The following is a 144,179-nucleotide window of genomic DNA, read 5'->3' on the forward strand; positions in this document are numbered from 1 at the left end:
TCGCTGACACCGAACAACCACAATAATTTAGCGTGTTTTGTGATGGTGAACACAAAAAGCTCCCCAGTCACAAAAGTACGAGGTTGTTATGCCAGGATATAAATATCAATGTGTGACAGGGTCAGGCCAGATGGCTACAGGAGAGTGTTTCCCCCCCACACACACACACCTACCATCACCTTTAATGGGGAATGGGAGACACAGACAGGCTCCTTAGCAGCAGTTCAGAGGTGTGAGGAGGGGGCAGAGGGACCCTGAGCTCCCGACTGGGCCCTGCCTGCAGGCACCTTGTTCCAGGTGCAGGGAGGGCCAGGCTGAAGTCTTTCCCCCGGGCCCATGGCTGTCTGGGTGCTAGTCCAGGAATCCCATCTCCACCGCATCAGCCACCTCTGGCTGCAGCAGCCGCGTGGCCAGCCGCTCAATGTCATCCAGGCTCAGCAGGTGAAGGCTCCGCCCATAATCCTTCTGCAGCTGCTCCAGCACCTTTTCCGCGTCAGCTGTGCTGAAGTGCCGAGCCAGGACCTGGCCCAGCGGGTGCCAGATGGTCGGGAATGGTGGCGGGGGTCCCCTATGCCCTGGGTCCTCGGGGGAAGCCTTCTCCGGTGGCTTGATCACCAGGTTCAGCTTGGACTCAGGGCCGATGGAATAGTCTGAGAGCCGGTGCTCATCTGCCAGGGCTTTGCCCTTGAAAAGCAGCCGCTGCTGAGAGACTGGGACGTTCAACTTCTCCAAGACCAGATGCTTCAGGGTGCTGACGCGCTCGTCCGGGGAGACCTGCAGGCTGCAGCCCCGGCCCTGCAGCGGCTTCACTGGTGAGGTGTTAGAAGGCAGATATATTAGTCCCAGATTAAGCAGGTCCATTTTCCCTGGGTAAGGTAACAGGGGCAGTTCCAGAACAAGAAGGAACTTGCTGGAACAAATTCAGGCAGGCAGGTTAATTAGGACACCTGGAGCCAATTAAGAAGCTGCTGGAATCAGTTAGGGCAGGCTGGCTAATCAGGGTGCCTGAGTTTAAAAAGGACCTCACTTCAGTTTGTGGCATGTGTGCAAGGAGCTGGGAGCAAGAGGCACTAGGAGCTGTGAGTGAGAAGGGAAAGCATGCTGCTGGAGGACTGAGGAGTACAAGCTTATCAGACACCAGGAGGAAGATCCTGTGGTGAGGATAAAGAAGGTGTTGGGAGGAGGCCATGGGGAAGTAGCCCAGAGAGCTGTAGCTGTCATGCAGCTGTTCCAGGAGGCACTCTAGACAGCTACAGTCCACAGGCCCTGGGCTGGAACCCGAGTAGAGGACGGGCCTGGGTTCCCCCCAAACCTCCCAACTCCTGATCAGACACAGGAGGAGTTGACTTGGACTGTGGGTTCCACCAGAGGGGAAGGTCTCTGGGCTGTTCCCCGACCCACATAGTGGATCAGCAGAGACTGCGGGGATTGTTCTCCTTCCTTTTCCCCGTGCTGGCTAGTGATGAGGTTAGCTGAGTGAACGGCAGGTTTGAGCCACTAGTAAAAGTGGCCAAACTGAGGGCTGCCGTGAATCTCTGAGGCGAGCAAATCTACCAATAAGCGCAGGACCCACTAAGGCAGAGGAGGAACTTTGTCACAAATGGAACAGCAAAACTCTACAGCAGTATTTTTCAAGCCACAGTCTGTGGCCAACTGGTGGTCTGCAAAGACCTGACAGGTCACATGGTTCTCTTTCTGTCTCCTTTCCACCTGCTAAATACTTGCACTATTTTCTTAATACTGCTTCTCCATGCAAACAACTGGTGTAGTTGGGGCAGGGATGTTGCTTGATCACAAAAGGCCAGTTTCTCTATTAAGATGTGGGCTGCCTTACAGAAAAAGCTTGCAAAGCCCTGCTCTCTAGCTTTCTCTTGTCCTCTCCCATCCGATCCCAAGGAGGAATGCTTTCTCCCCTGATAAGAGGCTAGAAGAGTAGTTCTTTTATGTTCTTCATGGCCTGGGCATCATGTGTCTTCCATCTACTCTCCCAAAGTTTCTCAGTTCAGACTTCATAATAGGAAGATACTTCATAAATTTTTTGCACAATCTGATAACAAACTTGACAAGTACATTTTTTGCACTCCGTTGGAGTAATGGTGGTTGTTGTCAGCGTTAAATGGTTTTCTTAGTTGTGACATGTCAGAAGATGTCCACTGAATTAAATGCTCTGCATGTTCGATTCCCTATTCAGCAAACACATCATCTTGCATTCTTCCAGTATCTGCCAGACTAGGGGAGTTTTTCTCCTGTGGAGTTAGAGCATTCTTGGAGGCCAGTGCAACTTGTTTGCTTTAAAGGCTTCATTTTAATGTAGCTGTGGAATGTGCTTGAAAATGTTCTGAAAATCATCAGTAAGAGAGAAGAAAATAGTACCGTTTCCTCAGAGCGTGTATTTTATTGAGAGGTACACAAATCTGCTCTGCTGTAAGCTAGACACCACTGACTTGTGCATAGTTAACTCAGAAATTGTCTTTTGCTGGACTGGGAAGACGATACAGAACACAGATGAAGTGAAGATAAGAATTGTGGGAACAACAGAACACAATGGACAACAACTCTTTCTATGTCTATTCAGCTCATTCTGGTTGTCTTTCTACCCAGAGCAATGCTGGGAGGAGAGTGTATTGTCTTGTGTAGTGTAGACGAGAGAGCCTGCACAGTGATGGGGGAAAAAAAACAACAACCCTATCTGTTGTAAGTAATGCCTATGCTGATGTGTGATGCCATGAATTTCCAGCTCATGAAAAGGTTCTTGAGAGTGCCAAAAGAGTGTTGCTAGAATGCAACACACTTTGTTCATCAAAGCCGTAAGTAGGGAACTCTGTGTTTTGGACTTAGAAGTAACTTTTTGTACATTTATAGTTTTTTCCACATTAAACATCATCTATGGTTTGGAAATTGTTCAGGCAAGATACATGTGGTTAACAGTCCTGAATATCAGCAACAGTTTTGCTAGGTTGAGTCTCTGTTTAATGTTAACACTTTTTTGGCTTTTCATTTACCTTTTGGGTGGACCTCTTTGGAGCAGCTGCCTGAAGGAAAAGCTAAGAGAGATCCCATGGATTTTTTTTAAAAAACCAAAGACTAAGTGATGTGCTTAAGAAGAACAAGAAGGCATTAGAATATGGACTGTGAGCCTGGAAACCAGGTTTATGTTGGATACCCACTAAGGAGTACCTCTTCTGGGATGGTCTCTCAGTGGATGGATTCCTGGAACAAATTGAGGAGGAGGAAATTCACACCAGATCTTGGACTCTGAGACATGAGGTTTTTCCATAGGAGCTGTGAAAAGTTAGATTATGGGCTAGCAGTTGAAACAGTTCAACTTGAACTCCTGGTCAGTTCCACTCCTATTGAGTAGGTGGGGAAGGACTGATGGGAGCTTTTGGCTTGTTCTGTTGGGGCTCCATTTTGTAAGTCGTCTTTGAGTTTTGGGGTTTCCTTCCCCTATCCCCACTTCCTTAAGTGTATTTGAAAGTACTAAGTAGAGTAGTTCTGTGTGTGATTAAATCAATATAGTGATAGTATGTGTGGAAGGTTCATGCTACTCCTGTTGGTCTAACTCTATAGTACTGCATGTCTTTCACACTCTGGTTTAATTATCTCTGTAGGTTAGCAGGTAGGGCAATGGGGAGAGAAAGCAATGCTAAATGCTTTTGCATTTTACTCTAGAAGCAGTACCATATTTCTTTCTGCAGGCTGAATGCACCTGACTGTCCCAGTTCTGCAACGCTTTGTGTCTCCACAACTCATCTGAATTATCACAATACAAATGAACACTACCATGGTGACAGCATTCGGCGCATTTGAATGGTGCGACAGGACTAGTAGTATGCAAAGGCATTACACATCTTTGGTGGGAGTCCAGGGCCCGCAGCACCTCACAGGATTCTGTAAGCATGGTTCTGGAGAACACTCCATTGGTCTTGCACAATCAGGCTGCCTTGGTTACAGGAACTCAGTGTTGTTCAATGGATGTCACCCTGCAGGGCTGGGAATCCCAGTGCAGTGCAGATGGGATTAAATTCCTAAGAAGCTGGATTGTTTGGATCATTTTAGGTGGGCTGCATTGTGCAACAGAAAAAGCACTGAATCTGGCTTTAAATTTGCCTCTTACCCCTCCTGCCTGAATGGGGAATGAATGAAGAGATGCTCTGGGATGTCACCAGGGAATTTCCCCCTCACCTTTTGTTTTGTCCTTCTACACTTCATTTTGGATGCCAAGTACCTTTGTCTGCCTCTTTCTGGTGCCAGTGATTTTTTCCCAGATGCTAGAGTTTGGAAACGTTGCAGCAATATTAACCCATGTAAAGTTTCCTGGAGTGCAGCAGGGAGGCTAGACAATTGATATCTACTGTATTTAGCCCTTTGAATAGAAAACCGCCCTGTTTTTAAGTTTTGTTTTCATATTTGTTTCCTCTTACATATTTGATCATTGCGTTCCATTGCCCAATAGTGTTTATCTTTTGTCTTCCTGTTGTGCTGAGTCAGGCTATAGTAAAGAGCTCATTTTGGATTTTAGGGGAAGAGAAAAGGAAATAGGATTTTTTTTTCTTGGCTAAATATCCTCCTGCTCTCACCTTCAATCCCAGCTGCTTCTGAATTTCTAACAGGCTCCCATTTGTTGCAACAGAGCTCCCTTTATTGGTGCCCTGGCTTCAGTACTTTAGCTCTCCTACCTGGATCTGCTGATCAGGTCTGTGGACTGGTTTCAGCTGCCTGTCTCCTCACTGGGTTACAACCTCAAACCCATGTGTGGTGGAGTGAGTTCTCCAGGCGAACCTCATGGCTCTTTTCCGATAGTTTCCCCATCAGGGAAACAGATGATGAAAGTGAAGACGTGCAGATGGGGAGAGAGATCTCAGTGCTGCCAGGGCAGCTGATTGAGATCTCTGAATCAGACACCTTCATCACCTCTGCCACCCTGAGCTTCCCCACCTCCAAATAAACAGGGTCCCATGTGAAAAACAAAACCACTCAACACCCCCCTTCCCCCGCCATTATAAATAATGGTCTGGTTAATGAATGGTGAATTCCACTGGTAATCCTGTCAAAGTCCTTATGATATCCACATTGATAACATTAACCACAAAGAGCTTGTCTAGTATTCTGATGAATACCAAAGGAATTCTGCTTGATTAGATCATTATTCAAGGGGTAATTTAAAATGCAGGGATATTACCTAGAAAAATAAAGCCTATTGGAATTATAAAGTTCATTGGAGCCCCATAGCTGGTAGAGCCTTCCACCTCCTATTGATAAACAAGGTCTGCAGCCTTCTCTGGCCCTCTACTGCTCAGCAGCTTGCTACAAACACCCACCAGCGCCCTACCTCTCTCGCCCCTTTCTTATTTGCTTGTAACCCTCACTTATGAGTAGTTCCAAACCAAGCATGTGCATAAATCTTTGCATGGTTTGAACCCCAGATTGTAAATTCTTCAGGGCAAGGACTGCGTGTTTATTTGCTTGCATGACATGCCTTGGAGGGCTGAATCAATGAGCTCTCGGCACACTACAAAATACTTCCCCCGTGGAGTGGCAGTGAAAGTGGGGGGCCTTCCTGCCCATAGAGGCAAGGAGGAGCAGAGGCTCTTCTCCTCTCAGCTGCAGCAGCGTCCCTTCTCCCACCTGGGAGAGGCGCAGGGGTGGCAGCATCGGGGACCCCACAGTACATACGAAGTGTTGGGGGGAAGTGCTGGGCCTGCTGCACACTCATCCTTTCCTGCGGCCCCCCAGAGCAGGGGATCTTGGAGTTAACTATCACATGGAGATAAACGGGGCTATTCACACCACTCAGGATCTCTGCAGAGGCAGCAGATGTCACTGCCTCAGTGACACTTGTGTCACATTTTCAAGCTTATCTGTACAGCCAGGAGGGAGGCAACCTTTTCTTCAGTGAAAAGCTGAGATTGTAGGAGTGGGAGGTTATTGATCCTTTTCACATGAGTCTAGTTGAGATGTCGGTAATGACCACGTCATGTCTGCTCATGACTCTGACATCCACTGACCGTTGGCATCGTGGATTTTGTCTTGTAAGTAAAATCAGAACACAAATTATCACTTGTTCTCCCGTTTTATCAGTCACGGACATCCTCTCTGAGGCTCTGTCCTGGGATCTCACTGCTGCCCTTAGCTGCTGGAGCTTAAAGGTATCTCTGCACTATAGCTGGGAGTGAGTCTAAAAGTAACAGCAGTGTGGATGTTGCGGCACTGGCAGAGGCTCGGGATAGCGTGAGTCTGAGCTAGGGTGGCTAGCCCACACCTCCATCAGTATCCACGCTGCTATTTTTAGCACACCAGCGTGAGCCCAGCTAACACAAGTCTGCCTAGCTGAGAGACTCACTCCCTGCTGCAGTGTAGACATGCCCTGGCTGATCAAAGCTCTTGTTAAGAAAAAACAACCGCGGCTTTGGAAGTTTGCAGTGACTGAGGCTTGGAACCACCTTGAAAAGTCCCTGCCAGTGGAGGCCTCCGTGCTCACGTAAATCTCAGCAACACAGTCATCCTGACATTTGCCCACATCCTAGTTCCAGTGTGTGTGAGACCATGGTCTCTATTGTATAGATGTTAATGAATCTGCAGCTGGGGCCTCACCTCTCATAATAGCACCTTTCCACACCTAGGAAGAGCTGGGCTCCAAGTCAAGCACTGGAAACAACAGAGGCTCTTTTTCCCTGCCCTCTCACCACAAAACTCCTTTGAGCCAGAGTTGGGCAGTGTTCTAGCCTTTTAGATTAGACACTAGCCATGTCTGGCAGAGTGTCACCAAATAGTCTGGTGGGGAATTGCCCTCTTTAGCTGGGACTTTCCATAAAGATACTCAGCGCCTGGAAAGATGAGGCCCTATTTTCCTTCTCAACTAATCCCTTGGGGCTAACTCTTGTCATGCTGGCACTGGTGTAAATTGGGAGTAACTCTACTGAGGTAAATGGAGTTTTGATGATCGTGCAAAACTGTACTTGCTAGGATTATAATTTAGAAGAGTCATTAATGGTATCAAGCAGTAGGTGCTCTGCAAAGAGAAGGAACGTTAGCTTATGCCTCTTGGACACTTATGCTTTGAGATGCTGAAACATCTCAGTTCGGAGGGACCACTTTCTGAACCCTGTAAAGGATCTGTTTTTAAGCCACATCCCTTCTAGCTGGCTTTTGAGAAGCTAACAAGGTTATTTGTTCTGGTATTGGTGGTGGGGAGGAGGGAAGAGTGAGGCGGCGAGTGATCCATTTTCTTGGCTAAATTGTCAGGCTGTTCTATTTGATGGTTAAACACTATGTGCTTGCCAGACACAATGTGACTGAGCATTAAGGAACAAATTTTAAAGTGCTCATCACCCATCACTGAGACCAGATTTTCCAAAGTGCTGAGCACCCAACCAGCTCTTGTGGAAAACCAGAGCCTAAACAAATACAATTACAATGTCATCTGGCCCCTCCTTTGAGCTGGGGGTAGCCCATCCCATCGCCACTATCTAAGATACTAGTGGATGTACTGTCTTCCTTTCCCCACTGCATCGACAGGATATGGTTTTCTCTGATATGTGCCTGCAGTAATAATTCAGTAGGCAGTCGTGTTTGCTTCATTGAACCTTTTCTACTGTCAAATGCTGCACAATCCTGGCATTTTGTTTTTTCTCATTTGAAAGAAAAGAAAGGAGGACCTTCTGTCTCTGACTTGATGGACCCATTTCTGGCACCCCTCTGTCACTGGCACTATTCTCTCCTCTCTTCATCCCCTGTTGTGGAGTGTTCAAGGGTGAACAGTGAAATAATGACTGACCTAAGAGTTCAGAGTAACAGCCGTGTTAGTCTGTATTCGCAAAAAGAAAAGGAGTACTTGTGGCACCTTAGAGACTAACCAATTTATTTGACCTAAGAGTGTTAACCACAGTGTGTATGGTGTGGCCAAGTGATGTCTCAGGCCAGATCTACACTAAAGTTTTTTGTTGGTATTGCTGCATCAGTGAAGAGTGTGATAAACCACTTTGCTGTGCCGGCGAACCCCTCTGCGTAGACGCAGAATGCTTCTGTTGGCATAGCTAATGTTGTTCTGTGCAGTGGCATTCCCATACCAGCAGCAGAACTCCCTTTGCCAGCATAGACATCTACACTAGGAGGCTCTGGCTGTATAACTATACCGGCAAAGCATTTGTAGTGTAGATACGGCCTCAGTTGCAGATGAGAGGCTCATAAGTGTGCCGCTATACCCCTCCCACCTAGATGAGTCTACTACTCATGTGTAAACTGTCTAATTTAGGTTTCGATCCTGCAGGGCCTTACCTCCAGGAGCAGTCCTTGCTCACTGTTTCCAATGGGATTACTCTTGCAGGATCAGGTTCATAGAATGTAAGCTCATGCGGGTAGGGTCTGGCCTTCATATATGTTTGTAAAGGTTTGCCACCCTAGGCATGCAAAAATCCTGAATCAGGCCCCCCCACAAAAGTCAAGAGACTGGATTAAAAATGTCTCTATTTTAAATGTGCTCTCTGGTTTTGAGCTGTTAGATTACACTTGAGAGTTGTGTTTTCAGGCTTTTGTCTGCAACCATGAGGGCTAGAAACTTACTTACCCAAACAAACAAAAGACCCTGAGAGGCTCATGTAATCAAGTGATATCTGGAGCTGGGGCTTTAAATAAGACATCAAACATTGAGACACAAGATGATATTCTGAGAGCTGATAATGTGAAAGGTGGCTTCTAAGTGAGGTGCATATTCATCATTGCAGCATAGCATCATGCCATAGAGGGTCATGAGGATCCTATGATATGTGGCATGCTAGCTGGCTACCTATCCAGCCCCTGCATTTTCCTTTCTGAAAACATGACCACTTATTCATTCTCCTCCCTCACAGCTCCCAGGACAGGTGTCCTGCCACTAGCTATCCCAGAAAACAGAAGCCCTAGCAGAGGATTTGGAGCCAAGGTGCAAAGGAAGTGAATTAATGAGGGGAGCACTCACACCTGAGACAGTGAGCTTTGGGAAGTGGATACCATATAGTTAAAAACCATGTCATATTCCCTGGCTCATTACAAGGTGAGTAATGGGCGTGAGAGTGGAATATCCAGAAAAACTTCTCTTTTTCAAAGGGGTTATAATTTGACTGTAAAAATTTGCTCTAGGCTGAAAACTTGGCAAACAAGGGCTCAGCTCAGGAGTGATGGAAAAATATCAATCAATCAATCAGCACAGTCATTTTTGGTAGAGAGGGGGCCAAGGCACAAAGTTCAGACACCATCTTTAGAGGGAAGGGCAAGGGAAGGTTGAGACAGGATTTTGGTTTGGGCCCCATCTCTATTGTTGGGCTAAACTTTCAAAGCTTGGGGAGTAAATTACACCTGCTGAGTGCATGGTCCCAGATCCTCTGAACTATCCATGTGTGCAGGCAAAGCAAGGAAGCACTTGTAAGCACTCTGCATGCGCAGGGAATAGAGTTTGACCATGGTGCGGGTGCTCATGTACCTTACATACCAGCACTGGTGAATTTATCACTCCAACTAAAAGTGTCAAATGAAATTTAGTTGCCAGTGTTTAATTTTCCCCTTTGTTTAATTTTCCTGAGGTAGGTGAGAAGTAGCTGTTGCTTCCACCCATCTCAGGGCTCTGAGGATGCTCTCTCACTCACCATACCCTCACCAGCTCTCCAGGGTCCATATCCTCCCTGGTGACCAAATGGACCCTGGACACATGACCTTAGCTTATCTCTGATTCCTTTCTAAAGCACCCCGCACCCTAGACCCGGGTGCTCTGCAGAACACACTGTATGTATTAGGGGCTGAACACCTCAGGACGAGTTAAAAGTAAAAGCCTTAAAGTCCACCGCTATTGGGGACATTTTCTAAAAATTCCCAACCATTGCTAGCACCCGTTCAGATCCATGGGTGTTAGCGACATGGGCGGCTCTAGTCTTGATGAGCTTCAGGCTGCTGCTACCTTTTTACCTGAAGAAGAACTCTGTGTAGCTCTCTCTCACCAACAGAAGTTCGTCCAATAAAAAAAAAGATTACCTCACCCCCGAATGCCCCCTAGCTACTTTTTGAGGGCAAAGTGGCATCTAGCTGCTCTGCTAAGGGCAGCTCAGCGACAGGTTTCCTAGCTTTTGTGACTCATTTGATGCTGCACACACTTGTGTGTTCATAAAGGCACTCTTCAGTCCTGCGCTGAGTGCAGGGACCTGGAGTAGCTGACCTCTCGAGGTCACTTCCAGTCCAACACTTCTATGGTTCAGGTGCACTGAGGGGAGGAGGATTCTGTATTCTCCAACAGCTCTTTTTTTTTTTTTTTTCAAGTTAAAAACAAACAAAACATTAAACGCCCCCACCCAATAACATGCAGCTTGGACAGGTAGAACAAGCAGGGGGAGATCTCAGGGAAGTTCTGATACAGCGCAGGAGATTTGAGGGCTAGCCTGCTTTGCTGTGATGGGTTGAAGGCGGCTTGCTGTAAGCTGCTCATAGGGTATGACCCTAAACTGGCAAATAATACACTTTAAAATCAGTTCGTCAAGGCCTGCTCTGCACGAGTCTCCGCACTTTTATTTGACTGGGGAAGTCAAGGAAGCATTTAAATGGCATCCTGCTTTGAAAAGAAACCTGACATTTCAGTCTGCTTTTCTATTTATAAAGGACCCCTCTAATTCTGTTTTTAGGGACAGAGAGGGGCTCCAACCATGGTACTCAGCCGATTTCCCAGCTCCCCAGGCGCAGCGAGAGCATTTAGGCACTAATCTTTTTACAGCTACTCTTGAGCAGTGGAATTTCCAGGTGCGTGTGTTTTCAGGGCAAAAGCAGCCCTGGTAAAGCAGCTTTTCAAAAGACACTTTGTTTCTTTCCATAAAACTTAAAAAAAAAAATAAAAAAAAAAAATGAAAAATCGACCTTTGGCACCCAAACAAAACAACCCTGCTCCCCCCTTAAACGCCACATGCAAAGAAAATGGAAACGTAAAAGTTATTCTGAAAAACAAGGGATGTGGATTTAAATCAAAGGTGCTTAGATTTGGGGCAAAGGTAAATTAGAGCCCCTCAGACATGGTGATCATTGGGGAAGAGATTTAACAAGTTTATTTTATGTACCACTATGTCACGCATCTCTTTGTTGCTCAAGAATGTTGCCTCACAAGTTCCCTAGGGTGTGAAAGGGCCATGCTGACGGGAAGGCTTGCCACTTAGAGCATGCATGAGGCCACAGGTGGGATACGTGACACCTATGGAAGGGTAGATTATGCCTGCTTTACACTGTAAAAAGGTAAAGGGTGTGAGGTTTTTCTTTTTCTTTGGCCAATGTAGTTCTTATGCTGGCAGAGTGTAATTGTAAAACTTTTAAGTGCAGACAAGTCCTTAGCCTTCACTTAGAGAGCAACACAGCAGTGGCCAACAGTAAGTTAGAAGTCAGTTGGTGTCTACGCTCCAAAATTATTATTGTTTAGTATTTGTATTGTGGTAGCACCGAGGACCCTTAGTTTTGGTCCATGACCCCAGTGTGCTAGGTGCTGTACTAACAAAAAACAAAGTCCCTGCTCTGAGGCATTTACAATCCATGGAACTGGTCTGTTCTGGGCACAGTCTCTCTAGGCTGGAGGCAGTATGCACAAGTAGGGCAGAACTGGAGTTTGAGTGGATGGATTGTCAAAAAATTCAAGAGACCTTCACATACCACAGAGGAAGGTATGCAGGGTGATCAGTGTTCATGGGGGCTGGGTTGAGGTTTGGAAAGTAAATGTAATTCAGTAAAGGAGCTCAGCAGGCACATTAAAATCGCCCGCAAAGACTCTATTGGCACAAAGACCCCAACAGCTGTGAATGAAATGTGTAGCTGGAGAGTAAGCACAGTTCAAGTCTATGCAGTGTTTGTGTGTACACAGCTCTGCCATCCACAGGGCCCCAGACCACTCTACCCTTAAATAGACTACAAGAAAGGTCTGGTATGAGGACAGAGTACGGAATAGCCTCTCAGCCCTTTGCTATATGGGTTTTTAGCACTGGTGTACGTACGCTAGGATAAACCACTAGTCTGTGCACCTTGCACCAGTATCTGCTGCGACTTGAACTAATTTGAAACCAAGGTAAGTCACAAGTTAAAATGAGAATTTGCATTCCTCCATTCTCCTGCCACTCAGATGCATCACACGACTGATTTTGCACAAGTGGCATGCTCTGCTCACAAGGGCTGGAAGAGCTGGATGTATTTGAAGGGCTGGGCTGAGGTGCATTGCCAGGTGATCGCACCTTCCTGCCTCATCCCCCACCCTGAAGGAAAGACTCCCCCTAAACGCCAACAAGTTGCTAGTGCAACTGATTTTCATACTGCTGCTTATGAGGCTTGTGCTTCTTGGGACTGCTCTCCCCGTGGCAATGGCACTGATTCAGTTAAACTGCGTGGATGCTTTTAAACGGATTTTGAGTGGCCCTTATTGCTTTAGCTTAATTTGGTAGCCAGAATAGGGAGGGGGTTGGGCTCAGCTTCCCTGTCTTCTCCCCACCCCAGATCGCTGTTGGTTGGCAATTGCAGGAGGCAGATAGTGCATTGCAGTGCCTAGCTGTTTTGCTTTGCAAGCAGCTGCCTCTGGCCCTGTGATGAGGGGCTATAAACGAGATGAGCCTTCTGGAGGCTGCTGCCCAGGTGTTTGCATGGTCTCTTCCTTAGGTTGAAGGGTGATTTCCACTCCAACCCCCATAAAGGTCTGCTCCAGAGCAAATCCTTGCTGTGATCTAAGGCCATTCATCGGAGCTCCCACTACCTGTCTTCAAATACAAGCAGAAAGAGACAGACATTTTACACACACAGAGGAGTCAGGAAATTCATGGTACGGCTCCCTTAGCAGCTGTAATTCTGTGCCCTCGTGAACATGTATTCTTTTTAGTTATTATACATGGTATTAACATTACTGCCTTATCCCTTAAGGAAACTAGGCTCATTTCCAGGTCGATGCAAGCAGAGAGCTGGCTAATTACCAGGGCTTTGGGGGAAAGCAGGGAACATGGAGCCAGGGTGTTTCTGGTCACAGTGAGCACAGTGGGATTCTCTGGTGGAACAAGTCCTATTCCACCTGGTCTTCTCTGGTGCCTTGACCCCTATCCCACTGTCCCAGCATGCTCTGCTTTGATTTGAACTTGCTTGTGGTGATGGGACCAAAATGTTGTTTAACTCTATGGAGTGGCACCAGGCTGCAGCGGTCTCTAATAACACAGTAAATTAAATAGTGTAGATGAGGGTAACATTTTAGCTTCTCCACCCACAATAGCCACCTTGAGGATAGGCAACTAATGGCCAACTGACCTCCCTATTTTTACCAAAAAATAGGGTCAGACAACACATGTACCTTCTTAAACCTCCCAGCCTTAGTGATATGTTCTATAAATCTGGTAACAAAGAAAGGAGCTGTATCAATATGGGAAAGAGAACAGTGGCGAAAGGGGGTGTCTGGATATAACACCCAAGAGAAAAAATTGTGTCTATGGCTACCTCATCTGAGTGTCTGTGCACTGACCCCACCTCACTTGGGCCTGTGCAAGAATCATCTTTCCATTGTGTTTGCTTTAAGAATCCAGAGTTACCCCATGGCCACTTTGTGGCACATTCCACCCAGACAGCCTGGCCATGACTGCTTTGTAACGCCAGCCCCAGGAATAAAAAAAACAGTGCACATTTCCTGAGCAGAGATGGAAAACATCTGTGCTGGAAAAAGGAGGGGCTTTGCCAGCTAAGCTGTGGAAAATACCGATCAAGCTCTGATTGTGCAACCCTCCCTGGATGGCCTTTAGCTAGGGTGGCAAGGGGAACAGCTGGAATTGACTGCTGGTCATTGCCAGTCAGGGAAACACCAAGAGCCAACGAGGAGCCTTCAGTGGCCACAATCCTAGAAACCAGTACTTTATTTCTGCATGTTAGGCAGCTGCTCAGCCACTGGGCAGCTCAGGATTGTTATACATGACATCATTTGTTCTCTCCTCTGGCGTTCAGTCCTCTTCACTGCCGCACAGCTACATCTATCCAGCCAGTAGCTCAGTGGTGTTTGAATACAATCAGTCATGCTACAGTAGCACACACAAGACACGTCAATCACTGGGGCAGTGCAGAGGAAGAGAGTCCGCACAGTTGTTGGGCAGGATAACTGACTTGTACTAAGTATTGAGCATAGGGTTGGGCAGGATGATCAGGTTGCTGGGCCTACATCCATAGCCTACATACCGTAAGGTGTGTGGCATATGCCAGAATGGAGAGCAGCACAGTGATCATTTTGTGAACATCAGAAAGCTGCACCCCATCATGCACACTTTGCCTGCATCTGCCTGGAGCCCTCCTGCTTTACCGAGGCAGGGATGATTAGGTCAGACATCCTGCCAGGCTCCTTTCCTCTCTTCCACCAGAAGGGGCAGGAGCTGGGTTCTAGTTTTTACTAGATTACTAAAAATGCCTTGTTTCAGAGTAACAGCCGTGTTAGTCTGTATTCGCAAAAAGAAAAGGAGTACTTGGGGCACCTTAGAGACTAACCAATTTATTCGAGCATGAGCTTTCGTGAGCTACAGCTCACTTCATCAGATACATGTATAGATAGATGTATCTGATGAAGTGAGCTGTAGCTCACGAAAGCTCATGCTTGAATAAATTGGTTAGTCTCTAAGGTGCCACAAGTACTCCCTTTTTTTAAAAATGCCTTGATTCCTACTTTCTTGGAGTTGGGCTCCTAAGGGATTTCTTTATTTGCACCAAGTCAGTGGTTTATTTTATAAGAGCTGTGGGTTTTAACATGAGGTTGAAGCAGATGGGGACGGTTTTAATTACTCTTTATAAGAAGGAGCTGGTGAACAAGCAGAGAGTCAGGATTTCCATGGTATAGTATCCTTTTGTCAGAAACCCACCATGGCATTCTGAAAGAGCCAAGATGCTGCTTGTGCCATCACCAGCCTGGCACTCTTTTCTTCAGCCCAGCAGGAAATGAAGAGTAGGGGTAAGAGAGCAAAGGAATGACATAGACCACCCACCACCTCCTTCTCTAGCTGTTCAGATTTTTACTTACAAGGCTGGCCTCTCTTCCTAGCACCTGGAGATGCTATCAGGGCCAACAGAAGGCAGCAAGATGAATGGGTTTTGCTTCACTGCACTGCGTGTAGGTGCAATGCTACTACTGACATAATGTGCTCCTGTAACTAGTTACCCTGGGTTCTGACCAAATGGAATCTGAACGTAAGAATTTAAGCCTCTCTCAATGTTTGTAACCACTTCACGTCATGGTTACAGGCAACCACAGAACACATCCAGGCCACGCCTGAAAAGGAAGAATTACAAGGGCAAAGATGTAGCGTGATAATCCAAAGGAGTAAGGATCACTAAAGAGGTAGAATCCAGGAAAGAGACGATCTAAGAAGTGTTCTAGGAGGAGGTGATAGGGAAACAAGGGACATATTGGTTAAAACGGTAAATTCCAGTATCTTCCTGGTGCTACATGCCCAACTCTGGAAGCGCACTGAGTCAGACTTAAGGAGACTGGTGTTATAAGGGAAACACCATCTTAAAGCAGTTAACAGCGTGAAGTGATAGCATGACCAGGTGCAAACTGAGGCATCAGGCAGATATCAGTAAATGGATGAGAAAGGGAGAGTGAACTAAAGAGGGATGTGGAAGCTGTGTCACTTTTACAGAACAGATGATGGAGCAATGGCATTAGAACTCAGCCGGATCCAGAGAAAATAGCTTAATGGACAAGTAAAAGTAGTGGGTCTGGGCTAGAGCCTTGAGATACAGAAGAGCTAGCAGAGCTGCTGCAGCACAGGGGAAAAAGAGATTATTCATACAAACAGAAAACCCACTACACCACCAGGTATGTAAAGAGAAAGAATGCCAACTTGGGGTGGGGAGAAATAGGAGAGTCTGAGTAACACTGGACATGTGGAAATTAACAGAAATGGGGTGGAAACAAATGTCTGTGTTCAAGTACTTATGGAGAGTTTTATACAGTGCAAGGCGAAGGATAATGGTAATAACTGATATAAGCACAGAGTGAAAGAGTGCTGATCTCCCTACAAGATCACTCGTACAGCATCCCAGATGTGCTATGCTTTATACCCAAGACACAAACCATGTCCCAAAGAACAGACTGCACAAAGGACAAACAGGAGGGGAGAGGATTGTGGAAGGAAGAACGAAGGTTTTTACCAAGAGAGCACTTGATTTCTTTGGTTAGGTTTCCAAACTTCTTAAGTCCCATCAATGCCAAAACTATTGCAATGGTTGGTTGATTATAAAATTCAGTTTAGTTAAAATCAATATAAACCTATTGTATATGCATTTACACAATTTAGTATTTGCTTAAATTGCAAGCTGTACTGATTTAAGCAAGGGTTACACCAGTTTAAGTGTGTTAACTTTAGGGGCGTGCACCATTTAAATTAAAATAATTTTAGTTTAAACCAGCGCAGCTTGTCTAGTACTGACAAAGCCTTACAAGAAACAGGTGATTCTAAAAATAAAAAAAAGTTTTATTAAAGTTGGTTTAAAAACTTGGAATTTCCATTCTGCAGGAAATTCTAATAAGAAGTGTATCTTGGGTCCAAGATTGGAATGAGAGCAAAAAAACAAACACACCAACCCCCGCCCCCCCAAAAAAAAAAAACAAAAAAAAAACCAACAACCCAAAAAACCCAACACACAAAACACCTGAAATTTTCCCCAAAACAAAAATTTTTGAAAAAATTTTATTCAGGTCACCCAGTTTCATTCTGATAAAATTGAAATGTTTTGTTCCAATTTTGACTTTTTACATTTTCTATTAGAATTTGTAACAGAATATAAAAAATGATGAAGCAATGACTTCAAAATGAAAAGTGTTCCATTCTGATCGACAATGCAGCGGTTTTGATTTTAACATTAATTCCCCCAAAACAAAATGGTCAAAATTGACCAAAAGTTCCCACAGAAAGTTTTGATTTTGAGGAAGCACCATTTTCCAATGGAGAAATGTTCAGTCATAAGATTTGACCAACTCTAGTGATTTATTTTTTCAAGAAGGGGAGGGTAAATTATGGGAGGCTCGGATGAAGGTGGGAATGAAGAAATAAAAATGGAGAGCTGTGGTGTTGAGGGAAGGAGGGTGCACATTCCCATGCAGTTCAAACACCTAGGGTATTGTTTATGTCCTGAACTGGTGTGTAAAATGCCTATAGGCAGCTGCCTTTTGGTGGTATGTTACACATGCAGTTTTGTATTGCATTTAGAGGATTTTATGGTATTAAAAAGGAACCGACCAGTGCAAAGTAAAACAGAGCACGAAACCATGAGCTCTGCTGGAAACTACTCCTGCTACTGAGGAGTGGACTTTCAGATAGGAGGATGCGCCAACGAGTAGAAGCTCCTGGGGGAGGGGAAAAAGTACTTGGTAGAAGAGTAGGGGCTCATTCCTGCATCTGAACTGTAGAATAACAGCTGCTTTTTCTGTAGCTCTTCATCTGTTTTTCTGTTCATTTTTGTCCTTCTCTTTAACCTTGCTTGGGAAAACATCTCCAAGGACAAATAAAAATGATTTTCTTACCAGCATTGCTGACTTTGCAGCCTGTCAGAAAACTGACTAAACTTGAAGCTCTTTCAGTCAGTCACTTTAAAATATAGTCAGCATTGTGTTAAAAGATGAAATATACTAATTCCAAGCCAGGGTTACTCTGCTGTATCTCAAGGAACTCCAGCAGGAATATAAGTAAAACTATGTTGTGCTAGGCAATGTGACAGAAGAAGCAGTCACAAAATATTGAGCTTGGATCTTGTGTGGTGGTGAAGGTAACCAGATCTGTCCAGCTAATAAAGAAAAGCAATTACAAACAAAACCATCTACCTGAAAAGGTACCCATGGAAAACAGGAGATGCCCATTAAGATTTCAGATCCAAGAGAGCTCATCATTTCCTGCTAAGGCCATAATCAAATGGTATAAAAAGATTGGTCAGAAAAATAACTTTGGTCCTTCAACTCCTTGCAGCTGAAATCTAAAATAAATATAGGCCAAGTTTTATCACTAGTTACATCAGTGTGAATCTGAAGTAAATCCCAGTTTACACTTGTGTAACTGATGGTAGAATTTGAACCTAGAATTCCCTTTCGGAAAAGTGCCCTGTGTTAGCCAGCATGCAATCTTCTGCTTCCTTGTTCCCCAGTATGCATCTGGGACACAAGATTTAAGAGGAAACATTCTGCAAGGGTCTCACCGCAGCAGTAGGCCCATGCACAAATCTCTTTGCAGATCCAGTTTTAAAATTCTTGTTAGGACACAAGTGAAAACGGGTTTGTGCATCTCACCTTTATTCCTAGTAGGCCGTTCTCGCCTGCTTTGCTCAGGGCCCCTGCAGCAAGGGTCAGGATAGAGGTGCTTTTGTAGTGGGTGAGGGAATGTGATAAACATGCACAGGCCTGGATCTAGCCCTAGCCAGTGCAATTCAATCCTTTCCTGTACTTTAATGACCATCGTGCGTACGCACTGTGTAGGTGCAGTGGTGAGTTGCATAGTTGAGTTGAGCATTTTACTTCTTGCAGCAGGGCAAAAATTCCTGTTTTAAACACAAATGATTTTATGTTGGTGCATGCATGCACAGATATATGCTATATTGGAGAAAAAGTCAAATCCAAACAGAAGGTATAATTTTCAATCAAGCTTTTAATGAAAAGATCATAAAATAACAGTTTCTTATCACTGTACATTAAGACTGTAAATTGCTGAATGCTGAGATCATATTATAGTTTCTGTATATTTTTATATGACACTTCTGTTGGAGCCACAGCAGCATGTGGCTCTGACCTGAATTCAAGCTCTTGAAGGAAATGAACAGAACATTACAGGAGTGTCGGTCCCTCCTCTGGAAACATCCAGGGCTCTTGGGCTGACATAGTTAAGGCTTAAAAAGGAGATAATGCAAACTCCCTTTTCCAGTTTTATTTAAAATAAGAAAAGAAAACCCACCCAGAACGAGACCCTCCTCCCTCCCCTCAGGAAAAGCCAATCCAAGCTGTTTGGGAAGTTATAGTAACAGTGATCCTGGGTGCTTTGATTGGCTATTTGTGAATAATGTTTAAAAACATCCAACAGTTTGATGAAAGCAAAACCTAAAAAGTTTCCCCAATGCCATCAGCACATTGTAGCAGGATGTGGTGCCCTATTCTAAACCTTCCCCACTCCATCCTGTAGGGAGTGCTCAGTAATATAAGCATCAGTCCCACCAATGCCCACATGGTTAATACTGGCCTACAAAATGTGTGGCAAATACCCAATGGGGGAAAAAAGGGACGAGGGAGTCGGTGCCTGATGAAACGGCAGCAGTGGGGTGGAATTAATCTAACAAAGCCACTACCCCCTCTCATTAAGTTCATGGTCCAGCATCTCAGAGCAGTAAATTACAGTAAGGAAAAGTGTGACCGCAGCAGGTCTGCATAGGACCGAGAGGAATCAGGGTCGCTCCTCTCTATGAGGTCCAGCTCAGAGCTCTACGCGAGTTGGAAGTGCCCAGTGGGAGATCTCAGTGAAGTTCTGGGCACCATCTCCTTTCAAAAGAAAAGAAGCAATTACAGAAACCAGTGAGAGAAAAATGCAGTTTCTCTCCCTGACCTACAACAAGGGAACACTTGGAAAGGAAGGGGCCTGGAAATCCGACACGGCCTACCTATGCTGCTCCTAGAGAGTCTGGAGAACTGTGTGTTCTGTAACGAGCTCGTTAACTAATTAAATTAATAGGATTTTGAAGTTTTGCATCTAGAGAATATAGCTAGGTACAGACTGCGAGAGTGAGTCTGTAAAGAGGAAGTGGTTTGCATGCATGGTCTTTGCTGTGGACCTGCTTACAGGTTTGAGGTCTACCAACCTCCCTCCAAAATATTCCTTTTGTCTTAAGCCTAGCACTGCTGATTGGAAGGGCTTCTTTGTTTTAGACCCCAGCTATGACTGTCTAGCTTCAGCAAGCTTCAGTTTACGTCTGAAGTGTCACAGCCAGCTATGTTTTATACAGATCTTGGAGTCCACATAGCTACAACAGTGAATGCAGTGCTTCAACTTAAAATTGCAAATCCCATCACAATGCCAGGATGCTCTTTGGCTGCAGCTGGGATTAGACTTCTTCCAGTTATCTTGGGCACCAACTCTTCACCTTGGAGATCCTTACTGCTTTCACAGTAAGTATCGAGAAGATGGTAGAAGAACAGGCTAGAGAGGCAAGGGAATGCAATCATCAGTCACCAGTTCTAATCAGCAGTGCCAGACCAGCCTTCCTCCCCTACATTTACCCCCTCTCCACGTTTTTCCAACAGTCACTCAGAAACCATAGGTTTTGCTTTGCAACATGCCCTGGATGTTTCCCTGGCCAAGCCCCACACTCCTGCATTTCAGAACTGAAGCAACACGGTAAAATACTGTTAACCCAGACTTTGAACCTGCACTGCTCAAAAACAATGCTTTCCACGCACAAGAGAGAGGAAAAAAATAAAAATAAAGACAGGAATCTTAAGAGTGACATAACTGGAAACATTTAAATACAGCAAAACATAAATTCCTCTTCTATGCAAAGCTACAAAAGTCCAGTCTTTGTATTGTCTTCACAGGTTATGGTTTATGGCTATGCTGAGTCTCTGAGATTTTTTTTTTTTTAATATATTTTTTCTTTTTTTTTTTTCTCTTTTTCTTTTTCTTTTTTTTGAAATCCTGTAGAGAAGACCCTGCGGACACATCTTTGTGTTTGCAACTGTTCTGAATTTCATTGCAAAACTGTGCATACAGAATCTGAGAAATAAATACATTCATTACTGCACATACATATTGATACAAAAAACAACACTGTCAAATAGTGTTTGCACCATCTTTGTTAGATATTAAGACCAGGCAAAATTAATGTTTCATTTTCCATCAGCCTCCCTCAGGTGTTTGAAGTGGCTTTGGTGTCAAATTTTATAAACTAAAAAGAAATCATCAAGACTATGGGTGGGGAGCTTTTAGAGGGGTTTTTTTTTTTTTTTTTTTGGCTTCAGCGGTATTTTAACAAACCATCGTCATTGGCAATCTTTAGACTATTCTAACATGCAAATCAAGCGTATGTTTCCACATGGGTTTTAACTGGGCTCTTCTACACAAGATATTAAGGTTTGGAGTGAATTAGTAGAGCTATCTTAATTAACAGAAGGATAAAACAGTCCAAACAGTTTGGCTCATGCTTCTGCACTATCCTGAATGTAGGAAGGGCACTATATGTACAATATACTACTTCCCTCAATCTAGACCATTAAAGCTACTCAGCTTGGCCTCTTCATTCCAGCAGGGAGTTCTGTGGTCTCTGCAAGAGTTTTTATTCAGTGCAGAGGGCCAGTTGAAAGTTGCACTTTCCCTTCTCTTCCACAGCGACGAAGACTCACAGAAGCTGCGTGGCAAGAGCTCTTTGGTGTCTCCTGTGATCTTTGTGGCTTCTCTCAGCTACCCTAGAGCACAGGGCTGGGCTCCTGGGTTTCTTTTGGCAGCTCCCACTAAAGGGATAGACTGTGAGATTAGCCCAGCTCTTGTGGCTAATGTTAGGGAAATGTATGGGGTACGGTGGCTGGAGTCATTTGCAGGCAACATCAGTCTCTCCTTTCTAGGAGTCTTGTATATTCCTCCCCACACTGCTGGTCACACAGCCAGACCTTCAGAGGAAGAACCGGGCTGCTTAGGACTAATAGCCACTCTCTTCTTTCTGCACCCGTTTCCCATTGGCACAGACCCACGGCCTACTCTACCTTAGTTGTCAATGCTAGACTGTGGAATTTTCTTTTTGTAACTTAGCAATGAAACACATCAGATGAGGCTACCCACCCCCTCAAAGACTCCACACCCAACACAACCCTGCAGATGTCGTGTCTTTTTTCTCCTAAGACCTCTCTTATGGGTTATGAGGACAAAAATAAAATAAACCCATTTCCCTAATTACATCTCCCAGACCGTAAGTCGTGTTGGAATGCAGTTTGGTTCATAGATGACTTTTTGTTTTTGCGTGGTTCTAGTTTAAGAAATGTTGTTATAGTCTTCAAAGACAAATCAATGGAAAAAGCAAAGATTAATTTTGACTGGCCCCTAGATCTGTTGAGGTCTGAAACTGTAAAAGTTTATGTAAACAATGAGATAAATATATTAGTATTTTTCTGAGCCAAGTGAGGTTCCATACTCATTCAAATGTGCTTTGGTTTAAAAAATAGTTTTGTGAATTTGGGTATGAGCTTTTTTATTTTTTTATACAACTTTTGCCATTTTATCCTGTTACTCCGAAAACATTCTGGAACTAAGTGACTAAAGCATATATTTAAGCTGCCTGGCCTCTATTTTTGTTTTTAAATTGTTTTATTCCTCTTGAGGCTCTTTGTGTATCTTAAAAAAAAAAAAAAGAAAACCAAAATAAAAAAAAAACAAAATTAAAAAATGTAACTCCCTCCCCCCAACCCTAAAACTCTTAAAATCTTAAATATGAAACTAGTGTTTTGCTTTCTCATTAAAATACAGAAAAATGTTTGATACAATACTATGTCGTACAAATGCGGTTGAGTGTTCAGGCCCCCAAGCAGGCCTCAAACAGTCCCTGAAGTTTTGAGTATTACTAGTTATTCATCATTATTACTGTCACAATTTGGAAAATGTTGTTTAGAGTCAGTCTATGGAACACACCTCTAACACAGCTACTTGAAAAAGAAAAACAAATTTCCTTTTGTACAATACTCTTGCTGTACACAGACTTTATGTCGTATTGTTTAAGTGCTGAGGGGGGAAAAATAAAATAAAGGAGGCTCCTTTACAAAATATATAGCATTGGGTCCTGAGCTTCAAAATGATTCTCAAGGCTTAAAAAACAAACCAAGGAGGGAGAAAAAACAAACAAACACCCACACACACCTGTTAGTCTAATCAAACACGGGGGAGTGGGGTATCTGCTCAATGACAGGGCCTAGCTCTGGTTTTAGCGCTCTCTGCAGCTCCGGGCTATTTCACGTCTTGGCTCAGTCAGTCACAGCTTGAGCTAGTTTCCGAAAGCTGGATTCTGCGCACACACACTCCCCACCCCCCCTTGCCATTACCAGCTTTGCTCTAGCAATTCCTAGCCTGGCTAGTCCCGTCACTGAGGCATTAGAGAGGGTGGGAGCGTGTGGCAGAGGGCACCTCAGGAAACTGCAGCATGGAATGGAGATATACACTGTAGCACCACAATCAGGAATGGAAAAAAAAAAAAAAGGCCCCACAAAGGACGCAGCAAAGCCCCCATTGACAGCTGTGTTCCTGAACAAAAGAGCTGAAAAATCATTTTGAAACTCTGGACTCGGTGGTTTCTTAGCCAGCCAGTGGCAATGGGAACTCTGCACTGGCTGCACTCTAAACCAATATGGGATTCAATTCAGCTTTAGGAATTTTAGAGGGAGGGGAAAAGGCGGAAAGGGGGATAAATAAAAGCCTAGATGCTAATCTTGCACTGGTGTTCCTTGGCCCAGCTAAAGACTTCTCTGAGGAGAAGGTGGATAGAAGAGGCCTTCACTATTCAAATGTTTCAAGGGACTTTCTCAGGAGGGTTTGGCAAGGGCTCAGAGGAAGAATTTTTTTTTTTCTTTTAAACATGGAAATGCTAAAGACACTAAAAAACAGCGCATCTCAGCACTTGGATCAAGAGATCCATTCTCCCCACGGGTGCCCCATGACTCACACTGACAGAGTCTAGGAGCAACAAGACAAGGGCACTAGAACCACCATGGTGGTGTGGGGAGGGCAAAGGAGTGGGGACAAGTGTGTTCTGTGGAACATGACACCAGGCCAAGGCTCAGCAAGGTTTGGTTTGTCTATTGCATGGAGCCTGGATTCCAGTTTCCTCAGTTCATTCAAATGACCCAAAAAACTTCTTATGGACTAGTCTACCTTAACAGAAAAACACTAGTGAAAATGAAGCTTATATTTCTTTGTTTTAATTGAACATGCTCACTTGTCTTTTTTTGGTCTAAAACTTAAAAAAAAAAAAGTTTTTTGTTTTGAAAACAAGACATGCAGGGTTCAGTGAACCCTACGGATACAGAGGATAACGGTTTTGAGCCGGGAGGGAAGGGGGCGGGGGGGGGAGTGTGTAAACCTTACTCAGTTCAGAAGGGATGATTCTACTGGCTGTGAATTTTTACCACCACACTCCACCAGTCATGGGAGGCTTGAAATAAGCCATAGCTTTCCACAAGGTCACGCCAACAAAGTCGAGGGGCCAAGAATCGGCAGGCTAAACTCTCTGTCTTCTCTCCTAAACCAATAGCAGCTGTTGGCTGTGATGTCTTAGGCAGATGTTGCAAAAACGTTTTGTTGCTTTTTTCATTTTGAGGTGTATGTGTGTGCGCGCGTGAGCAATTTTCTAAAAGGGAGGATATGAAACACTTTGGTTTTTTTTTTTTCCCCCTCCTCCCCATCTTATTGCACTCTGGATTCTAGTAAGTTATAGGCTGCTACTCCCCTCACCCTCTGTCCTGCCAGGTGTTTACACACTGACCCAGATGTGCTGGAAGAATGGAGGATGAGGGGACCTTTTTTCCATAGCATCCAGGTTCAATAAACAAAGCTGGAAAGGGCCCAAAAGCTCTAAGAAGTTTCCTTCCTTTTATCTAAAAGTGACTACAAAAAGCCAAGAGTTTGCTGAGTGAACCATTCTAAGCATCTATGCACTGGGGTCTCTGGCTTAATACATTTTTGTCTTTGGCCGAGCTTTGCTTTAATATTTTTCTAGCTGACTTTTGATGGAAGGACGGGGTGGTAAAAAAATCCCTTAATTTTAATTTAGCTTCTACTTTATACATTTACTTACAATAAAAAAAAAATACCTGCCTAATCTTTCACTAACCATCTTATTGTTCTCATGAATTCAAGAGGTAGCAAAGGTAACGGGTCTGTTCACACAGACTCGCTCTTTAGTGAGGGAGGAAAGCTAAAAACATACACACACACAAAAATAAAATAAAAAAAATTAAAAAAAAAAGTACCTAAGGAACTTGTAGCAAGTCCAGCCTACATCAAACCCCTTCCCTACCCCACCCACCCCAAGAATTAACCTCAGACCTTCCAGTTCAAACATTCACATAAACATTACAATGGTTTTTCCTTTAATAAAACAAGTACCTCTAAGCAAAGAATATTCATACGAAACTACTAGAAAAGTAAAGACTACCCCCTGCTCACTGAAAGAAATTTCCAGGGCACCCACACCCCTGTTCAGTCATGGGTAAGGCTGCAGAGGTGGCGAGGAGGGGTGAGGCATGTGGTTAGGTATGCCAAGGTTAAAGACTAAACCCAAAAGGGGAAAAAAAAAAAAAAAAAAGTGTTGCCATTTCCTGAACTGAAACACTACGTGGCACACACCTAGGTAGACTGCTTTAGCCATCTCCACCTCATGGGGAAGGATGACGACTCCCATCACCATCACAGCTTCCCACAGAATTTAAATGGGCTGCCAACCCTGTCACAGTCAGTCCACAGCTTCTGCACTGGGTACAGCAAAAGCAATGCTTTGTGGTTTTGTAACACATTGTTAGAAAATGGGGTTCATTTTTTTTTTTTTTTTAAATTTTTTTGTTTTTTAAAGGAGTCGCAAGAAATGCCCTTATTGAATCTGGTTGTAAGGACATTAGTAATGTAACATTAATGCAAAAGGAAAGGCAAAGCCCACAGAGTAGCCAGTGGATAACACGTTCCACTTGCACTTTTTGTTAGTGCAGAAAATAACACTTGATCAATGTCTATAAAGCACTACAGGAGTGCCAAGGAAGAGGGGGGCGGGGGAATAAAGAGTTGGTACAGCCCCAGCTGATCAGATGGAATGTCTCTCCCCCATTCCCACTTACCATCCAACAGGCAGGAGACCTCACTCCTGCTACCTGGGTGGAGGGATCAAAAGAGAGACCAAGTCAACACCCACAAAAATAAATGGCATTTCTTGCCACGCCACTGAGATTTAGAAAAGGGGGGGGTGGGGTGGGGAATGATTTGAGAGGGGCATCAGCTTGGCTGTGGACCTACGTTTCTTTGTCTTTTATTAAAAAAAAAAAATTTTAAAGCTACGTTTGTTTAGGCCGCCCATGACTGAATAGAGGAGGGGAGTTGCCCTCTTAAGCAGCAAGTCTACAGAAAGGTAAATCACTGCGGATGGGCTTGAAGCTCATTCTGGAGTCTTTGGCTTATGTGGGAGAGGTATGCATTCGCAGGTGGCTGATCAGATTGCGCTGCTGGGTGAATTTCCCACCACACAGTTGACATTCGTAGGGTTTTTCTCCTGAGTGGACACGCATATGCTCTGTCAGTCGGTACTGCCGGGTAAAGCGCATCCCGCATTCCTCGCAAGCAAAGGGCTTGAGCCCTAAATGGCTGCGCATGTGCCGTGTCATGGTGCCCCGCTGTGTGAACATCTTGCCGCAGATGTTGCAAGGGAAGGGCCGTGTCAGCCAGTGAGTCTTCTCATGCTGCCGCAGAGTGGCTGGATCCTTGTAGCTCTTCTCGCATACTGAACACTTAAAGGGCCGGGATTCTGCAGCATAGGGCTGGTTAGGGTTGGACAAATCCTCAGCTTCCTCCTTGTCGCCATATGTGCCTTCCTCCTTGATGTAGAGGTCTTCCTCAGTGTGCGTCTCTACGTGGGCGTTGAGCTGCTCGGAGCTGGGGAAGCCCTTGCCACAGGGGATGCAGACATACAGGTTGTCACCGTAGGCCACAGGCTCAAACCCCTCCTGCCGGTAGACGTAGTTGGCGCTGGTGTGCCCCCCACTCTCACACTCGCTCTGTCCACTGTCATCGCTCATCTCCTTGCCGTTTTCTATCTCCTCTTTACACTGGAATGCCTGCTCCGGGCCATAGGCGTTGCTCAGGTTCCGCTCGGCCGACTTGGACAAGGGACCCACCAGGATGCCATTGGGTAGCCCCTCGCCTTCCTCGCCACCTTTGCCCCCCTCTTTCCGGTCAAAAGCATTGTCTTTCTTGATCCACTCCTTCTTGCGCGCCGAGTGCCGGAGGCTCTTGCGCTGGCCGCTCTCCGCCAGGGAGTGGCTCTCCTCGTTCATGTCCATCTCCATGGGCTCGCTGCTGTCTGCTGCACTCTGGGGGGCTCCGGCTGCAGACTCGTCGAATGATGAGGCACTGTTGGCTGCGGGGGCTGAGGCAGATTGGGGAGAGCCGTGCTGGCTTTCACTGTGCTGTGTGTCGTCCTGGGAGGCTGCCGCGGGGAGCGACGGGCTTTTTTTGGACAGGTCGAGGCCGAGCTCCTGGTCGCCGCTGCTTCCATTTGCACTGCCGCCGTTCTTGCTGGCTCCCCTGCTTAAGGAGTGAGAGTTCTCTTGGTTAGAGCTGCTGATGAAGATCTCATCGTCAGAGACCTTTCCCTTTGGCAGCTCCTTTGAGTGTGAGCCCTTCATGCCCTCAGTTGACCCTGAATAACGAGTTTGGATGACTGAAGTGGTAGAAAGCCTCTGACTCCTGGGGGGTCTCCCGACACTGGGGCCGCCGGCCCTGCCAGTGAAAGACCTCCCATTCCGCTTCAGCTTCTTCCTGCAGAGAGCTGCCAGGTCGTGCAGTTGGAGGTAGCTTGCTGCGGTGAGGAGAGCATTGAAGTTCTGTTCACCGGGCTGGTCAGTCGTTAAGAGCTTCCCAGTATAAATAAAGTCCAAGATCTGTCGGAACACGGTGGGGTTCACCATGTCCGTGTCTAAGTTAATCAGGTTGTCATGCAGGACGAGGGATTTGAAATACATGCTGCTGGCTGCCAGGATGTTCTTGTGGGCACGAAACAGGGCATTTTCTACCACAATAATCACATCACAGAGGAAACCTTTGGCTCGTTGCTGGTTCAGCTGCAGTAGCAGTTGTTTGGCATGATTTGGCAGTTCCATCTCCACCTTCTCTTCCTTTCACCTTCACTTTACCACCTACAAGACAAGAGAATAAGATCTGTGAGCCCACCATTTCCACTTGGACAAACCTGTGTTTAATAGACTGGTTTAACAGACTGCTGTTTAATATTAGGTTTGACACTGACTAAGGAGTTCTGGGTGCATTCCAGCACTGCAAGCTGTGCTCCTGCTAAGAATACAGGGAGAAACATTTCTCATGCTAAAGCCTCAGGGTTTTTAAAATATATATATATATATATATATATTTTAAACACTCATGATAGGCTGAAACTACCTATCCAAAGATCAGCAGGGAAGCAATGGTTAGTTTTCAGTTTTTTTCCTTCGGCGTGAACCCTTTCAAGGGGGATGGGGAAAAAAAGCAAGCTGTTTCACCATTATTCGTATATTTGAAACATGTAAAATATTTATCATAAGCAGCAGCTTTCATTGCTTTAAATATATGGTTTCTGTCTTTGGGGTTAAAAATAATACAGGCAGCAATTTATTCCATATGCAATGCAAGTTAATTACATCGAGGTGGGAAATCGGGGGGGGGGGAGGGGTGGGGGAAGAGAAGGGGGAACTTGTAAGAGTATAAAATGTGAGTTTAAAAATTTCCCCCTGTTCAAATCCACATCCTGGTCCCCAGGAAGACAAGGACGACAAAACCAGGGCTCCAAATTAATTAGCATTGTTAAAGTTCTTTAAAGTGCTAAATGTTCATGTTACCACTCCTAAAAAAAAAAAAGCTCGTCAATAACTTTACATTATTTTCTTGGATTAAAAAAGAAAAATGAAATAATAGTACACAAGGGTTTTGTTTAAACAGATGAATCGCCTATCTCATGTTTCCTCTCTCATTCTGTCCCCTGAATGATGGTGAGATTAAAGACCACAAACACCTTTTCTATCCATATATTGCATATTTTTTATTACACACACACACAGAGTGCGCTAATATATCTGGACTTTTAATGTTGGCAGCACGACTGACTTTTAAACATCATAAAAATCCACTGGCTTTCCAAGCACTATTTTATCTTTTGAAATGCATGGCAAGGGGGAAAATCAAGATCAATTACATTTGAGGATTTCCTGGGTATTACATGGAATACTTGACACTAACCCTCTATTATGCGCATTGTATTTGGATTTCCAGTTCCTTTTATACTTCATTAGCTGGATTTCATACACACAGAATCCAGCCCTGTACTTCACTGATCTCAGCATTCAAATTCTGTGGAGGCATTTCCCTGACATCTATTTTAAAAAGTACCTGTTCCCTCCCAGCCAAACGAGTTTTGGGTAACCGATCTGGGGTTAATGAACTTCCTCCAGATAGAAATGTAAGTTTCCTCTTAAAAAAAAAAAAGTTTGTGATTTTTCTCATTATAAATGGTTGCTTAAATTCATTGGTCTCTATTAAACACCAAACATACAACACACGTCAACACGTTCTCTAGACCTTGGTTAATTAGTTTGTAGATTATCCTCTATTCTTCTCCCTCTAGTGAACCTCAAGAATTAATTCCAATTAACTTTTGACCCAGAACTGGAATAAAACCACTATCATCTTCATTATGAAGCTCTTACCCAGGGAGAGTTCATACTGAAGTAATTGAATATAAGGACTGGTCTCCAAAAATCAGCAGTAAGCAACATGAGAAGTGAGAACAGAGAATTAAGCAGAGCGTTTGGAGGCCATAAAAGTTCTGGCTGGATTCTCTTGGATATACAGCATCTGCCAGAGCGTGTTCATGCTTTTAACCATCTCTGTGACTTGGGCCTGTTCCACACAGTTTTTGTACCAATTTAACTATTTCAGTTAAAGCTGTGATTTTATACTGATATTGTTAAATCAGTACAACCGCTACAATTGACACACAAACAGTTATATTGGTATAAAGGCACCTTATACCAGTAGATCTTATTGCTATAACTTTAAGTACCTTTGCACTGATATAACTGTCACCACACTAGATGTGCCAACTTAACAAGACCAGTTTCAAATCAGTCTAGTTAAAGCAGCCCAGGAATGGAGGGTAGACCAGCCCTTGGATTTCTAAAAGGAAAAGAAGGGAAACGGGGTGGGCAAAGGCTGAAGGTTCCAGTGTGCTGACAACTCCTTTAGAATACTCCAAAATATTCTCCCTCCCATTTGTCTACATCTTTCTAGTTCCCTCCATGCTCATATGAAATCCAGAATTGTAGTGAAAATTTGCTTCCACTAGGTCTCTTTCAGCATTACAAGCTTCTCTCCCACTCCCCATCCTGCTGTCTATCATTCAAATGGCTTTCTCCAAGGAAACAGGCCTGGAATATAGTATTCTGGTAGCAGTGAAGGGGTTAACTTCCTCTTTTTAAGCTCAGTAAGTTAGTTACCAGTTAATGTTTTTATTACTTGTGCTTCCCATTACCCCATTCAGACCCACCTTATCCCTCTGGGTCAAGTCTCATGTACTCAGGCTAAAGAAATATTGAATTATGTTGTCAATCTCGAGGCTTGAAGGGAAAAAAAAAAAATCCATGCTACCATTAGCCAGTGGTAAATGGTTAAGAGTTTGCCATCAATTTCTGTGCCATGCAGGCTTTCACTGGACAGCAGAGTTTCTAGCTCTTATGGCTGTATAGAAAACCTTCCAAATATAAGCCAATGCAAAGCTTTCTTCCCAAGTCGGCTAACAGGCTGCTCCCCCAGTGCTTCCACGGCTGCTAACAGTTTGCAAGGCAGTCAGTTTACTCTTCTACAAGAAGACTCACTTTTTACATCTGGCTAGTAGGTGGATCTGACAGCAAGTAGGTGTTTGGTAAAATTTTCAAATCATGTTCATTATCCACATTCATCCAATCCAGTGCTCGCGCACACATACTTGGTATTTGAATTTAAATACCGAGAGCTACATTCACTGGTACACCCTGGCTGTTCTGTATTGTCTCAGTAACACAAGGCAACCAGAGCGTACTGGTGAATCCGGCCTCTACTGTGCAGAAGTTTAACACTGTTCCCAGAGATGGGTGGATGCTAGAAAGGGTGGAGGACAAAGAATAAAATACAAGCCTGAGCAAAATAGTAATTATTCATTTCTTCTCCCCTCCCCATATGGCATTTCTGTCTGGTAGGGAAGCACACACTAGCTGCATGAAAGACTAGGGTCTCCACTATTTGATACTGACAAGCACTTTAAAAAACTATGCATGCTGTAATTAGCCAAACTGGAGAGTTGCAGCACACATCCACTTTGTCTGGTTTTCATGGCTTGTTTCCGGAACTCCTGATTAAGGGGAAGAGACAGCAGCACACAAAAGCACCAGACACCCACATTTATCATCTAGTCATGTAAAATATGACTAACTTCTGCGTCATCGAGCCATATGGACAGGGAAGGGGAGAAAAACGTTACTTACAACATAACTAAATACAACACCTACACATAAATAAATACCTATTGCTCAAGCAGAGCAAATGGTCAGCTAGTTGCATTGTTCTCACTAACAGTATGATTGTTGTTCTATGTGCATATAACACCCCTTCCCACAAAAAGAGAGTGATTTTAAGCTGTTCCATAAAGGAAATATGTGGGAAGGAAAATGAGAGACAATAATAAGTCTTGCCTAGCCAGACAAATGAGAAATTTAGTAGGTTACTGAACTAAAACCCAACTTATTTCACAGTTTATGTCACTTGGAAATAGTGATGTCCAGGCAAATTTGTATATACAGAACATGCAATATGCCTGAATTGCAAATGCCAGTCTGATATAAGGCTTTGCAGAGATTAAAGGGCTCCTGCAGTTGCTCAGGGGAAAGACCTTTGATTAAATCATATCAAATAAATCAGGGAACTAGCTGAAGTAGCTGGCATATTCATTTCCACGTTACAGCACAAATGCCAACTATGGAAGTAACTATCCTAAATGGGCAAGTCAGTACTTGGAGGGGTGGGAAGAAAGAAGTTTTGAATTTTAACTCTTATTTATGAGATATGAAAATACGTCTGTGACCTTCCTTCCTAAGTCAGTCTTCTTTAGTTTTTTTAGCATGGTGCGTGTTCTTTAATGACGACTGCTTATTACAGAGCTTCAATTTGTGTCTTTGTGCATCAGCATCACAAGTATTAAGTAATTACTACCACACATTGCTATTTTGTGGCACTCATGAAAAACAGTGAGCTTTCTAAAGCAATCATGGAGTAGCAGAGATGGGGTTGAAGATTTTAAAACCAGTAATTTTCAATTTTCAACTTCAAGCACTCCAATGCAACGTAACGGATTAAGTGTTCCCCAGACTAGAGATTCCTGTTGATTTAGCAGCAACAGTGTAGTGAACTCCATGAAGCAGCACTGTCCCAGGCCAGGTCTAGAGGCACTTTGCCAGTTTAGCTATATCAGTATACTGTACTAGCAAAAAGCTCCTAGTGTGGACACAGCTTATTTCAGCCCCCCCAAGCAAAATAAGCTTTACCAGCAAAAGCAGGCGGCACAACTATGCCAGCAGATATTTGTAGTGTAGACCTGGCCTTTATCTGTATCTTCTGAAGTGCTCAGCAAATCATCATAAATCCATTACAGACATTGGTCCAGAACTGACCAGCTCCAAACACCTACTTAACAGGGATGCATCCTGAGATGGAGTGCATCCTCTTGTTCACTAGATGGGTGCAGGAATTGTTCAGCAATCCATAGCATTTAGGAGACTATACAATCCCTAGGATGCTCCCAAACAGTAAGGAACAGCATAGATCCAATTAAAAAAAATACCACAGCATTCCAAATAAATAAATGGTGAACTTTACAACTTTATTATAAATACCTGGTGCACCTGTATCATAGCTCTGAAAGGGGACAGGATATTAAAGCTTTACAACTGTATTAGTGCTGAATGCTCAAGAGAGCTTCCTGAAAAAACCCAAAACAACAACTGTGGAGCATCAAATGCTAAGACTGTTTTTGGACCACTGAAAGAAGCCTTGCTCTATTCTAGGGGAAGGAAATAAAAAACAAAAGTTGTTCCATTCCAGGAGTAGCATGGGCACAGTGGGATTTCAGATGCTTTTCCATTAAGAAAGATACTTTAAAACATGGCAGACTCTCTTTGCTGTGTAGGAGACTTATTACTGACATTTGTGATCAAACACAATGGAGCGTCCTTTGCATACTGTCTAGGACCAAACAGAACTAGGGGTGTATTGGTCACATAGTAGTAGAGATAACCCAGTTATAAAGGAAGGCTCCTGCCCAGTTTCAGTGACCCTGCAGTAACAGCAACCGCTTAGTATACACCGTTTCCAGAAGTGTGAACTTCATCAAGGATCCTGATGCACAATAAAGGAAGGAAACAAAATGGGAGTCTTAGCGTTCCAGGGAATTCACCCCCACCCACAGCCAGAGACTAGCTAATGGAAAAATGGGAGAGAACAGAAATGTTATGCTTCTAAGATATTACACACAATGAACAGCATTAAAATAAACCTACACTAACTAGGAGCTGGCAGTGTCTTCATAAGCAATATTGCCTAAGGAACTGGATGCTTGTGAGAATTGATAATCAATTTATTAAATCAGTGGCTCAAAGCCAAACTAGGGCATATTCTGGTCTGATGGGCATTGAATACAGCGTAGAACATACCATGTGCTCTAAGAGCTTTGCTGCTTTATTACAAAGTGAGAACAACTTAATCCTCTCTCCATTTACCATCAAGACTTCGGAAAGGAAATTGGTTAAAATTAGACTGTCAAAACACATACAAACAGTAACAAAAAATAACTACTTAGGATGAAATACTAAATGCCACTACAGCGCTTTAGGATTGTTTAAGGACCATAAAAAAAAGATAATTACACCCATCCCCAAAGCAAATCCCAAAGAAACGAAGACTGTAACTATCTTTGCAACCTATGGCAGGAGACGCTATTTGATTTCACTGCTGAGTTTCAGACTGGAGTGTTAGACAGTGTTTATATTTTGAAAGGAACACCAGTGAAGCAAAGAATAGTTCCACAGCAGACCTAACGAATCCCTCGCTTCATTTAGAGAATTTGTGGGCGGCAGAGAGGCTAGATATGGAGAAGCTGTGTATTAAAATAACTCTATGATTGATAAAAATCTAACATGGAGATCAGAAGCTCTGTATCAAATTAGATGCCATTAAACTTTAGCCTGCCTTGCACATTTTAATATACGAAGGAAAAAGTGGTATTCTCCTTGACTGCCTGCTGTCCCCAGCAGCTCTGCAGCACTCCGGTGAACATGAACATAAAACAAACAAACGGGAAGTTTATTCCCTGTTCTGCTTTCTTCTTCCACCAATTTATTTGGGTCCCTCTAGCCTTTAACAGACAGAAGAATGCACTGTGTCCAACTGCCACCAAATTCCTGTGGGCAAGTCACTTCACTTCTCTCTGCTTCAGCTTCCCTGTCTGTAAAATGGGGTGACAACACTTAGCCCTTTTCAAGAGGCTTGGGTGAAAAAGGGCTTTATCAGGATGTATTCCTACTCTAACGCTCCCTTCACCCCACGGCCATCTGCGCTGTGGGAATACTGCCCACATGTTAATTTCATCGTGGTCTTTGGGACGAGGCATAGGAAACGTGGGCTCTCACGGATGCGCACCTCCCTGCAGACTGGTGGTGCCTCACAGGTTCCCTGGGGAGCTGCAAATGCCCCGTAATTAAACACACACGGGGTGCATGCGTTCAGCTCTAAAGCAGTCAAAGCTGGCCCTAGGGATGTGCTGATAGTGATATCCCAAATGGCAACCTCCCATCCCCTGAACACAGTCAAAGCACTGGAGCTGAAGCAGCATCAATAAAGTCCCCCTTTTCATTCTCTCTCTCTCTTTAAAAAAAAAAAAAAAAGAAGAAGAAGAGGATCAGCAAAAGCTCTAGGTGGAAGGGGTGAAACCCCAGGAGATCCAGGTGGGAAACTGGACGCAGCACCATGGTGTTCATGGAGAGAGAGTCTCACACTTCATCTCAATATATTTCAGACTAGCCCTGCAAGCAATACAAGGGCAGAGGTGTGCACAGCAGGGGCCAAGCAGCATGCACAGCAGGAAGCGGCTGCACAGTTAAAGCGGTAGGAATGGGGATGGGGGAGAGAAGGGAGGAGTGCGATATCTTGTCAAACCATAGGGTAAGATGTTGGGAAATTAACGTGAGCCACACTTGGGCTGCTGTGGTGAAATTAGTACTGTGCAGAACTGCTCTCAAAAAGAAAGGGAGCCTCTGCTTACTAAAGCAAATGCCTCAGAATTGCTGCAGAATCTGTTCTGCTTGGTTTTTGACACAAGCATCCTTGGGTTTGGTAGCCCGTGTTGTGATGTCTGGACATGAAGCACGAGGGGAAAAACAAGCTCAGCAGCTAGGGACCCCTGGCTTCTGTCCTCAAAATGTGAAGAGCAAAAAGGTTTGAGGATTCCTGCAGCACCGTGTCCTCCTGCCCAAAAGGTAACAAGCAGCGCCAGATACCTGATGCATAGCAAACTGCACATGGGGCAGAAAAACTCAAGAGGGTGAAGAATGCAGGGATTCCTTAAGGCTATTATGTGTTGACAATACCAGGAAAACAAAGGGCGATCAGGTCTGCGTGAAGCTGCAGCAAAGCAGGGGCAACTTGTTATGTGTTGAAACTCGGAGCATTAGAATGCACGTTAACCACTTTGTTGCCGCTTACCATGCCAGGTACATTGGGCTAAGGGCACCTCCATCCAGTGCTGCCTGACGTGCCAGGTACATCCCATGATGTTCCATTGAAATCACAACAGGCCATCAATAGAACGTGGCTGCACAGATGCTGAATGAAGAACCAGCAGGGACGCTGTTAAATGCAATTAAAAAACTGCAATCAAAATTGAAACGTACATTTCAAATGGCCACCTAATTTAAAGACAACAACAACTGCTTCTATCATTAACCCCCTCTCAGACTGTTGAGCTGCACAGGGCAGGGATGTGCAAACATTATGGGGAACCCCTTGCAAACCTCTTGGATCCTTTTCCCTGGCAACCTCCTTTCTCAGAAATACAAGAACCCGAAGAGCTTCAGATGGGAACACGGAAATGCTTCCCAGGGAATAGCTGTCCATAAGACACCTTCATCACCTCATTTTGCCCCCTGAAGGCTATCTAGCAACTAGACACTACAGTGATGGGTGATTTAGAAATGCTTCTCCATTGTTGAAGTCTTCATGCCACAATCTTCAGAGTCCCATACTCTGCACGATGCTTTTCGCATGGCTTTGAAGGAGCACTTCTAAAAGCTGCCACTGCCCTACCTTGAAATCCGCCTGTCACAGAACTGCCATCGCGTTAAGCCAATCTGGTTTCCTGTGGACCCAGTTATATACAGAAAGGGAAAGAGTCCATTATTCCAAGACTGAACCTCAGGGCATGGCCTACTGTATCGCACTACAGTGGCACATCTGCAGCTCTCCCGGGGACGCACCGTAGCGTAGAGGCTTCTTGCGCTGACGGAAGAGGCTTTTCCCCCTACCTAGTTAATCAGTCTCTCCAAGAGGCAGCAGGTAGCTGTGTTTACACCAGGGATTAGATCAACCTAACTACAGCACTCATGGCACAAAAACGGTTCACAGCCCTGTGTGACGTAGCTCTGCTGATCTAATTTTTAAGCATAGACCAGGCCTCAGTGTACCACAATGATAACGGAGCTCTGACGATTTAGGACTTTCACTGTGTCTCAGTGATTGAGGATTAAACCGATTCATGGCAAACTACACCACGGTCCCCACCTAAAACTTAGGTCCATCTAACTACATTGCTCAGGGCTGTGAAAACGTTATGTCCTGTGCGACCAGATAGCTCAACCTACTCCCCGTTGCAGACACAGCTAGGTGGACAGAAGAATTCTTCCATTGACCTAGCTACCGCCTCGCAGAGAAAAACCCCTTCCATCGTTGCAGGAAGCAGCTACACTGCAGTGCTGCAGCTGAAGGTTGCTATACATTAAAAATGTATAATTCCACCTTTTCTGCTGAAAAGAAAAGCTTATGCGACCTCCCCATTTTAAGTGAATGTTACATAGATGCTCCAGGCTTGTGAAACTTAGTGCAACTCCTACAACCGCAGAGCCTCCTCCCTCAGGAGTTAGCATAATCAAATAAAGAAGGATTACTGAGAAGGATAATCCTTTGGATGAGACATTAAATATGGGTCCCTTTATAGGGCTGTTTGTAAAAGAGGTATATACCACTTGTGAAATCAGGGAAGTAATTAAAACTAAATTTTGCTTCAAATTGGAGGAGAGCCTGCAAAGCACTTTTAATGCTGTGAATGTTGTTGTCAGGTGAACACAGTTACACAATATGTCTGGGCCTGATAAACCAGGGGTTCAAGGACAGAACATGGCAAACATTCTTTCCCTTCCCCACACTGTCTCCCAGCATCCCTCCTACTATTGGTCTACCTGGAAGCCTGTGGACATTCTTGTACCCACCCCCAAAAGACTCGGCCGGGGGGGGGGCGGGGGGGGAGGTAGGCTTTAAAGGAGGACAAGGTAAAACTCAGGAAGAGGAAGGATGGCTGGAAAGTTCCTAGACAGCATTTGATTTTTGGGCTCAGGCCTACCTGGCTTATCAGGCATAGTTTTTATGAGGGACTGTGTTGATATTTCATAATTTTCTCAGCAAAAGTAGAAATTACAATCTACAAAGCTTGTCCAAGAGGAAATAAACCCCCTGCCTAGCTTCATAGGTACTCATGGACTAGAAAACTTGCCTAGCTTCACAGGACTCTCAGCAACGAGGTTCTGCTCCCCCGTTAGGGAGCAACACATTATACATTTGCATAGCTCTAGTTCTTTTTGCCTGCCTTGTGTGCCTGTCCAGCTGGGAGTTAATGATTGGATAGCACTTCTCAAGTAAGTTACGATCCTGGCCATCATTTCCATGTCCCAGAAAAAAAATCAAACTGCAAGACACCTTCACTGTAATGAATTTCCTTAAAAGGGATTGATAGTAAATGAGGACCACTGGCCTTGCAGCTATAAAGCTCCTCCCTGGAGAGGATACAGAATGCAGAGAGAAGGTTCTTCATTCTGCCTGGACGTGTGCTGGGTTCAGGCCCGAAATATACAGAAAGCCGAACCAATACCACCTGTCACTTTTGTAACTAAATCATTTTTATGCTGAAATAACAGGCCTTTTGCATTAAGATTATAGCTGTCAAAACAGGCCAGATTTATTGACAAGATTTCATCAAACAAAGGTGAAATTTAAGCACATACACTCCTACTGACCCAGTTTACACTGGACCAGGATCAGCAGTGCAGAACCGGTTTAAAATGGACCACTGCCAGTGTGAAAAGCTGGGTTTAACAGAGTGTCTGTATTAGCTTAGGCACAAGGGTTTCAGCCCCTGCGAACTGGAACCTTTACCTCTCGGCTCTTTCTGGAGTAAGCCAATGACATCCAGGCTGTGGGTAAGCTACTGCTGAGTATATAATGGTGGCTGCATGTGCCAACACTAACTCTGTGAAGCACGTGGCGATACCCAGCTTAGGAGGGGGGTGCTGAGCAACGCATTAAAGCATTTCTGGAATCTGGAGTGAGACAGCAGTTCAAATGCAGATTTACATACAGATTACAGCAATTTGCTACTAGCTACTGTGAAGCAAGAAGCTCTGCTCAGTGGTTTCTGCTGTAAGGGAAAAATAGCTTGCGGAAACAACACAGAACTGTTTAAATAAAGATACATTTCCCACTGGTGGAGCCTCCCCATTCACACGGAGGCCAAGCTTCCCACTGGTCTCTGCTTGTGCTGCCCATCCCTAAGCAGAAATCTTGTACAGAACACGTTTGTCTACTGCTGCCCACATGAACCAGCACCCATGAAGCAGTGAAACCCTTGTGATATTTGCCAAGCATGATGGACTCCAGGGATGTAGCAGAACCATGAAACAAAAACCACAGGAGACAGGAGGAGCAGGTAGCAAGCAACAGACGCTGACACTCCTGCAACTCAGAACTGGCTGAACAAGCTCACCAAAACCTGCATTTCGACAAAACCCACCAGACAAAGGCAGCCCTAAAGCCAAGCAGTCGTCTGACACAGCCACTTATTTCAGAAAGACGTCCATATCCTTAAGCAGACCCAGCACACACAAGCAGAAGACACCCCTGACGCACCTACCAGCCGGGTCCCTTTGCCAGAAGCTGGAAATGGGCGACAGGGGATGAATCACTTGATGATTACCTGTTCTGTTCATTCCCTCTGGGGCACCTGGCATTGGCCACTGTCCGAATACTGGACTAGATGGACCTTTGGTCTGATGCAGTATGGCCGTTCTTATGTATGCAAAAATTAATCTAGCTTCTTACAGTCAGTTACCTTTGGGCCTTGATATACAGAGTTCTTCCTTTAAGATTTATCTGGATGTCCGAGACCTTTAGAAGACTTTCTTGCCTGGAGCAAGTCAAATGGTCACGGTTTCCCCTACCTGCCCTGGCTTGCCATGTTTCATTTTAGGATGGCAGGCTAGGGGACTGGGCATAGAACAACTCTCTGCCAAAGCTGGCAAGTGACTCATGAGAGGTGGAAAGAAGTCCAGGAGATTCTTTGCCCATTCAGGGGACAGAATTTACTATGCTTGTATCTTAGAGCTTCAAGAATTAGCACATTTCCTCTTTGGGTTGTAGGGTTAAAACTGAAGTCGAAAACCTCCAGGCAGGCAGGTTTCCCCTTTAATGATTTTCCTTTGCATAAAACTAGCGTGACTGACAAACCAAGCGCCATGTACAATGGCAACCAAGTCCACCATCAACACCAGCAACATGCCTGCCTGACCCATGCTGCATCACATAAAATCAACGTCCAGACTCTACAGCCACAAACTAACCTATAAACCATGAGAGCGACATTCTTCAGCCCCATCATTCATTCTCCCAACCCCTCCCGCACATCCTTTCCAACAGGGCACTGCACATGCACTGTTGCTATAAGCAGCTCTGAATACTCTGCTGAAGTCCTGCTCCAACGTGAAGCCGTGCCCCTCAGCGAACCCCAAGTATGGCTATCCCTCCAGCAAATAAAGAGGTGGTCAGGGATGGGAAAGGAGCAAACATTCCCACTGTCATAAGAGGAGCTGAACATCAGTGTGCTGGACAGCCTGGAGGATGGAGGAAGCAGTGGCTGCGGAGTTTAGTTGGCAAGGGAAGAGATTTTAGAGGTTTTAGATTTTCAGCCCCGGTCTACATTTAACATTTAGTTCAATCCAGCTACATTGCTCGGGGCTGGGGAAAATTCACACCCCTGAGCAACAGCGGCTATCGGTGGTAAGCTAAACTAGCTCCCGGTGCGGACGCTGCTGCATCAATGGAAGCATTCTGCCATTGACCTAAGTACTGCTGCTCAGGGAGGTGGAAGACCTACACCCACAGAAAAAGAGCAGTTCTGTTGATGCAGGAAGCACCTACTCTACGGGGTAGCACCCATAGTGTAGACGTACCCTTTCAGGATCCCGGAGCGGGAGGGAGCGCCCCACTCAATCTTTGGCGCTCTCCTTTGCCCGACGGTGGCTGTGCCTACACTTCACAGCTGTAGCTCCGCTATCCCGATCTACTACCACTTGCATTGTTGCAATCGCCGGTAGAGAATTAAGAGTTATAAAGTTTGTTAAACCAGGCTTTGGAGTGCTGAGGGAACGGGGCAGATCTGGAGACAGGCTCTCCCACACAAGTCCCATTTATTGTGTGTCCTCAGTGAGCTTTGCTGGTTGTGTCACGAGAGGCGCATTCCACACAGAGCTGACTGCACAGCGTGACAGTGCAATAACCCCATGCACTCACTGCTGCAGCAGCTGCCCTGAACACTCAGTGTGAAGGCAGTGATGGCAGGGGCTGAGGAGAGGAAAAGGTATATGAGCACATTTTGCGCTGCCATGAGAACTTAGACCAAGCTGTCATTACACGTCTACATCCTGACTACCAGAGAGCACAGAAGTTGGGTGTCCTCAACAGACAAAGAAATAGATTTTGTTATCACAGGTATGCAATTTTTGCCTAGACCCAAATGTCTGTGCAGCTAGTGATGACGTAACGCATTAAACAGCAAAGTCGTCATCCAGCTCCTCAGCAAGAAATGAAGGCGGTACCTTTGGCGCTCAGTTACCTTGAGCAGCCATTAATGTACTATGAATGGTTTGCTAAGTACTAACTGGTTCCTCAGCCCTGTACAGGTTTCTACACCTCAGAGAAGTCTCCACTTCTGAGTCAGCTGCTAGAAATTCTTGTCCTGGAAAGTCCTCTCCCTCCCACCAGTAAAAGGCAAAAAAGAGTAAAACCAGTGAAAGATGAAATTGGCCACAAATTCCGCAGGACAGGGCGCATGTCTTACTTTGTAAAGCACCATTTAACTTCACAGAGTACCAAACAAGGAGTAGTAAATAATAAATAATCATCATTTAGCAGAGATGCTGTCTGTAAAATTGCAAAAACACTGCTGTTCCATACCTTAATCAATGCTGTTGGTAGGACTGCCAGAGATACTGCTTGCCCTCACCTGACTTACTCCAACAAGCACCCTGTTTTTATTTTAGAGGCAATTTGGAAGATTTCCTATGCTGGACATCTGCTTTTATTGACACTGTTGAGATTAATGTTTTAACAGAGAGGTGATGAGGATGATTAAATATACTGTGGGAGATTTCTCTTCCCTTCATCCAGTAGAGTCTAATTTGCCAGTTTGCATCTGTGTACCACTAATGATTCATTTACAAAGCATCTGTGTCTGTCTAGGCTTTTATACCATGCTGAGCACCATGGTAGCTGAGCATATCACTTGCCAGTTACTTCATATAGTTTGGAGGACCAGATTTTGCTGTTACTCCATGAGAATCTCACCCTGAGTTGGTAGAGCTAGAGTCTACAGCACAGTGATGAAGGGTTCCCCACCCTTCTACCCACCACGGCTCTCTTTTAGTTCCCCACCTTCCTGTGTCGCTGAGTTTTCATGCCTACGTGTTCTGGCACCAGTTTCAAATACTGAGAGAATTCAATGTGGCACAATCTGAAGCAGATCCAACAGCACCCCTTGCAAAATTCTGTTTGCTTGGGGTGTGCGATTTTTTTGTTTTCTGGACAGGTGAGTGAGATGCCATTAGTATTTTCCATCATCACCACCACGATACAGGCAAGTGAGTAGATACTGACCTAGGCAGGTATATTGTCATAACAATTCTATAATGCCAGTTTAAAGTACATTCTATGGGTTACAAAACAATCAAGCCATGAGTATGGGGCAACTAGGAAAGTCCCATTATCAGGATTACCTATGGGTGTTTTGTTGGTAACTGCCTGAATACCCAGGGTTAAGTATTTCAAAAGTCATTCATCTTCAGTTACCACCTATGCAAACTGCTACTTTAACTGCCTATTCATTTGCTGAAGGACAGAAGCCTCAAAGAACATTTTATATGAAGACTGAATGGATTCCCTTAGTTCTTTAAGATATATTAGCACAACCTCATTTGGCAATTGCCCCCAAGGGTGCTGGGGAGCAGAGAGGTGAGGCAGATTCTATTTATAGAGGATAACACTGGAAGAAACAGGAGCTACTGGAGAATCAACCATGAGGGGTGAAGCTGTAACAATGCTGAATCTAGCAAAAGGTGCAGACACATAGTCTTTGTGCCAAAGAAAGCTCTCACAACATGCAATAGGTGGGCCCACGTTCAAGTTTTAGGCTTGGCTGGCAGGTTTCACAGGCACTCCTGATGAGAATTCACATAGGTGTATTCCAAAGCTGCAGGAGTGAAGAACTAAAAGGCTATTTAAATATAAAAAACTGCCAAGTCACTTCCTATAGAGCTCTCCCCTTCCCACTTGAAGGGGCAGGTGGTAAAAACAGCAGGTTGGACTGATTTACACTGGTTTAAATGGAGTAGTTGATCCCAGCACGTTTACAGCCATATCACTGAGATCAGAGTCTGGCTCAGCTAAACAGAACAAACTATCAGTAACCACCTCAAGAAACATGGATGCTATATATCAGGGGGGAAAAGTATGGTTACCACTCTGCCATTTCCATCTGAGCTCAATAAAATAAAGTAACAGCATCAAGGAGCTCTCTAGAAGGGATGCCAATATGCTCTTTGGAAGAATATATTTGGACTAAAACTTTACTCTTGGCATGGTGAATTCTCAAACACCTGTACCCAGTATTTAACTGCCATTGCAGGACCTTGGCTGAACAGCATTTAACCACATGGTGGGCTAACTTAAATTTAAGCATCATTGTGCCACAGTGCAGGTGCATCAGCACAATCTGCATCCTTGCTGCCTCAAACAAAACACCTGGTGAGACTCAAGCAGGTGAAGAAACCGCACTCATCAAGAACCCTAACCACACTAGGTAGGAAACAGTCATACTCTGATGCAGTCCAGCTGTCTTCAACCCCTGGTTGGTTGATTGCCTGATCAATCTACTACCCTAGCTATACAGTATTCAAGGTGATTTCTCTAGAATTCCGCAGAGGTGTCAGTCTTTAAGATAAAATACACTGCTCAGCCATTTTAAAGAACTAGAATAGCAAAAACCACCTCACCATCCATCCATCCTGCAACAAGGAACTAGTCCATCCTGCGACAGGAGGAGAAGATAACGTACTAGTAGTAGGTCTTCTCCATCCCCGACTACTATGATGCTGACGTTTTTGGAGGCTTTTCTCCTCAGCTTCCTTATTAATACCAGTGTTCCTGCAGACCTTAGAGTAACAACGACAATACACCCGTATCCAAGAGTCCTTGTATCTCTGAGTTCTCACAAAGTTAGTCCTTGCATATCCAGGTCTCCCACTGAAGTCAATGAGAGTTTTGTAACAAGGTATTTACTGGGCCCCTCGTCATCTTACACAGGGGAGAAATCCTAGATGGCTGGGAGCAGCCTGGAGAAACATTCCACTTTCAAAGGGGGTTATTTCCTTTTTTAAAAAAACACTAACTTTTTTTAGCCAATTTTTCATCAGTCTGGTTTAATGCATCCCAGCTGTATATGAGAATGCTGGCTCCCTCACAGAGATATTCCCAACTGTACATATTCATTTCTGAACAGGTAATGGGTCTTGGCACAGCGGCTGGATCCTATGCAGGAGTTGGATGTGACATGTTGGGAAAGGGGTTGAATTCTCATCTCCTGTTCTAACAGGAAGGCCATTCAATGAATACACCCAAGAACCTGAAACAGACACATGTCTAAATTTGTGACTTTTTTTTTTAAACTACGTTTTACTGTTAGCATTTTTATTTTCAGTGCTATTGCTCTCTCCCACTGATTTTGCCCTGATTATTTAGCAGAGAGATTTTCTGACATCCATTCCTGGAGTTTATAACAGGGAGAACCCTACTTAGCTCTGTTGGGTTTAGCTGGTATACAAAGAACAGACATCACTGACAGCCACAGAAACATCTACAATGCTAACAGCAGGATTTATGGGTAGCTTCTGCCCCTCAAACTGCAGAGCCAAAGGGATCTTGGACAGCAGGTTGGTGTGTCTCAGAAGAAAATTGACTTTTTAAAAAACAAAACAAAACAAAACAAAAAACATGGTCTTAGTAAGAAAGTGGAGGAAATAAATAGAGCTTTGGAATTCTGAATTCCATGACTAGGGTAGTTTTAAGAGAAATTCCTGCATTGGGCCTAAACACACAAGCTGAGATTTATAAAGGAGCCTAAGAGTATCTCTACACTACAATTAAAAACCCGTAGCTGGCCCTTGCCAGCTGACTCGGACTCATGGGGCTCAGACCAAGGGGCTGTTTAATTGCAGTGTAGACGTCCAGCCCTGGGGCTCTAGGACCCTGAAAGGTGGGAGGGTCCCAGAGCTCAGGCTGCAGCCCCAGCCTGAACAAATTGTCTACACCACAATTAAATAGCCCTGCAGCTTGAGTCAGCTGGCACGGGCCCAGTGTGGATCTCTAATTGCCATGAAGACATGCTGTAAGTGACTTAGGAGCTGCTGAAATCCCCACCCACAGTGATTATTTATACATACTACAAATTTTAGAAACTGATGAATAGTATTCCCATTTTAGGATATAAAACAAGCTTTTTAAAAAAAGATATGGGCTTATCTAAAACACATTAGAACTTCAGGGAGAAGAAAATCCAGGTTCAGATCTGAATTTTACATTTAGGACTGCTTGTATTTAAGAAACAAAACCTAAATCTAAACCTCCATAATTTTGCGTGAGCGAGATATTTAAATCTCCAAATTGAAACCAACACCTAAGGCTTTTTTCCCTGGTTTGAATTAAAGAACAAAAAAAACACACAACTGTAAGGATCCATCCCTCTTTCCAGTTCTGGCAGCTGAAATTTCACAGGAAAATGCCAGACTTTTGCCAAGGATGGTGGAAAGTCTCATGAGAATGCTAACCTACTAAAAAAATCCTCCACTTAACATGGCCAAAATCCCAGTGGATCTTGCTGGATCTCAGCCATTTGGAATTCAGCACCATTGAATTCAAACCTTAGCCCCCAGTGCATCCTTCTTGGATCATTGCTAATTAAAAAAAGAAAATTGTTATTCAACTCTGCTTTTTTTTTTAAAAATTAATTGCTATTTTCCTAGAAAGGGTAAAGAGTATTTCTCTTTTAATGAGTCAAATTATTGGAGAACTCAGTGACAGATTATCTTAAAAATAGTTTGAGGGAAAAAAATAAATTAGAAAGAAAAACCCCCCACAAAACAAGAAGCACTTTACCACCACAGGGTTCCTTTCCCCTGCTGTGCACAACCATTAAATGCCATTCTGCCTCCTCATTTGAGACACTGAATCTGAAAGATCCAGCATAAAAGGCCTGGTGAACACTGTGCCCGATAAGAAATGTTTAAAAAAAATATGGTTATAACGACACTGAAATAATTAGAATATTCACAGAAGTTCCCCTTGGATTCAAGTCAGCATGTGGGAGTGAGGGATTAAGATAAAGTATTCACAGCATTTCCCAGTCAGATGCTGAGATATCAAAGCCTGCGTACTAAGGTGTACTGGTGTAGCGGGGGTGGCTACCTAATAGCAGACACTGCAAGCAGCATGAGTGAGTGAGTATAGTTTGTTTTTTTAAAGTTTGTGATCTAGTTTTAGTGCTCACATGAGAGAGTAACAGCTCTAGCCTAGAGTAGGCAGGCTCTGGGCAAGCTTTCCCCAAACCTCTCTGTCAACATACGCCAAACCTGAATTAAATCAGTACTGCTCCTTGATATCGCCCACCCACCCACAGCAAGCCGGAAATGCCAATTTTGTCAACTTCTTCAGTCAACAAATTGGGGCCATTTTATTGTCTCTTCTCCTACATGACAGTAAACAGTTACTCTTTGATTACAATAAAGCAGGAAGCCACCTGAGCAAGGAAAGTATAGTACTGAATTTTGTCATCATCACCTTCCGTACCAGATCTCAGCTTTTCACGAACCTTCCTGGACACGGCTGTGAGGGAGAGTGAATGAGTGCATTACTCCCATTTTACAGCTGGGGAAAACAGGGCACAGAGAAATCAGTGACTTCCCCCAAGGCCATATTTCAAGTCAGTGACAGAGACTAGAACAGAACCCAGGTTTCCCAAGCCCCAGTCTGATACTTTAGTCACTAGATCATTCTTCATCTTGTGGAAGGGAAAGGCTCCTTTCCATAGAGTTTGCGACTCCCTTTCTCCTGAATGGCCCTGAAGCTACAGCTAGAATCTGCTGCACGGGGGCCGTGCATTGTATCAGCTGATTCAGTAAGTAACAAGGTCTTCTGAAACCAAGTCGAACAGCTCAAGTGATTTAGTGTTCCTGCCTGGGCTTGCCAAAAGACCTTAATGCGAATACAGCCCCAGGAAAGTGAGGGTGGGCTCTATGGTTCCCTCCCCCTCAGGGCTTTTTCTTCAATCCCAATACACTTCATTACAGTTGCACTTCAACTGAGAATTCAGTTTATTTTCTGAAGCAGGGAAAGTGGGTTAGTAACCCACAAAGAGCGCAAACTCTGGTGTTCCAGAGGATTTGCAGTCATCTCAAAGGGGTGTTTTGTCCATTGACATGTTTGCTGTCACATGAGCCACTGGATTCCAGGCAAGTAAAACAGGCTCACTCACTCCAAGGAGTGACACATTCACACATGGCATTACTTTTCTTGAAGGTATTTACAGTTTACTTTTTAGTGCTACTTTAAGTTCAAAGGGTCTAGTAAAGCCCCATTAAGCCATTTACATCAAACTGGTTAGTTAATTATCCTGTTGTAGACTTTAAATTAGTGATTTATAACCCTTTCCCAGAGATGCCAGTATTTGGAAGCACTTCAGCAGGGCAGGGGTTTTGTGGGGTGGGGTGACAGATGGAAAACACACAGACTTGTGTTGCACTCAATTAACTTTTTGGAGGAGAGTGGGGGAAGACACCCCACTGTTTAACAGGCAGCAGGGTTCGGAAGACTATATAGCATGAGCTCTTCCCTCCTTTATAAGTCTGTCTCACTTCAGTACTTCCTCATTTGTTTTTACATGGTGCGTTGGAACACCTAAGTTGGACCAAAATCCACGTGTGCTAGTTCAGATATAAAACCAAGGGCTGGATTTCCAGAAGTGGCCATCACGCAGCGGGTTGAGCGCTTGGAGGATCTGACCCCTTATTTTGGTGCCTCAGCTTCTTCTGAAAGCCCAGAACATGGTGGCTAGAACGGGAACCCGGTGACCTGCTCCGACCAGGGTTTATTTGGTCATTCCTTTTCAGAAAGTGCTCTTCTGCCAACCATCTCATTTTCAGTTGACAGCGGTTTGCTCTCTAGCCCCTTTATGTCAAACTCAAAAAGCGCTAGAGACATCCTTCCACTAAGCCTCATACGTAGGTGCTGGACTGGGATTGGGGAGGGCACTTGCAGTGCTGCCGCACCCCCTGGCTTGAAGTGGGTTCCATGGCTCTCAGAGCCCCCCCCCCCCCCCCCCAATACAAACCATTCCAGTGCCCCGGCCTTCTCTCTCTCTGAAATGTGCTATGCCCATTTTATACAGAAGTTCATCAGTTCAGCCAGGGGGAAGCCACAGCACGGATAAGTGGCAGAACAAAGTCTAGACCCTGGGAGTAGTGACTCCTAGGACCTTGTTCTAAGGACACCTCATTTTTAAAGGATCTTTTTGTTCCTGTAGGCTCGGGTTATTCCCATTAGTCCTTCCAGCCCATTCAGGGGTTTTCACAGGTAAGTGAATGGTGCCCCTACGCCCATCACCACAAAAAGCTAGTCAAGCCCCACAAGAACAGCAAAATGGACAAAATGTTAGTTTCTCTTCGCCACCCCTAACAGCTATTACCGGGCTAGAGGCAAATGACCTATTGGACCAGTATGCTGAATTTTACTGACCAATTAAAGTGGTGACTTAAAACCACTGCTACATACAGACAGACAGACAGTTAGGAAGCAACTTTGGTGCCAATCCTGCAAACTGCTTTTTGCAGACCAAGTCCCTGTGCTCATCTGCAGCCATACAAAGTTCAGGGATCCAGTCACACAGGCCAGCTAGCAGATTAGGGCTTTCAAAAGGTGACCCATTCTGTTTTACCCTCAAATGAAGGTGTGTGAAAAAGTCAAAGAGTGTTTCCATTCAAAATATAACGAAGTGGTCCACTTGTGTGGAAAAGTCCCACAAAATGTAGTGGTTTTTCTACTCCCAAAATGGTCCCCTTTCCATGGAAAAGGAATGTTATTCTCAAGCAAACCCAATTTAATTTGTCCAAAAATATCAATTCACATTGGAAAAAACTTTGAAACTTTTCATTTCACAGGTTTTTGATGTGAAAGCGGCCATTTCGTGAGGATTTGGCATAATACCCTCAAAGTTTTTGGGTCAAAAAATGGTCTGGAACAAGAGGATGAAACAGTTTCAAACAAAGTTCTATAAAAATATTATCGCTTTTTCACAATTTACTGCTGCTAACTGCAAGCTCTAGGTCTTCTAATAAAAACATAAGTAAACAGAGGAGTACTTAAATTGTCAAATAAATAATAAAACATTCTCTGAATTCCCCCGCCTTTTCTTGGAAGTAGTTACACCCAAACCATCAGTCACCGGTATGTCTACACTACAGTAGTTATACTGCTGTAGCACTGTAGTGTAGACTCTTGCTATAGGGACAGAAAGGGTTTTTCCATCGCTGTAGTAAATCCGTCCCTTTGAGAGGTGGTACCTAGGTCAATGGAAGAATTCTTTTGTCAACCTAGTGGTGTCTACACTGGAGGTTAGGTCAGCTTACCTAGGTCTCCCAAAGCACACTTACATTTTAGGTGTAGACCAGGCCTCAGTCCAGTAGCTGTTCTGTTGTGCTAACCCTGCCGGGAACACATAGTAAGGTAAGAAAGTTCAAATGCAAATCTCAGCCACCAAACAGCCCATCACAATCTGAACATTAGGATTCTAAACAAAGAATATCAATTTTTCTAATTCAATAGGAAGGAGGGGAGAGAAGAGGGAAACCAGTGTGGATAAATGAGCAAACCTTTCTTTTACCTCCCTAAAACCTTCCATTTCTAAGGCATGCAACAGCCATGACCACTTCTAGAACAGGTGTGTCCCATTAAATACTTCCCATGTCACACTTGTGTCCCTTGGACACTGTTCTAGGGATTTAGTACCACTGCACACCAGCTGTAGTTCACCCCACAGAGGTATCCTGTAACACCCTACAAAGGGGGGGGGGAGAGGAGGGGCTACTCTCAATTGCGTGCAGAGCCCCTCACCATATGACCTTCTACAGTCATTCACTGGCATCTTACAAACACTTGTGCTCTCAGTGCATGCACAAATACAGAAGCAAAAGGCATGCCCTCCTCCCCCAGACTCACATAACAACGAGTGTATTTCCAAGTTAAATCTACAAAGGGTTTCAAATAATTATGCTGGTTATTTTTCATTTATTACTTGCAAATCCTTGGCTGATTTTATGCCAAATGAAAACACGGAAGATCGCCTTGAAGGAGGATACAGAACTACTTAACTAGGGAACAACTGCTCGGACTCACTTCATAAGCAGGAACTGCTATTCCAATATTGGATATGCAGGATTATCACAGGCTGACTGGCCCTTTAAGAGGAGTTGGGCTCAACCTTCCCTGAAGCAGGCCAGCCATCCTCCCAGCTGGTCCTAACGGACTAGGAATCAGAAGGCCCTGGTCAATTATTGGGCCCAGCTGGGGAGAGGTCAGAGGGTTTTTAACAACACAGCTGGGCAAGCTCAGCCAGAGGGAAGCCAGAAGGATAGTTGGGTTCTCTGGGACCCCAGAAAGGCTGGGAGCAAAGCCAGGGCAGACCCTTAGCGTGGATGAGCTGGGCCTAGTAGAAGATTCAGGTGTTTCATTTGGGACTTTGATTACTGTGGGAGGGAGAGTTGAGCCCTGGAGGAGCAGGTGACCAACCATCAGTTTTCTGTTACGTTAGGACTCTGAGGGAAGCAGCCTGAAAATCCGTGCTATGGTAAAAAAGACTGGAAGAGGACAGGGTCTCAGCCCACAAAGGCCAGAAGGCTGTGGGGGCCAAGCCATGTGCATCTGCAGGAGTGACTAAAAAGTTGGATATGTGGAAACTGAGGCAGGGAAGCCACAGGGCCTCAGAGGAAGTTAAACTGTGACAAGAATCTGGAACAAAGGAAAGTGAGCAACATACACATCTAAAAGTAAGTGAAAAGCCACCCACATTGGGGGGGGGGTGGGGTTGTTATTGGTTATTCGTTTTACTGTTGCACCTAGGGACCCTAGTCCTAGACCAGGTCCCCATTGTGCTAGATGCTGTATAAACACAGAACAAAAAGACTGTCCTTGCCCTCCTGGGTGTACAATCTAAGTGTAAGACGAGACAACGGATGCGGGAGTACAAGTAATCATGAGACAATACTGGTCAGCAGGATAGGGTGTAGTCTCTGCACACAACTGCCTGTTGTCAAGTTTTCTGTAGCCACTGTGATAAAGGAGGGACTTGAAGGTGGATAATGAGGTGGCTTTATGGATGTTTGAGAGGATGCCACCAAGCGCGGCATGGGAGAGAGCACGAAGGTATGTGTTTGAAAATCCACGTGGGCAGGGGAGGCTGGCATCGTGGGTCGATCAGAGGCAAGCACCAGCAGTGTGATGGTGAATCAGAGATGGCAGGTAGGGTGCGGACTGACTGTGAAGGGCCCTGCAAGTGAATAGAAGCCGTTTATGTTTGATGTGATAGAGAAGTTCCAATTTAATTCTTAAGAAACTGTTGGCCCAAGACCCAGCATTTGCCAAAGGGACTGTGGGTTACGAAGAGGAAACTTGAGGCAGCAGGTCAGGAAGTGCCATTGCCTACAGCAGATACCAAGAAAGGGCAAATTGAATAGTAAAAGCTTCTGGGTAACACAAAGAGCAATGCTAGTTTGGTGGCCAGTCGTTACTTCTCTATCCTCCTCCACCAAAGGGGCCAGCTGGACATCCCTACACATGTATACGGTCACTGCATCACCTCCTGCCCCACAAAAGACAGCTCAAAGTACGTGGTGGGGAGCCTGGGGACCGCTGGTGCCAAGCTGTCCCAGGATATTCATAGGCTATAGCAACGATGCCCAAATGGGGGGCGCGCACTCCTAGGGAGGATGCGGAGGGAAGTTCGGGGAGGCATGGCGGGGACTAGGTCAAGCCCCACAGGAGGTGGAGAGGGAGCACCCCCCAGCCATGCTTTGTCCCCAGATCCACTCTGGCCCGGGTCTCAGTCCCCAGGGGGTGTGGACGGGGGTGGGGTGGGGGTGTTTGAGGACCACTGGGTTATAGAGTAAGGCCAGAAGGGACCACTGTGACCATCCAGTCTGACCTCCTGCATAACAAAAGCTAGAGAATTCCACCAAGTGATTCCTGCATCAAGCCCATAATTTCTGGCTGAGCTAGAGTATAGTTTAGAAAGGCATCCAACCTCAAATTAAAAAGACTCCAAGTGATGGAGAATCTGCCATATCCCTAGGTAGACTGTTCCAATAGTTAATTCAGATTGAACCGCCTGAACTCACATGAGTAGGGCCCTACCAAATTCATGGTCCATTTTGGTCAATTTCACGGCTGTAGGATTTTTAAAAATCATAAATGTCACGATGTCAGCTATTTAACTCTGAAATTTCACAGTGTTGTAATTGTAGGGTCCTGCCCCCAAAAGGAGTTGTGTGCATGCGTGCGTGTGGGGGGCGGTTTTGCAAGGTTATTGTAGGGGGGGGTCGTGGTACTGCTACCTGCACTTCTGCGGGCGGCGACGCTGCCTTCTGAGCTAGGCAGCTGGAGAGCGGCGGCTGCTGGCCAGGAGCCCTTCAGAGCCACTGGCAGCAGCAGAGCAGAAGTAAGGATGCCCTGCTATGGTATTTCCACCCTTACTTCTACACTGATACTGGCAGGGCGCTGCCTTCAGAACTGGGCACCCAGCCAGCAGCTGCTGTTCTTCGGCTGCTCAGCTCGGAGGGCAGCGCAGAAGTAAGGGTGGCCATACTGTGACCACCCCCCCCAAAATAACCTTGCAACCCCCTTGCCACTCCCTTTTGGGTCAGGGCCCCAGATTTGACAAACACTGGTCTCCCCCATGAAATCTGTGTAGTATAGGGTAAAAACACACAAGACCAGATTTCATGGGAGACCACCAGGTTTCACGGTCCATGATGTGTTTTTCATGGCCGTGAATTTGGCAGGGCCCTACAGATGAGCATATCCGTCCATCCATACTGTTGTGAAGGTAGAGAGAGCTTCAGAAATCATGAGTAGCCTGCAGGCATGAAGCAAATGGATGCCCAAGTGCCTTTAGTAGGGCTGGGCAGAGTCCAGAGTTCAATCATCTTCTGAGACCCAGCTTTTTTAGGACTGGGTGAGAGCAGGTTAGATGAACCAGCTCCTCAGTCCAGTTTAGGTCACCAGTGAAGAGAGGAGTCCTTGGTTTCAGTCTAGGCCTTAGTAAACCTGCATCCATTTATCCCACAGAATCTCAAACTGCCTCTGTCTGCACCGGGGAAGCCTAGAGCTGGGGCATCCTCTGGCAGTTCTGATTTGAGGTTTGTGTAGGCAAAACATACACCTAGCTCTAATCACTCTCCCCTCTATTCAAGCGATCCAAATTCATACCTACACAAACAGCTGTCAGCTGTACCCTTATTCTTTACTCAACTTGGTCTTTGACCAGGAAAAGATCTATGGCATAACAACCACCACCCGGTGTTCTGTCACAACTGAAGTTCAACAGTTAAGCTTTTCCTAACCCAAAGCTTTTTAACAGTTTCCACTCTTCACTGCTATTACAAATTTATTTGAGCATAAGCTTTCGTGAGCTACAGCTCACTTCATCGGATGCATTCAGTGGAAATCCACTGAATGCATCTGATGAAGTGAGCTGTAGCTCACGAAAACTTATGCTCAAATAAATTGGTTAGTCTCTAAGGTGCCACAAGTACTCCTTTTCTTTTTGCGAATACAGACTAACACGGCTGCTACTCTGAAACCTGCTATTACAGTGACTGCTACGTCAGGGATTTCTTGGCAGAGTATGTCTACGCTGCAGCTGCAAGCCAGCCTTGAGCTAGTTCTACACAAGCTAGCATGCTAAAAATATCAGCGTGGACGTCACAGCTCTGGTGGAGACTTGGTTTAGCCACCTGAGCTCAGACCCAGGGGTCAGGTGGGCTTGAGAGTCTGAGTTGCCACATACACACTACTATTTTTAGCATGCTAGCTAACACGAGTCTGTCTACCTGGGCTTGGAAGCTTACTTCCAGATGCAGTATAAACATAACCGAGCTGACCACTAAGGGTAAGGGCCCAAGTCACTCCACAAGAAAATGAACACACAACGCAGCTCTTCTGCTGTTTTACTTCCAGAAAGCCAAAACGCAGGATGTTAACATTCCAGCTACTGAAAACCAACCACAAGATCACATCTGCCTCACCTGGAGAGAAGTTTAAACCCAATTACTTTTCTGTTCCTCACAACAAACAGGATACAAATCTAGTGAATTTTTCATACTTAATTGCTACTTGGTTAGATATAGTCTTATTTAAGAGAGAGCAATAAAATATATTGTCTTCACCTCTAGTACACTCACTCACTTTCTTTGCTAAATGCAAGTGTCAGGAGTGGAAGAACTCATACCACCATGGACAAGGTCAACTTATAACTCTATCCGAACGTGCCCACATCTGGACTGGGATAGTACACCTTTCTGTTTCCACACAGAGCCACTGGGTCTTAATTTCGGTGCAAAGGGGGGAAAATAGCTAATTTCAGCTTGATGCACAAGGATTTAGCTGCCAGTTGCTAGCTGTGTGGGAATTGAGCTGTACAATAGCCTATGGCCAGGACTCAGTCCAAGCGTTGAACTCTCACTGCTGCCAGCATAGCTAAGCACCTAATCCACTCGATGTTCTCCAGCAAACTATAGCTATTTTGAGAAATGTCAGTCTTGGGAGTATAAACTCCTAGCAACATTCCCTTTAAACTGGACTGAATGCATTATGTAATTGAAAGGAGTTTTATTAGTGAAACAGCACAAATCCCACTGCCATTAAGAATAAAAATTCATGAGCTACTGAACAGCAATGATTATTCAGAAGGCTGTCATGTTTACTGTGAAACCATAGCCATGAATTAGGCTTTTAAAAATGTAATGTATAAATAACCTACATTTTAAAATAATTTTACCCAGCAGCTAGCTCAGCATTCAAACCATTTTACCATTGGATGGACTGCCTTTCAGATCACGTTTTTCCCTTTCCTAAATCACAAGACCAAATATATGGTTAAAGGGTTAAATAAAAACAATCCCCTTAGGTTTTCTTTTTCAATACATAGAGCACAGGAAGATAGAACAGCTGTACATGAATGCTAGCATCCTGACAACACCAGATCACTTAAATTTTGCTCTCAGATTCCTATAGTTGATTTGCTCCCTGGGAGGTCTGGAAGATTGGTGTTAGATGCCTGCTATTCCCTCTTCTTTTTTTTAAATTTTTGGGGATGAAAGGAAAATCCAAGGCTATGCTATGTGTGTGCATAATATATTATAACACACTCACATGCAGAGTGGGTGCCACTAAAGTTTTTTTTGACATTTGTCATATTACAGTGTGTGCGCTATTTCCTGTAATAAACTTGCTGTGGTGGTTCCTATTCTTAACGACCATGGGTGGTTAGCAACCACTTCTTCATGGCACCTACTGTACACTTCCCACAACCTCCTCCAGCCTTCTACCTATGTTCAATTCTGAAAGTGTAAGTAATACTAAAACCACATCCAAAAACCCCCAGATAACGTAGACCGTTTCCTGACAATTTCCATTCTGCTTTGCTTTCCATGGTCTAATGATGGAGACGCTGATGTGCTGGATACTGGTCACGCTGGAACCTCCACCACACTTCCATAATACCCCTTATTAGAAAATGGACATTGTGTCAGTTTAAAAAAAAAATCATAATTTTAAATTAATGGTGACCATTTAATCCTGTTGTCAATCTACATTTCCTTTAGCTGCTTGGATTAGGGAGAGGAGGTTACGGAAAAATATAGGACATGTCCTGAGTATAAAGATGAAGCATATATTGCCATCAGGGAAAGTATAAAAAAAAAAACACAGCCTTTTTCCTGAGCAGAGCCCACTTTACATGAAGAAGCAGAAGACAGGTATTCATCACACTGTTCCTATGGAAACTGACACTAAGCAACTTCCCTGTTCTACCTTTCGGCTGTCTGCATGTGTGCCCACAGTACTGTCTGGAGCATCCATCCCTTAAAATGTTCTCTCATCAGGAGAGAGTGAAACTGTGCAGGAGGACAGCCACATTAGAGTCAGGGACTGGGACAAAACTAGGAGTGAAAATTAATGAGTCCTGCAGCTTGTTGAAGAGAACAAACAGGAGAGTAAGAAGCTGGCATGATGAAGAAAAGAATGAGATTTATCCCCACCTGAGCCTTGTCTATACTAGTAAAAAGTATAGCTTCTCTCTTTTCTTACAAGATAGCTTTCTCATTGTAAAAAACCCACACCATTATGCTTAGAGTAGACGTGGCCTTTGACTGAACCTGTAAAGCCTGGAAAACAGAAGTGAAGCAGAGTTGTAAGTTCTCTTCTCATTGCACACCCAGATTTGACGTTAGGCAGCTGGTTAGCACCCCTGCAGAAGGTGTACCTGGACTCTTTTATTGGAAAATAAACATTCCATTAACTGATGGAGAATAGTAAAGCTCAGAGTCTTGTTTAAAGACTATAGATCAACTTATTACTTTTACTCTCATAGCAAGTGGACATGCTAACGATTTCCTGCAGCTAAACCAATGCCAATGCAAAGCTAACCTGTTTGGTTTTTAAATCAAGGGACACTGATCCTGTGATGAGGTTTCTTGCCCAGCAATGTAGTTTCTCATACATCAGATGAGTAATTTAATCTGATGGCTGTTGGTAGAATGAGTTCTTCATTTTACCCAGTCATTAATATAGTACACTCTGATTGGCTTTAGGAACAGACCTCTTGTACACTTCAGCCAATCAAGAGGCAGAGTTAACCACAAAAGTACATAATAACCAATCTGGTCTGGATTTAGTTATTAAGATTAAAACAAACAAGCAAACAAAAAAAACCCACCCCACACCACCCAACCACGCCTAAAGATCAGCCATCCAGTAACCTGTTTGGTGTAATTACAATGATAAAAAAAATCCTACATCAGACTGAGCTAAATTTTCCTAATTCAAGCATGTGTCAGGACAAGTGTGGCAAATGCCACTTGGCCACTCACACTTTCTGTGAGGTTAATAATATTGTTGGTTTTCAAATGGGGGGGTGAAATCCTGGGGCAGGGCAATCAAATCCTGAACTTTAGTATTATGGACTGCATAGGCAGGAGAAAGAGGGGGGTATGTGGCTTATTTGTCATGTATTTTTGCTGCTTGTATTGTATGATGTGCAGGCCTGGTGTGAATCACCAGAGCATATGTCCCGGGTGGTGTAAGAGTTGGTGCTTTCCTAGTGCCTTCCACATGGGGATCTCAAAACTCTTAACACACACACACACACACGAACAACCTTTTTTAAATTGACTAATGGGGGAGGGGAGATTCTGACGGCGCACACTTCGAATAGAAGGTCCTAAAAATTAAAATTCAAGACCACATCTGGCCAAATAGTGAAACTGACTCCTTTGGAGCTACAAATTTGTTGCTATCTATATTAATTCTTGTTTGCGTGTGAGTGGGGGCAGGCAGGTGGATGGTTCAAAGACTAGTGTACTGTTCCTTTAAACAGGGGCTGGAGGAGGTTCTGGGCAGCAACTTCAGAAAGAATGAAGAGTTTTATGGACAATACTACTTCCCTTAGCTAATAAAGTTCTTCGTTCAGTGTTAGAAGAAAGTGACTTTTTGCAATAGTTTACCAATGTCCATGACAATTCCCTTAATAAGGAGGCAGAGGGGGCTGTTCTGGTCCCGTTTGGATAGGTCTTTTCTGCAATTAATCTGAATTACAGTAATAATACCCGTTGGCCCCAACTGAGATCAGTGCCCCACTGTCCTGAACAGCTTACAATCTAAAGAGACAAGACTGACGGAGGGTGGGAGAGGGAGAAAACCCATGAGTAAGTGACTAAAAATATCCATCGGTTAAAACCAGAATAAGACCAATATTGTGTGCTTGAGGCCTTTGGAATTAAAAACCTGCTTAAAGAGGAGGAGTTACTTCCATGCTTGTTCAGTCCTGTCAGATAGGGAGGACAGTCCAAGACTGTCGACTCCCAAGAACCTCATTCCGCAGAGGTTTTAAAAGGTATTTGCGTCTGCCTGGTGTTAACCAGAGGGGCACCAAATCAGGCACACTGGGCAGGTACAACTCTCCTTTGCCGACAGAAGGGTTGAGCAATTGGGTTTTACTCAAACAAGTGTTTGCAAAAACAAAACGAAAAAAAAGTCAACAACTCTTGTGCACTCCCAGTTTTTTGTTATATAAATCAGACTAATTTAATCTTGGCACAACAGGAGCTCCCCCAAGACCCTTGCTAGAGCCCTAGCATGGAGGTAATTGTGAGAGCCAGGCAAAGACCTGACCACACCCGTCACAACTACTTTGTGTGAATGGAACATTACATTAGCCCATAAGCATTACCATAGCCTAACTTCTCTCTCTGAATACCACCTCAGGCAAGGACTGTGTAGCCCAGAAAGGGGAAAAACATTTCCAATTTTCTAAGATTCCCGGATCCTGCTTATCTTCAACCTTTCCCAAAACTACTGAATCCCTAAGACATGCCTTCTCCGAGGCTGCCTTCAGATGATAAAATTACCCTCTTCCAATCAGGGAACAGAAAAAGTACAAGGTAGCCTATATGACCAATCATAAATAGCAGCGTGAAGACTGAACAGTCACACAATGAACAGGAGCAATTCATAGAATAAAATAATTCACAAAACAGCTGCCAAATAAAATGTGACAGTGACCATCTGCTCATGGATATTCCATGGGCAGGAAGAGGGGCTAAATTCACTGGGCTAGCTATTTGCTGATCATTGGGAGAGAAAGCATGTGCACCAAGAAGCAGCTAGCACTGGCTGCTGGGAGTGCTCTCGGCCAAGAGCTGAGCATCAGCATGTTCCACCCGCTACTTTGAATAAGTACCCAGGGGAGGTGGTGTGTATGCCATGTTAGCCAGCTTCAGCATACTCCAGGGAAATACTTTTTATCTCAGTCTAAACACACAGTTCCAGCTAATCAGGTTTCCAACAATGGTTTGGCTGGATACTGAGGATGCCATAGAACGTGACGTGTTCTGACCACCTTCCAGGCCAGGTTTTGCTCTGTCAGAAGCCCAGTACTGACAGGACCTAGGTTTGGAATATTTGACAGAAACTGTTTGTGGAAAATGCATTTAAAAACTCAGGCCAGGTCTACACTCCAGACTTTAGTTGATGCAAGTTACATGGGCAAAGAGCTGCTAAAGTTTATATATCATTTGTGCACAGGCATAGTTGGCTGTTTGGATTGGCACCATGCCTACTCACCAGGAGTGCTTTAGTCAGTGTAAAGTGTGGTGCACCAGAGATAAGTATCCCAGCATGCTACGTGCTGCCATCTAGCGTGAGGCCTTTTCACAATGTGTTCTGGGGTAGAAATCACTGTCCCAGGAATCTCTGGGAGCTAGGGGTCAAGTTCGCAGCACGCAACTTTTGCCAACCCATAATGTCATCCACGTCCCATAATCTTTTTGCCTTTTTTTTTCCAAAATCCATAAAGAAGTACAGCACTTTTGGCACTAGCCCGCCTTGCTACAGAGTACATAAACAGAAAAGGCTAACTTTCTACGAGTATGCAAGTGTTGGTGGATCACACGGCACCAATATCCAAGGCGGCTGGCCAGGGAAGACGCATGACACTTGAATCTATAAGAACACAGGACTTTTCATAAAGCTGCAGACAGGGACAATCTTTCCCAGCTGAAATGCCCATAGTTACTCTGGGGACCCAGACTCCCTCTTGCTCACAAAGTCGTACACCAGCCACCTTGACAGCACCAAGGAGAGATTCAGTTATTGGCTCAGCTGGTGCCAAATGACTGTTGAATGTGCTGTTGGTAGACTGTTGGGATGCTGGCAGTGAGAAAAATACCAATGGTTAGAGCTGCCTGTAGTGACGGACGCTATCCAAGAGGAAAAGCCACAGCCAAGGTGGAGGTGCAGCAGCTCTCTGACTTTGAACAGCTAGACAAGAGCTCAGCTTTGAGTTATGCAGTTGAGGGAGGTTTTGAAAAACCTCTTCAGTGGTCAGCCACAGTAATGTTCTGTGCTCGACTGTTCTCCGTGCCTGGAGAACCGGTGCTTCTAGGAACTGTGTAGTGCTTGCTGTACATTTATAAATGTGTATTTCCCTCAAGCTAGGAATTATGCGGTGCTTGCTGTACACTTACAAATGCTCTGTGCTTTGAGTACCGCTGTGCATTCTGCAACATTTCTTGGGAACTCAAAGATAATAGTATTCTTCAAAAATAGAAATTTGACTTGCAAAACCAGTGCAGAAAAGCAATGTGCAAAAAACAGCAGGCAATGAAATACAAACTTTAAACTTAACAGAATGGAACTTTGACATTGGAAAGGCAGCAAACATTTCTGCCCATTTCAGTGCACAAATGTAGTCTGTGGCTACACATACACTGACCTGTAAGAGCCAAGGTTGGTGTACGTGCAGCTGTGGTTTCCCTTGCTGTCACCCAACATGGAATAGAAAGGCTAAGGATGCAGCCTGTGATGCCACGGGGGTGAGGGGGGGGATGGATGTAGGGAGCTGCTACTATGGAGTCCTCCAACGATGGCAAAGGGAGAGAGTCTGGAATCCTTGGATCTGTAGGTCAACCAGGGTCTGCAGCAGTTGGGTTTGCTGCCTGAGAAAATCCATTATGTGCTGGATCATCTCCCTCTCCTTTTCCTGATAGGATTTCTGGGCCTGTCTCCTGTCCGTTCTTTCCTTCTCCATGCCATCTGCCATGTTGGCCCTCCAGGCCATTTGTTCGCAGTCCAGTGCAGCATTAGCTTGCAGGATCTCCCTGAATATGTCCTCCCTATTCCTCGTTCTCCTCCTAGTCAGGGCCAGGAGTTCTGTGAGCAGGGGAGGGGTGCCCCTCAAGGCTGCAAAAGCAGCAGCTGCTGATAAAAAACACAGATGTCATTGGATTTACAGTCCCAATGGAAAGGGAAAGAGTTTCAAAACTCCCTTCTCTTGTTCCCATAAACACTTAATATGAAATGCTTATAGATACTTCAGCTTTGGAGCCCAGCCACAAGGAGAGCAGCCCACCAAGGGTGAGGAAGGAATTTCAGTTGCATGAAACAATAAATGTTGGTCTCTATTCCATGGTTACATGTGCAGGGCAACGGCACTGAATAGTGGCACTATTTTCCAAGGCAGCGAGAGTTTTAGCTGACATCTTGCCCCTGAGGGTAACGAAGGCATAGAACACTCAGCTGCCAATGGCTGCCCGGGTCCACATGCCTCTTGCCTGTTCACTGCAATGGTGTGGGAACGTGTACTACCGTGGAGGAAGAAATCAGCCATCCCTGGAAATCTTCAGGAGAGGGTTGCAGAGTATCTCCCGGATATAAGAGACTTCCCTATGTACATAAACTGGCTCCCCGACCAGCTCCCACCTCTAATCCAACAGGGGAATGAAGAGCAGGTGCCAGCTCTAACTCGTTTGGTAAGAGCAGAACAATGAAAAGCAGATACCTTTGTCTTAACCAGGGGATGGGCCAGGTGCCATCTTGAAATTTCAACATTGTAAAGAAAAATGCATGCTTACCGGAGGTCCCTTCCCCTCCACTGGGCTCGTCCATGCTCGCCTGCTGGGACTCGCTAGATGGGGCGAAGTCTCAAACAGGTCTTGGCTCATGACATCGTTGGAGTCTCGTCTCTCGTCTCTTCCTCGTCGCTGTTCACAGAAGAAATCTCTGGCTTCTCAGAGGTATCCATGGTGGTCTCTGGGGTCTCCGCCAACAACGGCATGCTGCTCGTTGTAAAAGCGGCAAGTGTGTGGCTCAGCACCAGATTGATTGTTGGCCTCCCTGGCCTCGTGATATGCCTGGCCAAATTCCTTCATTTTCATGGGGTGCTGCAGCTGGTCCCTATTACGCCCCTTTGCTGCAACCCCTGTGCTATCTTTTCATAGGTGTCTACGTTTCTACAGCAAGGTGACTTACGTCAACCTAACCTTTAGGGCTGTCTACTCTTAACTGAAGATATTCCAGGAGATTCCCCCCTCCCCCAACATTATTAAATGTTAACATTAATGTCGTTTTCTTAAAATATCCTATTAAAATCTCCTGGATTGCTTTCAATAGTCTGTGGGAGATTGATGCCAATTCCAGGAGACTACAGGCCAAGCCTGGAGGGTTGGCAACCCTGCTAACTTTGCAGCGTAGACCAGGCCCTAGTTCTGCTAGTGTCCTATCCCCAATGAAGACAAGTGTCTAAGAAGTGTAGCCAATAACACTGTTAAAACACAAGACACCAGAAAATACCACTCCAGTAGATCCTCCACATCTTCATAATCTTTGGCCCTGAGCAGCATAGTACTTGAAGAGAAGTTATTGCTGCTAAGAGACACAGGAACTTCTGAAAACTTTACCCATAAGTCACATGGACTGCGGGGGGGGGGGGGGAGGAGAGAAAACTTTGCAATTTGGGATGAATATTTTGAACAAACTAAAGCAATCACCAACAAACTGATGTTGAATAAATACAAGGAATCAAATTAGTCCTTTATAGAGATGAGTTATAAAGACTGACAAGCCTGAAATGACCTGAAATAATAATTTTCCATGTACATGAATATTTCTAACACAACCATCCAAGGGACCGGAGAGAGTTTGTTGCCTCTTAAAAGGTGGACCTTTAACTAAAAAGGTTGAACAAGATTATAGTGGAAACCCTGAGGATACTTTGAAGTGGTTTTGCTGTGTTTGGGCACACCGTCTAAAAACCACACTCTTGGGATTTTCCAGCAAGCTTGTATTTTCCTTGCTCCACCAACTTTCCTCCCCCCACCCCCCCATTATTAAAAGGAGAGTTGCTTGATAAATTAAAGTAGTATACTGAACAGAGAAACCGTGGAGAGGTTAAGTAACTTGGCCGAGGTCCCAAAGCATGCCCAGTAGAAGAGCATGGTCTACAACCCAACTCGCTGTCTTTTTGTAACAAATCCAACATAGTAGACAGGCCGTTAAGTAAATTACGTATCTGCATAGTTTGGACTAGAGCACTGATCTTTCAGCTCCCCCAAAACACACACACACACACACACACACACACACACACAATATGACCTCTATCACCTGGGCTAAAGCTGCTCCCCCATAGCTTATAATAATTAATAATAAAGCCCCTCTTCTTCTGAGGGCCAGACACTAGAGAATTATATTACAGACATACATAGGCAGTACATTATACACAGATCTATAGGGTGAGCCATGCAAAATGTAACATTTAAGGTGCCTATCACAGAGATATCTAAATGCAAATATAACACTTTATAGAGACCAGACAAAAGCTCCTGCCCTCTGTTGCTTACAATGTGTGTGTTCCAGTGAAGCAGAGAATCCTGGAAGGGGATGATAATCATGGTGATCACTGAGAGAATGATTTAGGTTTGAGACTGGAGGAAGGCCAGCTGGACTAACTTGTTAAGTGCTGTAGTTAGAATGGAATGGAGAAGCTCTGTTCCACTCCCATCCCCGTCCCCCCCTCCCCCGGCATTACCTCCCCCCCAAAAAAGGGGAGGGGGGAAAGAAGAGTCCAAAAGGAAAACAGAACTAACAGTACCCATGTCAGGAGTAGTATACCAAATATACTAAGAACACCATCATGAGCTCTCTCTCACAAAATAAATTCTACAAGAGCACCTCTCCCCTCCACCCCCCGAAACACACACATTCACTTCCAGTCTTAGAAGCTCATATCAAATTCCAGGCCAAAATAAAAGTTATAAGCCTCCTGGTTCTTAGAGTCAGTCTTAGACAGGACTGTCCTGACCCAGCATACACAGATTTTTTGTAATTGTAGGGACTATTCATATGTTAGGGGTATTACACGTAAACAAATTAATGGTATAAAATACACAGGTCCTGTCCACACTACAACTTTTAAACCAAGTTTATCAGTTACCTGCATAAACAGCTCCAAACACACTTTGTGTTCACACATCACAAGGTTAATTCTTGTTTGGCAACTGGTAGCTTACAGTATTCCACCCCTGCCAGAAGAGAAAACGGTCTTTCGATAACCAGTTTAATGTAGTTTTTTGCATGGTGAATAGAACAGCTCCCCCTACATACTCTATTGTGCACGTGTAACCAGTTTTTCTATTTCTACTCCCTCTCAACTAATAGTAATAGGGTATCATAGTGTGTAATGCCCCATTCACTGCTAATGCTGCTCTAGCTGTAGGTCTTCCAAGAACACCCCTGAGACAGTATGGGATTGTGTTCCAGAATGCAATTATAGAGAGTTAGCCATTGTGATAGATGTCTATACCAGGGGTGGGCAAACTACGGCCCAGGGGCCGCATCCAGTGCTTCAGACATTTTAATCTGGCCCTCGAGCTCCTGCCGGAGAGTGGGGTCCACAGCTTGCCCGTTCCGTGCGTGCCGTGGGTCCATGCGGCTTCCGGAAGCAGCAGCATGTCTCCCCTCTGGCTCCTACACACAGGGGCAGATAGCATCACTCCTGCAGCTCCCATTGGCCGGCAACCACAGCCAATGGGAGCTGCAGGAGGGATGCCTGCAGACCGGGCAGTGCACAGAGCCGCCTGGCCATGCCTCTGCGTAGGAGCCAGAGGGGGAACATGCTGCTCCTGCTTCTGGGAGCAGCCCTGATCCCCCTTCCATCCTCTAAACCCCTCGGTCCCAGCCTCCTGCACCCCAGAGCCTGCACCCCAAGCTGGAGCCCTCATCCCCCCACTGCAACCTCCTGTCCCAGTCTGGAGCCCCCTCCTGGTCCCCAACCTCCAATTTCATGAGCATTCATGGCCCGCCATACAGTTTCCATAGCCAGATGTGGCCCTCAAGCCAAAAAGTTTGCCTACCCCTGGTCTACAACGAGGAAATGAACAGAGAGTTGTGCTGTGAAAAGAGCTGCTACGTGGACATAAAATTAACCGATGCTTGTTACAACACAGTTGAGAAAAGAACTCGTTAAAAAGCCATGATTGTACTTGTAGCATAGAGAAGGCCTTATACACATGCGACATTTTTGCACTTTAAAACCTCTGGACAGATTTTCTTCAAATTTGGCTTATTCCTCAGATTTAAGTGAGGTCACAAGTCAAAGGGATCTTTGAGCTTTTTATGTTCTTCCATTATTAGCGTAAAAGATTTCTGATCCAAAAAGGATGGAAAATGCCTAGCACATTAGGGATGCTAGGCATTATTGACTAAATTAAATAAACACCGGACAAATTCTCTCCCCTCCCTCCACTAAACAGATGCAGATGTAAATAAAAAAAAATAGAAAACTTCTTTATGTGCAACTGAAAGGGGAAATGGAGGAAAAACACAAACACTGAAATTCAGCCTTCACTAGTGTGCGCAACCTATGTCCACTACTATGTGAAGGCCTGTCACGTGCAATTGCTTTAACACATTCATAAAGATTTTTTTATACGGGCTCTGCACGCTTTTAAGGAAAGTACAAGTCAGGCCAAGTTTGGAATCCTCCAACCTATGCAGTTAAAATTACAGCAGCCCAAATTAAATTCCTTTGTGGAACTCAGATTCAAAAAAAGAGGGGGGAAAAAAATCTCCCCAAACTTGAATTATCTAAGGATTTTATCATGAAGCCAGAGAGTAGTAATATTTATTGACATGCCAAGAGTCCTGCAGCGCAAGAATTTAGGAAAACCCAGAATACAGATACACCTAAATATCTTAAACCACCATTTTGTTTTATATAATGTAATCTTACAAGTGGGGATGATCACACTGCCAATTAAGGTTGCTTGATCCATTTCATCATAAGATGGTGTTTTCAGTTGCTCATAATTTTACCAGTTTGTAACTGATTGGACTGAAGTTTTCCATGCTGTCTGCCTCAGGCTGATATTTTTTTTTTTCTTTTTAAAGAAAATTTGAAAGGAAAATAGTTCAGCCATTGCCAAGGGAGGGTGGGAGGAAAAATATATATTGTTTGGCCCATATTAAATTCTAGCAAACTTCTCTTTGAAAAACTCCAAGCCCGCTATGTGTTGAAGGTAGAACTTGACTTTTAGCGTGAAGGTGGCCTTGGTGAAAATCTGACCAAACCTAGCCAAGTTATGGAAACTTTTTTTTGGGGGGGAAAAAAAACAAAACAAAACCCAAGTTCTCTCATGCTCAGACTTCAGATTTTAGCAGCTTAATTACTACGATTATTAATACCTTTTCCAGAATGGCTATTCTGGTAAATTGTCAAGTATAGACAAACCCTCAGACTCTGTCCAATACCTGTGAAACCCACTGGCAAAGTGTCCAATCCTCCTCTAGTGCCAGTCCGCATAAGGTAACAGCCTACTACAGTTACCAGTTACTCTGTTTGCTCAAGTGGCAGAGGCCTGTTTGGTGCATCTGAAGGGTCCAACTCTGCTGATGACCTACTTAAGTGTCAATATGATGGAATCAGCTTCTTCAGTTCTCTCTCTCTCTTTTTTTTTTTTTTTTTTTTTAAAGTAGGCTATCAAAACACCCACAACCATGTTAAAAGGACATTAATGTCACAAAGTCAAGCCCTCAGAATTAAAGTGGCCTGTGCAGCCTTAATTTGGTCCCCTTGAACGTATGCATAAGTACATATTTTCCACAGGCCTCCTGCCTCATTCAGTGCCCAGGATGGATGGCGCTCACTTAATGAGCGGCTATTCACGATATTGCTTTCTCATTGCACAATGTGTGGCCAGGAGCCTTATTCACTGTATTCTATCCAAACCCTGCTCTGAGGCAGAGTTATCCATTTCCACAGTGGTTTTTCTACGGTGCTCGTCACTACAGGCGGAGTACTTCAGAAACATTCATGAATTTATTTTCACAACACCCTGTGAGCTGAGGGAACATCATCCCCATTTTGCAGTTGGAAACTGAGTCAGATTAAGGTCAAAATTAACACTGAGTTTGGGTGTACAATTTGAGATGCCTAGGCCCTCGGAGCACTTATATCACACTTCATTTGTTCAAAGCGGAGCTCAGCTGCTTCAGTTGCAGCTGTGGGTGCCCGGCACTTCTGCAAATCAGAACCAGGGTCTCAAGCAGGGCACCCAGAAAATGAGGAACAGACAATTAGTGAGCACCTGTGCAATGTTTGGTTTAAGTGACTTAACTAGCATCACACAGGAACTCTGGCAGAGACATCAATAGTCACGTTCTCCAGAAGTCAGCTGTCTTATCTGTGACACTGTCCCTTCTATGCCAGCAATCCCCCGCCTCACTCGTGACACTCTTTCCAACTGCTGCAATAAGCAAAACATGGGTCCTACAGAAATACATAATCCTGAATCATCCCCAGAATAGGTCCATCTGCAATGTATGAGACAAGCATCCTGTGGGGAAAAAAAATACTATGATCATGTAATTAAATCCTGTATCAATGCATATGCACGAAAGGCTGAATTAAGGTTACACAGGCAACCTTAATAGTGGCATTTCATAACTTGACTTTGCAACCTTACTAATGTTCTTTTAATGTAGTGTTGTGTGATTGCTTTTGAAAGAACATTTACAGACCATCTGTGAAAACACAAACTTGATTTTTCTCAGTTGAATTTGCCAGGTTTGGGGGCTGCTCAAGGCTATAAAAAATTGGAGCCTGAAGCAACTTTTGTGGGTTCATTTCCCCAGAGACCAGCATAGCTAAGAAGAATAGTCAACCTAATGGAGAGAGGAAAATTATAGTACGTGTAAATCAAATAGGGTCACAGAAGTAAACTGAAACCAGTTCTAATCTCTGTATCCCACAAATCCCTCTCCCATGTGCTCTCTGGCACCACTTCAGAGTAACCTGGGGAAGAAGCATGTTCACCTGTTTCAGTGTACATGATTTCCTCAGTGGCTACAGAAACAGGCACAAAGAGGATCCCACCTGGAACAGCCATTGTACTTCCTGACCAGAATCTTGCACATGGTAAACTTTATGTTGAAGGGGAGGAAACGAACAAACAGCCTGTGCTTGTGCCCTCTCTGTCTTCTTTGAAGAACTAATATCAGGAGATTTATATTCAGGGCAAGAGCCCATGCTGGCAGGAGAGGAAACTGCTTCTGAGAAGGAGGGGGAGGTGGGTAGAGGGAATAGCCTCCAGTTTCTTGGCTTGTGATCAGCAAGCTGGGACGCATTCTGTGGAACTAGGCCAAAGTATTAGTAGTTATATTCAAAAGAATACTTGAATCCCAGCTCAAGGGAGCCTAGTTTGTGGCTCTCATTTATGCTGTACATCAGTTGAATATCAAACCACATTTTCTGCCTTCTGAATAATAAAGCTTAACAGTTTGGGACTCCCATATGGTCTATTGTTAAGATATTTCCAAACACTGGCGGCTGTTTTATTTCTGAAGGAAAGACGACTTCTCCCTCCTCCGAGCTTTACTTGGTAAAAATAGGCATGTGGCAAAATAAAAATAAAGTGCACCAAAAGTTCTGAGAGGAGCTTAAAAATGAAGGGGTTGAAAAGATGGGAAATACATTTTGAAATATAAGGGGAGGGGGGAGGGGAGAGCCACTGTCTCATGCAAATGCGTGTTTCAGGCAGAAGCAGCTGGTGCCACCAGGCTCTGCAGTACAGAACAGGGGGTGCAGAAGCTTTCAGAGCCCACGAGCTGCCCTAACAAAGGAGGACCACACAGATTCAAGCCATTCACAAAAGGAGCCAGGCTGATTATTTGATGATTACTTACAGGGGGTCTTTGCCAGTAACGTAGGCAATAATACCGGAGAACCTGTTTAATGTGTAACCTGGGTTTGTCTTTTCACACGTCCCTCTTTACTCAGCTACTCATTCTCAGAGGGCAAGGCTGTTGGATGAAATTATCAATTTTCTACACAAGACACTAAATTTGTTAATAAATCAATCTACAGTGCAATACACACTACCACTATTTTACCTGAACATTCAGGTGAAGACAGGGAGTATTTTTATTCCCACTTCACAGATAGGACAATGAGGCAGAGAGATATTAGAAAACTTGTTCAAGGTCAGAGTCATGGTCAAAGCTAGGATTAGAATTAGACGTTGCCCACTTCCTGTCCTGTGTTCAGACCAGTTGGCCACAAGGCCCTCTTTGAAAAAGAGTAAGTCAGTTTGTACTGTAACAAAATTTGACAAGTGTGCCCAAGCACCCAGTTCCATTCAGTAAAGGCCAGCGAACTGCTCAGAAACCTCTCAAGACCTATAATCCTAACAGACAGTGCTGTTAGGACATCCAACTGAACAAACTCCTGCTCTCAGCAAGAAGCACCACAAACTGGCCCGAAAGAGGGGCTATCCAGGCCTCCTCACGGAAGAAGATGAAACCTTGCATCTTGACCATCCCTGGTGTAACATACTGGACTGTGTTTAAGCAAATGATCCAGGAAGATAAAAGAATTCTCATACCAGGCAGGGGTATGGGGACACAGCAAGATCACCAAAACCTAGCAGCCACTAGACTCCAAGGAACTATGGGGGCAGGAAGGTTAAGGAGAAGCTTTTTTTCCCTCCTGCTGTTGTCACTGCTTCACCCTTGCCCCACAGCACCTTCTCATTCCTTCCTCCTCCCTTCCTCACACATTCTGCTCTAGAGAAGAACAACCAGTAGCTCACAGCTGTCACCTGCCTCTTCCCTAGAGCTATGCAAAACCCAGAATTTCCATCCCACAGGGAATTCTGACATTTCAACATTTGTCTTCATCCCGAATCAGGGCACAAAGTTGAAATTGTGAAACTTTTTGCAGAACAGAAATTCTGAAAAATGTCTTTCCAAAAAGTTGTAATGTTTCAATTGGACATTTTCCATCAAACCAGTTAGACACTGAAACTAAATAACTTCAGTTTGGGCAGTTTACTGAACTGAGCTGAAATGTTTTATTTCAAGTCAGTGTGCTATTAAACCTCAGTCACAGGAAAATCTGTGTTTCATTATGGGAAGGCATAATCCCCAGGGATTCTGCCCCACAGAAGATAAAGATGGCTTGAACAACTCCTCCCAAAAGGCAATGCGCTGTCAGGGAAATGCAGTGTAATGTTTTGTTGAACTGACCTGAAACATTTTGTTTCCAATCAGTTTTAACATTTTGATTTTTTTTTTTTAAACTCTGGTTGAACCGACCCAAATTTATTTCATTTTCTTAACCGGGGGCAGGGGGAAGAGCTGAAGATTTTCAACAAAATCAATTTTCCCCACAGAAGACTTTGATTTTGCAGAAACTGTATTTTCCATTGGACAATCATTGACAGAATTTCCAAGTAGCTCCGTGTCTCACTATGTATAAAAGGCACTTCTGGGAAGCATAACGCAGAATCGAGGGGCACAGAAAGTATCCTACAACCCCACGTACACCCTTACCCACTAGCTACAGCCTGCACCCTTTCCCAGCCCTCATTAACTTCATCAAAAGTTCCATCAAATTTTATACAGAAGGATAACTTCTCTGTGGAGTTTCCTGGATCCTCCTAGAATAAATTCTCTCTCTGCTGTAGAATTCTGGGATACCTTAAAAATAAGCTTTTGATTGAAGCTCATTCTCTAGAACAGAAATTTCTCTAAAATGGTATTTTAGACTTGAGTCAGTTTCACAGCTATGGAAAGGGGCTTTAGAAATTAGGGAAAACACCCCTCCCCCCCCCCCCACGACCTCAAAAGGATTGAGGTCATCGTAAGACTAGACTGTGGGGTTTGGAAAGAATTTTGAGAGCCTCTACTATAGAGGTTACTCAACACAGTTGCCCGTAGGTAGATCCCATCCTTCTACTGCTTGAGCTGTTGATGCTTCTTTACTCACTGGGTTGAAGCAGTGAGTGTGTATGGAGGTTCTTGAGGTTGCAAGTTCTTTCTCATCCCACACGTATGTGTCCAGATCATCCATAATGACACAATGGAGGATCCTACTGTTAGAAGGAGTACAGGGTTACCCTCCCACTGTAAATAGCAAAATGCTGCATAAGGACCAATGTGTATTCCTAATTCTTATATATCTTGGGAAAGGGAAAATGGGAGGTGCGCATATATTTTGATTTACTTTTTTAAAAAACACTTAGCCCACAGAATTCCAATGTTGGAAACTGTAATAAACTTCTTTATAAACCCCATAACCTTGTGACTGTTTTATAGTTGTAAGGAATCATAACCAGAGAAAGATTTAGTCTAGCAGTGATCTGCCCTCAAACATATTAATCTGTCACATCTAATATAAAGGCAATAAGGAGACTAATGATTTCACAGAGTAACTTATACAGACTGAGTATGGATTTAATGGGATCTTAAACTTAAAATTACCCCTGAAGCCAGAGTAAATGTCTCAGCCCAGCACCTACTAGCCCAAGGACTAAGCCTACTAGCCAGAGTGGAAAAAACACTGTTTTTATTCATGATTTTAAGCCTTCAATATATGTTTTACAGTTGTATTTTACTGCTGTTGGACATTGTCCATATGGCTGTGACACACATGACCAGCTTTCTTTTTATTTCCTCCTTTAGTTGGGAGATTTGATTTTTCTGTTTCTCACTACAGTAAGATATGCAATGGGGGACGGGGCCTTTGCCACCATGCACTCCCCAAAGCTATGCTGCCTGACATGTAAAGGAATACAATAACAATGCATTGTATACAACATTTTTAATAAAAAGAAAAAGGAGTACTTGTGGCACCTTAGAGACTAACCAATTTATTTGAGCATAAGCTTTCGTGAGCTACAGCTCATTTCATCGGATGAAGTTGCATCTGTTCATCCGATGAAGTGAGCTGTAGCTCACGAAAGCTTATGCTCAAATAAATTGGTTAGTCTCTAAGGTGCCACAAGTCCTCCTTTCCTTTTTGCGAATACAGACTAACATGGCTGCTACTCTGAAACCTAACATTTTTAATATCAATTCTCTACTTAATATTTGAAATGTTAGTTTTTTCTTTTCTAGCTTCATTCCACTTTCTTTCCTAGCACAGATCATAGGGTAGGTCTTCTTGCCTTGTTTTTAGGGTATGTTTCATGTCTCCTTCATTTCCCTACACCCTAGCTGCTCTTTCCCCTCTATTTTCTCTCTCCTGCCTTCTCACCTGAAATCTGTCCTCTACTTCTCTTCTCTACCTTAATAATTCAATCATCTAGATCTTAAACCTCTCCCTTCTTTTTCCTACCCACTCACACGCTCTTCAATACCCTTCAGGGAACAGAGTTCTGGCCCACTCCACATTTGGTTCCTTCCTATCCTCCAGAGAAGTAGCAAACAGCTCCTAGGGACATGCAACTCCCCACTCTTCCTCCAGAAAGGAAGACAGCAGCTCACTCAATCCTCCCGACCTCGGACCTGCTACTTAGCCCTCTAACCGATCCCAGTTGCCCATTCACTCTGCAAGAACGGTTAAGTAAGTTTTTCCAAACCGAGATTAAGAGAACCCTGAATGCATTTTATAGTCGCTTGCATACAGAACGAGCCAGACCTGAAACCACTACTGATGCTTACAAAAAGTCTTTTGATGTTGAACCAGGGAGCCCTGGTTTCAACAGTAGCAAGACCAATGAAACCAAGTGTGTCAGCACGGCTGACTCAGGATACTGAAGAGAGTTTTCTACACTCTCACGTAGTGCTGTAATATAGACGCCTATGCCAACAGGAGCGTTTTTTTTCTGAACGACGTTGGCTAGGTCAGCAGACGCCTCTTAAGTTGACATAAGCCCCAGTGTAGATGGAACTATGTCAGCATAGCTACATTGGTCAGGGTGTGGGTTTTTTCCATATCCATGACCTATGCTGCTAGGCCCACATAACCTTTCACGGTAGAATCCCATCAAGAACTTCAGAACATATGGGGAGGGACATTGGCTCCCTGATAGCAGAAGGAATTCACGTTTGAAGCAGTAGGAAACTGCTTCCTGGATACAGTTATTCACCACATGAACCAGTCACCTCCCTGCTCAATATTAAATTGTAACATTATTAGTGCCTAGGATGAACTTTTAGTTCCACTCTACAGCAATGGACAGACTACAACATGTTGGAGAGACAGAGAAAAAATATCCAGGTGTGAGACGCTTATTGCTCTGGCCACTGCAAAAAAATGAAGGCTTGAGCTCACATTTTTGCCTGATTGCATAGCTGTCTCTGCTACCCATCTAATCTGCTTAGAAAACTGGTTTTGAAGGATATGGTTCAGACATACCAGTCGGGGGGGGGGGTTAAGGGGGGAAGCAGCGAGAAGTGCTGCAGCTGCAAAAGATATCTCAGAGGTTGCAACACAAGCTCTCTCCCCCTCCTCCACATACAGTCAACTGCACTGGGCGGATAGGCTAGAGATTCTACAGTGTAAGCAATAAGGCAGAACAAGGTGTGAGAGCCTCTCTCCCCCCCCCTTTCCCTAATACCCACACCCTTTGGGGGTGCAGTGGAAAAAGCAAGAGGCTGAAAGTCCAGCCACCAGAAAGAGGGAGGTGGCAGAAATACCTGTCCTGGCTCATTTCAATTGTGAAACCACTTTCACGATGGGCTGGAGGGAAACACATGTCACTAGATGTTATACTGAAACAATATGTGGATAAGGAGTTGCAACGTCTGTTTCGTGGTTCGGTTTTGAACCCTTATTGTGCAACCTGATTTTCTCCTATTATCCAGACCATTTTGCAAACTCCAACACAAATTCAGTTGAGTCATATGTCCTGGAAATTAAACATATCAAGGGGGAAGGAGGGAAATCCACTGCATGTTTTGGTGACAATATCTGAAACTCACACACAGAAATCTCATTTTATAGGTCGCTGCCATCTCTAAACTATGGCTGGATGATAGAGGGAGTATAATTTTAAGCGGCCCTTGAACACCACAAAATAGGCCAAAAATTTCAGTCCATAACTCGAATAGGTCACCAACAGAAGATGAAGCAGCAAAATTAGCGGACCAGATTCTGGCTGCACTTACATCACACCAGTTAAGTTACTCCAGATTTACCGTAGCAAAACTGAAATCAGAATCCAGAATCAGAAGCACGTTAAGAAGCTGCATTTTTTTTTTCTTTTTTTGTTTTAAATGCGTAGGACTTCAACCCAGTTTGCTTTGTTTCAGAAGTTTGCGCTCCCCTTTTCAGGGGGGCTAATGGTCTTTAGCAGTTGAAAGAAGACTTCTAAACATTAGACGTGTGCTTTTTGTGTTCTTTGTGATGGCTAAAGAAGGTATAGGATAGATACTGGTATTTGTCACTCTCTCAAAGTTGTGGTTTTTCCCCTGTTTGTCATCTTCCTCTTCCCCCTCCCTCCTTGGAAATATCAGGAATGTGACACTAGTCATTAGGAGGGTCTCTGAGGCTGTATATTGTGAGCGCGGACTCCTTAATTGGTGCAAGCGTAGAGAGTCTTAAACAAAAACTTCCTCTCCCCAAAATGATTATCATTTAAGTTAAACAGGTGTTAATTAAAAGAGTTTGAGTCTGACTAAAAATCCCTTTTCCCGCTTAATTGTTCAAACTATCACCGTCTTAACTCTTGCAAGGTCACCATTTCATTCATTCTCAAGTCCTCAGAATCTTTCGGGCCACTCTTTTTCCTACCAAAGACCAGACAAGGTTCCAAGTGCAATTCTAGCCACCCACCCACATTTGCTGGTCATCTCCCCCTCACCCCCCAATTTTTAGGTGTATTATACGACAGCTGGCTGAAGTACACAGGTATTATAGATGTAAATGGAAGCCAAAAATATAGTCAGCGCAGGGATGCTCAGAACATCTGATATCAGGGGACACCCAATCCACCAGCAGCACACCACATGGTGTTGATAGGGCAAAACCCAACCTGCTTCTGCTGAAGCACAAAGCTAAAAGACCAAGTATTTTTCGCTATCCAGAGAAGTGCCGTTTTTTCCTCCTGCTTAGCTCCCGTCCTCAGCTCGGGGTACAATTCCGAAAAATCATTAAAAAAAGGTATTTGTGACTCTAGATAACATGACTAGTCCTTTGTATTTAAATAGGTCACTTGATTCAAGAATCTCATGGCGCTTGGCAGTACTATTTGCCACTTCACAGATGTGAGGTTAGATGACTTGCTCAAGGTCACAAAGCAATAAAAGGGGGAAATGCCCAAGGCCAAAAAGCAATAAAGGGGGAAACTGGATATGGAGTCCAGACTTCTCCAATTCTGAACCCACTACCCTAACCTCTAGACCAAACGCGTCAAACAATGGGGTAGGCAGGCCAGATCAAGCTCAGTCGATGGACTTGTCTGGCCTTTGACATTCAAATACTGCAAAATCTGAAGCTTTTATTTTGAAAAAAGCATTTCTAGTCTTCATGGTTATGAAGGTAACAATCCAAATAAGTGTGTGAAGCCCGACAGCAGCATCCTTCCAGGGCTGCAGGCAGCCTGAAAGATGTTGACTGCCCACCCCCCATTAATCTCATTAGGATATTAATGCTGAAGCCCAATGACAACACTTCAGTGATCAGCAATTAAATAGTTAATGCTTCCATTTGAGCAGATGGAATGGGAGTTACTGTAGGGAAGAACAGAGGTGGCACAGACAGGGAAGGCAGAGAGAAGGAAAAGGAAGATGGGAAGACGACAAAAGGCGCAGAAATAGCAAAGATCCTGACGGGCAGCATAATTTCCCTCCTTGGTGCTAATTAGCAACCTAACCATGCAGCTTTTAAGACCCTCTGCAGACTAAGCTAGTCAGGACACGTTAGCTAACATCACATTTCTAAATCCTAGTAGAAGCATTCAAGTCTATATAGATCAAGTTTCTGATGACATCACAGGGACCAAGAGCAAAGCTATAATGCGGTGTGAGGTCACTGGGATGACAAGCAATAGAGAGTCTTGCATCTATGTTCTGGTGTATTTTATATTCGATAGACAAGAATAAGTTGTACTTCTCAGGCCGAAGGTTGCATGTGAAAAAGTTAATATTTCAATTTCTAGTATCATTTTGTAGTTAGACACTACCACAAGGTTAGTATTCTCTCTGCTGCTTCATCCAAAGCCCCATTACCCAATGGAAAAAGGGATTAAACTACTAGTTTGCACTCCCCTCGAACTTTCCAAATCAGAGGATTTCAAATTGCTTTAAAATCAATGACTCACCTACCTTGAACGCAGCTATAAATAGTATACCCGTTTGATAGATGGGTAAACAGTCCCTCTGAAGTCACCGAGATTGCAAGGCTGTGATTGAGGGCATATTTGACCCAAAGATGTTGACTTCAATGTGAGTTGTGGGTGCTCATCATTTCTGAAAGGGAAAAAAAATAAATAAAACAAACCACCAATCAGGCTACCTTTACTTAATTATTGAAGCCTGGAAATTTTGGCTAACATTAGGCACCTAAGTGACTTATCCAAGGCCACAGAGACCAAAACACCCACCCCCACCCCACTTCAAGGCAATGGTCTCTGTTCTCTAGAGCTGGGGTCGCATTATTAGGGGCATGGTCTCCTTGGTCTTTATGGCTCCAGAGAGTGTATAGAAGGAGAGCAAGGAAACTCTAAAACTGAACTCTGAAGTTTTATTTTGTGGGAGTGTGGCATACATATGGGATAGGGGATTCTATCTGAGAACCAGTGATTCAAAGAGATTTGGGGGTCATAATGGATAAGCAGCTGAACATGAACTCCCAATGTGATGCTGTGGCCAAAAGAACTAATGCAATCCTGGGATGCATCAATAGGGGAATCTCGCATAGGAGTAGAGAGGTTATTTTACCTCTGTATTTGGCACTGGTGCGATCACTGCTGAAATACTGTGGCCAGTTCTAGTGCTGACAATTCAAGAAAGATGTTGATAAATTGGAGAGGGTTCAGAGAAGAGCCATGAGAATCATTAAAGATTAGAAAACCTGCCTTATAGCGATAAAATAAACAGATTGAGCTCCTTGAGTCTAACGAAGAGAAGGTTGAGGTGACTTGATTACAAGTCTAAGGGCTTGTCTACACAGACAGCACTGCAGCTATGCTGCCGTAGGCTTCAGTGAAGATTATGTCGATGGGACAGTTTCTCTCGTCGTCTTTGTTAATCCACCTCTGCGAGACGGTACCTATGTCAATAGGAGACACTCTCCTGGGAACATGGCACTGTCTACATGAGGGGTTAGATCAACAGAACTACGTCACTAAGGGGTGGATGGCCATAGTATCTCCATGGGGAACAAATATTTAATAATGGGCTCTTCCATCTAGCAAAGGTCTAACACGATCCAATAGCTGGAAGCTGAAGCTAGACAAATTCAGACTGGATAGGAGTAAATATTTGACAGTAGGGGTAATTGTTCCAGTGGTTAATTTACCCAGGGTCATGGTGGATTCTCCATCACTGACAATTTTTAAGATCAAGATTGGATGTTTATCTAAGGGATATGCTCTAGCAATTATTTTGGTGAAGTTCTGTGACCTGTGGTACACAGGGGGTCAGACTAGATGACCACATAGATTCCAAGGCCAGAAGGAGTCAGTGAATCCGTAAGAAGGGAACTGGACTTGCCCCCTTTCCTCCTCCAGTGATGACCAAAGTGCTTATAGCAAGTTTTCAAGGGGCAATAAAGATGATGCCCTGGATCCGTGCAACACCATTTTCACAATCCATTACCCGACTTATTATTCAAATACACAGAGTTCCCCCGTGCTGGGGCAGCATCGCCCATCGACACAGAGCCAGTTCAGAGTTCTTACAATAAATACCAGAAGAGTTATGAATCTTGTGGCGTCTTCTAGCCCTTTCAAGCTGACAAACTGTTCCCCAAATACTGCTGGAAGACTGATAATTTCTCATTGCTTGTCCTGGGCAATAGGTGTGCCCCTCACCAAATAGGCTTACCACTTAAAAGCTTAATTGCACCTGTGGTTTAAACATTATCCCCAACAGCACTTGGGAGTATTTGGATTTGGGCATTCCAGGTGTGGGACTCAGGCCTGCATTCACAAACAGAGCTGGGCAAGCAGGAGTGGAAGCCGCTGGTAAGAGCAGGTTATATATACCAGAGGGCAAAGGCGGGGGGGGGGGGGGGGGAGTGTTTTTGTTTTGATCAGATTTGGCTTCACTTGCATTTCCAGCTGGGTTTGGGTAATGTCCACCGCATTGTTTGTGACTAAGGGCAGGTTTCCTGGTCTCAGATTTCATTTCCACAACAAAAAGATCAAAGTTTTGTACAACTTGGGCGTTTGCAGCCAGCAAGCGGTAACTGCACAGCAAGTACACTCCTCTGTGCTCCTTCATCCCACAGGCTATGTGAAAAACGGAGGAAGAGGAAATAGCCCAGGTCTGACCTGGATTACAACTTGCCATCCTTCCTTTACAATCTGACGTTTTACAAAAAGGTTAATGTCCAAGATTAAAGGCACACTCAAATGCTTCTCTATAAAACCTTTTTAAAAAACCTGCAACCTACAGAGGCAGTCCTCCTTTTCTCCCCTCTCATTTGGCAGATAGGGATTCCTATACCCCACAGTTCTTCTGGAGAACACCACAGAAGATCAAGTTCCTTTCATTCACTCATTTGTAGACCCATTTAGTCCATGCAATGTAGACATGCAATGCACTCTGTTCCCAGAAAAGAGTTTGTGCTGCTTCTTCGGAGACGGTGGGAGAAAACAAATAAAGTAGGCCTTGAAACTAGGTACATCACAGTAGCCAAACTTAGAGCCAGGGACCAGGAATCAGCAGGTCTTAAATTCTAATCTCTGTTTACAGTGACTTACCATATTAACTCAAGCAGCGCACAAACTTTCCGGGTCTCAGCTCTGCAGTCTACAAAAGGGAGAAACTATAGGGTGTTGCATGGTTTTATTATAGCTCAGATATGGGGAGCTTTGCCCCTCTGAGGGTGTCTGAGCCCCTGTTGTTGCTGCCTTTGTGCACTCCAGGATCTGGAAGGACCATGCCCACCTATAGGGGTCGGACTCCCTCCTTACTCCCCCGCCATATGAGCTCGTTCTGGGGGAGCCTACCCTTCTGGAAGAGTCAGAGGCCCCATCCCCAGCCAGGATCTGCCCATTTGAGTGGGGGTGCAGAGAACAGGTACAGTTCATCCATATCATAGGCTCTAAAGCACACGAGAGGGATGGAACACCCAGAGAGATGAATGGAGCAGTTCACATATCTCACTGCTGTTTCAGGTTGTATTCATCTCCATGGGGTGTTCTCATTCAGCTCAGACCATCACAGTGTGAGGAATGGGCCACTTCGGACCTTTCAGAGCCTCCAATGCTACAGATGCCCAAGCAGAGGAGCCTTTTCCCTCCATCGTCCCTCAAGCCCTCCTGTTTAAAGGACGATGATTGTAAGGGCTTGTCTACACTTAAAATGCTGCAGCAGTTCAGCTGCATCGCTGTAGCATTTCCGTGAAAATTATACCTAAAGGAGGTGTAGGTGTACTCCACCTGCCCAAGAGGCAGTAGCTATGTCAAGGGGAGAAGCCCTCCCATTGACATAGTGCTGTCTACCCTGGGAGTTAGTTCGGGATAACTGCGTTGCTCAGGGGTACAAATGCCTGCATGGATTTCCTTGAAATTTGCTATGCTTTGTGGGAGTGCAGGGTAGGGTCACTGACCCACATTTGGAGTCAATCGAGCCAGGGGTTCCGGAGATACAATCCCGGAGAAAAAATAGACATTTTTGAAAAAGTTTCTAGGGTTTGTCTTGTTTTGCACGGAGCTGAAGATCAAACTGTTGCTGTGATGTGTGTCAGAATGGTCTTCAATCGGTCAATTTTCACCCGAGGTAGTGCATGGTACCCACTAAGTCTTTGGAAAACCCAAATTGTGAATGGTATTTAAGAACACGTTCACTTCGCTTGCACAGATGTGCAGTCTGGAAGGACTGAAGTGTGCATGTGCCGATAAAGAAAGAACAATTTCTATGCAGCCACTTTGTGCTTGCCTGCATAATCCAAGGGAATGTGCTGACACAACTGCCCCAGTGAACACCTTGCCACTGATGTTTCCAGTCCGAACCTTTGTACCTCTGTGCAAAGAGGGAAAGTGGCCTAGGCAACTTCTCTCCCCCCACCCTTTTTGTCTTTTAACAGTGTTAGCCTGAATCCTTTTAGAGTAGCAGCCGTGTTAGTCTGTACTCGCAAAAAGAAAAGGAGGACTTGTGGCACCTTAGATTGAATCCTGTGAGTGAGTGTGAGCAGGCTACGCAAAGAGCTTGGACACTGTAGCAACTGTGTGTTAAAGGGGCATAGCTGAAAAGAGGGCAGAGTTAAGATTGTATCGACAACCTTAAGTGAGCATTTCCTGGTTTTGAGAAGTTTTAAATTTTCCTCAACTCTGTGTTCTGCAAGAGGCTCACCTACCAGCAAGCAACCGTAACTCTGTGTTAATGTAGTTTTTTGCCGCTGAATAAATATATTTTTGGGAAGTACACAGATCTTCATATAAAAACCTGTGGCTATGGGCAAGGGATCTGTCTCTTGGGCAGGGTAGATTGATTTAAATCAGCAAGCAGGAAACCCTGATTTAAATTATTGATTTTTAAATTGCATTTTGCACTGTATTTTATTTTCCTGAAGTAGGTGGATTCTTGTTAACACACGTTATTTGCAACTAAATATAGCCTTTTCACTAACTTTGATGCTTCTCTTTGCTAACCAGGAGACTACACTATATCGATACACAATTAAATTATATAGCTCAACTTTACCTTTATTCAGATTCTTACTTTTTACATTTACTATGTTAGAAAATGCTTGAAGATGCAAGAAAAAATTTAGTAAATAAAAAAATGTGATTTGTGTCAAGCTCTATTTGGATGGAAATTCAATTCAAAAATATACAAACAATTTTAATTTTTTTAAATTAAACTACCTTAAAAGTGCCTGATATATTAACTCTTTTCTTACCAAAAGATGTTTTGATATGAAAATTGATTAAGCAAAGGAAGTATGAATAGTTAAGTAACTGAACTGATAGATTCTGGCCACCCTGTCCTTCAAGATTTTAGAACTAGTAGATCTTACCCTCTCACACCTAGTTTTTAATTCATAGATTGGAAGAGGAAAACAAACTTTCCTGCATTTTCAACTCTCAGTTGGTTTCCTCACTTTTTTAAATGAGCTGAACTAAAATGAAGAAAATATTCTCTGCATCTGCGGGAGAGAGGACTGTTAAAAGCTGGTTTCGCTCTTTAACAAGTGTGGTTACAGGTGTTTAGCCTGTAACTTCCAGCAGCTCAGTGGTTTGATTTTCTTCAAAACTTGGCAGCAAAAGTACTGCTTAATTTTTTTTGTATTAAATTATTCTAATAGATTATAATAAAAGTGTAGGCCTTAATGTAGGTTGTCATAATTTTCAAATTTAATTTTAAATAGGTTTATTGAAAAAAAACCTTTATTTAAATGAAATCTAATTTAAATAAAACTGTAAGGTTTTTTTTTTTTATTAAAAATATGATTTTTATCCATCCTGCTCTTGGGAATAGTGAATTCCATGCATGGATCAAAGAGGGCATGTAGAGCTAAGAGAGACAGCAATAGGAGTTGGTTCTGTGTTTAAAAAAAAAAAAAGAAAAGAAAAGTTAAACTAGATATCCTGGAGACGGAGTATTGTCTACCAGGTTACAGCAGCTTTCAATTAAAGTTACATTTTATCCTTAGGCAAAGTTATACAGTATCTCTCTAATATTAGCAGGGCACATTTTCAATCATGTAGATCTTATTCCCCACACACCACATTAATAATAGAACAACATTGTGAACATCGACCAAATCAGCTGGGAAATAAGAATTTTCTCTTCCCTCTCCTCTAAAGAAATATCCCTCCTCTAGAAATATCACTGAGCAACTGGAGTTAAAGGGGAGGGAAGTGGGGTGAAAATGCGGGGGGATGTTTGCTTCCCAGTAACGTGTACAATAGTGTGGCAGGAGTTCACACACAGTATACGTTTTTGCGCAGCATGAATGACTGAACCCCCCACCCCCATCTCACACATATGTTAAGGCTCAGCTTCTGCTTTAAGCCACCATAACCAGAACAGAAGTAACACCAACATATTGTTTTGAACATGCTTCAGAAAGGTCTCAGGCTCTGGCCATGACTCTCCGCGAGTATTGCAGTCCAATGACAGAGGCAGCATTAGAATGTGATCTACAGCAGAGCCTCTCTCATCCCCTACCCTGCCTGGGAGGCATGTGAGAAGGCGGCTGGCTCTTTGCAGCAAGTCTCCGGAATGCAGTATGGCCCCAGGCAGCAAGAGTGGTTTCCAGAGAGGCTGTTTGCCAATTGTTTCTTGTAGGGTCCCACAGCTCTATTCTTTAATATTAAAGACAATGGGGATCAAAGGCAATGGAATCTGTGCCTCTCCCAGCCCAGCTCCTGGGTAAAATTCTGAGCCTCATTAGCAGCCTTACCTTGCTGAAGAGGATTCCCATTCTAGGCACGGAAGACAGTTGTTGGCAGCCAGGCAAAGGAGACCTTGAATAAAATTGTCAAGAGTCCCTGTATAATGTAAAAAGAAAAGGAATACTTGTGGCACCTTAGAGACTAACCAATTTATTTGAGCATGAGCTTTCGTGAGCTACAGCTCACTTCATATGCATCCGATGAAGTGAGCTGTAGCTCACGAAAGCTCATGCTCAAATAAATTGGTTAGTCTCTAAGGTGCCACAAGTCCTCCTTTTCTTTTTGCAAATACAGACTAACATGGCTGTTACTCTGAAACCTGTATAATGTAAGTTCCTACATCACTTTAGCCTGCTCCGCACTGCACGGTTAGGTTGACGTAAGCTGCCTTGCGTCAACCTAGCTGTAGAAGTGTCTCCACTTAAGTTTGGCTACCGCCAACATAAGTGCCTCTCTACAACAGGTCTACACTACAGACCTATATTGGTATAACTCAGGGGGGAGGACAGGACAGGACAGTTATATCAACCTACTCCCCCCCACCCCCCATAGACAGTGCCGTGTCGATGGGAGAGCTTCTCCCACTGACAGAGTTACTGCCTCTCAGGGAGGTGGATTAACTATGCCAATGGGAGAGCTCCCTCCCGTGGTCATCGCAGCATCTTCACTTAAGCGCTACAGCTGCATCAGCGTTTTTAGCGTAGACCTGCCCTTAGCGACACCACCTCCCCAAGCAGCAGAGAGTCAACGTGGATGTAGTTAGGTCGACGCAGCGTCAGTGTAGACGCGGCATTGCTTACATCAACTGTTGCTGGCTTTCAGGAGCAGTCCCGCAATGCCCTGCACTGACAAGACAATCCATACAAGTGCTCCTGGTGAGGGACACGCACTACCGACATAAGGAGCCAAGTGCGCGCACACAAGCGATTTAATAACTGCGGTGACTGTATGCCGATGTAAGTTAGGTCCACGTAATTTTGTGGCATAGACATAGCCTAAGAAAGTCACGGGGACTAATGATACTAAGTCACATCTGAATCTGAATCCTTCCCATGCCATCACATTTTGCTTAGGGCAGTCGTCGTCACTAGTCAATCCTAGAGAATCTCCCAGTCAATTGCGATCTCTTGCAGTGCAGCCGCTAAGGCAGGCTTCCTGCCTGCCCTGGCCCCACACCACTCCCAGAAGTGGCCAATGTGGCCCTGGGGACGGAGGGGCAGGGGTCTCCTTCCACGCGCTGCTCCTGCCTGCGAGCACCGCTCCCGAAGCTCCCATTGGCTGGGAACAGGGAGCTGCGGCTAATGGGAGCTGCGGGGGCGTTGCTGGAAGAGAGGCACGGTGTGCAGAATCACATGCCCCCAACCCTCCAGGGGTGCGTTGGCCCCTTCTGGGAGCGGCGTACGGCTGGGGTAGGCAGGGAACCTGCCTTGCTGCGCTACCAACCAGGAGCTGCCTAAGGTAAGTGCTGCCTGGCAGGAGGCCGCACCCCAACCCCCAGCCCCTCCAGGAGCCAGCAGCCCAAACCCCCTCCTGCACCTCAAGCCCCTGCCCCAGACCTGAGCCCCTCCTGGAGCCAGCACCCCACACCCTCTCCTGCACCAGTCTGGACCCCGTCCTGCATCTGAACTCCCTCCCAGAGCCTGCACCCCTCACCCCCTCTCAAACCCTTACCCCAGCCCAGTGAAAGCGAGTGAGGGTGTGGGAGAGCGAGCGACAGAGAGAGAGGATGGAGTGAGCAGGGCAGGGCTTTGGGGAAGGGGTGGGGTAGATCCTAGGTTGTCCTTAAATTCAAAAAGTGATCTTGGGCATACAAAGGTTGGAGACCACTGGCTTAGGGCATGAACAAGACCCCACCCTCTCCCTCCCTCCCTATCATGTTGTTTGGCAGAACACCTACTTTGTGTTTCTATAAACTTAACTTTTTTACTGGGACAGGTTAGGCTGGAGGGCCAGTTGGCTGCTTTTCCGGTGGTCCCTACCCTTTGACAGTCCTCCCTAGAGTTAAAGGTCCCACCAGCATTGCTTTAAGGGTCATTTAAACACACAAGCCTTCCTGCTGCATCTCATGATGTAGTACCCAGGGAAGACCTAAGTCACTTAAGCACTTTTAAAATGTTTAGCCTGTATCCCTGCATACAAGCTTGCTAACCTCAACCATGCTTTTTGGAACAATGCTGGAATGGCTTGTTGCCTTGTACACTTGCTATTAAGCTTTCACCCCTGGTTCAGGTGTATGCACTGGCTGTAAATACATTAGGAAAACTGGGACCTAGATTTTATTAATGGTGGTAGCAGCAGTGGAAACCATGACGTAGACGTGACTCAGACACTTCCAGTTGCATCATCTAACTGCTTAGAACAGGTCCAGAAAGGGCAGCGAGGAAGAATGCACATGCTTTTATGTTGTTAGCATTCATGCTACAGCAATGGTGGGAGATTTTCAGAAAAAACAAGCAACAGGATCATTACTGTGGATACTGGATGTTCATGACCTGGGTTAAGAACTGCTTAGTGTATCCAGAGTCCATGCTGCCTACTTTTAAACACCTTCAGTGTCAAGGGTGGTGTTGTGTCTAGGTAGTGGCATGTTATCTAAAACATGGAACTGGTAGCAGCATCTCATTGAATCAAACCCCAAAAAACCAACACCTTACACACAAAGTGGATGGTTAGTCAGCTTTTTCCAGCTGACTTTTGCACATCTACCGTGATAACTGACTGAAAGGCCATACTCAAAGAGCAGTTATCAATGGCTCATTGTCAAACTGGTAGGACATATCAATTGAAGTCCCACAGGGATCTAGCCTGGGTCAGGTACTAGTCAATATTTTCCATAATGATGGATGAAAGAGTAGAGAGTATGCTTATAAAATTTTCAGATGACACCACAGTCAGAAAAGTTGCTAGCACTTTGGAGGGCAGGATTAGAATTCAAAATGATCTTAAATTGGTCTGAAAAATCAACAAGATGAAAAAGTCACTAAAGAGAAGTACAATATTTAGGGAGGGGGAAAAAATCAAAAGCTCCTATGCAACATAGGAAATAACTGGCTAGGCAGCAGTACTGCACAAAAGGATGTGGGGTTATAGTGGATCATGAATTGAAACAGTCAGTCAATGAGGATGATGCAAAAAAAAAAAAAAAAAAACACACACACCACACAATATGTAAAACAGGGGAGATAATTGTTCCACTCTACTCAGCACTGGTGAGGCCTCATCTGGAGTAATGTGTCCAGTTTTAGGCTCCACATTTGAAGAAGGACATGAACAAACTGGAGAGAGTTGGGGGCGGCGGGGGGGGTATGTTTAGAAAACATGACCTATGAGGAGAGGTTGACAGAAATGGGCATGTTTAGCCTAGGGAAGAGAAGGCTGAAGAGATACATGACAGTCTTCAAATAAATAAAATGCTGTTTAAAAGAGGACTGATCAATTATTCTCCATGTCGACTGAGGCTAGGGCAAGAAGTAATCTGCTTAGTTTGCTGCAAGGGAGATTTAGATTCGATATTAAAACTTTTTTTCCTAACAGGTTATGTAAGGAGGTTGTAAAATCTTTATTATTGGAGGCTTTTATGGGAACAGGTTACACTAACTCCTGTCAGAGATGGGTCTGGGTATACTTCATCCTACCTCAGTGCAGGGGGATGGACTAAATGACCTCTTGAGGTCCTCCCCAGGCCCAGATTTCTGATTTTATTTTAAGAGAAAAACCTAGCTTCCATGGTGGCTTATCCCTCTCACTGAACAGCAGCCCCCCAAAAAAAGTCAATTTGGAAAGTGTCATATTAGAGGAAATTGGATATACTATGCCCCCACATCTGCCCCCCAGAATTCAGTTAATTGGCACCCAATTCATCTCCATATCTCATTTAAGGGCCCGGACATGAAGATACATTGCAAAACCAGAGCATGAGAGGATTTACATTTTTCCCCCAAACAAACTTCTTTGTAGCAGCATCTAAATTCCCTCTGGTGATCGCTAAAGGAAGGGCACAACAGCCAGGGAAGTGTACTTGGACATCAGTCCAGTACTGTGTCAGGGTTAAGGTGTCCAACACTGACCAAGAGGCACTAGATTCTAGTAGCAGGCAGGAACAACTTTCCATCTGTCTTAGTTTTAGTGAGTTAAACATCAGCTTTTGATAAAGAACGTAATGTCCTAACCTTAGAAGTTTGCTCTTCTCCTTGATTTGGAGTTTTTCCACAGAGCAGGTGTTTTTCCCCCTGTACATGTATCTTGTTTCCTCTTATTCCATCTAGGCATTTACAGCACCCATCACTGGGGTATTCCACCTGCCCTCTCTAACTACTTAGATGCATTCACGAAGAAAATAAACCCAGACTTAAAAAAACCTGTCAGTTATGTCCGCACACAGCTGAAGTTTAATTAGGATTAATTAGTGGCAAAACAATGCTCTATCTACAAAGTCTCACATTTATTTATAAAAAGCAAAATTTGCCCAGGTCTATAATACAGGTCTTGGGCACAGCAGCACTGTAATAAAGTCGCCTGGCACAGTGCTTACTGTTGACTTTCAACACTATTTTTTTTTTTTTTTTTTTTTTTAAAGCATTTAGTTGCAGAAACATCAAGGATGATCCATCTCCAGCAAAACATGCTTCACCTGCATGGAGAAGTCCCATTTTGTAAAGGAAGGGACAGAGCCACTGCTTTTCATTCAGAACACAACTGGAGCCTACCAACCAAGAAAGTGGGTTAGGATTAAACCACTGGAGTAGGGGCTGGGTTGCCAACTGTCTAATCACACAAACCCAAACACCCTTGCCCTGCCCGGCCCCCTCCACCCCCCCTCTCTCTGTCGCTCCCTCCCCCCCACCCTCACTCACTTTCACCGGGCTGGGGCAAGGTGTTGGGGTGCGGAAGGAGGGGTGCAGGCTCTGGGCTAGGGCCAAGGGGTGTGGAGTGGGGTCTGGGCTGAGCCTGGGGCGGGGATGCAGGGTGCAAGCTCTGGGAGGGAGTTTGGGTGCGGGAGGGGGCTCCGGGCTGGGGTACAGGAGGGAGTGAGGGGTGCGGGCTCTGGCCAGGCAGCGCTTCCCTCGGGTGGCTCCTGGTCAGTGGTACAGCGGGGCTAAGGCAGGCTCCGTGCCTGCCCTGGCCCCACGCTGCTCCCGGAAGTGGCCGGCATGTCCCTGCAGCCTCGGGGGGGCAGTGGGGGGGGCTCTGCCCCTGCCTGCAGGCATCCCCCCTGCCCCCCCCTTGGCCTCAGTTCCTGGCCAATGGGAGCTGCAGAGCTGGTGATTGGGTGCGGGGGCAGCATGCAGAGACTCCCTGGACCTCCACCCCAGGGACATGCCAGCTGCTTCTGGGAGCGGTGTGGGGTCAGGGCAGGCAGGGAACCTGCCTTAGCCCCGCTGCGCCACTGGAATTTTAGCCTAAAATCTTCCAGTTTGGCTTCAGTAACCTCCGAGAGATAGAGTCCAATTCCGGGAGATTCCTGGCGAACCCGAGAGGGTTGGCAACCCTAGTAGTGGCCCTACTGCTCCCTCTAGCAGATCCCTGCTTTACAGGCCTATAAAATAGGACCCAGAGACTATTTAGGTCAACTCTCCAAACCACACAAACATTGCTGAGCATCCCTTCTGAGTGCTCCCTTGCTGCTCCTGTCTCCATGCTGCAAAACATCTCCAGTCTTCATCTGAGGCAAAAACATAACAAATAGCGTGTAGGTGTCCAATGTAGAAAAGATCCCAAATTGCATCAGTGGGATAAAACCTCAAACCAAGAAGGGATTGAAAGTCTATTTCAATACCCCTGACCAAGGCTGGAGTCTATCTGTCCCTGCTGGAAGAGGTAACTAATGGGCATTCAGGAGGCACTTGAGATTTCGACATCAGAAGTCGAACAAAAGCTGAACATGCTGTGGTCGACAGATGGCCACTGATCACTGAGGCTCAGACTATTCTCAGAATTTCGAACTTGTCACTTCCCTTAAACACCAACAGTTCACAGTTTTAAATACAAGAACAGGGAGAGGGGAGAAAACTTAAAACCACCTGAGTCAAATACCAAGAGCCTTTTTGATTCACAGTGCTTTAAACTGCTCAAAGACCAAAGATTAGTCTAACAAGAAATTCCTCTTTATGAGTACACGGCAGCCCAGATGACAAAAATTAAACTGCCACTCAGCCCTAGTAGAAATTCACCTATCTTTCACCTCCCACTGACATCATTAACATGCTACTGTCAGCAATAAAGAGCAATTGAGATCAAACACAAACGAGCAACACCACTCTTCCTCTGGTCTCCCCCTAATGGGTCAGAATTTTTGGCTGGAGCTGGTCTTTTCCTGATAGGGCGATTTAGTTCACTTTTCAGTTCGTGCCACTGCTATGATACAAAAAGTACAGAGGCAGGAAATCCCATGTTCACACCAACGCAGTCCTTTTCATTCACACCTTTTAGCACATGGAACCCAACACTAGTCATCTAAATGCAAAAATTAATCCGTTTTAAATGTGGGTTTGGGCACCTATAATCAAAAGCCTCCCCTGTTCCCAAGTTCTGAGGCCCTTTCTTAGATTGGGATAAATTTTTTATAAATCTCTCTACCACTTGATTTGTACAATAGTTTGCAACACTATTTTTAAACTGCCAGTAACTAAGCTAAACCATGGCCTGAAACACCAAACCAACTGCTGTCACAGTCCAGAAATGTCAGGGTTTTAAAACTCAAGTCTAGTCCTGTATAAAGGGGCTGCACACACGTGTCAATCAGCCACTGTGGCAAAACAGAGGCGCTCAGGCTGAGATTTCAGAATGGCACAAACTTTTTTTGTGGTGAAAACTGCGAGTCCCCTAACACATCTGGAACACCCTCTGAATTTTCAGAGTAACAGCCGTGTTAGTCTGTATTCGCAAAAAGAAAAGGAGTACTTGTGGCACCTTAGAGACTAACCAATTTATCTGAATTGTTAGTATCGACTCCAGGGTTGGTACTTGGAGAAGCCAGATGCTACTCCATTCTAGTTTTGTTTATCTATCTCCAGTTTCACACAAAATGACACTTTTGGTAGTGATGAAGAAAAGAGGGAAAGAAACCAGTTAGGTATTGTATGAATGAGAGTTTTTACAGACTTAAACTGCCTACACTCAGGGCTTGTCTACACTTACATTTTATAGTGCTCTAACTTGCCGGCTCAGGGGTGCGAAAAATCACCCCCCTGAGCAAGCAAGTCTGAGCGCTTCAAAGGCGCTAGTGTAGACAGGCTCCCAGCGCTCGGAGCTAATCCTCTTGTGGAGGTGGATTACCAGGAGCGCCAGGAGAGTCTCTCCCAGCGCTCGCGCACGACCACACTCGCACTTCAAAGCACTGCCACGGGAACACTTGGAAGCTTCTAGTGTAGCCATGCCCTCAGTGTCCTGAAATTCTTCAAGAGCTGGTCTGACATTTTTACTTCAACCCGTATGAGGAAGCATCATGAATCCCCATCCTCCCGCTCCTAGCATCAGAATAAAAAGGAAAAAAGAAAAAAAGGAAAGCACCTACGTGGTATTTATGCAGAGTGGTAAACAGACAGGTGATAAAACCCTGGGGTGTCAAGGCAGCAAAAAGCCCTGGCAGGAGGGCTGATATTGCCATGCGTTTGGATGCTCAGCAAAAGGCTGATAATTAAGAACACAGACCTAACCCTACATGATATTGCAACAGCTCAAGTACTGTTCTGAAGCAGGTAAACTAATATTGCTTGTACCTGTTCCAAACCACATATTAATACATGGCTTCTGTTTCTACAAAGCCTGCTGGCAGCTCTCCTGGAAGGAGCTCCTATCTCCAAGACGATCTTGCATTTTTGCCTGGTTTCTGAAAAAGGATCTCAAATAAGTGGCTGGAGCCCACGGTTTTGGAAACCCCACTGTGTTTATCTTTACTGATAAGCCTGCAATCTTGGCTGGGAGTGCATCAGCCCGTGTCTGCAGCAAAACCCTCCTCTAGCCAATGCCTTCTTACAGGAAGGGGTCTCGGCCTGGGCATTTCATTTAACCCCTTACTGGTCTGTGAGTAATGGTCTTCTGCATCAGTGCCTTTGTAAAAAGGGCACAGACAGAAATAACTCCATTGAGTCAAACCATCGGATCCAATTAAGTGGGTTTTAGCCCACGAAAGCTTATGCCCAAATAAATTTGTTAGTCTCTAAGGTGCCACAAGTACTCCTCATTTTTGTTTTGTTTTGTGCTGATACAGACTAACGTGGCTGCCATTCTGAAACCGGTCTCCATTGAGTCAATCGCTGAGAGCCCTTTGGTTTTCTGAAGCTGGAGAACAGCGCAATGCCGAAGTGTAGTTAGTAGGTTTGATCCTTTGCTAGGGGACTGAAGGTCTGCTCGTGCAGGTTTCTTAGTACTTGAGCGTTCCATCCACATACACAAACCAAGGCTAAATATCAAGAGTCCCTAGGGACTTCCCAAGGTTGTGATGCCTAGAGCTTGGGCAGCTGAATGCTACAAACAAGAGGCTGTTCTGAGAGAACAGTCTCCACTTCTTCTCTTCCCCACTCCCCCCCTCCAGTCCCCTTTCAACACACATGAGGTGGCCATCACCAAGCTGGTTTCAGTTAAGCATGTGCCTTGCCAGAGGTGTTTTTTTAAATGGTGTTTTCAAAAAGTTATTTTTATTTATATTACGTGCATACAGTGCACCAGGCTTTCAGAAGCAGTACAAGCCTAGAGAGGGCCTTTGCACTCATGAGCTGCTGCAGCCTTTATTCCAGACACACCTCTTGCCAGGTGGAAGAGCATTTACTCATTAACTGATCCATAGAGAACCACTTTCCCTAGGTCTGTCTGTGCCCATATCCTAATCACATACAAAGAAAATAGTACAGCAAAAGGTACTACCTGTCTCCCCACTGCTCTTAAACAGACACAATCAGCCGACTGGAAATTCCAGCTGAAACATTTTCATCTCTGTTTTGGAGCAATACAGTGGGTCCTGGCCTACTAGTCCTCCAGCAGAAATGAGACGCCAGGCAAAGGATTATAATGAGTCTACTGGAATTTCCATTAGAGCATTACATCTCGGAGGGACACAGTGCAATAAATAGAGCTGGGAATGCTAGCCGGTCAGCGTTCACATGGCCTGGCACTCCTTGAGCTTGACGAAGACAGCAAGTTTCTTCAGCAGCGTTTGCATGGGTTTATTTAACTCACGTGACCAGTTTCACACTTAAGGAAAAATGAGAGCACAAAATGGTTTCTGGGCAGCAAAGCATGCCCATCCAGAGACACACACTTTTACTTGAGTGCCGATCCAAAAAAATAGTTTCGTGTGCAACTCTGCTGGTTTTGCTTTCACATCCAAATGCAAAGCAGCTAGCAGAATTTCACTGTGCAGGTCCTCATAGCAATAGCTGTAAGTCGCATATTTTCCCCCTCACCCTTGGCTTGTCCTGCACAATCTAAATAAACCTTTGCCAGACACAGCCTTTCAGATCACAAAATAAATTCCTAGAACCTGAAAAATGACTTTCCTCTTCTGAAATGATCCAAACTGAAGCATTTTGTCTTAATTGTACAACAAGTGGCTTATAGCAGTGATAGAGGAGTGGAGATGTGCTACAGAAGTAGAGAAACAGGAGGGGGCAGGCTGACCCAATTGCTAATGCCACTCAAAGCCCAGAAACCCTCACTGAAAGGGTCAGCTGCATGCTAGACTGCTTCTGGACAGAAATGGCTCTGCCATCCCCTGGCCTCACTCTTGGGAGGTTCTGAACAAGTCTGTGCGAACTCCACTAGTCCTGCATTTGCCCTCCACTTTATTTCAACCCATTGGAACCATGAACGGTACAGCCATGTGCGTGTGAGTACAATATGGTTTTGGGTCCAAGAACAACAACAACATAGGAAGGAAGAGAAGGTAACATTAAATCAGTTCCAGACAGAGAAAAAGACAGCCTGTCACTAGTACACAGAGACTCACAGAGCACTCTCACATAGAAGGGGACCAGGCCAAGTGACTAACCACCCCCAGCCCATCTCTGGAGAAGTTTGATTCTGGAACTGCATCCAGATCTGAACTCCCTAGCTCAGGCCCACTAACCCTCTTGCCAGGTTGCTGGAAAGAGGGACTCTCAAACATCTTAAAGTTGTATTATTTGTTTGGATAGTAATGCCGAGAAGGCCCCCTTGGGCTGAACACTGCACAAACACATAACAGAATCCCTGCCTCAAAGAGACTATAAGCTCTGTAATACAGTACTATAACATCAAATGCCATACTATGTAACTTAAATACGTGCATTTATATAGTTTTTCCATCAGATGACCTCAGAGCAAAGCACTCTTCAGAAGTGAGGAGGATTTATTATACCCAGTTTCCAGATGGGTGAACTGAGGCAGAGGTTAAGTGATTTGCGCCGAGGCAGAGCAAGTGAGAACCCAAGTAGTCCCAAATTCCCCCTTTCCAGGCTCTAACCACGAGACATGCTGTCTTACATTTCACCTTTATACTGTTGTATAGTAGGCCAGAAAACAATTAACCACAGGTCAGCAATAAGATCCCTCAGCTGGCATACAAGTCACTGAGCGGGGGTTTAGGGTAAGAGTATTTGCCAAGGTGAATATGCTATGAAGCAGGGCACCATTTCCAAACACAGTATGTGCTAGTTTTATATATTGTCCTTATCACCAGCATTTTTTTTCCCCTGATGGTGGCAGTGAGGTGGGGGATTGGGTGAAGAATTTCTCTAATTTATATCAATAATTTAAAAAATAAATTTGTTGAGAGAGACGCCTGCCACAATGGAATATTCCACCAGGAAGAAAACTCCCCTCCCAAGCGAGTGTAGATTGCGAAGCATTCTGTGAGCAACGTCCTTAAGCTAAATACAATACTGCTTCAGAATGCTGGGGAAGCCTGGGCACTGAGTGACTGCAGAAGAATTAGCAAATCAGAAATTAAGATATGCCACCCCCAGAGGTGGATACTGGTCCTGCCTAAAATTGGCTTCTGCCTCAACACTAGAAACGGAGTTGCTGCTTAAGGTCTTGCTCCTCTCGAGCAAGGAGCTGACAAGGCCTCTCCCCCTTGTGCTGTGTTGCTTTGAGGCTATTTCACACCAGCGACCAGCAATATTGCTACGTGGCAGGACACACTGTTTATGCATGTAGTTTGTGATAAAGGGTTTAGCTGCTGGAAAACACTAGGCATGGGAGAGAAGATAGGGAGTTCTTATCTTGTCCTGCAATAGATGGTACTCAGTTATTGAACTCAAGTCTGTACTGAATGGAATGGATCAGCAGCTCCCTCCCGTTCATTGGTGAGAGAGAGAGAAGGAAGAGTTTATGCAATGATTTACTGAACAGGAAAAATATTGATGTGTCTGGTTAGAGCATCTTGGAACACAGTCTCATGAGATGACCATCTCCATATCAAGTTATTTTAAGGTGTGGAACATCCAGCATGACCAACAGAATTCCAGGTCTAGCAGAAATAAAAAAAGATTGAGATTCAGGTAAAAAAAAAAAAAATTACAGCATGAAAAGACTTTTGTAGGAGTAAAGATTGGAGCTATTTAGTTCACTGAGAAGACATAATGGAGGTTTGCAAAACAAGGAATGCTACAGAGAAGAAAGACAGACAAGCAGGCACTATTTATCCCCCCCTCAATAACAACTCAAAATGCATTTGAAACTGAAATACAACACGCAGTTAGCCTATGGAACTCATTGCCACAAGATACAAGAGGCTGGGAGCTTAGGAGGATTTAAAAAAAAAAAAAAAAAAAATTAAAAATGGATGTGAATACCCAGCTACACAAATCTGAATACAAATCTGAGGGATAGAAGACCTCGTGCTTCAGTACATAAAACCAACTACTTGCCTCCTCTATGAGCAGGTTATTCCTTAAAAATTTACTTTTACTGGTCCTGTCACCTTTCTCTGAAGCATCTGGCATTTGCCTCTATTGGAGTGGATGCCAGACTAGACAGACAGATCCTGGTTCTGATCTGGCATAGCAATTCCTGCATTCCAAGCTGGAAAGGAAAGAACATGCTGGGGAAAGTGTAGAATATTAGATAGCAAGTTCCATTAACAGACAGCCCTGTTAGAGAGCCTTTGCTCCCCATCAGGCCTGCGCTCAGGCTAGTGGGAAGCAGGAGAGCATGGTAGTGGGTAGGTTGCTTCAAGAACACCAAGGGCCAAACTTGGACTTCAGTTGTAGGTGCTTAGGGGGCTAAGTTTGGCCCTTTAAGCCCCCCTCAATGGGGGAAAGGGTGCACTGGAGTAGATGTGTTACAAAAGAAAAGAAGGACCAGCAAAACGGCCATTTGCAGACTGTACTGTAAAATGCTAGATTTAAAGCAGAAATACTGACAGCACCAGACATGAAGGTCCCAAGAGCGAGCTTAAAAAAAACCAAAATACCCCAAACCAATCACTCCTGTGCCACGAGTGCTTCTGCAGCTAGAAAACCTAGTTTTCTTAGCGCTCCTTCCTATTAGCCTTTGGATGAGCCTTACCTCTCACAGCAGAGCGGTAGGGCAAATTCATACACCAGTTTGTAAACCTCAGGCCCAGGACACACTGCATCCACTCCAAAGGGGCATTTAAGACAATGGCCTCTGTCTTCCTCTTGAGCTAGGAGGTTCTGAGTCAGCTGAGGAAATTGCCATTTGGGGGAAATTAGGCCCATGTCTCTGGATGAAGCTTCCCCGTTGGCTTTGGCTCCAAGCCAGATTAGCCCTCAGATTGAGGCCTTGTGAGGTGTACTCTACAGAAATTGCTACCGGATATCTGCCCAGAGCAGCATCCTGGAAAACCAGCTCGCTCATACCCCTGCTTTGCGGACACTCTGCTTGAAATCAGCTGCCATTGTTGCATTATTCATTATTATTAACTATTATCATAGCACCCAGGCACTCTAGACATGGACCAGAACCTCACTGTACTAGGTGCTGTACAAACACAGAACAACCCCTCCTGTCCCCAAGTCCTCATTCAACTACCCATGCCAGATATCGAGCAGCAGGCACTGCCACAGACAAGAGACAAATAAACCGATCAACATTAAAAGTAGTTGCAACACTAGCTAATAAAAGCCAGGAAATCCAAAACCTACAAGTAAAGATATTCTTGCTTATTGTAAAACAGAGAAAACTACATTATTGTCCACACTGATGACTGACTATTTAATTTCATTTGAATTTCTTAACTCAGTTACTACTAGACATAAATTTGTCTAAAATGGTTAGCAATATTTCAATTTAATTCGTTAAAGAAGAGTTGACACAATAAACTTATTTTTGGACCAAAAAGGGCTGCATGAATGAACCAAGGTTTATTCCATTATCTCATCAAATCAGTACATAAAAATCGAATGTCTCCATACAGCAATAGAACAAAATCCTGAGTCTGTATCACAAAAGAAGTCCTCAAAAGATTGGGAATGGGGAGGACAAATTTAGCAGGCACGGGGTGACTGACAAACCCAGGTACTGTATATGTGCATTAATGATTCCCTTGCCTCTTAAAAAAATACTACTTACTGTTATCCTTTAAAGTTGTACATAGGGTTGCCAGTTTTCGTTGGATGTATTCCTGAAGGTTTCATCACATGACCATCTTTAATTCCTAGAGACCTCCAGGACAATCCTGGAGGGCTGGCAACCCTACTCAAACTTGTACATCATGGCCAGGAAAACTGCTTTTTGGAACATCTCATTGTTCCTTACTAACTTCTTTCCACCCCTCCAAAAAGGGCAGTCTATAGAATTACCCCAAAAGCTCTGTACAAGGGCAATGGTAACAAATCCATTAAGTGGAGGGCAAAACTATCATGTCTCTTGTCCTCTCAAGGCACATGTGTAACACCTTATTAACAATTAATAGGTTAATACCTTGCATTTATATAGCATCTTTGGTATACAGGCCTCAAAGTGATTTACAGAACATCGGGATGTGTTCTTACCCCTGGCGAAACTGAGGCATGCACACACAAACAAGTCAGGTGTCTCACCCAAGATCATGGAGCAAGTTGGGGAAGAGTAAAAATAGAAACCCAAGTTCACTGACTCCCAAATCCTGGATCTAATCACTTAACACTGCATCCTAAACAACGGGAGCTATGTATGTATCTAATAGAGAATAGTCCTCATCACCAGGGGTATTTAACCCATCACCCTGGCTCTGAAGCAGCTGAATATTAAGCACATTACATATCTGGTATAAATTTGTGCACCCTTGAAAAAGCAGAGCATTTGAAGCCCATTTGGAATTATGAACACTATGATGTTACAAGGAAGAACATCCACAGAATGAACCTGTAGAATTAGAACGCTTTTACTTTGAGAAAGGAGAAAAATCCTGCTACTAATCCTTCAGACATTTTAAACAAACCTGCTAAAGTGAAGCTCTCTCTCTCCTTGGCAGGAGGGGAGGGGGAGAAAAACAAAAATCTTACTTCAACTGGGGGTATAAAAAGATCATGAAATTAATTTAAAAGCACTGAAGTAACAAAAAACAACTACAACAAAAAAAGTGAGTACTTCACTTCTCCTCCTCCCCCACTCCCATAGCAGACAGGGGAAACAAACAGCTCACAGAGGGCAGAACGGTCAGACTCAGTTTTTAAAATATTAATAAGAAAAAAATCCACCCAGTGCAGCTTTAAAGATGAGGGCTCTTTATATTATTATAGATAGATACACACACACACACACACCCTAGATTCCGAGGGGGATGAGAGATTTGGTGGCTACTAGCATTTGTCAAAGAACTGTAATGGAAATATTCTAAAATGCATGCAATAGTTATAGGCTTTTTCATGTCTCTGGAGGGGTGGGCATGGAGAATAGTAAAAAGAGGAATTAAATCCTGTAGTGTTTTTTGTTTTGTTTTTTTTTTTAAAAAAAGTTTTCACTTCAAATAAAGCTTTGTTTTAAAATGTATAGGGCCAGCTGTTAGAGCATTGAGCTGGAGGTCCTGGGTATTAGCCAACTAGACCCTGTGAATTGTGTTTAGTGAGAAGTTTATTAGCTCAGTAAACACCATTCTAGTTCCCCTCACCCCCAACTGTAGAAGTTAAACCATGAGAGCATACGGGACCTCGAGCACCCAGAGCAACAGTTAGCTAGATTACAAGAGCTTTTTAAAGCAAGTTACTATAGTATTTACATCAGTGAAATCACAGCACAAATGGTAGGTAACATTTGTGACGGTGGTTATCATGTTATGGCATAGGTAAGCTAGTTTTCCTTTGGTAATTTTTATGAGGCAAGCAGTAACAAATATCATGAGGGCACTTGGCAAGGCAGGACAGAAACTTAAATACTAGTGAGATAAGTAACAGAGAGGTGGGGGGGGGTTGAATCAGAAAACATTCCTCGTGGTCTGTGTTTCTTGAGTGTGACCAATGACAATTCACTGTTTTAATCTGTTGGTGCTCTGTCACCAGGAGGCATGTATGGGAAAACCTGTCAAGTTCTTGTTCTGAGAACACACAGCAGGGAGGCTCAGTGCAGTCGGTTGTAGCTCAAGAGATACACCATCAAGAATGACATCTTATCACTTGACCCAATCAGAGAGCTGGCAGAGCTTAGAAGCAGTCCGAGTAGGATATACGCATGCCAGGGACGTTGAGAGGGAAAGCAAGAACTGTTTCACGTTCCTGGGTGACCGCATGTGTTGGCAAAGCTAATGCTACACTGCAGGATAATTAGGTTTCGAGAGCACAAAGCAATAGGCAGGGCATCTTCAGACCAGCCAGGGCTCATGACAGCTGTATAAGACATGAGTGCAGAGATGACTTGTTTAGCTGAGCAGAGAAAGCTCTTCCCAAGGTGTTCTGGACAGAAAGTGTAACTAGTTTTGACCAGCTACAGGCAGTATTTCAGTTTAGACTATGTTAGACAAAAGGGAAATCTGGATTCCTGGTCACTGAAATCTTTCATTGACTGACTTCCCACCCCAGACCCAGCCCCAACAAGCAGAAAATGCTCGTGACCAGTAGGATATAGCCAAACACTGCAGCCTACACAGATTAGTGACTAAATAAAGGTCCATTAAAGGGAGCCTGCTACATTGGTGCAGTGAGTGAATGATACAGTGGAGTCACATGTGTGTTTTCTGATTGCAGCTTGGATTCTATGGGTATGTCTACGCTGCAATTAAAAATCTATAGGCAGCCAGTGCCAGCTGACTCAGGCTTGTGGGGTTCTGGCTAAGAGGCTGTTTAAAGGCCATGTAGACATTTGGGCTTGGGCTGGGGCCAGGAGCTAGGACCCTACAAGGTGGGAGGGTCCAGAGCTCGAATGTCTACACCGCAGTTAACAGCCCCTTAGCCCAAGCCCCTCCGCCCAAGTCAGCTAATTGCAGAGTAGACATACCTGAAGGGGTGAAAAGCAGCAAAGCCAGGACAAATAGTGGTGAGGAACCAACTCTTCAAACCCTCTAGCAGCTAGGCTCCTCGCTGTTGCCTCTCCTTTTCCCAATCTGAGGACTTCCAGAGCTGTAACTACATTTGAATCAACACCAAACAACTTGGAGAACGTAATATTTTTGAACTTAGTGATAGGTGGGTAGCTGTTGTCCAGGCCTTCCTGGATGGACCTGCGTGACCAAGACCACAGCTGCTCTGCCTTTTATATTTTCTTCAACGTTCTCCCATGCAAGGAGTCAGAGAAGGACTGAGAATCCAATTGTTACATTAAAATGTACAGTGAACTGGGAGAGCATTGGTGCATTCACTACCTACAGAATTGGTATTCATTTTCAGTCATTTCCCTAGTGAGAACTGAACATGCAGTTATACTTTAGCTGCCTGTCTGAAGGGACCACGAATTTTACAGTGGGTGAAATTATGAGTTATGGTGTTTGCTTAGGGAGCCAAGACTTGGCCACTTGCAGCTGGAGACTTATTCTATAAAGATACTGGGAAAAAGATGCATAGGGCACATTCTGCGCATCCCAGAATGGCCACATCAAGTTAATGTTTGGGGTTTTTTGCCACAGATCTCCTCCAGCATAGAAAGTCCTTGGGGAAGTACTGGCAACTAGGATGGGTTATATCCAAGAGCCCAGGGAGAGGTCTACTTGCAGAGCTGGGCACCAGGAGTTCTAGATGTCCTTTCATGATTGGTCATTCTTCTTACGTAGCATCTCCTTTAAGTCAAAGAATATCAACTTTCTAAGAGACCACAAGTAAGTTATTTTCACTTAGTCATCTAGGAAAATGGGAAGATGAGTGTCAATAGCCTCTTCTTGCTCTAATGGCTTGTCTTTAGGGGGAGACACGGCTATTCTGGAATATTTCCCTGCGTGGACACACTGTTCTGAAATAAAGTGACTATTATAGAATAATTAATCTACTCATAAAGCTAAATTCTACCACGATAGTTATAGTGGGATAGTTTCTTTGGAACAGCTAGATCGGTCAATTAGACAAGGCCTTAAGACAGAATTTCAAGAGTCCAAGTAAGAGGACTGAGACACAGGGATTTAGGAAAGAGTGCATGTCTCAGCAGACAGGGCTCTGCCACTCACCTGCTTTGTGAAACTGAGCCCATTAGTTCACCTCTGTGCCTCTACTTCCCCTCCCACCCTTTGTCTTGTCTATTTAAATTGTAAGCGCTTGGTGGCAGAGTTTGTCTATTACTTCGTTAGTACAGCACCTAGCAAAAACTTTAGTGACTTCAGAATCCTAAACTAACATGGCCCTTTAGCCCCTACCTGTTTGAAGCTAAATTACACAAGATAATAATTGTGACTCTCTTTATTGAAGAAATCTCATCTTCCAAAGTAAATGTTTTCTAAGTTGTTGCTGCCAGGCTCTGTGTTGAGGACCCCTGGACAAGGAAGAGCTACCTAACCAAACCAACCAAGGACACGCCAAGGCCATGTCAAACCTATAATAAAGCAGTTCCAGAGAGCACGCTCAGTTCAATCCCCTCCTCCACCAGCAGCAGTTAAAGACAAGACATCCAGCTCTTTAAACTTAACCCTCTCCCTTCCAAAGAATGTCTGGAATTTCTTCTATTTCCCTACAGAGAATGGAGAGGAGAGGATTGGCAGTGGGGTGAGACAGATAAGAATGCTTGCCTTAGCTGCAGGTTTTGTTAAGTCCACCTGGATGCTTTGGGCATGTGATGGCAAGAAGGAGACAGCCTGGAAAAAAGGGGCAAATTTTTAACAGTGAGGGTAATGAACCACTGGAACGTGGTGAATTCTCCATCACTAAGTCTTTAAATCAAGATTGGGTGCCTCTTCTAAAGAATACACTGTATCTTAACCAGGAGTTACAGGTTTGATACAGGAATTACTGGGTGAGGTTCTCTGGACTGTACTATGCAGGAGGTCAGACAAGATGGTAATGGTCCCTGCTGGCTTTAAAAACCTATGAATCACATCTGCAAAAGACTCAGACTACAAATAGCTGGTATGATAGCCAAGTAAACAGAACCTGTAGTTTACAGCATGGTTAGAGTATATAAAACACCTCCATAAAAAACACAACAGTATAATCCAATTGCTGCAGGTTTCATTTATGAAGCAACAATAAAGTTCCTTTTCCCCCCCTCCAGAGTGTCCTTTAGGATTTGCTAAGATGTTGTACAAAGTGCCAAAAGAAGGTTAACAGTAGTTACTGTTGCTGGGAAGCTATGAAAGGGTAGCATACTGCAAGCTAGACCCACATGTTTAAAAGCCTGTATTGCAACCATACATACACAGAATTTCCTGTGTGTGAATGCAAGTCCCTGCGCCACTGACATTTGGGCCAGGGCAATTTACTTATTTTTGTAATCCTTTCCCAAAGCTGATGATATATGGTATTTAAAATGGTAGATATAAGACCACTGACCAAACTATTAGCTGCTCTACATCATGCATGCACTGTTTAGAATGTATCTGCCAAGCCCCACTAACACAGTCCCATAGTAGCAAGAGATTCAGCGTACACATAATGTGTTTTTTGGCAGTCCTGTAAAACTAAACAGTTGAGTGTTCGTACTGGGTCCTGAGATAGTCAACTATCATCTGTAGCAGAGATTTTCTGTCTGCAGTCAGTCAGCAAGGAGCAAGGGATTTTTCCCCACTCAGATGGGGTCTTTACCTGTTAACCATGTCTGTGTCACCTCCCGGTTGGATTATTGCAATGTACCCTTCTTGGGGCTACAGTACGACTTTGAAGCTTCAGCTAGTGCAGAATACAGCTGCCTGCTCACTTAGCTGCATTTCTCACAGAAATCACATAGGACACCTGGGTTCTGTGGTGGCTTCCACTTAGTTACTGAGTGTAATTCCACTTTTAATTACTGAAGCCCTGCATGATTTGGGTCCTGGCTAGAGATCAGCTCTCTTCTTGCACATTAACACCCGGTTTTCGTTAGCAGGGCGGTAGGCTGGTAGTTATGCCACCCAATCAAGAGTCTATCTAACATGCACAACCAAATTCCACACCAAAACTGTGGTATTTAGTATTGTAAGATTACCAACATACTAAAAAAATAAGGCTGCAAACAGTAAACAAAGAAACCTGGAAATATTTCCACTGTCTCGCAATATTTCTGTAGTCAAAACATATTCTTAATATAATCTGCACCTTGGGGACAGAGCGCGAAAGACAGTAAGTGGAGTAATATTGTCATCCCTACCTGGTCACTTACAAAGGGAGAGACTGCACAATCCTACACATCTTAGGTGATTTCTAGATTCTCTTTCCCTAATTCGTGAGCCAGGAAGAATTAAAAATATCTGCCTACACTAAGCTAAAGGGAGCCCTCCCCTCACTTCAGACACAACCACAACAAACATTCCCAACAGTCAATGGCTTAATGGAGCACCACTCTGTGGTTATACCCACCACTGGGATTTCATCATGTTGAATTTATTGCAGCTCACATATCAAGTCAAGTCAAAAGGAGGCGTTCAAGATTTGGACAGTTTTTATTTTTTTTTTTTTTTGAGGGGAGAATGTAAAGGACAGGACAGAGTAGGGACTGCTGGGGTATGTTTGTATATTTGTACACCTGCAAACTTGTAGACTCTGAGAAAAAGAAAGTTATAAAAAGAATCAATTCCATTAAATAGCTCTATAAATCAGTTCCACCCAAAAATCAATAGGAAACTACATCTGCTAAATGCTAGGTAACACCCACACTGGGTGGAGTGCAGCTGTCTGTGAAAGCGGCCACGCCAAAGCCCTCAGTAGCTGCTCTTCACCAGGTTACTTGCACGACCTGCAGGGATACTTGTGTTCCCCACATTTCCCCCTCACCCAGCTCTCTGTTGGCCTGCATTTGCTCTATTTTAAACAGAGTACAGAATGGAGCTACAGGGTATATCTGTGCTGGAGCTGGAAGTGCAATTTCCAGCCCAGGTAGGCATGCCGTGCTCTCTCTGATCGAGCTAGGGTGCTAAACACAGAAGTGTAGCCACGGCAGGACGGGCTAGCCACCCCAACAGAACACCATCCAAGACCTCAGCCCTGTCCTCAGGAGGCTACACCTCTCTCCAAGTGTGCAGCCACAGCTGCGTCTCTCTTCTCACCATGCTAGCTCGGTCAGAGCTGGCAATTACACCTCCAGCTCCAGCACAGACATACCAATTGACTAAAGAGGATTCAGTGTCACCCCCACCCCAAAGAGCGGCAGGAGGACACCTTGACCAGAAACACAAAACACACACACACACACGCACCAGTGTTATGCTCTTTTCCTAATAGGCATTGATTCCATGTATCTAGGCACTTGAAACCCTAGTGTTTGAAAGGAGCTTAGGCCTTTAGAAAGAGCTTCCCAACGTATCACATTATAATTAACTCTCTTCCTCCCCACTTTGTGGATAGCTGTTGTCGTTACACCAGGCTGTGGTGTCAGGGGCCAAAGCTCATCCTCCATTTCGGACAGAGGGCTCTGGCTGGCTTGCTGCGGCAGGCTGCTGACACCACCTCACGCTGGCTGCTGTTGTGTGCTAAGTTACGTAATGATTAAAACGGAAACAACTTTTATTTGGCGACAAGGTCTCTGTGCTTGAAAGAGAAGAACACTACAGACACCATAACTCTCCCCAGAGACAAGTGTCCCAATACTAGATGTCAGCCTTCACGTGGTTAGATATCTGCCCATTGATGGTGATTAGCTGCCATGCTCTCACTTTCCAGTTGCGATTTGGCTGCAGCTTCACGGTCTTTTCTACAGGGGAGCAGATGTCTTGCCCCCATCTTTCCTGGCAGTAGAAAGCTCTGTAACTTTCATTTTGTCATGGCACAGCTAGAAGGGTACAGAAAATTCATATTTTATTTCAACCAGCAAGAGATTGACATACTGAATAATTGTACATGCTAACTTTCATTTTATGCACTTCATATCACAAATCGTGTCAAACCAACCTGATAGCTTTCTTTGACAGGGTAACAAGCCTTGTGGATAGGGGGGAAGCTGTGGATGTGGTATATTTTGACTTTAGTAAGGCTTTTGATACTGTCTCGCATGACCTTCTCATAAACAAAATCGGGAAATACAACCTAGATGGAGTTGTTATAAGGCGGGTGCATAACTGATTGAAAAATCATTCCCAGAGAGTAGTTATCAGTGGTTCACAGTCATGCTGGGAGGACATAACGAGTGGGGTTCCGCAGGGATCGGTTCTGTTCAATATCTTCATTAATGATTTAGATAATGGCAGAGAGAGTACACTTACAAAGTTTGTGGACAATCCCAAGCTGGGAGGGGTTGCAAGTGCTTTGGAGGATAGGATTAAAATTCAAAATGATCTGGACAAACTGGAGAAATGGTTTGAAATAAACAGGATGAAATTCAATAAGGACAAATGCAAAGTACTCCGTTTAGGAAGGAACAAATCAGTTGCACACAAACAAAATGGGAAATGACTGCCTAGGAAGGAGTACTGCAGGAAGAGATCTGGAGATCATAGTGGATCACAAGCTAAATATGAGTCAACAGTGTAACGCTGTTGCAAAAAAAAGCAAACGTCATTCTGGGATGTATTAGCAGGAGTATAGTCAAACAAGACATGAGAATTAATTCTTCAGATCTACTCTGTGCTGATTAGGCCTCAACTGGAGTATTATGTCCAGTTCTGGGCGCCACATTTCAGGAAAGATATGGACAGAAGAAGAGCAAAAAAAATGATTAAAGGTCTAGAAAACATGACCTATGACGGAAGATTGAAAAAAAAAAATTGGGTTTGTTTAGTCTGGAGAAGAGAAGACAGAGGGGACATAAAGTTTTATGTACTTGAAAACTGTTGTTACAAGGAAGAGGGAGAACATTTGTTCTTCTTAACCTCTGAGGATAGGATAAGAAGCAATGGGCTTAAATTGCAGCAAGGGCAGTTTAGGTTGGACATTAGGAAAAACTTCCTTACTGTCAGAGTGGAAAAGCACTGGAATAAACTGCCTAGGGAGGTTGTGGAATCTCCATCATTGGGGATTTTTAAGAGCAGGTTGGACAAACACCTGACAGGGATGGTCTAGATAATACTTAGTCCTGCCTTGAGTGCAGGGGACTGGACAAGATGACCTCTCGAGGTCCCTTCCAGTCCTATGATGCTGGGTGCTGCGTGTTTGCCTATTTTCATGCAAAATTTATGAAATTCAGACAAAGTTTTTAAATTGCAAAAGCGAACTTAAGGCTCAATTTTTTCTTTTCATATTTTGTAGTTATCCCAACAGGGAGGCTCTCGTCTGGTGTTATAGATGGGGCCTTATTTAGTTTGGGTCCCAATACTGCCCAGGGAGGGAAAGAGAAGTGGACTGTATGTTGCCTTCCTCTTCGGTTCCATGGCCAAGTGAAGAGCTGATGAGGTCTGTGGGTTGCTGAGATTAGGCCTAAGTATTTATCCCACCAAAGCATCTGGGGCCCTTGTCATGGTCCAGGATGCCAGCATACTAGGTGCTGTACGAACAGAGAACGAGAAGATGGTCCTGGCCCCCAGGGACTTACAAGCTAAGTAATTGCTGCAAGATACTGAGCACCTTCAACTGACTGATGTCAGTGGCATTTGAGGGCATTCAGCATGTTACAGGATCAGGCCCACAGTCACAGGTTCCCCCAAAAGAGATAATCACTAGGCCCTGGATACCCCGGAGGAGGCCAGTCCAGGAACACACAGATGGCACCCTGGTGGGTAGGCTGGATGTTTTTAAGAACAAGAACAAGCATGAATTGTCCGACTGAAGGCTTCAGTTTAACCATTGGCATCCAGCAAGAACGAAGCATATGCACCAACATCAAGCTCTCCTGCTTTCCTAATAGGTAAGAAAAGCAGAAGCAGCAGCAAACGGACACCCCTCACAAACTCCATCTGAACGGTGGTCAGGTATTCTTACAGGCCCAGTGTACCCAGAGCAGTTCAAAACAAAACAGCCTACAGTCTATAGGCACAAGTAAGTGCAGCACACAAAGCACTGTAGGGGACTGTTACAAATGCAACGCTTCATGGAGTAGTTCAGTACGTATTAGATGGCTGGCTGCTCCATATAAAGTGCAGCATGAGACCCAATGCAAATCTGAGTGGAGGAGACAAAACAAGATGACCACAGACAGGAATGAGCACGGTGCTAAGAATGGGAAGGTGCACAGGAGAAAGTAGGGCAGACACGAAGGCAGAGTTGGAAACAGAGGAACATGCAGAATCTGGGGGCTTTGGAAGAAAGGCAAAACTTGACTTTAAAAGACATGGAAAGGGGAAGTCAGCATGGAGATCAGATGGTCAACTGGAATTTAAGAACTGGCATAGTAAAAGAGTTAAGTCATGCACCAAATTGTTTAATAAAAGAGACAGGTCAATTATGAGGACTGCCATAGGAGAACTGGGTTCAGAGGATTGCAAATTATTTGACCATTAAAATTCTCCTCCCAACCCATCTGTCACTCAAGCATCAGAACTTAAATCCCATCTCCATCCACTACAAAGCTAAGCTAAGCTTTCTATGAATGGGATAGAAGTGTTTTTTTTTCAAAACAGTGCATGTTAAACAGCACTACTGTGCTGGTTCAATCTTGGACAGCATATTTTATATATTTATTTATTTTGATAGAACTGGATCAACAAGGTGGCTGACTTCATTCTGTCAATTCCTAGAACAAAAGAAGGGAAACAATACAGAGACTTTTACGAACCAACTTGCTCAAATCCTCAAGCTGCCTACCACCCAAAACAGAACCAATGTTCATTACCAAACAGTTCTAAAATCAAGTGACACTTTCGTGCAGTTGTCCATTGTAGATTCTGCTTTTGAGGGAGAGATTGTTCACTCAAATACCAGTGAATTAGAAACTACTATGCAAGAGAGAGTCCATTTTACTAATTACTGCATAGTGAAGAGTTGCTCTTCTATTAGGGACAACTCCAATTCTGTTGACTCTGGTGCCTTGCAGAATCAGGTCCCATTAGAAAGCCATTCTTAAAACAAGTACAGTAACTCCTCACTTAACATCCCCCCGCTTAATGTTGTTTCGAAGTTACATCGCTGCTCCACTAGGGAACATGCTCGTTTAAAGTTGTACAGTGCTCCCTTATAACATCGTTTGGCTGCCTGCTCTGTCCACTGCTTATAAGATTCTGTGGAAGAGCAGCAACTTTACAAGGGAGCATTGCACAAGTTCCTCTTCTCCGCCTCCTCCCCGCTCCCTCCCTCCCAGTGCTTCCCCCGCTGCCAAACAGTTGTTTGGCGGCAGGTAGGACTCACTGCATCTCCACTCCTGCCCCTCCCTCCCAGAAAGTCCTAGGCACCACCAAACAGCCGTTTGGCAGCAAGGAAGCACGGGGAGGGAGAGGAACGAGGACGCGGTGTGCTCCGGAGAGGGGGTGGAGTGGGGGTGAGAAGAGGTGGGCCTGGAGTGGAGCAGGGACAGGAAAAGGCGGGCCTGGAGCATCCCCCAGCAAAGTCAGTGCCTGTTCTTCTTGGGGGAAGCGGCCGCTGCTGCTGCACAAGGTGCTTTCTAGCGTCCTTGCCTGCAACGGGCTGTGCTTGTGTGGGATAAGTCAGGGGCACCTCCCAACCACAGTACAGTACTGTACAGTATACAATGCCTTTTGTCTGCCCCAAAAAAATTTCCTTGGAACCTAACCCTCTGCATTTACATTAAATCTTATGGGAAAATCGGATTAGTTTAACATCGTTTCACTTAAAGTTGCATTTTTCAGGAACATAACTACAACGTTAAGTGAGGAGTTACTGTAAAGTATCATTTTTTAAAAAGGTGGTTTTTATTTGATACACCAAAGTGATAATGTTTGATTTAAAAAGTTTACCAAGGGGCCTGATTAGCAGGAGAATTGCAAGTAAGATAATTAGTTGTCCATTTCCCTGCCCTTCAAATGAAGGTTTTATGTTCTCATCAAATGTTTCTTTCGCATTATTGTGTGCGGTGTTGTTTTAGCTGTGTTGGTCCCAGGATATTGGGGAGACAACATGGGTGAGATCTTTTATTGGACCAACTTCTGTTGGTGAGAGAGACAAGCTTGCAAGCTTCTCTCTCTCACAACAGAAGAGATATTACCTTGTCTCTCTTCTACATTATGTCAAGTAAGTGTTGCATGTCCTTGAAATTAGGTAGTTTTCGGAGTAAATCCAAAAAACAAAAATCTCTGGGTCCACTGGCACATCAGAGAGAAGAATTTTTGGTAATTCATTGACTAACAAACCTATTCAGGAGGTTTTAGGGTTTTCTTCTTTTTAAAAAAAAAATAAAGACCGACAAGAAGAGCCAGAGACTTACTGAGAATCACTCGTGCCAATCTATTTTACATGGAAGGCACTCTGACATTATGATAATGGGCACAGGACAAAACCCTGAAATGCGTGTGCAGCTGGAAGAATCATGTCTTATCTCAAACCTCTACACTGTGGCCTGAGGCCGACTGGTCGAAGAACAAAATGTGCATAGGGTTAGGACTCGAACATGCCTTCCCCAGACGGTCCCCTGCAGCGTTTGAGCCAGTCCCATTGCTAGAGAGAGGAGGTACAGGGTGCCGCTTCTCAAACTGTCCCCACCACTTCCTCTGCAGCCTCACGAGCAACTGTAATGTCAAAATGGACGCCCCTTTCCGGTCGCAGCTCCCCCTGCTGCAGCACAGGGGAGGGAGAAGAGTGGCGCTGGCTCTACCATCTGCTTCCCAGCCAGGCTCTGGGAGAAAGGAGGAGAGCCGGTCTGAGCTCAGCTGCCTCTGTCTGAGCGTAGGGGCGCACCTAGCAAAGGACAGTTCCCCTCCCGAATAAAGGACAGCCCGGGAAGCAGGAGAGTGGGGACTGAAGTAAGAGAAGCTGAGAACCCACACCCAGTGAAGACTCTCCAATGCTCTGCGCCAGCCCCAATGTGGGTTAAAATGTGCTCCAGACACATGCCCCTTCTCACTTCCTGCACTAGGGACTATGGCGGCTCCACACCTGTTTGAGTCTCCTCCACATTTTGAGAGGATCTCCAGCAGGAAACTTGCAGGTGGTTTTCATTCCCTTTACAGAGCACAGGGAGCAGAACAGGACCGAGAAGCTGTCCCAAAGTATCAACTGTGACCCAGGGACCATTTTGAAATAGTATCTTCAGCTCCTGGCCCAAAAGACTGGACCACACCAAGTGTCAGTTACAAAGTAGGAAAAGTCCACTAGACTTTTGCCTTGGTAGCGTACAAAGCATTCACCCATGTGAGAACCAGGCCTTTGCCAAGAGCCCTCTGCATAAAATTACATTAATAATAATAATAATCCACCAGCAGTTCTCTTTTGTTCAACAGCTGCAATGTCCCCACTCCTTGGACTGGACTGTGCAAGCCTTTACTCCAGCAGAGTCACACTGACTTCCGGAGAAGTGCCCAAACGTTTGCAGAGTCTGACCCTAATCAGTTATCCGTCTTGCACCTATCTGAGCCTTTGGATTACAAGCTCCTTAGGGCCAGGAAGGCGGTCTGGTTTTTGAGTACATTCTATCAGCTGCAAAGTGCTCTGTGTCCATGTGTGGCACTAAGTCTAATTTTTGGTGCAAAGAGCAACTCTATACTCTATCATATGCTCATAGGGGCTTTTTCCACTGAACATTTAGCTCTGACCAACAATTAGTTTGCACTAATTAATTGATTTCTTTATTTTACTGCAAAAGTCGTGTGTTCATATTACCACTTGTTTAATATTCAAACCCTGACTCTAAATTAAAAGAAAAAAAATCAATCTGCAAAGTACGGGCTTGCAGAAATACCTATATGGCACAGCACTGAAGTCCGTGCAATGCCAGGATACCCTTCGCACCTTGGCATTCCCTCCTTCTGGAAGATTTAAGAAGAGTGGGAACTGAAAGTTTTTCCTAGCACAAACATGCCCAATTAGTTTTCAATAATTTACACTAAATTTAGCAGCGACTGGGTTCTCTCTCCCACTGCCAATATATGAGCTCCTGGCCAACACACGAATCACTCCTCCCCCACCTCGTGAGGCGCAGCTCAGTGTGGGGGTGGGGCAATAACATGGCGATTCTTATTTTGGGTGCGGGGGGGGGGGGGGAAGGGGGGAACACTTTCTGAAACTTCCCCTGAATTGCTGCATGCCACAAAGGACAGCTGTTACCTTCTCACTTACAAAAACGTGACCTCAGCCAATCAAGCTACAGCCCTAGGGCTGTAAGATACCCTCTTACTCACCACTTTGACTGGCCAAACCTAGTGAAATAAGGCAGCTTTCCTCTCAACCTCAAACAGGCATGTGCATGGCTATTGCTTCAAGAGGTTTTGGAGGAGGGCAGGGAGAGGAGAGAGGGTGCAGATCAAGCAGTTTCAGAGAGACAGACAAGCATGGGTCTACGTATGATCAGTGAGGAGACAAAGGCGAGTCAGCAAATATTTTGAATAATGTCAGAACATCTGTAAACTGGCTTGGACTTCTCTGGACTCCTGTCCCTTCTCTCTTGTCTAACCAGTTCACTGAGAGCGGGGGGTGGAGTTGGGGGGTGAGATGAACCCCCAAGCGTCTAACACATACTACTGGATGTGCTGGGCTGATTTAGTACACTGCCATCAGTAAAGTCGGGCTCTGCCAGGGATGCAGCTGGTTTCCCTGCCATTAGAGGGGGCGGGGGGATATCATGGGTGGATTTGGTTTCTCAGGACTCTGTTGGATGAGGTTGTATTTCACAAAACCCTACTCACATATGGTTCAAATACAGATCCCACTCATCTGAATCCCCCAGATTCCGGGAGGGGAAAGGAGTCACAAAAGATTGGTTAAGTTTTACAGTTTAGTTTGCTCTACGTGGGGAGGAAATATGTACCATCACACACATTGATGGTGTGACCTGGGTGGGGTTGAGGGGGTGTCGGGGAAATCACAGCATTGCCATATTTCAGATCTGGAAATGCAGGCACAGAGGAGTTAGCACCATCAATCTGACAGTTATGAGGCTTAACTGTTTATAAAGCACTTTGAGATCTTTGGACGAAAATGCTATATAAGGACAAGTATTCTACCACTTCCAACCTGAAACCACCACTGTTTCAATGTAAAGCTACTGTATATATTCCTTTTCCCACAGCCTACAGTTGCTGGCCACACCCCTGAAACAGCTTTCCATTTAACAAACTGCTTCCCACTGCAGTAGTACTGCAAGTTCGAACTGCTTTTCCTTAACAACCAGCTCTCCTTGCAGATATGGGCAACTGAACCAGAAGTGTTAAGCCTGAAATAATTAGGCAGTTTGCACCAGAAGAAGTTAGACAATGGTGGCAGCTATTACTCCTTTCCTTTCATAAAAGATGAAGGAAAAAGCCCAGGAGGTCATCTAGCCCATCTTTCAAATATCATGCCCATTATACAGATGGGGAATCAGAGGCGCGAGTGACTTTCCCAAAATTACACAGCCAGCGAGTGGCAAAGGAATCATTACATCCAAGCCTTTGTTTTAGCCACTAACCAGGGATTCTCAGACTCTTTCCCCGCTGCGTACTGCAAGTTAATGAGATCCCCTTGTAGCTTTCCAAGCATGGACCACCTTGCCTCTAACTGGTGACGGAGTAACAGCACTATGGCAACTACAGCAGCTGATGACATTTAATAACTGGAAATGACGAGTGCCAGCACCAAGTGGCCAGCCAGCTGTCTACTAACCACTATCAAGTGGTCCACAGACCACAGTTTGGGAAACTCTGCATTAGCCCATGCCCTTTCCTTTTCAAGCAGTCCCACCCATTATAACAGGCCAGTATTTTCAAACACCTTCGCAACTTGGATGGATGTAGAGCGCAACACGCATTAAACTGTTCTTCTTGGAGTTCGCTTAAGAGTGCTGCCAACTTGTAAACAGTAGAGTCAGTTTGCTGCCAACACAATTTTGACCTAGAGCAAACGGAAGTGCTTTTCCAAGAATCTCTAAGGCTGTTGAGTCACACTGTATGCTGGCACTGGACCACGTAACCCAAGAGGGGAAAACAAACACAAGAGAAGAAACCACTCCTAGCAGAGGTTAAAGGGGGACAGATGACTGTTTTCAAATTATTCGGGGACATTTCCAGGAAAGAGGTGGTGGTGCAAGAGACTCTTTCCGAAGAGCTATTCACCACAGGGGAACAAAATTGCATTCATATTTTCATCGTTGTGGTAAGGTTAAATAGATTTGATACTCCGGATGGTAAATATTCATGATATTTTGCAACACTGATTTAATAACCGTACAACAGAGCCTAACAAGCCCAACTTACAAGAGGCCTGGATATCAAGTTTTGCATAAGATCATTGACTTAGCCCTTTAGGATGCATTATTATTTGTACTATGGTGGCTCCTAAAGGCCCGCAACTGAGGTCAGAGTCCCATTGTGAAAAGATCTAGTAAAATACAGTCCCTCCTCCAGAGGGCTGAGAGCTAAATAGACAACGGATATCATCCCCATCTTACAGATGGGGAACTGAGGCAGAGAGAAATTAAGTGACTTGCCCTAAGTCACACAGGAAGTATGTGGCAGAGCCACAATTCAAACCCAGATCTCCCAAGTCCCAATCAAGACCATCCAGAAGAGCCGACATACAAGCCACTGGTGCATTCATATGCACCAACTCAGGGCAGAACAAGGTTTTCCCCCTTTTTAAACGAACAACGTCAGACCAGTTATTAAATCAATTCAGCAGGTATAAGAAGCTTTCAGCTTTGGGAAACTTGGGTATAACTGGATTTCAGGTCACAAGTGAAATTACTTTCAAACCAATCCTAAGCAGACATCAGCCTATGAACCTCACAAAGCTACAACACAACTGGCCATCTCTGACGAAAGGAAACCTTTTAAGGACATCACCCACAGGTCAGGATTTAAATGTATGAGCAGAGCTCTGAAAATGCGTATGTGGGAAGTTAATGGATACATTCTCTGTCATACAAACATTGGTAGGCCTGGTCCCTGCCCCAAAACACTTACAGATTTTTCTTTGAAAAATAGGTTGTGTCATGTCTGAAACATCAGAGTATCAAGAGCTTTCTGAAAATGGACAACAGGTTTTTTCAGAGACTCAGAGTTTAATTCAAAAATATTCCCCACAAACACTGCTCTGAACTCTTTATTGGACAAAAGGAAAGGTTTCATAGGGTCAGACAAAACTCAGATGGGACAGTGGCATACTGACAGCACGTGGAAAGACTAAAATAAGCATGATGATTTTAGTCCTGTATGACGGTATCTTCTTGTGGCACATTGAAGACTGGATCCATGTACAATGAATGCTTCTTTTATTTAAAAGAAAAAAGAAAAGCTACAAACATACATTTCATGAGTGAGAATTTTCTGTATACCTAGGTGAAGGCAATTTAGGGGTGAGCTGGGCTTGCAAAATGTCAAGCAGCATAGTAAATTAACTTGTGTGTTGTGGCATTTCCAATGGCCACCATATCATGCATCACTTTTAAAACCCAGAGTTGTAAAAGCAAAGGGAAACAAGGAGAAGTCTATGGCCAGCAGAGTTAAGGACAATATACTTTAAAAAACTCCTTATTAGAAACAAAAAGAATCCAAACAATGGTATTGTCCACTGGTAGAAATTATAGAATTATAATGCAGAAAAGGTAGAAGGTTTCAATAAGTATTTCTGTTCTGCATTCGGAGGAGGAGATAATGTAGTCATCATCGGACGACACTCTTTCCATTGCACTAGTATCTCAGAAGGACATTAAACAGCCACCACTAAGGGGACAGAAGCTTCTCTTTTACCAACAGAAGTTGGTCCAATAAAAGATATTACCTCCCCCACCATGTGTCTCATATCTTGGGATCCACACAGCTGCAATGCCACAAACAGCAGCTACTAAAGTTAGACATCTTTAAAATCAGCAGATTCAGATAATTTGCATCTAAGAATTTTAAAAGAGCTGGCTGAGGAGCTTGCTGGACTGTTAATGTTTGATTTTCAGTAAATTGTGGAATGCTGGGAAATTTCAAAAGACTGGAGGAAAGCTAATGTGACAATATTTAAGAAGGGTAAACTGGATGACGTGAGTAATTATAGGTCTTTCAGTCGGACATTGATCCTGGGCAAGGTAGTGGAGAAGCTGATATGGGACTAGATTAATTAAGAATTAAAGGGGTGATAATATTGTTAATGCTACAGGGGTTTGTGGAAAACAGAGCCCATCAAATTAACTTGATTTTTTTTTTAAATGAGATTACAAGTTTGGTTGATAAAAGGTAATAACGTTTATGTAATATACTTAGACTTCTGAAAGGCATTTGGTATAGCACAACATTTTGATTAAAAAACTAGAAAGATATAAAATGAACATGGCACATGTTAAGTGGATTAAAAACTGGCTAACTGATCAATCTTAAAATAACTGTAAACAGAGAATCACCATTGAGGAGGTGCTTCTGGAGGTTTCCCCAGTGAGCAATATTTGGCCCTCATCTGTATAACATGTGCGTGACAGACCTGGAAGAAAATAAAATCATCACTGATAAAGTTTGAAGATATCACAAAAATTAGAGGAGTGGTAAATAATGCAGAGGACAAGTCACTGACAGAGCGATCTGGTTCACTTGGTAAACTGGGTACAACCAAACTATGCATTTTAATATGGCTGCATGTAAAAAGTATGTAACAAAGAACATAGGCCATACTTATAAGATGGGAAACTCTCTCCAGGGAAGCAGTCATTCAGAATAAGATGTGGGGGGACATTGTGGATAATCAGCTGAACGTGAGCTCCCACTGCAATGCTATGACCAAAAGGGCTAATGAAATTCATGGATACATAAATAGGGGAACCTCGAGTAGGAGCAGAGATGTTTTCACCTCTGTATTTGGCACTGGTGGAATACTGTGTCCAGTTCTGATGTCCAAAATTCAAGGAGGGTGTTGATAAATTGGACAGGGTTCCAGGAAGAGCTATGAGGATGATTACAGTATTAGAAAACACGTCTTATAGTGACAGATTGAGCTTGTTCAGTCTACTTAGCTAAACAAAGAGGGAGTTAATAGGTGACTGGATTACAGTCTACAAGTATGTACATGGGGAACAAATATTTAATAATGGGCTCTTCAATCTAGCAGAGGAAGGTCTGACACGATCCAGTGCTAGAAGCTGAAGCTAGACTAATTCAGACTGTAAATAAGACACATTTTTGGGTGGTGGTGTTTTGTTTTGTTTTTTAAACCAATGAGGCTAGTTAACCATTGGAACAATTTACCAAGGTTCATGGTGGATTCTCCACCAAGGACAATTTTTAAATCAAGATTGGACGTTTTTCCTAAAAGATCTGCTCTAGGAATTATTTTGGGGAAGTTCTATGGCCTGTGTTCTACAGGAGGTCAGACAAGATGACAATGGTCCCTTCTGGCCTTAGAATATAAGAAGAGCTGCTTTGGTTTGCTAAGTTCATGTATCATTGAAAGTTACCCCTTCTTCCGTTACCTAAGAGACTGAAGGATAGATAATGCCTCAGGCCAGCCTGCTAAAGCGCAATGCTTTCTACCTCTCTCAGCCAGAGGATGAGCTAGGGCAACAGTAGAAAGTTTTTAAAACCTAGTCCTGCCAGACAACACCTGCTTTAGCTAACGGGTGGAATCACACCTAGCTCTTGGACAGCACTATCAATATATCTGAAAGCTTTCTGCAAAGGAAGCAAAAACGAATAATGATGCATCCCAATTTTAGGTCCAGTGGTATTAGGAAAATGATCCACTGATGACAATGTTTTTCAGACTTGGACTTCCTGCTTTTCTGTAAACAGTTTTCACCGCCAGCTGAATTGACAGAGTAGGGAGACAGAATGGATCAGTATCTCCATCATGCTGGCTGTTGAGCCTGGTAGAACATCAACACTGTAACAGAAAGCGTGATGGAGATGAACAGTTTGTTCCAGCTATGCTAGCAACAGAAACCCATTCAGCACTGGCTGAGGTGGCTCCATTTCTGACTACCATTTTCTACAACAGATCTGTTCACTAGCAGAGACAGGGCCTTCGGCTCTCAGGTTACAATTTTAGTTACTGTGTAAGTGCAGCCTTGTCTCTTCAAGTCCTGCAACATACATTTCAGGTTGCCTGATGGGCAAGAGATGTAGGCTTGGGTAAATCAGATTCCCCACTGCTTTCCAAACTTTTTCAGTAACTCAGATCTGCAAGTAGAGCCCTTGTTTGGGATCTGCAATTACCAGGATCACTCTCCACCCCTTCCTCCTCAAACAATACGGGCTCTAGGAAGGCACTAGGGTTGTCATTTCAATAATGCAAAACCCTGTTGCTTCCACTCCAGAACAGCTGACTGCAGGTGCATAGTAGGCTGTGCTTATTAACAAAATAGGAAATTGGAGATATAGAAAGAAAACACTGGGGATTAATCCTGGATTGCAGTTTGTGGCCAACACTGGGCCTCCATCCAAACACCGATGACAAGGAGCGAAGTTTTCTCCCACCTGTCACTTAAAGCAGGTACAATTATTGCAGTGTTGTAGTCTCTCTCCCCTACAGCTATTGTGACAATCACTTTTATATCAGTTTCACATTCATGATGAGCTCATTATTTTGTTTGTTTCTTGTTTTGCCAACAACCAGCAATGGAGGGTGAATTCTCCTTCCACAAAATTGCGAATTAAAAAAAAAAAAAGTGACTAACTCTTACAAATTTTGACAGCTAGCTGCTAATGCACACATTCTTCAGGGAAAATATTCTGGTCTTCAAATTGGCATTCTGGTGGAAGTTTGATGGGCCAATTTAACAGGAAAACGCAACTTTAAAGAATATTTTGAGGCAGATTTTGAACTACTCCAGGCAGAAGAAAAAATAATTACATGTACCATTGCGGCAGCTTAAAATAGTTGCTTCAGCACCGAAGCTGCAGAGCAGGAGACAAATCTCTATCACAATGCACTATCCCTGAAATGGAGAGTGTATTGTAAACTCACTTAAGCAGCCTCAGTGATACAGTCAGTCCTTTTCAATCACAGCCAACCCAACGGGACAAGGCTTTTCAGATATTTTTCTCAAAAATATTCTTCCGCTTGTAGTTGGGCCAGGACTCTGGTGTTGTAAGCAATTCCACAGCTGAGCCCTGTTAATTCTTCTCCAAGCCCAGCAGGGTAGGCATGTCCACTGATGCTGAAATGGTCCCCCTTCTCACTGAGCTTTGCCTGTCACAGTACAGCCTACGTAATGGCTGCATTGCAAATGCAATTCCATTTTCTCCCACTCTGAGACTATATCTGCTGTGGTGTTGAAACCCAGGGACTCACTTTGTGGCAAGTATTGTTGACTGCCATTAAATCACAAGATGCAGCAGCAGCTTTGGGGTACAATGAATCGTTAAGTTACAATAAAGTCTAATTTTGCTAGTGTACCAAAAGTTTGGTGTCCTGTGGTAGGGAAACTGAAGACCATCTTTCTAGCAGTACCACGACCTGCTATCTATCAAGCCACGATACAGCCATCAAAAGACAGCAGTGCAAAACACCATAAACAATGCAAATAGGAATTCTGATTCTAAAGCAACTATGCATCCACTAAAAAGCATTATCCTATTTCTCTATACCTATTAGCCAGAAGTATGGATGGGAATCAAAACAGAGCTATGCATTCCATTTTCTACAAGGGCAAAAGAATTAGTAATATGCAATTTAGATTTATCACTACAAGCTTTAAAAATGCTGGAATCTAAGAACTCGCAGCAACACCCTTTAGTCAAAATTTGGATTTTCAAATCTGAACAGTATTTTTGAATTGCAGTGGTTTGGGGGGCTTTTCAATCCATTCCACACCAAAACAGATTAGCCATAAAAAAAAAAAAATTAAAAAAAAGTACCATGATGCTAATGAAAGTAAATTGAGCCATGCACCTTCTAGGACTGATGCCTCCCCTCACCCCCTTTATCCTTTCACTCATTGGCCTCTGCCAAACAATTCAGTACGGCCACTGCAACACAGCACATGATAGCAAGTGCTTCAAGCATCTTACGATATTTATTACTATCTACAGGTCTATAAGTCATTTTGCACAGCAACGTATGTGGACACTAACATGAGTTATTGCATTAAAGATGTAAATCTCTCCCAGATCTTTGGCAAGAGAGTTGTTTTTAAAGGGGGGAGGGGGGATATAATTATGTATTTTTTCTACATTTCACCCAGAATAGAGAGGATACACTAAGAGAACAAGTGCTATAGGCTCACACTCACTCCCTTTTGCACCCCACCACACTTAGATCAAACAATATATTTTAGACCCCAGAGAACAAGGTATTTATGGTTGGTGTCTTCTACCCACATTTGAATGGAAAGTAACAAATGTAAGCAGCCGTTTATTCTTAATGCTGATCTCCCCTATAACTAAAATGATATGCCAGTGGCAGGTGGCAAGTTTGAGGGGGGATGGGAGTTGTTTCTTTTCTTTCTTTCCTTTTAATAAATATAACAACAAAGGGCAGCCAGATTTGACCTAATGGGTCAACCATCAAGAGTTAAACTGATTTAAATAATTAGACCTAGAATGTCAGGCACCACCACAAATAATTGCTCCTAATGCTTTTAGGATTAGATTGCTAATGAAAAGGCACAAAAAAGAGGCCACTTGCAGTTGTGGAAATAAGTCAATTTTCCTTTCATATGTCATTTTCTCCATGCAGAGCTGCTGTGATATGATCCTAAGGAGCCATTTATGGTTCCCTCTCCAGAACTGCTGCGGCATAAGCAATAGCTTTAAGTCACAAAAAATTCGGACAGTGCTATTTATATGTACAGTGCATTTATTAAACATAAAAATTAAATATTTTTGTTCAAAGTTCAGGATGTTTTTTCAGTGAAAACCATGAGGAGTAGCATATTGTTATCTCCCTTAGTTGGTATATAAATTCCACCAGATTATTCAAAGAGCATTTTGCAGTATTTTAAGCTTCCTTCAATCAAAAGATAAAAACAGTCATTTTGTAATAAATTGTGTTCTTATTGGTTTTTGGCTTGTTGCATGAATATATTCCCTAATTAAGTAGTATCCAGTGGGATCTGAGTAGCCCTCTGGTACATACTTGGTTTCATATATAATTCATTAATTTTATGTAGAGCTATATACACCCTTACGCTCACAGACACTGAATGCAAAGTTACAGCTCTCTCAGTAACAAGAGGTAGCGGTTTTATTTTGTTTCTAAATGGCAAGTTTTCCTAGCAAAAAGTTCGCAGAAGTTATAAAAATCCCAGAGTATATTATAGGGTACACAAAAGACTCCAAGCTGCGCCTAAATAAAAGGCGCTCTGCTCGCATTAGCGACGAACCGACTAGCTACTCTCTCTGCACTGTATCCAGCACTGCTGTGAAATGACCAAATAAGAGCGCCCAGCTGGCAGCACTGATAAAGGGATAAACAGACATGCTGGAAAACCCTCCACCCCTCGCTCAGATGCCCACTTCTACGTGGGACAAGTGCAGACCGAAGTAAATTATTGACTTCTCCCCTCTCGCACCGGTCACGATCAGCTCGGACTGGGTGTTTACCACACGCACCGAACTGCGGCGAGCATAATGGGCGCCTCGGAGATCGCCCCGCAGCAGCTGCCGAGCGTGGTCATTTCCCGGGCGCGAGAGGTTTTCATTCAGAATTCGGCCGGGCTAAAAGATTCACTCACACGTCTCACCATTCTTATTGATCTGGGAAGAGGGAGCCCACGTAAGCCTCAGAGCCCCCATTGAGAAAAAGAAGAGTTCACGGCTTCGTCATGGGGATCCCACCGGGTCTTGCTTTGTAACCGAGGGGAGAGGGGGTATGGTATACAGCTGAAAGGGGGGGGGGGGAGAGAAGCCCCACTCGATGGCAGATAAAATGTTACCCTCCGGTCTGATTTAACAGCAGCTTGGCCAGGTTTTAAATCTTTTCCCCAGGTAGTTCGTACACTAAAGGGACTGGGGGGGGGGGCGCACCGGGAAGCCGGGTCCTAGCGAGCCCCAAACAGTGGGGCTGCGTAGTATCCTCTGCTCCGTCCATTGCATTGGAGACGGCGCAATCGGTAACAAAAGCCAGAGACCCCCCCCACACACACACAAACACACACAGTAGCAGCGGCGGCTCCGTCCCTCCTTGATCTCAGGGCGGTGGGGAGGAGGAGATGGGGCAAAAGTTCAATGCGATCCCACTGAGCGGTAGGGGTGCGTGTTTGGGGGAAGGGGTAAGCTTTATGGGGAGGAAACCTGGCCTCCGGGCTCCGGAGAGCGGCATGGGAAGAAGAACAGTGGCCGGCGATTGCCACCCCTATCTCGACCTCCCTCCTGAGCGCTCCGGGGGGAGGGGAGGGTGGAAATTGGTGGACCTGAGGGGGGGGGAGATATTCATGGGAACCCCTAGCACAATACAGGCAAACGCAAAACACGCCCCCACCCCAATGCACTGCACCCTCCCTGCCCAAGAATGGCTCAACCGCGATCTCCACGCAGGGGGCGGGGAGGGGGCTGGGGCAGCTAGCGACTCCGGGGGCTGCTGGTCCCCCTTGGCTCCTCCAGGCAGCAGCTGCCGCAACCTCCCCGCTGCCCCCTCCCCCCGACCGCTAGGCATCGAGCAAAAGGGGCAGAGCACCCGGGGAGGGGGAGCAAAAAGTTTCCAGCCGCTGCCACCAAATAACAGCGATTTACCATCCAGCGATCCATCCAAATTCACCCCCTTCCCCGCCCCCTTCCCATGCAGCAGGGGCAGCACATGGGGGGAGAGAGCAGCGGCTGCCAGACACGGGCACTGCAAGGCAGGGGACCCCCCCCCACGCCCCTGTGCGTGGGCCCCCCCATTGCACCCGAGCAGTGGGCACATAAAGAGCACGGGGCAGCAGGGCTGGGCGGAGAGCCCCGAGCAGCAGCCGCTGGGCTGGAGTCTGCCGCGTCCGGCCCCCGGGCGGAGAGCCCCGGGCCCTCCACGGCTACTTTGCCTCGTTACCTGTTTTCTGTTTTATTGTACGGGCAGCCGCGGCTTTGCTCCCCTTCCCCTTCGGCTCTCGGGCTATACCAGCCTGTTCCTCATCTCACAGCCTTCCTCCCAGCGCCATCTTGCAAGCTTGTGACGTTGGGAGCTGCTCACCCCTGACCCACATTTGAATAGAAGCCAAAATGAAAAAAAAAAAAGGGGGGGGGGAAGAAAAGAAAAGGAGGAGAGGGGGGAAGAGAGAGGGAGAGGGGGAAGAACAAAAAGAAAGAGAAGGAGAGAGAGAAAGGCAACAGCCAAGCAAGTGCTGCGCCAATAACACATCAGCTCCTGCCCTCTTGCCAGCTAGTTTAGTAATAAGCAATTTCCTGCTTTTGCAATAAATGTTGCAGCAGCAGCGCTGGGAGAGAGGGACAGCGAGCTTTGTAATTCCCATTAAAGGACGCAGGCTTCCCCCACCCCCCTCCCCTACCACCCACACCTCCGAATTCAACCCCGGAATCCTAGCACTCGTTTATGGCAATCTAAATATCGCTACTCACGCTCTGATTTTCAGCGATTAGAAAGGCATTTGTGAAGATTATTTCCCCCTCTCCTAGTGAGATCTAGACTGTGTCTGTAAAATAATTATAGGGACTATAACCTGTAAATGTGTTGAGATTTTCTTTTAAAAAAATTAGTTTCATGCTGTATGCAAAACCAGAAAATTTTACAATGCAATCTGTATGTTATTCGTTTATTACCATTACTTATTTGTTAAGCACTGCCAGTATGTTCTGTATCATACAAGACAGCAATAGAGACATAGCCCTTGCCCCAAGGACTCAATAGGAATTTAAGATTTCTTTTATTTATTGGAACTGTATTGGAGGAGAAAGTTGTTTGGGATTTACATCCCCAGTCCTGCAAGCATTGACACGTGTTTAATTTTACACACATGAGTAATTCCCTTGAACAAAATGGGACTAAGTGCTTAAATTGAGCATGTGCATAATTTTTTTAGGATTAGGGCTTTAATTTTAAAATTTTTGAACGGCTAGATAAGTGTCAACTTTTCCACATTGATGAGCATGGCCAGCAACATGCATGTAATGCTGAATAGGAATAATATTTAGTATTACATTTTCAAATGTGTTACATTTTCCAAATGCTATACGGAACTTAACTAATTAACCTCTAATAATGAAGCAACATATATGACCACATATTATGGCAATTAGATATAAGATTCTTTTGCTCTGACACAGAAATAATTGGAATATTTGCAAGTGTGAGATAACGTTTTCTTTTATTTGATATGTTATATATTTATTAATAAAGGAGGAAATTATTGTGCCAAGGGGGTTTTGCCTCTCAGAAGTAAAGTCCTCAATATCGCCCAGGACCCAAGTCCCTTTTACATTGGGCAGGGTGATGACATTACTGAAGTTGATCCTATAATTTGTAATGTCTCTGAGAATTTGATGGTAGCCCTGGCAATATCAAGTATTTCAGGGGCTTCTTGTGCAGATCCAGGCAGTTAAGCTCCATCATAGCCCCACAGCCTATATTAGCCTTGTCTGATAATAAAGTTCCTTTCATAGTTGCTCACCTGGGGTTTTTGCCACAGAGGTCTCAGTCCCACCATAGGGGCCTGAATAGACAAATAAAGATAAGAGAGATCACAACCGAGTGTCAGAAGGGTCTGGACCTGCAGTACTCTCACCATACCCTCAGTAAAGAGCAGAAAACCTCCGCTGTGGAGAGAACAGCAGATCTGACTGTGAGTGCAAGACACAGCAAATTATATCTAGATCAGTTCAAGATTCCTGCCTCACTGATGCTCACAGAGAAATGGTGATGGGAGTGGTTCCCAACTATATTTTAAAGCTAGTGGCCTTGCAAAAAGCTAGAGAGGTGCGGGGAACCATCTTACTCCATGCTGTGCTGGAGGAGTCATAGGAGAATGCCCAACCTTTGTGGCATGTGAACTAAGCAGGGAAGAGAGACCAATCTGGAAGCTGTTTTAGCCAAGTTTAGAAATTACTTTCATCCAAAATCTCCATAGGACCCTCCGTTCTGGACACACCCACTCTAAGGAAATGGAGACCTGGTCAAATACCTAATGGAGCTGAGACAAAAAACTATACATTAGGAGGTTGGCACGGTGGAAAATGCTATGATAGGACACAAATCTGTGTTCAGCTTAATATATACATTAGAGTTATATGGCTAAAGAGGGGCTAATGAGAACACCAGACTTGGCCCTTCCATTAAAACTGTGGATAGCTGAGAATCTGCTGGAACAAGTAGGGCACAGGCTATGACCACACCTCCATCTGAACAAGACTTACAGGCATACAAGAGAGATACCAAGATACTTATAGTGTGTCCAAACAAGGCACACAGCCATGGATGTTGCCATCCAAACAGACAGTGCGCCCAAAACACATCCACTGTGGGCATGTCTAGCATTGGGTACAACATGTGCCAAGTAAAAGTACTACTCAGGCATGGACAGCAGCAATGTCAGGGCCAAGACCAAATGAGAAAGACAACTCTGGCATAAATACATTGTTCCTGGGGATTGTGGTGTGGCACATATGAGTAAGTTGGACTAGATGACCTCCTGAGGTCCCTTCCAACCCTGATATTCTATGATTCTAAGTTTTGAGAGATGGTTGGTACTCAGTGATATCTTGAGGAGGACAACCATTCCAGTTCTAATCAGATACTGGTGCTTATAACAGTTATTTTTATATATATATATATATATGCTGCAGTAGCCCGCTGAGGCCCCAATCAGGATCGGAGCCCTTTGTGCCAGGTGCTGTACAGACACATACAAAGACACTGACCTTGTCCTGTGGATGGTGGTGAATATGTTGAAGACACTGGATCTGATGCAAGTACAACAAACAGATTTCATCCTAGTAGTGTATTAATAGTTCAGAATAGAACCTGAAGAGCTAGATAACCTGACTGGAATTATATCCCCTACTCACATTAGTCTCCAGCCCTTCCTCATAAACGTCTCAGTGACGCTGTTTCTGAGCAGAGAAGCATCTGTGGACCTTAATATTAAATACAAGATGGAGGCGCTGCAGGCAAAATTGGTAGATGAAACCTCAGAGGGTTTTCAGGGCTGTAGTAAGTTGAAAGGCACCTGCCACGCATGGATGGACTTTAAAGCACCTCCAGCCTTTCAAAGCTATGCTGATGGCTGGCTTATGCTCATGGAGGAGGACATTGCTGTGATGTGTAGAGTTGAATCCCTACCCTGTGGGTCAGCAGTGAAGCCCTCACAGAAAAGAACATGTCACTGCAGAAAGTAAAGAGGACTCCGGAGCTGGTGTGCCCCTGTGCCCTGACAGCCATTCAGCACCACCGCTCCCAGCGGCAGTGGATGTCCAGTGCCACCTAGCAGGCAAAGCAGTTGTTTACAATAGTGAATGAAAAGGGTGGGTATGGGTGAGTTAAACTCGGCATCGGCTAGTACTGTGTTCTCTTTCTGCACCTTCTAGTGCAGGTGCAGATTTAAATAATCACTTTTTGCAGTTAGACAGCAAGGGAAATTTTCCAGCAGTGAAACTTCCAGAGAGGTACAAGAGAGCCACTTCATTGGCTTTTTGCAATGTCTTTATTGCAGGTGCAACACAGAAAATAATCTGACTGCAAAGGTCGGCAGGGTATAAAATGCACAAAGGAAGAAAATTTTGAACTAAATCAGGAATAAAATGCAGTTCTAGGAAGGAAGCAAAGTACGGGGGCAAATAATCATACCACCAAAGGTTTCACTGAAAGGAAAATACAGGCAATTGCTAACCTACCAGCTCCACAAAGACAAGAAGTGGCTACAGCAGTTTCTAGGCATGGTCTGCTACCTGATTTACTGCATCCCGAATGGGACAAGACTAAGAGTCCAACTGAAAAAACTGTTTCTTAATGATACGAGGATGAGAACATAAGATTGCCTATGAGCAACTGAAAGATGCATCTTTTTAGGCATTGGTACTTAAGTTCTGACCTAGAACTGTGCGAATTGTGCTCAAGTAGAAAAAGACCTGTTGGTAATAGTATATGCAATGTAGTCGTACCAATGTCTGATAAAGAGGTTCTTCTACAATCAGACCATAAGCCCCTGGAAGGCATATTCACTAACCCACTCAACAAGAGACACTCCAGAATGGCCATGGAGGACACTGTGTTTTATGCCAAGATGTATTTGAAAAGCTTCTCCATCTCTTCTATCTCTTCATCTGTAAATACATCCATGCACTGTTAGACTATTCTCACTAAGACCTCTTCATAATTAGGTTATTTCAATTCCCCACCCCTTTTTGTGGATTATTGCTACTCGAATTATTATTGCAGTTGATGGATGCTTGCAGGAAAATTACTTTTTTACCCTTGCATATAAAAACCTCCACCTCTAAAAAAATTCTTTGATAATTAAATTCTAGATAGTGCTGGAGTTCCACTTTCATTTTTCATGGAGCTTTGTTCCAATGGAATTAAAAGGCAAAACACAAGTTTTTAGGAAACACGTGTTTAATTGAGAAGGAATCTTTACTGGAAACATAATATGAATCCAGAGCTATCTAGTGAAGAGATGAATTGTTCAGGTCTCACCTCTCAAAACTATTGTTTTTGTGTGTCTAGCTGTAAACTCAGTGGGACAGTCCTGCGCTGGTTCAGATTTGGAAGATTCTCTTTGCAAACAGTTCAATATCATATACACAGTGATATATTATTTTAATTTTGGGGGGAGAAGGAGGGACAGTTGTATTGCTGTAGGATGAGTTCTTTTGTTTTATACCAAACATTTTATTAATGCACTATAAAATACCTATGTCTGAAATGTTAGTGGCTATAGTCTGTGGAGCGGTTTATCTCCATTAGATTATGGGTACACAATATCACAGGTGGAAGACAAGCGATCAGTAAGTGTGTGTACAAATTTCAGTCTGATTTGTTCAGTTCTACTTTTATTTTTGTACTTATAACATCTTTGGTTAGAGTTTTTATGTTATTATTTATTGCTAAGATGGGGTACTAAGTCGTATTTTAGATTGTCTATAACAAACCATAGAACCAGCAGGTGCTTGTTAAAATGCAGTTCTGAAATACTTGTGGAGTAGATTTTCAGATTACATGTAGCCTAGAATTAATCTCTCTCTTTCTACATGTTAGAGATAAATATTAGAAAAGCAAATACAACAATATATAAATACTTTTTACTTTCTTTTTGTGTGTGTGCCTGTTTGAATGAATGTGTGTGCTGCTTATATGAGTAATTAAGATTGCATGCTGAAAGATTAACCTATCGTAAGATGGATAGGAAGTAGATAACGTGGCCAAGAAAGCCATTCCAATAAGAGGAGTGCATTAAGAAGTAACATGTATTGGAGAACAGTACACTGGTTGCCAGTTGGTGTCTAGGTGGAATTTAAAGTACTGGTTTTGCCTGAATGCTTTGGGACCTACTTGGGAATGGTGTGAGATGGCTCATTCGCTGGTGTAAGCGTGATGGAAGAAATGGAATTTGTTCCAGAAGAGGAACACAAAGGCTATGTCTACCCTGCAAAAAGAGATGTGTTCTTACATTGGGTTAGCTATCTCAGACCTTGTCTACACTACAGGTTACTTCAGTATAATTTACATCGCTCAGGGGGTGTCAGTAATCCACATCCCTGAGTGACATCAGTTATACTGACCTAAGCGCCAGTGTGAACAGTACCATGTGGATGGGAGAGCTCTCTCTTGTCAGCTTAGCGCATCTCCACTCCACCACAAGCTGTGCAGCTGTGAGCGCTGTAGTGTAGATATAGCCTTAGTGTCAAACCCTACGGGAGACATGTCACAGTCACTGTATCTAGTGGAGGTCAACCTTATACCCCTCCTACCTGGGGTTGATCTTGACTAGCAACTCTGAGGTAAAAACTACCGGTGCCTGTCTGCTCCAGGGTTTTACATGGAGATAGCTACTTCATTGTACAAACACACCTATCTTGCAGTGAAGATGTAGCCAAAGAGAAGAGCCCTCATAAGGCTATTCAATGACAAGCCCTAAAAGGGTGGGGGAAATTGTCCAGAACAGAATTAAAGATCAAGGCAATGCTCCAGACTTGGACAATCCAAAGCAGTCTTCTGAATTAAGACGGTGAAGAAGGTAGTCACTAGATACAGATCAGAAGAACAAGGAAGATTCTATTAGGTTCAATTACATGCAAAGACGATCCTGGCATGTTAGGACACATTGCACTGCAGCTGCATGGCAAAAGCTCCTTTTTAAAATCCATAGAAATGCAAACATCACTTTCTCTGTCTCATTATATACCTGTAGGGTGAAATCCTGGACTTGGTGGAGTTTTGCCATTGACTTCAGTGGAATCAGAATTTCATCCATAATCTTTATCTGACTCTCTTCCATCAACTTTTTTTCTGGATCGTCTGTGTTACTCTTTGCAATGGGTTCTACTCCATGCAGGTGGTGAAAGGGTTAATGTTGGCTTGAGAGGTCAGTTAATCACCTGGTTGCACCTGGAGGGTGGGTCAGGCCTAATTAAGAATGAAACCCAGCTGGAGAAGATCTGGTTGGTGCTATGAAGAGAGGAAGACAGGAGCAGAAGGGGGCTGTAAGGAGAGGAGAGAATTCTGCCGTGACCAGTCACTTTCTTGGTAGCCGAGAGTGGAGAAACCTGTGGGGACCAGGAAGGCTCCTGCCGGTGAGCAGGAAGCCTGGAGTGAAAGGGGAAAAGACACCTGAAAGACACAGGATTGGAGCAAGCTCCTGTGCATGACCCTGACACAAGGGTAGAAACTGGACCTCTGAGGAGAAGTCTTGGGGGGTTCTTTGGTCCCAAAGAGCTCAGGAAGGGGCTGGGGAAAAGGCCTGTAGATGGCTAATGGTAGGAAGGAGTCATAGGAGGCAATGGTGAGGTGTCTGATGGAGCAAAACGTGGCTGCTTGTCCTCGGGATACTGGACTGGAACCCAGTGTAGTGGGTGAGCCTGGCTGGGTTCCCCTACCACTCTGCAGGAAAGTGCTGTGAAGCCCCCTGACACGAAGGAGCAAGGACAATTTAAAGCCCTGAGAGAAGAGTGTGAAGACCACGGGGCCAAGAGGTGGAGTGTACGAGGTGTAAAGACACTGGGTTTCCTATTGGACTTTCTTTTACCTGTCCAGTGGGCCGAGTCGCGGGAAAAGAGACCTGCCCAGGAACAGAGCGATTGCCTGCAGCAGGTGCTAAAGAGGACAGAGTGGCCACGCCATGCCAAGCAGTGAGTTCAGTCTCCTGCACCATCATAGGAATTAGAACATGTCATGTGCAAACACCCTGACAAGAGTGGGTGACAGTTACAGAGTGGCTACTTCTCCACCTGTGAAAGTGCCCATTGGCAAGTCAGCAATGCCTAGTGGCTAACGGTAACAAAGGCTGCTAAATGCTAATAAAACCCATATGTCCTTTTGCCAACTGGACGGCACTGGTTGAGGACTCAAGCCTCTATACCAACGGTGAGTCATCTTGTTTTGCACCAGAGCAGACTGTGTTTATTATGACCTAAAATATTAATGCAAAAATATGGGTGTGAAGTATGTGTTGCTTTATGCTGGCAGAGGATTTGCCTTGGAGGCCAGACTGCCTTACTCTACCAGATGCTTTGCTAATTTGAGAGGCTGAGGCAGTCGAATGCACCTGACAAAGGAGAAAATAGCTTCACTGAGACTTTCCCTTCTGTTGATATTGATCTGTTTTCTTCTTGTCTTCTAAAAACCACCCTCCCGTCTGATCCTGATATCACTGTTACTGGTGTAAATCAGGAGTAACTCTACTGGCATCCATGAAGTTATCCTGGTGTATGTCAGAGGAGAATCCAGCCCAGTGTTTGATGTGGTTTAAATGAGGTTATAAACACTCAGGGTCAGTTTTGAAAGTCATCTTCTGTGATTAATGCTGATCACCATGGAAAGCCTTGCAAGTCATTTCATACCGTGTAATGGAAGGTGACTATAGTTCAGGGGACAAAGAATAAAGGGGTTGGGTTTTTTTCAGCTGCAGACAGAAGACTGGTTATGAGCGTCTGGAAATGTTTAGTCTCCTGATTGTCTGCGTTGGCACTGAGGTATTAACGTGGCTTTCTGGCTTGCTTTGGGTGTGAGATACCAGTCCAGGGCTGATAGTGTGGGGACAGAACTCCAGTTATTAATTTTTTCTTTCCTCTCTTTAAGATTTGTAGTCTATTTTTCTTTAAGACAGAAGGAACATGGCCTTGCCCTCACATTGTTCAAGCTCAAAGGACAATTCAAGTCCTATGTGAACTGCTAAGAAGCTGAAGAAAGCACACAAAGCCCATGCCATGCAGTGTGGTCCCTGTACCCTCTCCTAGGGATCATATGCCAGTGGTGTGAGACAGAGCTTCCCCTGGTTTGCTCTAACCAGGAGAGAATGTAGTCTCCTGACTCAATGGGTGCACTGCACTAAACTCTAGTGTAATTGCAGTAAATCACACAATAGCTTCTTGGACATGATTTTGAGTTGTAGTGAAGGAGGGCACTGGCCACCTGCAGCAGCACCCACTGCCTGGGCACTGCAATCCTAATCCTGGCCTGGTATGGTGGAGGAAGGCCATGGGGTGTGGTGGGGCAGGACAGTGAGCCCTCTCTGCACTTACCCAACAGCGGCACCTCCCCTTCCACGAGGCTGGGCCTGGCTTGCCATTTCAGGCATTGCAACCTGGCACATGGGGTTGCAGCACCACTTAGATTTGGCACCCTTGGTTGTGTGATTTCTGTGCAGTTGAACCCACACTAAACCCACCCCGGCTCTAACTGATGCTGGGGCCAAGCTGGTGCAGAATCAGGGAGCTGTAACTGGCTCCCTTACTTTTCTCCTGCTTCCTGTGCAAAGTGGAGTTCAGACGCAGGGGAGAATGGAGAGCTGCATACTGGTTTATCACTGCCATAGTTTCAGTCTGTTAGTAAAGTAACTGCAGCAAGAGGTACTCAGCAGGCTTTCATCTTGGATCTCTATAGGGGAGAAGGGGTAGAGTACATTAACTCTTTATGCTAACCCAATTCCCTAGTGTGATATTTGCAAACTGAATCACATGTTGCCAGGTGATATTCTGCTTAATCTAAAACCCAAGTAAAGATAAAAATTGATGTAGGGGAGAGGGAGGGAAAGAGAGAGAGAAAATGGACATCATGAACAATAATTGCAAAAAATATATCTCTGTATCATAAATAAAATGTAGCATTTACATAGTGCTTTTCAGCAGACAGTAGCTAAGCCTTCTAAGCAGACAGCCTTCTAAGATACAGGGCAGTAAATATTATCCTCATTATTCCATAAATGTGGACAAATTATTGCTTCCAGGAAGCAGGTGAACAAGGGCCGTTCACATCTGGAACGGTATAACAACACTATGGCACTATGGTAATAATAATAATTAATAAAAGCTGCCTCAGAACTTCTAGTTCAGTGGTTTTCAACATTTTGTCATTTGCAAACCCATAAAAAATTTCAAATGGAGGTTGCGGATCCCTTTGGAAATCTTAAGACATAGTCTGTGGACCCCCAGGGGTGCGCAGACCACAATTTGAAAACTGCTGTTCTAGACCCATGTCAGCAGGGTTACAGTACTGGATATGCTTCAGAAACTACGCTTATCAAACTGGTCAATGGTCTTCTGAAGTGTCCATAGTGACAGTATTAGATATTTCAGCCGCTTTTAGTACTGCTAATCATGAGGTGATGTTGACTCATAATTAGGTCTCGGAAGATTGTACCAGGAAACTGCTCATTGCCATCATGCAGGATGCTGCGGGGTTCCATCTTATTAACCTCTTGTTCAGTATGTATGTGGGGCAAGTAAGTGAGATAGGGCGGAGACATGACTGGTGGTGGCATCAGTATGTTGACGTCACTCCCTTCTATACCTTCCTGCTAACTAATCGTACTGGTGCAGATGAGTCTTGCGGCAGGGATGAAGGATAATTGGTTGAAGTTCAATCAAAATAAGATGAGGTGAGGAGAGCAAGTTCCACCTACCGATCACCAGAGGCAGTTGAGCTAGAGCCCACTTGATTTATGTAACAGGGAGTTGCTGGCAAGCCATTCTCCTTCCGTTTTGGAATTACTGCACCCTTTTGGTCCAAAATGGCTTAAATGTGTTGACCTTCAGGGCATGCTACTGAGACGATGTATTTTCCTGGATATTTGGAAAGGTGGGGTGTCATTGTATGGCTGGATTTCATTGGCTTGAATGATTTTCTGTATTTTAAAATTTTGTGTGCAACGTTTTACACCTGTGAAGGCTCTTAGGAGTATTGCAGAGGCACTTCTTTTAGTCTTTTAAAATATCATAATAAACAAATAAATGGCATCTGTTCATGTTACTTTGCTGCTCAGAATCCAGGAGTGAGATAAACTATTTTAAGGAAAATGAGAAAAGATATTTAAAAAAAAAAAAACAACAGACAGTGCCCTAATAAAAAATGCATGGATATCTGTTGGTGTTGTTTTAAAAGTAAGCCACTGCACCTTTGTAATTAAGGATTAAAGGGTCAATATGCACATACGTACAGTGAAGACCCCCCCAAGTGATTTTGAGATGAGGGTAAACTGTATTTTTTTCGCCTAGTTGGGTTGAAATTACTTACCACTTGAAGAGCATCTGCAACAGCGTACGGCATGGAAGCAATTTTTCTTTTGCAAGAAGATGAAAAAGATGTAAAAAAGGAGTCAAAGAGTAAGCTGTCTGAATGGGCCATTAGCACCAAACTCTAAAGATGTAGAAGTCAAACAGGATAGAAAGGCCCCATAAATTTTTACAACTCCTTGGAGAAAAACACTGTGATTATTAAAACATGAAACCTTGCTTTTCTAAAATGCTTAAAAGATTAATATAGAAATGTCATACTGTGGCTGCTGGAGGGATTATCCTTAATGGGAATGTTAGAATTTATTTTAACATGAAGCAAACATAGCCACTGAAGAAAGATCAAAAGTGGAACAAATTCAAGACTCTTAATTTCAGGAAAATGAAAGGATTTCTACTTTGTTAATTAGAATGAGCAAATTCTCCATAAATATTGTCCATATGTGACAACATCAAATGTGGTGACTTCATCTAATTAGTCATTACTTAGTCCAATCACTGGTGTGAGAGAAAAGCTTAGTTCTCTTTTGGGAGGAATGCAAAACTCCTAGTTCCCATTTCTGCATGAGGAAAATATCCTTTCTTGCAGAAGTAGTGTTTTTTTGGTGAGGTCATGTGTGTAGCCAAATAATGTCTGTGGTAACGCATGGTCTTCAGGCAGGGTTAGGTACATCACATGATGCAATGGGAAATGATAACTGAGTTTGTGGTCTCTTCAACGCAAACCCCAAAGTTACATTTAAGAGAGGTTTCAGAGTAACAGCCGTGTTAGTCTGTATTCGCAAAAAGAAAAGGAGTCCTTGTGGCACCTTAGAGACTAACCAATTTATTTGAGCATGAGCTTTCGTGAGCTACAGCTCACTTCCGAAAGCTCATGCTCAAATAAATTGGTTAGTCTCTAAGGTGCCACAAGGACTCCTTTTCTATTTAAGAGAGGATTTTTTGACTTTCAGTTTTCTTTTTAATCTAGCTTCTTCCAGCAAACTGGTCACAATGCTCAACATGCTGCTCTGCGCTCTAAGTAAAACTGCAAAGTTTAAATTAATGACTCGCTGTTAGTAAGAAACTTAATATTCTCTTTGCCATTCTGAATGGCACTTAATTTACTGTCTCTCCTTGTTTGGTCATTGCTGCAGTCAAACACCTGATTCTCTTAGAACTCCAGTTAGCAGCACAAGACCATCAATTCCAGAGGCTGTAATTGGTTTACAAATTGTGCTGGCGTCTACTTGTTTTTTCCACTAATGGGAAGCATGAAACCACACTACACCATGCTGCAGTCCTAACACATTACTGTCCTTGTTCCTCTGTGAAATGGTAGAGCAGATGGAACACAGGTTCTTTTAATATTTATTTTTTAAATGATCCATCATCACGTGAGCACTCAGTTTGAGTCAGCTCTCCTGCTGGTAATAGCTCACCTTACCTGATCACTCTCATTACAGTGTGTATGGTAACACCCATTGTTTCATGTTCTCTATGTATATAAATCTCCCCACTGTATTTTCCACAGCATGCATCCGATGAAGTGAGCTGCAGCTCACGGAAGCTTATGCTCAAATAAACTTGTTAGTCTGTAAGGTGCCACAAGTACTCCTTTTCTTTTTGTGGATACAGACTAACACGGCTGCTACTCTGAAACCTAGTTTTGCAAGAAGAACATTCCTGGAAAGTGAAAAATAAAAGTGCTCTATCACTATATTCTGTCCCCACAAGTGCATTTCATACAAAGTTCAGTGATGTATATGCTGAAAACAATACTATTAGTGAGTAATCAAATAGCAATGATAACATGTTTCTTGGAAAAAAATAGTTTGCAACTATTTAAAAGAAAATCCTGATTCATCTGACAAAATCTGCTTCTTTGCATTGTCTTCCACAAGACAATAAATTGATGCCTAGTTCTAAACTCTGTTGAACACAGAGTGGGGTGGGGGGAGGTATTTTTTCATGCTTTGTGTGTATAAAAGATCTTCTACATTTTCCACAGTATGCATCCGATGAAGTGAGCTGTGGCTCACGAAAGCTGATGCTCAAATAAATTGGTTAGTTTCTAAGGTGCCACAAGTCCTCCTTTTCTTTTTTACAAAAACAGTGTCATTCTTTTTGACCTGTCACTCGTCTGCATTGTAAAATCATGCAATCCTACACATAATCACTTAGGAGTTTTTGGTTCAGTCAAAACAACGTCGTCATCCAGTTACTGTTAATGTTCACTTAGGGACATTACTTCATGTTCGAGTTCTTTCTTATAAAGTATCCCTTTGCACCTTGGAATGCCTGCAGCAATTTCAGTTGGCTCCCGTGATGCAGCTTGCTAAGGCAGAGTTGCTCAGCTGGATTCAGTCTTGACTTCCATCCACAGGAAACATGCATTCTCCCCGTATTTTCTACATTCTCTGCAAGCAAATGTCAACACTGATGATGAGGTGACACAGTTAGAGATGTGGGTTTTTGGTTTGCTGATGGTTCTGATTAAAGAAAAGAAAAATAATAATAAAAATCATTTCCCATTGACCCAAAAATGAAATTTTCAGCAAATTGAAAAGCTGAAGGAAAATTTGCTTTGACTTGGACAAATATTTCATTCTGATTTCAAGCTCTTTTTTTGCATTTTTTTTAAATTGAAGGAAATTTTGAAAAAAAGTTATTTTGACCCCAAAATCAAACTATTTTGTTTCTAGAATGTTGAAACAGCATACGTTCGCAAAACACTTCAATGTTGGGGAATCCACATTTTTAACTCAAAAACTTTTGACAGAAGAGTTTTGTCTGGCTCCAAACACAATGCTTGAGATAAGGAGTACTTGTGGCACCTTAGAGACTAACAATAATTTTTTTATAGCTGGAAAGATTAACAATATTGTTGGGTGGGTTAAGGGAACCACTGTTGTGGCTCCTTGTGGCAAGTAGTAGTTTAGATAGTTTAGTGTCCTTTTTCCTTTGTAGAGAAGCAAAGTTTGTGTTGTAAATGGCTTGTCTAGTTTTTGTAAAATCTATCCATGAGGAAGTTTGTGTGGAAGGTTGGTTTTTTATGAGAGTATCCAGTTTTGAGAGCTCATTCTTAATCTTTCCCTGTTTGCTGTATAGGATGTTGATCAGGTGGTTTCGCAGTTTCTTTGAGAGCGTGTGGCACAAGCTGTCAGCATAGTCTGTGTGGTATGTAGATTGTAATGGATTTTTTACCTTTAGTCCTTTCGGTATGATGTCCATCTGTTTGCATTTGGAAAGGAAGATGATGTCTGTCTGTATCTGTACGAGTTTTTTCATAAAGTCGATGGATTTCCATTCCATACGGCTAAATTCAGTGCCTTGCATAATGACAGGTTTCAGAGTAGCAGCCGTGTTAGTCTGTATCCGCAAAAAGAACAGGAGTCTCTAAGGTGCCACAAGTACTCCTGTTCTTTTTGCGGATACAGACTAACATGGCTGTTACTCTGAAACCAGTGCTTGCGATGTGCAGCTTAGTGGGGTATGCACTTGGCTCAAGAGAAGGAAGGTCTCAAAAAGGACAGAAGGAACATAATCAGTAGAAGTAGAGGAATCTAGTTAATTCCCAGGGATCTAAACACCTTAAAACATTCTGTCTTGGTTTAATAACTAATTGTAAATTTACAAAACCCCAACTGGCTTCTGTTGCAAGAAACTAGAAATATATCTCAAAATACTTAGAAAACTATCAAGGAGGAAAATGGAAACCAGGCTTTGTAGAATCAGAATCTTCATTTGTAAGTGGAAGTACAATCCACAGTTGTTCAGGCACTTGAATGCTTGGGAATGTTACCTATCAATACTGTATGAAGTTATTTGCACACCTGACTTTGTTTTGGCCACCATAGAAATCAATCTCCTACTTCTCCAGTCTGTTTGCAGACCATGCTATATGGCACACATCCTAATTCTGGCATGCCAAAACAGTACCTTACCAATGAGAGAGCCTGGGACACAAGCACATGTAAAAGATTACTGCTAATATGTGTAACAATTTCCGTATCTCTTTACTATTATTTATATTCCCACAATTCTCTTTGAAATAAAAGCAAGATCCACCTAGGAAGAGAGATCACTTTGTCTCTAGTCCTTTTTCTCCATATGGTTTTGGGAAATGTGCTGGTAAGATAAAATGAAAGCACTATAATTTCCTGAGGTATCCTAATTGTGACAGTGCTCTTTTGTTGACAGAGTTGTGGTCTACAGGGTGACCACATAAATAAGGTTGCTGTGGCAAAACACAGTGAAGCTGTACCTTGGCAAGTGTATACAGTCTCTAAAACTTAACAGACTTGAGGGCTGCACTCCTTGCCTCTCTGATGTTCCTTGAATTTGCAAGGGTAAGATAGCACAGTAAAAATCACCTATATGCCCTACGTCATCATTAAAATATGCATATATTTTAATTAATTTAAATGTTCTGATTACAATACCAAATGCAGGATGTGAACCATTACATGGCAGTTCTGAATTCTGTAGATACCTAAAGCTTTACAGCCCAGTTCTGCAACCTTTACTCACATAGCAAGTTTTACTCATATTGGTATTCCTATTTACTTCAGTGAAACCTTAACAAGAAGGGGGGCAAGATTAGACCCTTAAACTTCATCTACCTTGTGTGCTTGCATTTAGTACTCTCCACTTTCTGGTATCCACCCATTTATTGGTTGCCTGACTAGTGGTTGAAAACAGAGGAAAAGACTGGAAAGTCCATATTTCCTAAAGTTATGAGAAGAGAAGAGACTTTTATTAAAAAACCTTGACTGTGTGCTGGGGAGAGATCCTAGGTTGGTTGCACTAGAAATCTAAATCTGCTAGCCACAACAGCTGAAGAATGTACCACGACAGTGCAAGTTTCTCCATGCCACTCCACTAATGAGCCTCGGTCCTGACAGATAGCACCAACCTCTAGAACAGAGAGGACAGTTCTTGTGCTCAGGTGAAGTCACGATCCTATTGGAATCAATGAGAGTTTTGGCACTGACGTAAAGGAGCCAGGATTCCACCTTCATGCCAATTAATCCTTGGCCTCTCTGCTGACTCTGCCAGTAAAACAAGGGGTATCAACTGTGGGTGTGGTTTTTGTGATGTGAACACATGTCCATAAGAACTTGTTGGCCTACATGTCATTTCATATAAGCTGCTAACAAACAATTTAATTATTTCCATTCACTGCCCGGCCCAAAGCTGAACCAGTGTCCTCAGGGTGAAAGCATTTCATGCCATTAGGTGGCTGATTCTAACTAAGGACTGGTCTGTACTTAAAATTTAGATCGACATAGCTATTCGCACTCTTGACTGGTTTAGCTATGCCAGCCTAACCCCCATTGGAGACACAAGTAGGCTGACGGAAGAATGCTTCTATCACCCTAATTAACATTGATCACGGAGGTGGTGTTCCTACAGCGACATGAAAACCCCTGCTGTTGCTGTAGGCTGCATCTACACAACAGGGTTATGCTGGCATCACTACAGTGCCACAGTCCCTTACTTAGCCAATCTGTCAGGACCCTGGTCTTGAGCCCAGACCCATGGGGTTCTTGAGAAGCAGCTTGGGCCGTCATGCCACACCAATTTGTCTACATACCAGGGAATTCACAGACTTGAATGGGCCAGTTTCTAGGGTTCTGCAATCTGCTTCCTGATTGGGCACATGGTCTTCACCCTGATTGGCTGTGACCATATATAAACTTCCTGCTTTCTTTCTGGCCTTGTCTGAACAACAAGCTGTTGCCTGCTAGCGGCTATTTGGACCCTGCTTGACCCTGCCAGCTGCCTTGTTGTACCTTCCTCTTGGATTGGATCTCCTGCCTGTTGGACCTCTTGTGTGACCTCTGACCACTGATCTGAACTGTCCTTTGACCGGCTTGACCCCTGGGTATTACATTATCGCTTTCCGTACCACCTTCCCCTTTCCCCCAAATATTTCCTACTAACAATTTATCCTGAATAATCCTGGCTTCACCATATGTTTTGATCTCCTGGTAGGCCATCAGCAGTGTCAAAAATAAGTAAAAAATTGCAGCTGTCATTTATGACCAGCAGAACAGAGGTTGTTGTCCCTCAACTTCAGAGTTCCAAATCTCCAGCACTCATACTTTTACACAGAGGCCTGCTCAACACTTCAAAATTAGATTGACCTAGCTACCTTGCTCAGGGCTGTGAAAAATTTAGTGTCCTGAGTTCTGCAGCTAGGTCGACAGAAGAATTCTTCATTGACCTACCTACTGCCTCAGGGAGAGGAGGAGTAACTGTATCGATGGAAAAATCTTTTCTGTTGATGTAGGAGATATCGACACGATGGTGCTACAGCAGCACAACGGCAGTATTGTAGCTATGCCACTGAAGTGGGTGGAGGGTAGACATACCCTCAGATGCTAGATTGTTTTGTCCCAGTACTCTGTTATGGCAAGAATATTACAAGTGCACGAAGCCTGCACAGCGCCTGCCATAGGCTCTGTCTTAACCTATTTTTCAGGTTAAAAAATGGGGAGGAGAAGTTATAGGAGGAAAAACACTTAATGCTTAGCCTCAAATGCTTCTGGAATAACTAGAATGAAGTATTATTTAGCAGGGGTGTGTGTTAGGGATCAGATGGGGATGCTAACAAAGAGCCATGCTCAGCTGCAAACTGGTCAGTTATGTCTTGGCTAGGGAGCATCATGAGAGACCATGGTCTAGTTGTTTGACTTGTGGGTTGCATACAGATAGCCATGAGCCGGGGGCCATGCAACTGCTCACACCGGCTTTTTGATCTCAGAGAGGAGGCCTCACTCCGTTCATCCAATATCCAGCCAGCTCTAAGACCAGAGTCAGAAGACGGAAGACAAAGACCATGACCTGCATGGTGAACCAGCTAGATCCAGCCAGCAAAGCATGTAGCAAAATCAAGAACGTACCTGGTGTGCGCACCCAAAGCAGTCAAGGGGTTCAGAACACTGGTTTGATCAAATTTGAATGATCATTTTAACAGATTATTTCACTCTTTTTAAATGATCTTTTGAAGCAACCACAGAAAATAGCACACGAGATCTAATGTGACAGGAATGGGGTAGCTGTGGGGAAATGTGAAAGGAGTAACTCGTGCATACGTGTGCAGTTTTATCTACAGAGCTAGCACTTTTTAGGGAAGTTGGACATACAGCGAAACCTGACTTGTGATGACTCAAGGAATTGAGACACTCAGTGAGCACAGTTGGTCTTCAAAGACGGAGTTCAGCTGCACTCAATGGGCCTGATTCACCACTCCACTCTACCAGCTTTGTACTGGTATGACTCCATTTAAGTCAGCGTAGCTCCATTTAAGGCAAAGGTGTTATGCTGTCATAAAACTGATGTAACAGCCTGGTGAACCAGACTCAATGTATAAGGGAAGGTACCTTAAGGCAGGAGATTGCCAAGGAAGGATGATCTTTTGTACACCTTTTCCTGTAGTAAAACTTGAGTTATAGTGTGGCAGAATGTGGGAGCTGCTTTCTGCTGCCTTGTCCCTTGTGTCGCCATTTACACCTGTGCAAAATGAGTGTAAAATGTTACCAATTCAGAAGAGCAGCAGTTTGCAGCCAGTCTGCACGGGTGTGAGCAGTTTACAAAGGGAGCAAAGCAGTGAAGAACTGGGCCCTTAAAGGTCCCAGATTGTTTTACACACTTCACTGTGCAGGTCCTGGTTACAGTGAATATCTGCTGACAGTAAGGCGATTCTGTGGGAAAAAAAGACTTCTCTATAAGAGGGTTTCGCTCTGCATGTATAGACAAGTGCATGGCTGAATGTACGCATGTGAGAGAGAGATGAGGCAGGTTTTCCAGGCCACCATTTTGTTCTTGCTCTGATAAAAAGCAACAAAATGGTTGCTATTAGTGCTCCCTTGGATAATGCCCCACAAAAATTCCAGATGTTAGCTCTGTGATCAGTCTGGATTAAAAGGAGTGCTTTCTCTTGGCCCATGTGCAATTTCTGTGCAAGGAACAGCAATTACCTGAATCCTAACTACTGTATAGGGATTGAACCATGCAAACAGGGCTTTTCTCATTGTGAATTATGGGCAGAAACTGCAATCTACCTTAGGCACAAACAGCTAATAAGCCCCAAATGAATGCACTCTACCTGCAGGGAAAGGGTTTATCCCACAAGCAGAATCCTGCAGTATTTTCACATTTCACTCAGGATGTTAACTGGCATCACAGTTCTCACTGGAAGGACACATGCTGCCAATGGGAAATACACATTATTCACTTTCCTTTATTTTTAACGCCGTTCAGGCACAACGTGGTGAATTCGGACGCAAGTCCCAGCTCAGTTTCACAACCAGTTTGTAAGATTGTGTTCAAATTTTTATTAACATGATTGTTCTAGCAAACTGCTGCTCTCTTGTACGTGACGAGCCCAGTTTTGAATTTCACACGGGGGAACTGTAAGTGAATACGATGCAGGTTGCTTAAAACATTGGGTTAAGTCAGTGATTGTGTAATATGCTGTAACTGACAGGACCTCAAATGGAAGTGTCCACCAGTAACGAAAGTACAGTTAAAAAGGAAGAAATGTGCCTAGAGACACACTGGTAGGGAGTCGGCAAGCCGTGGAAATAAGGGGCTGAGAACAGCTATCCCAAGATGGAGAATTTCTTATTTGCTTGCTCGCACTGAGAAACAGAAGGGGTGTGGGGAACTAGGCCGGACAGCATAGTTAAGAAACAGGCCAGCTCTACAAATGAGGATAAAACCTTGCAGCCTGTTCTCATCCCTTAAAACAGTCTGTACCCAGCTAACAAATTAGTGAATCAGAGCAGCGATCTCCTGACATCTTGTGGCTTCACTGCAAAATACAACTAACCCTCCCCCAGCCTGAAGGCACAAGTGTCAGCTGAAAAAGTTGACCTTGGCATTAACTACAGCCACAGGCACTGAAGATCCTTATATTTATATATAGCCACATTCCTCTCTCAAATGCTGGGTTGCTTTCCCCTCCACCCACAAAGCATGTATGTGTTCAAGTGATGCTGCATCTTCCTAGGCACTTACATATGGGCTTACCATGCTGTACACCAGAGATGGCCGCAAACCTAAATCCAGGAGCTGAATTGGATTCAGATTCTGGGCCTGCCACCCTGTCTTGAATGAATCAACCAAAGACCCCGGATCCAAACATCCCAAGCTTTCCCAGATTTCCTCCCTCATCTTTGCCCCAGAAACTCATTATTTCTCAGGTTGGTGTTGGCCTTCAGTAGAGACACGAGATTTTATTTTCCCTCTGTAGAATATAAGTAATTCCTTGGCTTCAATGGCCCAGCTTCATTCATCTCACTCTGGGGGAACCAGCAATTTTAAGAGCATGAGATACAGATTTCATTTTTTAAGGATTAATTTAGCTTTTTGTTTAAAAATCCATTGTTGCTAACAAACAATCTAAATTTACAGATTTTTAAAAAATCAAATGTATGTGTAATATCTGTCACCTGAAAGCATCACCTCATTCTTGAATAGATTCATGAAGGAATCTTTTATCCTTCTTCTGAGCAGTTGTTCCTGACTTTGGTCTTTGCCCCAATTACTCTGTTTCAGAAGCTGGAAAGGAATGAACCACACTGAATAATCGCAAGCACAGACAGCAAAATCGCCTTCTTGGTGTCTGGGTCCCACTGGGTCTCCCTCTTGTTATTCGTTACACTGGAGTTTTAGATTGTGAATGGCACTGCACTGGCTATTAGAGACAACAGCCCGAGCCAGATTCGGAATCCCATGGGAATACCAACACTGGAATTGGAGAGAGCTCAGACTGCCCATGATGTGAGTGTAATGCAGAGGTGCTGGTTGTTGAGTACTAGGTGGGGAGATAAGATGCTTCTCATATATTTTACAAAGTGCATCGCACATGTTATCTACTTCAGATTGCCAGATTACCATACATGGGAAAATATATAAACTACACTATGCCCAAAATCCCTCTGAAGTCTAGGCAGGGAGGCGTACTCCATCCCACAGAGAGTGGGGGGCTCAGTTGTCTCTGTGGTACTGTCCCGCCCCCCACTCTGGGGACACAAAGAGGGGCAGGCTGTGAGCAGGAAGGCCAGAGTTGGAGCCATAGGGGATGCATACTGTTCCCTGTGAAGCCCTGAAGGGAATTCATGGAAAAGTAAGAGAGACAGAGGTTATATTGACATTTTTGTGCCCCCCGCCCCAGCCCTTCACATTGTCACTTTTCCTAGACAATGTTCCAGAGGCAGAGCCCACGGGACAGAGGAGCAGGTGGCAGGGGATAACTGCAAGGGGCTAGGAAGCCATGAAGAGGCAGCAGTTCCCCCAGGGTCTGTGTGAATCCCAGCTGATTTGCAGGGTTAGGAGTTAGACCCACTGGTTCCTTAGCTAATACCCTCCTCCTATCATTTCCCAGGAGGATTTGGAGGAAACTCTCACTCCGAGGCCAAGAAGCGCTCTCTGTGGACTTTTCTATAGGGTGATGCAATTGGACTCAGTATTACAAAATCAGCCAGTTTTTCAATTTAAAAACTCTGATAGTTTCTGAAACAGGACTAAATGACACGAGAGATTTCTCCCAGCCTTGGCTCATGTGTGAACCCATTTTAAATTCATATAACGTATGTACTTTATGAAGCATATAATGGATCAAATTCTGCTCTCTGTCACATCATACAACCAACCCTCTTAAGTTCAGTGGGTTTGCCAGGGCTCAGAGCCAAAATCTGATCCAATAAACATATGCAACATACCACAATGAAACCTGTGCTAAGGGTCGCCTATAGTAAGTCACCTCAGTCTTATGTAAGCACTTGACACTATCATCAAAGTCAGCTTTCAAGTTTAACTATGTTAACCCTTTAAAGTCTACCACTAATATGCAACTGACTGTAACTTGTGGCTGAAGATGATTACCAAGTGTTAAATAAAACAAACATGTAACCAAATGAAAATTATTAAATGCTCAAAGAAATGCCCTTTCAAATATTTATAATTAGGTGTAGAGATTTCTCATATATATACAAACACACAGGCTGTACAAGTGTGAATTTCCTTGACAGAAACAATTCACACTTCTGAAAATGTAATGGTCGTCGTGACATGTCTTGCTGCTCCAAACTAAAGTCATCTGTTTCTCTCGAATGCTAAACAGGGTAAAGGCAGCTGCAATTTGCACTTTGCACTGGCCAGCGAAAGTGGGGGAGGGGGGTGAGATGTCTTCCCTAACTTGGTCCTTGAACTAGCCAGAGTACAAGGTGGCTTTGTTAGAAGATGGGTTATTACTCACTGGGAAGTACTGCTGTGTTGATATTACTAGCTGAATTTCACTTAGTAGGACTCTGCACCAGGCTAGAAGCTCCCTCTCCCGGAGAATATACAGCGTCTCATATTGACTCAGCACCACCTGTCTAGAAATACATCGTTCTCAGAACATTTCTTTGGCTTTTTCCCCTATAATTAGTATTTGTTTCTCTCTCAATTTCCTGTCAAATCATTGTAAGTGTGGCATTTACAAGAAGTGGCATTTAACTTTAAGAAGTGGCATTTAACTTAAAAACACAACCCCCCTCACTCCCCATTTTAGGAATATCATAGTTAGCTACTGAAAAGACCAATTAGGTCATCTTTCTCTTTACATTTCCAGAATATAGTTAGCCTCCCAACAGGGGATGTACAGTAGCAGATATTAAAGTGATTCTGTGCTTGAATGTGTACGTGTGTGTGTGTATAAGTGAAAAAGAAAAATGTTACCTTACATCAGCAGCTGCATGTGGAGAAGAATTGACACAATGGCATGTGTAGGGGGCTCATTTGAATAAGTAACAAGAGGAAAGAGAAGAAGAAAACCTGTGATTTATGTCCATTTAGTTATTTTAAGCGACAGAATGCTTATACACAAACTGGCTCCAACTGGCTTTCTTAAGTGAGCAAATACCCTCTTTGCAGCTGCTAGAGCTCAATGCTAGCATAGCTAGTACACTGTAATAATAATATTTAACTTGTTTGTCACCATTGAGAATTTTTTCTAGTGATTATTTTTTCTGGTGTGTATGTACTGATTTTAAGGTTTCAGAATCACAGTGCAGAAGACCCATCAATATGGAAAGGCAATCCTGAATATACACATGCAGACTGTCTGGATGGATAGCCATATTTTTTCACTGAAGAATTTGTTTAGGTTAAATAAAAGAAACAGGCAGGAACCTAGGGGGTTCATTTGGTGGTGCTCTCTCTGTTCTGCTTGGCTTCTCAGCTTTCAATAGATCCCAAGGTCAGGCAGTTGTTTGTTGCTAGGCCAAAGTGGCAGCCTCCCACCCTAACAATGCTGCTATCTTCATATCATCTGAGTGATGGGGGCAACATTGTGATACTTTGGCAGTGTTGCTAAGGAGGTTGCTAGGTTAGATTGATGTCACAATGTGGGTTATAAATTGCCTTTACTCTGCTGGCCCTTACTTGGCCCCATAATACAATGATCTAGTAGATGGCACCAAAGTCTTCAAATGATACATTGGAGCAACATGTTAAGACCCTGAACTTGGCAGCAAACACATGTGGTATCCATTGAACAAAGGGACCACTTGTAATATAGTAAAGTAAATAAGCAATTGCTTTTGATACTACAACCAAAATAATGATGCGTTCTTTCATGTCCAGGAATTAACAAAAGTGTAGTGACAGAATCCCCAGTTTGTGACCCAAATGCATGCACTAAAAACAGGGCATTCAGTTAACAAGGAAGTTCTGCACTTTACTCCCACTATTCTTGAAAGAAGAAAGTTTTTACAAGGCATCAGAGAGTGAGTGAGCTGAGGTATAAATTAGCCAGAAGTGTGAATTTCCCAGCTTTCAGTGGCGTGTGCCCATAACCTCAACAATACCAAAATATACCAGAGTCCTCTTTACATTAGTGTCTGTTTATTCTGGTACAAAAGCAACAGGACCTGTATTTATCCTGAATTATTTGCAATGCAAGCAGCGTCCACAGAGGATGCTTGCCACTTGCCTATTGCAAAAAATAATTGCTGAAGAGTCATTTTCACAGATTTTTTTCAAATTCATGAATAGAGCAAAAATTAATTTTCCGTCATTATTTTCAGTTCTACAGTGCCTACGTGTGTGTGTGGTTAATTTCATTTTTAAAAAGAATAAATAAAAATTGATCAACAGTCATGCCGTTCAGAGCTGTGCTGATTTAATAAGTAAATATATCATTAGACAGGCTTTTCTTTATGCACGATGTCTTGATAGCAGGGCTTTAGCTGCACACCTCTCATTAGTGTTAATGAAATTTATGTGGCTAAATCCCCATGCATTGCGTTGAGCATATACCTCAGTATATTTATAATTATTTTTAAA

At 44.1% G+C, this 144,179-nt stretch overlaps 1 protein-coding gene and 1 pseudogene across 3 annotated transcripts; both read right to left on the reverse strand.

Annotated features, from left to right (window-relative positions):
* Positions 1 to 351: 351 nt before the first annotated feature.
* Positions 352 to 861, reverse strand: LOC144275823 (ubiquitin-like protein 4A pseudogene; annotated as a pseudogene).
* Positions 862 to 25,048: 24,187 nt separating this feature from the next.
* Positions 25,049 to 120,547, reverse strand: HIC2 (HIC ZBTB transcriptional repressor 2). Of its 3 annotated transcripts, XM_077835055.1 has the most exons (4): positions 120,229 to 120,547; positions 75,633 to 75,776; positions 35,541 to 35,684; positions 25,049 to 27,901 (listed from the first exon to the last, which is right to left on the reverse strand). In XM_077835055.1, exon 4 carries the CDS (start codon positions 27,863 to 27,865, stop codon positions 26,165 to 26,167), a length of 1,701 nt encoding a protein of 566 aa, XP_077691181.1. In that variant the 5' UTR covers positions 27,866 to 27,901; positions 35,541 to 35,684; positions 75,633 to 75,776; positions 120,229 to 120,547; the 3' UTR covers positions 25,049 to 26,164. The 3 variants fall into 3 exon arrangements, 1 of the variants encoding a protein (XP_077691181.1); XR_013348057.1 differs by lacking the exons at positions 25,049 to 27,901; positions 35,541 to 35,684; positions 75,633 to 75,776 and adding exons at positions 102,826 to 103,108; positions 113,675 to 113,751; XR_013348056.1 differs by lacking the exons at positions 25,049 to 27,901; positions 35,541 to 35,684; positions 75,633 to 75,776 and adding an exon at positions 102,826 to 103,108.
* Positions 120,548 to 144,179: the final 23,632 nt, after the last annotated feature.

The sequence above is a fragment of the Eretmochelys imbricata genome, chromosome 15, assembly GCF_965152235.1.
Source record: "Eretmochelys imbricata isolate rEreImb1 chromosome 15, rEreImb1.hap1, whole genome shotgun sequence".
NCBI lineage: Eukaryota > Metazoa > Chordata > Testudines > Cheloniidae > Eretmochelys > Eretmochelys imbricata.

Coding starts and splice junctions, on each gene's coding strand:
- HIC2 (XM_077835055.1), bottom strand. CDS start 27,865: ATGGAACTGCCAAATCATGCCAAACAACTGCTACTGCAGCTGAACCAG.